The 143,177-nt window shown below is 43.0% G+C and overlaps 6 protein-coding genes and 6 non-coding genes across 18 annotated transcripts in view; 9 read left to right on the forward strand and 3 right to left on the reverse strand.

Moving 5' to 3' along the window:
- Positions 1-5,171: 5,171 nt before the first annotated feature.
- arl13b (ADP-ribosylation factor-like 13b) lies at positions 5,172-12,437 on the reverse strand. 2 transcript variants are annotated; one of them, XM_076094958.1, is made up of 10 exons: positions 12,058-12,437; positions 10,647-10,717; positions 10,272-10,521; positions 9,726-9,831; positions 9,283-9,485; positions 8,737-8,851; positions 8,474-8,621; positions 7,876-8,001; positions 7,214-7,282; positions 5,172-6,478 (listed from the first exon to the last, which is right to left on the reverse strand). In XM_076094958.1, the coding sequence occupies exons 1-10, from the start codon at positions 12,114-12,116 to the stop codon at positions 6,465-6,467; spliced, it is 1,161 nt and encodes a 386-aa protein (XP_075951073.1). In that variant the 5' UTR covers positions 12,117-12,437; the 3' UTR covers positions 5,172-6,464. The 2 variants fall into 2 exon arrangements, with proteins under 2 accessions (XP_075951073.1, XP_075951072.1); XM_076094957.1 differs by having other exon boundaries at positions 5,172-6,595.
- Positions 12,438-12,933: 496 nt separating this feature from the next.
- Positions 12,934-14,671, forward strand: LOC142952638 (gamma-glutamylaminecyclotransferase-like). The gene is made up of 2 exons (XM_076094482.1): positions 12,934-13,038; positions 13,928-14,671. The coding sequence occupies exons 1-2, from the start codon at positions 13,004-13,006 to the stop codon at positions 14,418-14,420; spliced, it is 528 nt and encodes a 175-aa protein (XP_075950597.1). The 5' UTR covers positions 12,934-13,003; the 3' UTR covers positions 14,421-14,671.
- A 6,008-nt stretch (positions 14,672-20,679) lies between these two features.
- LOC142952991 (FERM, ARHGEF and pleckstrin domain-containing protein 1-like) lies at positions 20,680-65,313 on the reverse strand. 5 transcript variants are annotated; one of them, XM_076095046.1, is made up of 28 exons: positions 64,495-65,313; positions 59,942-60,169; positions 42,853-42,954; positions 41,583-41,625; positions 41,412-41,490; positions 39,197-39,294; positions 38,307-38,421; positions 36,785-36,932; positions 36,416-36,511; positions 36,147-36,313; positions 35,997-36,065; positions 35,806-35,881; positions 35,269-35,479; positions 29,226-29,401; positions 29,028-29,117; positions 27,403-27,536; positions 26,878-26,959; positions 26,702-26,763; positions 26,440-26,615; positions 26,221-26,351; positions 25,952-26,020; positions 25,765-25,854; positions 25,455-25,537; positions 25,142-25,254; positions 22,907-23,067; positions 22,153-22,260; positions 21,909-22,060; positions 20,680-21,622 (listed from the first exon to the last, which is right to left on the reverse strand). In XM_076095046.1, the coding sequence occupies exons 2-28, from the start codon at positions 60,113-60,115 to the stop codon at positions 21,547-21,549; spliced, it is 3,081 nt and encodes a 1,026-aa protein (XP_075951161.1). In that variant the 5' UTR covers positions 60,116-60,169; positions 64,495-65,313; the 3' UTR covers positions 20,680-21,546. The 5 variants fall into 5 exon arrangements, with proteins under 5 accessions (XP_075951161.1, XP_075951163.1, XP_075951162.1 ...); XM_076095048.1 differs by having other exon boundaries at positions 35,362-35,479; positions 42,853-42,957; positions 64,495-65,312; XM_076095047.1 differs by having other exon boundaries at positions 29,028-29,114; positions 42,853-42,957; positions 64,495-65,312.
- A 516-nt stretch (positions 65,314-65,829) lies between these two features.
- On the reverse strand, positions 65,830-65,903 carry trnai-aau (transfer RNA isoleucine (anticodon AAU)). Its single transcript has one exon. It is a non-coding gene; the product is annotated as a tRNA-Ile (tRNA).
- Positions 65,904-65,985: 82 nt separating this feature from the next.
- LOC142952939 (N-chimaerin-like) lies at positions 65,986-78,748 on the forward strand. Of its 2 annotated transcripts, XM_076094972.1 has the most exons (15): positions 65,986-66,023; positions 66,272-66,376; positions 68,112-68,150; positions 68,261-68,316; positions 70,066-70,097; positions 70,229-70,342; positions 71,307-71,433; positions 71,632-71,793; positions 74,097-74,174; positions 74,908-74,992; positions 75,371-75,544; positions 76,394-76,471; positions 76,578-76,715; positions 76,833-76,938; positions 77,091-78,748. In XM_076094972.1, the coding sequence occupies exons 2-15, from the start codon at positions 66,358-66,360 to the stop codon at positions 77,260-77,262; spliced, it is 1,380 nt and encodes a 459-aa protein (XP_075951087.1). In that variant the 5' UTR covers positions 65,986-66,023; positions 66,272-66,357; the 3' UTR covers positions 77,263-78,748. The 2 variants fall into 2 exon arrangements, with proteins under 2 accessions (XP_075951087.1, XP_075951088.1); XM_076094973.1 differs by lacking the exons at positions 65,986-66,023; positions 66,272-66,376; positions 68,112-68,150; ... (3 more) ...; positions 71,307-71,433; positions 71,632-71,793 and adding an exon at positions 72,608-73,961 and having other exon boundaries at positions 74,040-74,174.
- Positions 78,749-80,527: 1,779 nt separating this feature from the next.
- Positions 80,528-80,600, forward strand: trnam-cau (transfer RNA methionine (anticodon CAU)). Its single transcript has one exon. It is a non-coding gene; the product is annotated as a tRNA-Met (tRNA).
- Positions 80,601-81,423: 823 nt separating this feature from the next.
- trnak-cuu (transfer RNA lysine (anticodon CUU)) lies at positions 81,424-81,496 on the forward strand. Its single transcript has one exon. It is a non-coding gene; the product is annotated as a tRNA-Lys (tRNA).
- Positions 81,497-81,733: 237 nt separating this feature from the next.
- Positions 81,734-81,804, forward strand: trnag-gcc (transfer RNA glycine (anticodon GCC)). Its single transcript has one exon. It is a non-coding gene; the product is annotated as a tRNA-Gly (tRNA).
- A 3,352-nt stretch (positions 81,805-85,156) lies between these two features.
- LOC142953042 (cilia- and flagella-associated protein 47-like) lies at positions 85,157-121,191 on the forward strand. Its single transcript, XM_076095111.1, has 67 exons — positions 85,157-85,294; positions 85,854-86,011; positions 86,133-86,248; positions 86,669-86,807; positions 86,953-87,034; positions 87,390-87,530; positions 87,629-87,789; positions 87,922-88,022; positions 88,244-88,473; positions 88,570-88,780; positions 88,954-89,179; positions 89,333-89,485; positions 89,561-89,774; positions 89,878-89,965; positions 90,102-90,318; positions 90,414-90,658; positions 90,835-90,965; positions 91,766-91,888; positions 91,988-92,119; positions 92,246-92,323; positions 94,270-94,423; positions 94,542-94,624; positions 94,796-94,988; positions 95,192-95,277; positions 95,431-95,644; positions 95,778-95,997; positions 96,729-96,846; positions 97,410-97,516; positions 97,737-97,837; positions 98,249-98,377; positions 98,496-98,652; positions 98,730-98,801; positions 99,496-99,633; positions 99,940-100,024; positions 100,220-100,315; positions 100,665-100,848; positions 100,939-101,036; positions 101,292-101,408; positions 101,835-101,969; positions 102,358-102,470; positions 103,839-103,989; positions 104,221-104,309; positions 104,464-104,550; positions 105,128-105,192; positions 105,334-105,470; positions 106,854-106,959; positions 107,055-107,281; positions 107,384-107,525; positions 108,251-108,378; positions 108,500-108,565; positions 108,877-109,020; positions 111,962-112,135; positions 112,266-112,377; positions 112,519-112,572; positions 112,709-112,806; positions 113,030-113,205; positions 113,401-113,508; positions 113,627-113,738; positions 114,134-114,238; positions 114,763-114,919; positions 115,017-115,100; positions 116,220-116,352; positions 116,748-116,932; positions 117,827-118,001; positions 120,160-120,321; positions 120,804-120,969; positions 121,117-121,191. The coding sequence occupies exons 1-67, from the start codon at positions 85,157-85,159 to the stop codon at positions 121,189-121,191; spliced, it is 9,102 nt and encodes a 3,033-aa protein (XP_075951226.1).
- On the forward strand, positions 109,382-109,452 carry trnag-gcc (transfer RNA glycine (anticodon GCC)). The gene has a single exon. It is a non-coding gene; the product is annotated as a tRNA-Gly (tRNA).
- Positions 110,863-110,933, forward strand: trnag-gcc (transfer RNA glycine (anticodon GCC)). The gene has a single exon. It is a non-coding gene; the product is annotated as a tRNA-Gly (tRNA).
- An 18,125-nt stretch (positions 121,192-139,316) lies between the features above and the next one.
- Positions 139,317-143,177, forward strand: part of LOC142953098 (transmembrane protein 47-like) — a 16,339-nt gene continuing 12,478 nt past the window's right edge. Inside the window, exon 1 of the mRNA XM_076095168.1 lies at positions 139,317-139,545. Within this exon, the coding sequence (XP_075951283.1) occupies positions 139,317-139,545 (229 nt within the window). The remainder of the gene's footprint in view (positions 139,546-143,177) is intronic.

Consider the following 143,177-nt stretch of genomic DNA (forward strand, 5'->3'; position numbering starts at 1 on the left):
TTCAGCCTGTCTTATTAAATTTACTCAGAAACATTAAGGGTTAAAGATGGAACAGAAAATAAACATGAAATCAGAAGATATTTATTTATTTATTCATCAAATATTTGATTTTGTCATTGAAGCTGTTTTGACAAAAACGATTAAATAGATTATATGAAGTTACCTCTCATCTTGTGAGGAAAGAGCCTGAAGACGTCAGGGAGTACAAAGTATAAAATAAATACCTATTATACATCATATTTCTTGTCGTTTTCATGGTAACGTGATATGTTGCAGCAAAGTGCTGTCCCATTCCTATTTACACCATCTCAAGCCCTCACAGTCTCTCACACTCACCCACTTACCAGGTGACGTCAGTAAATCTTTGATGGTTCAGGGTTTGAGGGTTTAGGGGGGACATTGGGATTTGGCCAGTATCCATTAGCCCACACGTGTCCTTGGGTGAGGCACTGCATGTTTTTCTGCTCATCCATTATAAGCCTCTTCACATATAGGAGCTTTACTTCTCCTCATTCAAGGTGTAACGGGGAGCATATAAATAGCAGCTTCATGGGTGCTTAAAGGCTGCTGATATTTTCTCTCCCATCCTTGAATTCAAAACAGTTTTTCCTTAAATTAAAAGTACATATTACCAGTAGAACGTACTGTCAAAAGTCTCTAGTTCTGGCGCTTAATTAATCTATGACATAATTAGATTGTTAATACTGACGCATCATTACATAAGCATCATTTTACTGGTCAAGGTGGATAACATACATCTGAGGGCTCATGAGAGGATTAATCTTAAGCTCGGGCCCTATTTGAAGGCCTCTGCTCGAAAATGCCATACCCATACTAAGGAGACCAGAGTTCTGTAACTACAAGGTCTATTTTAATAATTTTTGATGCTATAATCAGATAACACTTGTGAGATTTATTCAGATGGGTAAATATTGTGTATATGTTGCTGGTTAATATAGTGCATGAAGATATTACACAGCTCAAATTGAAAATAATCAGGTTCGCCTGAAAAAAAGCACTTTTATTGATATTATGTTTTTGAAATAATGCAGCTGTCTGCCTAAAAACTCTCCCAAATCATAGCACAACCGATCAGTAGTTGTTGAATAAAGGTTGGCTGGGATAAAATGAAGAATAAGAGGCTTTAGTACAGAGAGGTCACGCGAGGTCATCATTTTCGAACCAGCTGTTGCAGCTCTTACATTGTACTTTTATAAACTATATAACTATATATTTCTCTTTTTTTATCACTCATATTATTCAATACATCCAAATACAGCCGTTAGAAATCATTTTGACAGCAAGGGTGCTCTCAGAGCATGTTTCTGGCTGTCATCCATAGGATTTTCTCAGTTGATCTGCGTGTATGGGGCTGTAGCTCAGCCTATCATCGGTCGATTTCAGTCAATGAGCCCGCCTTCGAAGCATCAGAGTCTCAGGAAGGTGGGTGTCGAAGCGGGTGTTGATTGACAGATTTTTCAGCGAGTAAAGTTGCAAGAAGTGCCGTGTCTCCCCGAGCGTAAATTTCCGTTCGCAGGAAGTCTGACCACTCGCCCATGGTGGATTGACCCCCCCCTCTACAGGAAACAACTCGGCAGTAAACAGGATGCAGTTGCCAACAATGATGGTAGCTTTGAACCGGATAATCTTCGACGTTATTGTACTCATTTTTCATAAAACGTGAGCAGAATCCAACGATTTGTTTTGGCGAAGGGCAGTGCCATGGTACCGTTGTCCACTCACAGCTTTCTACTGGTTCCACGGAGAGAAAAACCGAAGGTATTTATGCGTTCGGCGACGAATGCTAATGCTAAAAAATGCATTGCTTAGCTCGGTAGCCGCTAGCTTCGGGGAGCAAATATTGATTTGCAGTACACATAACGGCGATTTCTGCCCAGGATTTCGTCCTTTTATGCCACATTTTCTAGATGCTTATATTAGTAGTCTATAGTTGTGTTTGGAGTGTGTAAAAAGTGACTTATATGATAGTGTTGCCCATACGTTGCTGTTTAATCCGGTAAAAGAAATGTACAAATCCACAATATTACCGAAGAATAAGGCAATTTTCCGAACAATATTTTCAGGGGTGCTGAGCCCGAGAGCCCCCGAATTCGGGGGCGTCGTGCTTAAGAGGGGGGGGCAGGAAACAAATGCTACACAAATCTGTTTACTTTTTCGCAAGTCTTTTTTATGTCCTAAAATAGCTGTGTGGGTTATTTTTAAGCTGCGGATTGATACACATTTGGTGCTCTAGTGAGTATTTCCACCTGCAGGACTGTGAGAACAGATGTTCATGTTCATTGCAGTGAAAGAACCGTTTTCAATAATAATTTAGGTCGACACAAATAATGCTTGTTCGTTAAGTTATTGTGGGTTTTACTCTGGTCGTGGGATTTGTTTTTTGCTTGCTTAGTCTCTCAGATGGAAATAAATCATTTATATCGCTTCACTGTGTAAATACACTTCCACAGTTATGATTAAATCTTCACATAATATCGCTTGTTTGAAGTATCAAATTGCACACATCTTGTGATTTTCCCTGGTTTCTAAAGTAATTACACTTGTTAAATATATCAGACTACTAATGTGATAACAGCATTTCAATCAAAGGAAATGTTAGCAGTGAGTTGTCAACGTAAAAAAGTTGGATTAATTCACCTGCAGTACTTAATTCTCCTGCCACCATGTGTACAGTACCACCATGTTCAAGAAGTATTACCTGTCTTATTAAGCATCAGAGGGTAAATTAAAAATTCTACGTGCAACATTTTCTGATGAAAGAAAGGCAGCTCTACTGGCAACGAGCACAACTGCCCCAAAAACACTTCATCTCAGCTCATGGCCCTATCGCTGCTCGCTGTTGCCAAGTGATTTAACACAATAACGATTCAACCTATTCCCTGCTCATGAAAGCTTTTATGTTTGCTGTTTTAAAACACTCAATGCTGCTGTAGGTCATTCCCGCATGGGGAAAATGCTCTGGCGCACAGGAAGTGATGCGTTTTATGTTTCCAAAAGTGGCTGTTTTATTTGGAATAAACAGAAGAATGACAAAAAATGGTGCCGGACATATTTTGATTGAGAGGAGATGTGTTGTCAGGATACTAAGCACAACAAATAATGATAAAACTGCAGTAACAATGTGCTAAGATTAAAGTTAGTATAGATGTACTTTATCCTCTAAGGAGAAGCATCTTTATCTCCAGTTAGTCACAGAGCTAAGCCTTCAATGTTCCGAAAAATAAACACCCTGAAGTCTTTGAAAATCCGAAAATATTATAGAAACAACTTTCTGTTCATCTCCATTCATTAATAAGTATGCCAGCCCATCCATATATGCTGCAGAGTGTGTGCAGAGAGAGAATGTCCCTTTTAAAAAAGTCAAAAACATGCAATGCAGCCTCATTTTATAATCATGCAGCTTTGGCTGCTTGAGGCATTGTTTTTGTGATTTTAACAATTGTATAGGCCGCATAATGACGCTCACTTTTCCTTGATGTAAAAACTTCCTCTCTCCTTACTTAAACTTGTTCTCCACAGACTTTAAGGGGTTTGCTGAAAGGCATTCTGGGTAGTAACTAAAACAGATGCAGACAAGCAGGTTTGGGGGTGGGGGTGGGGGGAAGTAAATTACAACACTTCATCACAAAATCGCTCCTGGTATGGACTGGACGTAACAGATTGATATCAAGGAGTGCGCGCGCATAATGAGCGGGGGATTGATGTTTGGAAGCAGATGCTGAAGGGCACCGGTGCATCTGCCGCTGTACGTCCTGCAGGACTCGGCATCGGCGCACGAGTAGTATCAGCTCCGGCAGTTCATGACATCCCTCACTTAAATGAAGCCCGCCTGTATATCGACAACAGGGAGACCAGTAATGAGACAGCACATTATTACAGTGTTCTGGCTGCAAGTGACACGGCCTGCGGAAGCTGCAGACAGATGTTTCATAAAGTCTAAACGAGGGTACGGAGCGGAAACTATCTTGAGAGGAAAGCTGATTGTTGAAGCTCCTTTCCAAATTGTCGTGCACTGCTTACAATTATGACAAATCACCATCTCCCTCCTCTTTTTAGTCCTAATACGGTCCAGGCAGATCCATCTCTCCATGCTGTCTCTGGATAAAGAAGTAATGCAGAAGCCCGTCTCATCAGCCCTCTGTAAATGTGTAATTACTTTGTCAACAAGGGATTTAAATCACCTACCATCCTTTTAAGAATTGTTTTACTTTTGCATATTGCGTTATGCATCATTTTGGAGCAGGTGTCACACTTTTCTTTTTCATTTCAGCACGAAGCTTTTGGTTGTTTTATTATACAGAACGATCCCACGTTGAAAAATGTTTTGCCCAAGGGCAGTTTAATTTGTATTAGTGACAAATCACTGCTGCACCGTGTGACCGGGAACAAAAGAGATGGCGTGTGTTTTATTACTGTAATGAGTTCATTCAGTTCCTTGTGCTCACACACCATGAGTCAGACGACGTGGCTGGTGTGTTTTCTACGCCCATAAAGACATCTTATAGTGCACAAAAATATGATTCCAATACAAAACCACTCGCCCAAATCTGACTTGATCTGTCAAACACACAAGTTCATTAAATACTTCAGTAATTTTATCGGTGTTGTTCTCTTGCTTTGATTCATTTGTGTCATTAGCTGTGTAATAAATGGAAAAACAAGGTTAAACAGCCAACAGCCAAACACACAGGGGTGTCACGACCTACCGGTATTTAGGAATAAAATATTGATATCATGTTAATAATACACACGGGATAATATCGTGGAAACATCCAGCGCCTCTTAAATCATTGTATACATGCGGTTACAGACTCTTCCCCTGCACAATTGACAAAGTCAAAGATGAATTTGACAGATTCTTGGTTTTTCCAATTTTTGATAGACATCTGGATAATATCGTAATGTAAAAAAGTTTGAGGCCTGCTTATGGATTCACTTATGCAAAACACCTCCTACATACCAGCTTTGTATCCCCGACAGTGTTAGTGACAACTTTGATCTCAGTCCTCATGTTAGAAGTAACAAGTACAAGAAGTACTAATCAACACACAGACACGTGCTGAGCAGGTGCAGGGTGACAGACCAACTGCTGTTCATGTGACCAAAAATAAAGCACAACAGATGATGTAGAAGAAACACTCAGTCAAGAATTATACTTAAAACATCTTTAATTGTGCGGTTATAAAATGCAGACAGGGTATAAAAAACGTTTTTTTCAAACATCTAGCGCATTAACAAGAGAGCAAGTGCTGTACTATAGTTTTGAAAAACAATATTGGAGTTCTGAAGTGATATTTCAAGAAGTTACTCTCATGTGTTCTGACCCAATATCGGCAAGTTCCAGGTGTCGGTGTAATGATACCGTCTCCTCCCACCGCGTCCCGCTGCACAAACTTAACTGGGGCAATGTTGTGTTCCAAGTTGTTTTTCCTCCACATTGGTGGTTTGCGCTTTTTTGATATGTAATTTTAGCTTTTTCAAAAGTGAAAATGGGTGCAGAAGACACGGTGAGAAAAGCTGGAGGAGCAGCGGCAGCAGCGCTGGCTCACACCTCAGGGCCACCTGAGAGGCAGCAAGTCTGAGGCCGACTGCAGCCTCCAGAGAAACATCACTTTAAAAACAGACACAGTGTAAACAGCAGAATGCGTATAAAATCTGTAGCCCTGTAGACAAACATATTTTCACATGTTTAACAATAAATAAAAAGACAAGCTCCTTTATGAGGCTGCTGGCAAGAGACAGAAGATGTCCTCTTTTAGAGATTCAACAAATCCTTTCCATGGCTGTAGAAAATGTAGAGTATTTAAGTGAAATGTCAAGACATTCATTACTAAAAATGACCAAATGAACAACAAGGATGTAGTGTAACATGTATCCATGTACAGCGCAGCGTAGTGTAGCAAATTGCTCCCGCGTTTCACCTCGTTTCAGTGTTGTGAAAAGGGAAATGTTTGACTTTGAGAAGATTAAATGTAAAGCACTCATCTGTGAAAAGCCACTTAAGACCTCCAAGATATCTCAGACGCCTGTGTTTACACTACAAAACCCACGGTGCAAAAAGAAATGAATAAAATACGGTCATCTTTAATGGCGGCGTGTATACAAACTCATTATTCAGTAACAGATATATAAGGTTAAAGCGGACATATTTACATTCTTTGTCAATTAAAAGCATTTCAGTCGGTCCATTCCGTCTAACACTGATATTTAAAATACTAAATAAAGTTGCTTTTGTCGCGTGGAGACAGAACCTGACGTCAAATGAGTTCAGGCAGGTTCCACGCTTCACACTGAATCGTGTCAGTTTGTGAAAACCATTCAGCAGCGTCTGAGCAGGACTTCACTTCCCATGGTGCTCCTGTGTTTCCTGTCCGTCCTGCTCCGGCGCTCGTCCCCGGGCTCACCGCGTCAAGGAGTCCGCAGTGTCTCTGTGTTCGGTTTGTCTACACACCGCTCGCTTTGAGACAGAAAGCAAAAGAGGAGAGCCGTGATTGGAGGATTTAAAAAATGACGTCATGAGCGTCGCCGTTAGGCCGCGGCCTGTTCGCAAGAGGCGGGAGGGGCTTGAAAAGTTCTGTGGAGGGGGGACGGAAAAAAGGTTTGGCTACGTTAGTCAACTACATCCACCGAGTCCTGGAATAAAAACAGTCAATGAGAGCTCCATCTATAGCAAGGTCAGCACAGAGAGGATCAGCCATGGCCGAGTTAGAGGGGACACGTAGACTTTGGGGAGGGGGGAGGGGGGGTGAATACACAAAGGAGCCTTTGAGTTGATAAAGATGTCTGCCACCATGATGGATCCACACCCATTCAAACATGATGAGATGCAGGAGAAGAGAGAGACAGCGATGTGTGGGATACTAATCAACAGTCGACACACACATCTTAAGCCAGACAGAGATCAGTGTTTCCTCTGCAACGCCACATCTACCACAACACTGTGAAATAACCAAGGAAAACTAATGTAGTGTTACTGTTTACAGTAAATATTGTATTTAATTTAAAAGCTACGAAAGAACATGCTGTGCTAGAGCTGGAGATGCTGATTCAGTACCGTGACAGTTAGTCGATGAGTTCACCCGCACAAAGACCAGGTTAGTGAGAGAGTGACAGAAAGGAAGCAATGCATGAAATCAAACAGTGGTTAACGGTGGAAGGGGGAAGAGTGACCGGACTTCACGGGCATCTTTACCAGAATGTCTCGAGTCTCCAAGTGGTTCTAGTTTTGGCAGCCTCGAAACTTTGGGTGTGGCCCATCCCACTGAAAAAACAGAATGAATAAACAGTGATCAGGACACAGAATAATAGAAGTGATGCTCAGGCTTCCTCTTCACACCACAAGTACAATGTGCTTCGTCTGAATCCTAACACTACCATGAAATAAAGCTAGACAGCAACACTGGCTATTTGCTGGATAGAAAGCTGGCTTCATTTCATAAGAGAAGCATCAAAAGACACACCGTCCAAAGGCTAAATGTGTAATCGCAATTAGATCCTTTGTGTGAAATGGTTGAGCCCTTTAGTGCTCCGCTGATGTTTCCGACAGCAGTGAGGTTTACAGCCTGTAGCTGTATTCCTCCCGCAACATTTAAAGCTGATCTCCTCACCAGATAGTGCCAAGTGTGTTTATATCTGCTCGTGTAGAAATGTTTCGTTATTGAAGAATCGCAAGTTCTGCAAACTGAGATTAACACACTGCGTTTCCTGCAGCTGGTTCAGGAGTGGAACATTGTTAATGTGAAGCGGCGGCAGCAGCAGGACATATTCGTTCTGCTTAACACTGCTCTGTCACCAGACAGGAGCGGAGGAGTGAAAGGACACAGAGATTCAGTTCACTTCATAGGGCAGACTGACCGGGAGGAGGGGGAGGGGTGGTGCTCTCCGCCGGCCCGTCCTCCGTCCTCAACGGGTCCACCCGGTGCTTCCTCTTCAGCTGCAGCTTCCTCGTTGTCTTCTTCTTCTCTTGCTCGCCTGTTTTGGCTGAAAGTGCAGAGACATTTTTTTTTTTTTTTAAAGGCATGAAGAACCCAAATGTTCAAATGGATGTTTCACTTATGGAAGCGGCCTCTCAGAGTGCCTTTCTAGTCCTTCATGTTATCATCTTCTTAATGTGTGAGTATGTTCATCTATCAGACATTCAGCACTCCGAGCTTACTGAAGAAAAAGAGGAACGATATCAGACAGGTGCTTCATTTGACGAGACATCTTCACCCATCGTGGTTCAAAGCCGACCAATAAGCTACGAGGAGAGACTCTGCCGCCACATCTAGACTCAAGATAACTTCTTCGGTCCTTTTTACTCAACTTCTAAATGAATATCTTGGCAGAAAGCACATTCATAAAACTGTTGAACTAGTAGCCAAGTGATTGAAATCACGGGGTGTTCTCCAGCTATTCCCAGCATTTAGAAATGATTAGACATGAAAAAGGTTTGAGGCGGTTCCACGCTCACCCGAACCGGCGTTTTCCGGCGTTTGTCTTGGGTCGCCTGGCTCGTCCTCATCCTCCTCTTCCTCCCGATCAGCATCCGTCCTCTGGCTGTCGGTCCGGGCCTCCTGCGGCTCTCTTTGCCTCCTCCGCTCCTCCTCTTTATCGTCGTTCTGAAAAGGAACATGAAAGTGATCTTTTCCCCCCCAAGTTCTTTGGAAGAAACCAGAACTTCAGCTCCAACTAGAAGTCTTAAACAATCTAAATCTGTACACAGAGGTCACACACCTCAGAGACCACGTTGCTGATTGGTTGGAAGGGGCTGGGTATGTTCTCATCATCAGGCTCCTCCTCCTGGATCTGCCTGCCCTCGCGTTCCGCCTCTTCCCGCTCCTGCCGATCTCTGTGGACAGAACGAGAAGTTAACTTTTCCGCACAATGATGCACCCCTTACTTTGATCTGAGGTCAGATGTAATTACAGTTACGTCTACCATTCAGTGGGGTTTTCTCTTTTTCGAATATCTTATGTCTTCTTTTATTGTTACTTCAGAGCAAGAGGGCGTGATGAAATCATTTTTATGTATTGAGCAGATGGGGAGATTTCCACGAGTCTCTTGTTTCATTTGCCGTTCCAGTCTGACCATCTTCTCTCCTTTATCTTTCCCAGCGTGCATTTCTTCCCTTATCTGACTGACTTTCCTCTATTCCACTAAACACTTCATCTAGTATTCCTATTAGGACAGTGGGTACAAAGATGTGTTTAAACTTAATCTAATTTCTTAATTTGATGACACTGAATATTTTCCATTGTCCTCCATCACTTGTGTCCTCACCTCTCCTCTCGTATCTGCCGCACTCTCGCCGCCCTCTCCTTCTTGTCCTGGTCCTCCTCAGCGCGCTGCTCGGCGGTGTCCTTCTGCACGCGCTCAGTAATGGCCTCGTAGTCTTTGGCAATGTTGTTGAGGAGCCACTTCAGGCCCTTCTTGATGGACTTGTCGACCTTTTTGCCATAGCCTAGAACGGCAGAGCACGGCTCCTGGGGGGGGGCATACATTGAGAGATAAGACCTCACTAGCATCTCTCAGAAAAATACAAACTTGATGTTGATGCACGTGTTGTTTTGCAAGATACTTTGGATGAATACATGATTTCTAAAGCTAAAGAATGAACCGTTGTCATCCTGGCTCTTTGTCTCTTTATGGGAGAAACCACAGTGAAACCAAATGCCCTTGATGTCATTCAGCTGCCATTCCACGACAGGTGCACAAACACTTACGATCTGACAGAGACACTTGTTCTCGTTAACCAGCTTCTCTAACGACAGGTTCTCAATGATGTCTGCTTCAGCCAGCGCTCCCTCTTGGTCTTGTTTGTTGGCGAGCCTGGAAGCAGAGAGGGATAAAGAGATATTGGGGATTGATGTTGGGAAGAAAAAGATAAATACATACAAATGTTGTAAAACCCCGTGCCTGTGACTACACTAGTACAACAAACTCAATATTTGTAAAGAAGGATGAAGTAGCTGCAGGATATCAAACTCAATCTTTTGCATTGTTGCGTAGTTATCTGTGGCTGGAAGTCTTATAGAAATCTTATGAAAATATGACTCTGCCCTGATTGTTGATTGTTGATTACAATACCTGGAGAAATACTTTAAACTCTGCATGCCTGAGCCTGTGCTTTGTGTCCTGATTACGGATTTAAGCTGCAGTGCACAATTTCTGCAACAAATTGAACCATTGACTCAGGACTTTTAGGCCGGTCAACTTCTCTATTATCATAAAACCTTTTGTGTAATTTCTTTGGATGGTACAACACTCACACTAGCACAGGTTTCCCTGCGATACGCGGGTGCTGGAGGACCTCCGCCATGGTCTCCCGGGTCTCCTGGATCCTCTGGACATCGCTGGAGTCCACCACAAACACCACGCCGTGTGACTCGGAGTAGTAGTTCTTCCAGATGCCCCGGATTCTCTTCCCACCACCCAGGTCAAAGATGGTCACCTCGAACTTGCCCTGCTTCAGGTCAACTTTGGAAAAACCCACAGTAGGAGCCACATCCTGGGGATTATCTGCAAAGGCGTAACAAGATGGGGAACATGGTTTACAAACTTTTATATTATTTACAAAGAATTTTGAAAACAACAAAATTGTGCCAAACGCTAAATAAACATTAACATTAATAAACAGCCCTCACCTCCTTGGATTCCTCGAACTGTGGCTGTCTTCCCTGCATTGTCCAGTCCAACCATAACCAGAGTCACCTTCCTGTTGGGGGGGAATAAATGAATGCACATGAACACAGACTTGTGACCAGGTTAGACGTGTCTGATGTCCTGCGTTGTGTCTAAATGTGCAGCATCTGAAGCCACACTTGCTGGCATAAGATCCCAGGAATTATCGGAGGGCACATATAAGCCCATTAATCATCTGAATGACAATCAGAGATCTGCACAGTAGACCGAGTGAGTCAGCGACAGTCCCGTGGGCAGCTAACCCAAATAAAACAAGACAGAGATACAGCATATTTGCTCAGGGCAACATTAGTGCTACTGATGGTTATTCAAATAATATTTGGCAGATTGTGGAAGTGGCTAAATTACTTTTCTGTCATCTGTTTACCTCGAATCATTTCACTGCACGTATTGCATTGCAAAGCACAGGCACATTCACCCCAGCAGGTACGCATGCATGCATCCACTTTGTAAACACACACAGTGAAAGGCAGCAGCAAAGACCTGAGAGGAGATGAACCTAGAGCTAAACTGTACACATAAGCACAAGCCAGTCCTCGTCTCCTAGCTGAATACTTAACTTTGATACTTGCGCCGAAAAGACATCAGCCGCACTATCCATCTAACTGTCCTCTCAGCCAACTGGCCTTCATCCGGGCAGCCGCTTGTTGTAAACCTCCAACAGGCGAGACACCGTCTGCCCCGTGTCCACTAACCTTATAAACCTCTGCTCTGTCCTCGCTGCTACAAACCCCTCACAGCAACAGGCCGAGAGGAAGAGACCCGCTGGACAGACCCAGCTGTAGGATTAGGTGAGGATTTCTGACTAAGTCCAAAGGATCAGATGCCTCACAGGCACCACGTGGGTCAAGCACTCGCAATGACTTTTTTGTGGTCCGGCTGCTTCACACTCAGAATGTTTTGCATGCTTTGTATTCAGCCAAAGACATCCTGAGAGGGAAGTTTGCAGGAATGAGGCAAGTTCATAAGGAGGTACAGAGCAGAGCAACACTGTATCACTTCAAATCAAAGAGGAATAGTTGAAATAAAGTAGACTGATTCCTCTAAGAAGTGATGGTACCAGACAGCTAAAATAATGGAAAAGCATTACATCCCTTTTATTTCTTCAGTCAAAAATCCACTGAACTCAGATCAGTCTGATCCGACAGTGGTTGCAACTGTTTTAATACACCGTGTAAAAAATTGGATTATACAGAGCAACTTTGATCCAAAACATCAAATCAGTCGTATGATAGTGACTACAAACTGAACTGCAACTCATTCATGCAAACTACTGAACCAATCGGATTTAAGCTGTATGATTAGGACAGGAAAGAGAAAACATGTTGGCATCGTAGTAAAAAGCTAACTTACCTTGCGGGCTCTCGCCAGCGTTTCAGCCAGTTGCAGCAATTCGCCATCAGGCTAAACATCGCAGTCCGAGTCCAGATGACTGCGATCAAGTGGTCATCGCTCCAGAAGCGTCACACCGCTATCCAAGCTAAAGCTAACGTAGCTAGCGATAACGGTACATTATTAACTGGTCTGAGTTCAGTCTCAGCACATTAGAGTTAGTCTGTTACCATACGAATGAACGTGGCGCTCACTATTAAAATAAAACAAAGTTTCATGTACAACCGAATGCAGCTACAGTAAGTACTATACTCACGAAACACGAGCTAACGGTAATTATCGTTGGCTGAGCTTGGAAGCTGTCTGCTTTGTTTACGCCGTATTTTTCTGCTGCTAGGCTGCGGACGTGCTTACGTCATCCTCCGTAATCGACAAAATCAGTGTCGACGGAAGCCGTGAGGGTTTGTTGAAAGAGCGCCCCCTGTGGACAAGTGGTGAACCCACGGTTGTAGGAATAACAGTAGTCAATTTTTTATTAAATGGCAATTATTGAAATTTTAAGAATGTATGATCTTTATTATCTATCTGTCTATTATCTGTATATAACAGATAATATAAGTTGTGTAGTCCTCAACAGATAAAATGCCCCAAGATCCATTTTCTACAAAAAGATGACATAAAGAGAAATGACTGAAATGAATGAGAGACAAAAAGAGCACATAGTTAAGAGTAAGAAATATAGATAAAACAAAACACCCTATGATAATAATACCAGTAAAGCAACAACATCAGTTATTATATTATATAAATACTCATGAGTAATGTACTTTGTTGTATTTACAGTTTTTCCCTCGTGACTTTAGCGCCATCTGCTGTTTTCCACAAGCTTATCTGAGTTTTATGCGCATGCGCTGTTAACTCGGCTCTGCTTGAGCCGGTGGCAGCACTTTCTAGTCTTTTAGTTCTAATGAATCTACGAGCCATCATCTTCATCACATTCTGGTGAGACTCTGCTCCTTTAGTCTTAGTTATACATTATAATTGATTTTTGCCGTTTTGCGTTGTACAGCAGCTCACGTGCGCGTTTTAAACGTGTCATTTCCTGGTGTTAGACGTCTGTTGTCATACGGAACAATTGACACTTTTATATACTGCAACATGTTGCAGTATATAAAAGTATATAAAATATTGCAGGCTTAACTTGACTATTTGCTGCTTTATTCTTTTTGCTCCGCTCAATATATTTGACAGCTGTTGTTACTTTGCAGATTCATATTACAAAACATAATTCACAAAATAATTATGACGTAACATTCATATAAGTGAAGCAATTATTATAATCAAGCAGGTAGCTCTCCACCTTTACCAGCTGCAGCATTAAGTGAACATTACACTTAAATGCATCAATAATTATAATCCAGTTATATGATATTATTCTTAAATGGGCCATTCTGCATAACATGTACTTTATTTTGTAGAGTTGTTTCTTTTATTTTGGTAATATGTGAGTACTGGTGTTTACTGTGTCTAGGAATGACCTTTCACAGCTTTAATGATCTTAAGACTCCAGTGTGTTGCACACATTATCTCTGACAGTGAATTAATTATTGAGCCGGTGTACTTTGCAATAACAAAGTCCAAAGAGGTTCAATAAAAGCAGGCCGCAGAGACATGTTTGCATCTCAAACACCTTCCGATCAGAGCCAAGGGGAGATATTTACATCTCATTTTCCGAGTGGTGCCTCAGGTTTGAGAAAACTGTGGAAGGTATTTATTTATTCAGCATTTAGGCTGACGTTTAGACTAAAAACCACAGGGTGATTTATCAAAATAAGATTTTTAAAAAACATGGTGGCAGGTTGCTGAACGATAACCTTGTTGTATTTTACAGGTGCCTGCCCTCCTGCATCCACATGGCTCGCGTCTTCGTCTACGGCACCCTGAAGAAGGGGCAGCCCAACTACCACCGTATGTTCGAGAGCGCCAATGGGAAGGCGGAGTTCCTCGCCTCGGCCTGCACCATCGAGAAATACCCGCTGGTGATCGCCGGCCACTACAACATCCCCTTCCTCCTCAACGTCCCCGGCCAGGGCCACCGAGTCCAGGGAGAGATCTATAAAGTGGACGACAAGATGCTCGAATTCCTGGATGACTTCGAGGAGGTTCCAACCCTGTACCAGCGGGCTCGGGTCAGACTGGAGGTGAAGGAGTGGGTGGGCGAGACCGAGGGGGAGGAGAGGCCTGCGGCAGGCAGCTTCACCGAGGCGTTTCTGTACAACACGACTACCTACCAGCCAGACTGGCCCACGCTGCGCCGCTACGAGAGCTACGACTCGCGTGGGGATCATGGGCTGCAGTACGTGGCCAGACAAGAACGGGACTGAGACGAGAGGACCCAGAGAAGAACATGTTACATTCACACTCACATATGTTGACTGATAGATCAGCATTTTTATTAATAGTAATAATAAAAGTTAGTCCTACGTCAATATGCAACTTTTTAATTGATTTGTCTTCATTGTAAATTGTTTAAAAAGTTTAAACTCATGTTTGTTTTACCCTCCAGTTGCAGATATTTGCAACGCTCAGCGGGCTAAAAGCCACTTTGATAATAAAATTCATGCCACACCTAAAACAGGTCTCTGTTAACCGTTCTTTTTAACAACTCTTACCGTATCATCTAGCACAGTGATTCTTAACCATGGGGCCGCGAACGCCACCTAGAGGGCCGCAAAAAACGTTCAGTTTTGCACCTGTGGGCCGCGGGACCGCATAGGTTATCAATTGAAGACACCAAAGATATTACTGTTCTCCATGAGACGCTCATTACAATATAGCTTCCCACCACCTGATGGCGGTAATGCGTCAGTCAGTTGTTTAACAAGCTACAATAAGCAGAAGAAGACACTCAGCTAGCCGCTAGCACAGGCATGGGCAAACTACGGCCGTTGGGCTTTTTAATCCGGCCCGTCAAATATTGATACAAAATTGTCCAAACTATAATAAAAACTAGAGCTGGGCAGTATACCGGTTTTCATTTCCCGTATGATATGAATTCGTCACACAACATTATACCGGTGCATAGCCAAAACAATTGCTGTCTGCTTCCAACAGGCAGCTAAATGTATTCTTTGCTGCTAATGCACAGCAGTCAGCGCTAGTTGTCTTATATGTATTGAGAGGGAACCCTAGTCATGGTCATAACTTTATAACACAACAATTAACAACCCACAACTAATGCTCTTTAACAGAGAAAAACACAACAGCACACAACAGTCTGTGACACATAAATAATTTGTAACACTGATAATTGTACATTTATAAAATGTCACCGCCGAACTGCATGTTGGGTACAGCTCGCGAGCGAGCCTGCTTGCTAGCACAACAGTCTGCTAACAGCTGGGAGAGGCTCCATGGCTCCAGTAACGTTACATTAAAGAACAGAACGATGCAGGATGAACAAAGACAGACCGGAACAGTGTTACATCAGTGTTACATCATTTAATGAATCATGAACATTATATGATTTAACCACTAGAGGGCAGCAGTGTTAAATCAATTAATGAATCATAAACATTACACGATTTAACCACTAGAGGGCAGCAGTGTTAAATCATTTAATGTGTAATAAACATTACACGATTTAACCACTAGAGGGCAGCAGTGTTAAATCATTTAATGAATCATAAACATTACACGATTTAACCACTAGAGGGCAGCAGTGTTAAATCATTTAATGAATCATAAACATTACAGGATTTAACCACTAGAGGGCAGCAGTGTTAAATCATTTAATGAATCATAAACATTACACGATTTAACCACCAGAGGGCAGCAGTGTTAAATCATTTAATGAGTAATGAACATTACACGATTTAACCACTAGAGGGCAGCAGTGTTAAATCATTTAATGAATCACAAACATTACACGATTTAACCACTAGAGGGCAGCAGTGTTAAATCATTTAATGAATCATGAACATTATATGATTTAACCACTAGAGGGCAGCAGTGTTAAATCATTTAATGAATCATAAACATTACACGATTTAACCACTAGAGGGCTGCAGTGTTAAATCATTTAATGAATCATAAACATTACACGATTTAACCACTAGAGGGCAGCAGTGTTAAATCATTTAATGAATCATAAACATTACACGATTTAACCACTAGAGGGCAGCAGTGTTAAATCATTTAATGAATCATAAACATTACACGATTTAACCACTAGACGGCAGCAGTGTTAAATCATTTAATGAGCAATGAACATTACACGATTTAACCACTAGAGGGCAGCAGTGTTAAATCATTTAATGAATCATAAACATTACACGATTTAACCACTAGAGGGCAGCAGTGTTAAATCATTTAATGAATCATAAACATTACAGGATTTAACCACTAGAGGGCAGCAGTGTTAAATCATTTAATGAATCATAAACATTACACGATTTAACCACCAGAGGGCAGCAGTGTTAAATCATTTAATGAGTAATGAACATTACACGATTTAACCACTAGAGGGCAGCAGTGTTAAATCATTTAATGAATCACAAACATTACACGATTTAACCACTAGAGGGCAGCAGTGTTAAATCATTTAATGAATCATGAACATTATATGATTTAACCACTAGAGGGCAGCAGTGTTAAATCATTTAATGAATCATAAACATTACACGATTTAACCACTAGAGGGCTGCAGTGTTAAATCATTTAATGAATCATAAACATTACACGATTTAACCACTAGAGGGCAGCAGTGTTAAATCATTTAATGAATCATAAACATTACACGATTTAACCACTAGAGGGCAGCAGTGTTAAATCATTTAATGAATCATAAACATTACACGATTTAACCACTAGAGGGCAGCAGTGTTAAATCATTTAATGAGCAATGAACATTACACGATTTAACCACTAGAGGGCAGCAGTGTTAAATCATTTAATGAATCATAAACATTACACGATTTAACCACTAGAGGGCAGCAGTGTTAAATCATTTAATGAATCATAAACATTACACGATTTAACCACTAGAGGGCAGCAGTGTTAAATCATTTAATAAATCATGAACATTACACGATTTAACCACTAGAGGGCAGCAGTGTTAAATCATTTAATTAATCATAAACATTACATGATTTAACCACTAGAGGGCAGCAGTGTTAAATCATTAAATGAATCATAAACATTACACGATTTAACCACTAGAGGGCTGCAGTGTTAAATCATTTAATGAGTAATGAACATTACACGATTTAACCACTAGAGGGCAGCAGTGTTAAATCATTTAATGAATCATAAACATTACACGATTTAACCACTAGAGGGCAGCAGTGTTAAATCATTTAATGAATCATAAACATTACAGGATTTAACCACTAGAGGGCAGCAGTGTTAAATCATTTAATGAATCATAAACATTACACGATTTAACCACCAGAGGGCAGCAGTGTTAAATCATTTAATGAGTAATGAACATTACACGATTTAACCACTAGAGGGCAGCAGTGTTAAATCATTTAATGAATCACAAACATTACACGATTTAACCACTAGAGGGCAGCAGTGTTAAATCATTTAATGAATCATGAACATTATATGATTTAACCACTAGAGGGCAGCAGTGTTAAATCATTTAATGAATCATAAACATTACACGATTTAACCACTAGAGGGCTGCAGTGTTAAATCATTTAATGAATCATAAACATTACACGATTTAACCACTAGAGGGCAGCAGTGTTAAATCATTTAATGAGCAATGAACATTACACGATTTAACCACTAGAGGGCAGCAGTGTTAAATCATTTAATGAATCATAAACATTACACGATTTAACCACTAGAGGGCAGCAGTGTTAAATCATTTAATAAATCATAAACATTACATGATTTAACCACTAGAGGGCAGCAGTGTTAAATCATTTAATAAATCATGAACATTACACGATTTAACGACTAGAGGGCAGCAGTGTTAAATCATTTAATGAATCATAAACATTACACGATTTAACCACTAGAGGGCAGCAGTGTTAAATCATTTAATAAATCATAAACATTACATGATTTAACCACTAGAGGGCAGCAGTGTTAAATCATTTAATGAATCATAAACATTACACGATTTAACCACTAGAGGGCTGCAGTGTTAAATCATTTAATGAGTAATGAACATTACACGATTTAACCACTAGAGGGCAGCAGTGTTAAATCATTTAATGAATCATAAACATTACACGATTTAACCACTAGAGGGCAGCAGTGTTAAATCATTTAATGAGTAATGAACATTACACGATTTAACCACTAGAGGGCAGCAGTGTTAAATCATTTAATGAATCATGAACATTATATGATTTAACCACTAGAGGGCAGCAGTGTTAAATCATTTAATGAGTAATAAACATTACACGATTTAACCACTAGAGGGCAGCAGTGTTACATCATTTAATGAATCATAAACATTACATGATTTAACCACTAGAGGGCTGCAGTGTTAAATCATTTAATGAATCATGAACATTACATGATTTAACCACTAGAGGGCAGCAGTGTTACATAATTTAATGAATCATAAACATTACACGATTTAACCACTACACTGTAGTGGTAGAAAAAATGAAGACGACAGTGGTGTCATACCCCCCCCAAAAGTCTAAATGTGTGCGCAAGTACAATCCTGACTTTCTTAACACTTTCAGTGTGTGGAATGTGGGCTAATACTATCAAAGGAAGCACTGAAGCCTTCAAAAATAAAGCTACACCTAGCGACGAAACATCCAACGCTCGTGGGAAAGCCTGTTGGGCTTCTTGTTGTGTATGCAGGTTTACATACACATGATAAATAAATGTCTTTGTGATCATCACATTGTATCATCTCATTTATTTGACAAGGGTTTTGCCTGTTCAACTCCACGAGGACGCCGGCGTCCTCGATCCCCTCCCCTTCCGTTCCGTTCCTACGGCTTGATTGCGCAAACTACGTCACAAAACATGGCCGTGTTTGGTATCCCAGCATGCCCAAAACCCTCATCTTTGCAAAGAAATCATCGATTTTCTTTCATTTCTTATGGATTTTTCACAAAAGGAGCCCAAACACACACTGTCCAAAGTCGCCATAACCGCTGCAAGTCGGATCTTGCAGCATTTCGACGGAAAGACACATTACAGACCCAACAATGTGCTAGCGGATGTTACCATGGAGCTAGTAGCTTCAGAAAACGCTAGTACTTAAAGTACAAACCTTATCTTCCTCTTCTATTAGCCGTCAACCAACGTATAACCTTGTGTAACTGAGCTACTCCCATACTCGATCGTGTGCAGCCGTTACGAACAATAAGTCCGCTACTTACATACCATGTCTTCGACCATATATACAGGTTCTGGTCATATAATTAGAATATCATCAAAAAGTTGATTTATTTCACTAATTCCATTCAATGGTCGTCTTTTGGACAATTGTCAAGTCAGCAGTCTTCCCCATGATTGTGTAGCCTACAGAACGAGACTGAGAGACCATTTAAAGGCCTTTGCAGGTGTTTTGAGTTAATTAGCTGATTAGAGTGTGGCACCGAGTGTCTTCAATATTGAACCTTTCCACAATATTCTAATTTTCTGAGATACTGAATTTGGGATTTTCCTTAGTTGTCAGTTATAATCATCAAAATTAAAAGAAATAAACATTTGAAATATATCAGTCTGTGTGTAATGAATGAATATAATAGACAAGTTTCACTTTTTGAATGGAATTAGTGAAATAAATCAACTTTTTGATGATATTCTAATTATATGACCAGCACCTGTATATAGTTTTTGCAATTTGCAAAGGCTAAAACTAAAAGGAAAATAATATATCAAAATATAAAGGGAGAAACACCTTTAGTGTGTCAGAATATCATTTGGTTACCATGTGTCCATTTGGGTCTCCAAATATCCTTTTAGAGCTCCGCCTGGATCTCTTCATGGAAGAAACACTGTAGAATCGTCATACTTTGTCCAATCTTCTTCAAATTTGAGGCAGTTGTTCACTGATAGTGTAGTTACAGCCCTATACTGTCATTTACCTGTACAGATACAGCCACAGGCAGTTATTTATACTGAAAGATACTTTTTTAATTTTATGCGGACAAAAATCTTCAATTTTTACTGACTCCAAAGGCCCACTGCTCTGTTTCTGTATGACCTACAGGTTTTCTGACACTTTTGATGCAGATGGTCACAGTGGTTCAGAAGCTACAGCCATTTTAATTTGGGTATGTCATTTTAGGCAGTTTTGCTCCAAAATAGGGGTGGAGTTGAACAGGTAACAATATAGTTATTGAATACAAATCAAACCAAGAGTGAGATCAATTAGTTAAACTAATAGTGTAAATATTTGAATGGGCCCCGGGACACTTTGTACTTGAAAAGTTGGGCCCCGAGGTCAAAAAGGTTAAGAACCCCTGATCTAGCATTCATTTGGCGTTCATCACTGTTCCCGTGATGATTGAGCATCACTGAAGAACTGCAGCAGTTTCACCTCCACTGCTTTTCTTCTGTATTTCAGATTTCTCCTGAAACGTTGCTCGTGGTTTTCCTGTGTGTCGTCGTTCCCATCTGCGGTTCTGTCCCTTCTGAAAACTAGGGACCAAATTTCATATGAACGCAATCTTTTCTCATCTTTATTTAGAATAGTAAAAGAGTACAGAAGAGATGGTATTTGGCAAACGGACCAGTGAAATCTCTGTTTGCGTTGGAAGCGGTTTTGAAGCTATTTGTCCTTTTAAACAAAGCAAAACCGACTGGAAACATGAAAAAAGCATTTCACAGTGTATCAAAGTACTGTACAAAAAGTCACCTTACAAAAAGAAAAAAAGATGGATGTTTCCTAATTGTGACCAAACTGGCATCACATTGAATTAATCTAATGATATTTAGAGATCGCCACGAGTGCGTTCACATGCACAGTTTAAAATCCGGGTTTAGGTCTTATTCAAGCATTTTTTTATACATGTTTTACTCTCATCACAAATGTGTCGTCACACAGGAATATTTACCAGGCAGACATATAAAATGCAAAAAGAAAACTGTGCACAAACCCATGCTTCAGTGTCCCAATTACTTCTGGAGAGTCCCATGAAACTCATTCAGGTTTATCATGAAGATAAAAGCCTCCTTTTTGTAAACATGATACGTGTTTGGGGATGAATATTTAATCTGTTTGTGAACAACACTTAACGGCACCAACACAAAAATGAAAGGAAAAGCAGAAGGACTGTGTGCTGCCAGTTTGGAGAAACAAATACATTTTGAATGACATCGTGGGCGACTGCCATCACAGAGACTAGTGGTGCAGAAAGTGTAATAAGAGGGACGGTGTGGGAGGATGTGTGTGGGAGTGAATCAGCTCTTCAGGGGTAGTCAAAGTGATTCTGTGTCTATAATGAGAGTCTTTTCTGGTGTTTGTGCGCTCTGAAGTCCAGGTCTCGACCCAGGCGAGTGTCTCTCTGTGCAGGTTCATCAGTAAAGGTCTTTCCTGGTGCTCGGCAGGGACCGGCTGGCAGAGCAGGTGGCACTGCGGATCACCTCCATCCACCTGGAGACGAGACACAGTATATATTTATTACTGAAGTGCATACAACAGGATATGGATATTTGAGTGCTAAAATACAGGTACAAATATTTCTGTATTATTTCAACAGGTGGGTAACCAAAGTTTAGGTACAATGCTGTGCCATTAAGATGCGAAAAACAAGCTTTTGTCCTATGTTACAAACATAAACCTTCTTTTCCTGACATAGCTAAATCAAAATGGAAAAAAAGAAAATTCTGTGTTCTGTTGATTTGAAACGGTGACTGTGAATGTATAATATAATAGCAACCTTTCAAAGGTGTACTCGCTCTCTGATCTGAAGTAGTAGACGTGGGATTTGAAGTGGAGTTTGAAGACGTAGTCTTTGTGGATGTTCTCGGACTCGGACGGGACGGTGACGGAGTAGCCCAGCAGAGGAAGGCTGGCCAGAGGGTAGTCATCCTGTGAAGAGACGAGCCAGAAGTCATCTTTATGCATCAACATGTTACGACCTGACCACTTTTTTATTTTCACTGTATCTATATACATCTAACCTGGTGTGACTTGTAGAAGAAGAGGCTGAAGTTGGTGAAGACCACCCAGAGTTTCTGCCAACCGTTACTGTTCTTAAACTTCCGCAGCAGGTTCCCTGACAGCTGGTTCTGGAAAAGAAAGTGAGTCAACAAAAGACACGCAAGGCCAAATAAAGTGACACCAATTCCATAATAGTGTTAGAAACGGGGAGGGGGGGGGGAGAAGACAGGAAGGAAAATCTGTTTGATTCTGTTTGTCCAGTAAAATGTAGTTCTCTCCATTAATCACAAGTGTCATCGCGTCTTGCAGTGAAATATCTGGCGAATCATTAAATTCTCGGCAGCCGTGGCGTTTGCAGTACCTCTCTACTCCAGCAGGAGTCACTTAACGACAGGCTGTGTGCCGGCAAACCACAGAGAGAGAGAGAGACACGGGGCCCCTGAAGGCTGCTGAGGGGCCTCGGCAACTCACCGGCCGGACTACTACTGCTTTCTAGTAATGTCAGCGTGGGCGGACAGGTGGAAATGGACAAATGGAAGATGGAGATAGGAGAGAGGCAAGGTGGAAGAGATAAAGGTGGAGGTGTAGAAGAGAAAAAAGGACAGAAATAAAGACATGAGAGGAAAAGTAAGACAAGAGGAGGAGAAGAGGACCAGGACAGACAACACAGTGGACAAAAACACAAGACTGGACTCCATAGCGACAAGACTCGAGAGGAAAACCAGGTGTGTGATGTGTGGAGAGAAGACGATTAAAGAGACGCGGGGCCGGTACCTCCACGGCGACACTAAAGTCCACCATGGACACGCTGGTGTTGCGATGCCAGCAGACGTGCACGGTGGTGTTGCTGCGGTGACCCTGGCGCTCCAGAGACGAGCGCGAGCCGCAGAGCTCCTCCTCCGACTCCAGCTCGGCTCCCCCGTCCTCCGACAGCTCTGGGGAACGATGGAGAGGAGAAATGTGCCGGTGAGAAGAAAGAAACTCTGATGTCACTGGGTAGAATCTATGACACGTAAACTGTCCACCATTTAAAAAGCCGATGTGTACACAAGTCAGACATGTCCTCATGCTGACAATAAAAAGGCTAAAGAGATAAAAGATAAAAGATTATTGACATGATGATAAAACGCTTCATGGGTTCGTATTTACATGATTCAAATATTATGAAATCTATATTTTTTAATTACTGACTAATAAATTCTGTTTTTGGTATCAAATTCCTTTCATCTTCACATATTTTGCCACAGAACTTAACACCAAAGTGCTGACTACATGAATCCCAAAGAAACCAGCTCTGCCACATCCTGAGGTCTGTTCAGTTACTGGCTAGTGTTCCGGATCTTAACTGGTTGCAGCCGCTGCTGGAAATTGCCACTGGACACTTGATCCAGAAATACTTCGCTCTGTTTGGCTTCTTTTTTTTTTTTGGGCTGCTGAGACTTGGATGTAACTTTGTAACAACAGTCTGGCTTTAATTATAAGACTGAAGCCAGATTCAGTTCACAGCAGTCTAAAAATGTGTGTAAAAACTACAATATCATAAGGTGAATTAAGTATCATTACCGTATTTTCCGCACTATAAGGCGCACTTAAAAGCCTTTAATTTTCTCAAAAAACGACAGTGCGCCTTGTAATCCGGAGCGCCTTATATATGGATCAATTGGTTAATTGGTTGATCCATACTGGTTGTACACGGCGCTGTCAAAATGTTTCAGTACGACTGGTAAACTACAAAGCCGCACCGCGGTAAACACCGGTACTGTGCTTACTCCTAGTCCAACACCACTTGTGTGTATAAAGACCCCAAAATGGCACCTTTCAAGAGACACGCTTACGACGCTATTCTATTCTATGCGCCTTATAATCCGGTGCGCCCTATATATAAAAACAGTTCTAAAATAGGCCATTCATTGAAGGTGCGCCTTATAATCCGGTGCGCTTTATAGTGCGGAAAATACGGTACATCGTAGTACCACATTAATGGTTGGAAAATGGCTGCAGGCTTCTGAGCCAAAACAGTGATCAAAGCTACTTCAATACAGTCTGGACAAAATAAAAGAGGAAAGAGGCTTTTGTTGTTACTTGTAAGCCAATACTCTTCAACAGTTTGAGTTAAAAATGTACATAGCAGGGGATTTAGCTGAGGGACAATGGAGACGTCAAAGCGAAAGGTCACCAGCTCGAGGCCTCATTCAACACCGTGACAGGCGTTTATGATACAGAATGAGAAAAGAGAAGAAGAGAAACGGAGGCAACAGCTGGTGCCTGGGCCTACATATATCAGGTGACATTAAAAAATATGAGAGACCACCTGGAGCAATTCAGAGGGATTATTCATGAGGTGCTGAGAGGCAGGGAAAGAGGTGTGTATGTGGACTATAGACAAAGAGATGATCCATTCCCCTTAAAGAAAGACCTTGTTATTATTATTATTATTATTATATCAGGTCCCAGCTGTCATATTCACTTCAGCCATCAAGGGTGACAAATCCCACGTGGAAACATTTCCAGAAATAACTCTCTGGTGGGGCTTTTTGTGGCTGCACTCTCTGGTTCCCACAGGGTCTCATACCGTCCTGCAACACTGATGATTAACTGATGATTGGACAGGAAGTGGTTATTTGGGACATCTATTCTAGAGAGGTGCTGGTTCACAGACAGCTTTTAGTCAACTTGTAAAGAAACCACAGTTACCATTTATACCAACTAGTACAGGTGTTACAAATCATCAACTTGAACCCCTTACACATGGCCTCACTATCAAGATAAACAATCTTACATTCAATTGGATCGAACAAGACTCGGTGGCCACTTTATTAGGTACACCTGTTGAAGTTAATGCAACTAAACACAACAGCTCAGCCATGAAGTCTACTTGTACGATGACCATAATGTGCAGATGTACCTAATCAAGTGGACATTGAGTGTTTATCAATAAAAGAATATAAAAATTGACGGTGAGTCTCACACACACATCTCACATTGATTGTACACATATACTAAACTCACTGTTGTCAGAGAGGCTGGTGGACAGCAGGTCAGTGCTCGGGCTGCTGCTCTGCTCCGCCAGGTCGATGGCCATCCTGATGTCCTCCACCCACCGCTCCATCTCTGATGCACAGCTGGACGCAGACAGAGAAGAAGACAGAAGGAGACCGGATGTAAAAGTGGGTCTTTATGTATCTGCATGTTGTGGAAATATGAACTTACTAACCCTTAACTTCTTTCATTCACAGCAGATGCTTGTCATATTCATAGTATTCACTGTCATGTAAAAGGAATATATATATATATATATATTACTGTGTGTGTTTATGTATACCTGGCTGCCACCACCACAGACTGGCGCTGTCCAAACAAGGTGAAGGAATGAGGGACCCCCCACTCCTCCTCGCTTTCTCTGATCTGCAAAAACACACACTCCTTAGTGGTAGAGCTCAGTAATCCTAAACATGGTGCACACATGTAAATAAAGTCCATGACCACAACATGTGATGAGCCCGAACAGCCGAATGAAACACAACTTTTAGTAAAGAATGACAACTTTGCAGGTTTTAATGCGATACGAGTTCATCCTGCAGTGACTGAAATCCTTTTTTAAAGCATGTTGTTAAAGGATGATGGTTACGTACCGTCATGCTGTACAACGGCAGCTGGCCGTGAACTTTAAACTGGTTGGACGGGGTCATTCCTCGACTGGTGTACACCAAGGAATCACTGAACTGGAGAGTAAGGAAGAAAAGAAGAACAAGTTGAGGTTTGTTTTTCTGCAGTTGACAATATTAGACTCACTTTGAAAAGTAAGCTGAAGTTTCATACCAGGAAGAACATCCTCTGCTGAAGGCCCTTCCCTGAGAGCTTGCTGAGGCAACCGAGCCGGATGAATTCCTGAACACACAAACACACTATAATAAATATGAGGCCAACAGAGGGGAAGCCAAGACGCAGACATTTGCAGAATTTTGCAGGTCACGGAATAATTTCCACCTCAATCATTAAAAAAAAAAAAAAAAAGCAATTTAAAAGTCAGTATTTTCTACTGAGAACATCCAGGTGTCGGATCAATAAATAAATGTAAAGAGTCTAACCCTCCCGGGGATGGCGAGGTTGTCGATGCCCGTCAGATCTTTCTTCAGCTCTAGAAGCTTCTGGAAGTTCTCCATCTTCATCATGGTGCCTTGGAGCTGCTGCACCATCTCGGAGATGTCCGCCAGGGCCGCTAAAGAAGGATGAAAAGATGGTTATAAATAACACAATGTCGTTTCACATGTGCAAAAATGAATACATAAAAAGTCAGATATAAGTACCTCTACTGTCCCTGAAGTCCTCGTGGGTGGGCGGGTAGTGCTTGCAGAGCCTCTCCAGGATGAGTTTGTAGTGCAGCAGGCGGTGGAGAGGTCGGAGGAGGAAGATGTTGAGGGGTAGGTAGCAAACTCTCTGCTGCTCAAAGTCTCGGCACACAGCCTCCGCTTTCCGACTGGACCTGAGGAGCAGGGAGGCAAATGAGGTTAGTGATCTATTTCAGAACGAAGCCTTTGCACTTTTCTTTTCAGATATTAAAAAGCTAACCTGCAGACCCGTTCCAGTTCGACCAGGCACTCGGAATGCTTCTGAAGATGAACCGTCAGCTGCTGCAGATGCAAAAGACGGACAAATAATTGATAAAAAAAGAAGACGAGGAATAGAGAGAGACAAACATGTGTAATCCAAACAGAGTTCTGCTGCCAAAGGGGAGCCGTAGTTACCCTCAGACCCTGAATGTTCTTCAGGAGAATGTCACCAATTCGCTGATAGTCTCCTTTAATGTGGGCATTAGAGCGACCCTCCCTAAGGAAGAGACAACACATCAAGAGCTTCTTTCACATGCAGTTACACTTATTCACCAGTAGATGCCAGCATACAGCTAAGCTTGTACCACCATGACTGGAAAATCTTCACTCAATTCCCACAATCCCATTCATTTTACCAGCAAGTCCTCCCCTCTCCAAGTCTATGTGTGTGCGTGTATCCTCCAGTATGTCATTACAGAAATAACACAGACACCATTCCCACAGGAGGAGATGCATGTGCACATTTAGTTCCCATGCAAAGTCACATTAACTCAGCTGGTTTATCTGAAAGCTGAAATGACTGTTGTTTAATATGTGTGTGTATAAACAGTACGTAGGTTCATTTAAATGGAGACGGACTGCGTTGGAACAGGTGCTCGTGTCAGAAGCAGTTTTCTGCACCAAAGCTCTCAGTTATCTGAATGGGAAACAGATACTGACCACTGTGCCAGCCGCTGCTCCACCTCTTTGAGGAATCCCTGGTGAAAGTTGTGGACCGGATCGTAGCTGGCAGAGATCAGCTTCTTCACGGGGTCTGGGAAGGCCTCATCTTTCCCCGCAACTCCATGGAAGGACTACAACAGACAACACCGATGAGAAACGGAGACCAAATGATAAATCAATTAACTGAAAAAATAAATGTCAGAATAATCAATAATGAAAATATTCAGCAGTTGCTTTTACACACCAGATGTTTATAAGAAAATGATGCTTTAAAACAAATTAATTTACAATACACAAGTTATTTTTTGGAATAAAAATAACGTGAATGTAATTGAAATCACTAATAATTATAATCCACCCAGAAGCAGACACTTATTTTGATTACAAGTGACGTATATGAGGAACCGCACACACACACAGACGCACAGAAACAGACATACAGGTACGATCCCAGCAGAGGATAGGAGGTCGGTGGGTCAGAGTTTGACTTGAAAGCACAATGACGTTTGTTTGCACCGAAGAAAAAGCATCAGCTAGCTCACACACAGACACACACCGTGACCCTGACACCGAGGTGTTATATTCCCCCTCAGAGTAAAACGATTACGACAGATAGGGCAGACAGGAGGCCGTCCAGCTGCTTCACAGAAGGATTCGGTGGGAGAGAGGAAGGGTGACAGCGAGAGAGGGAGGCGGTGCCAGTCAAAGAAAATATTTAAGAGGTTTAAAAAAATTAAAAAAGAGCCAGTTCCTCCCACATCAAAGAGGGTGGAAACTACTGTTGGGAAGAAAAACAGCTGAGAGGGTGAAAAAGACACAAGAGAGGGGAAATATGATTTTTTTTATTTGAACAAGGTCAGAGGGCAGCTTCATAATATTAATGCTGCAGGTGTTTTCTCTAGTCTTGCTGCTGATTTCCCCCTCATTTGTTAGTAGAGACAGTAAAAACACGCAGACAGTAAAAGTTGACTCACATAAACAGCAAAAGACCAAATCTGACCCACATTAAGCTGCACTTTCATCCCAGGATTTAAGATGCAGACGTTGTGTTTATGCAGACGGAGCGGCTTTTTCCTCCGTGTTGACTTTAGTGGCTTTACTTGTAAACGACAGAGCCCGGAGCTAATAGTCTGTGTCGTCTTAAAGAACAAACAACATACGAGTAGGAGGGGAACTACAACACATGCGTTGCTTTCTTGTGGAAAACTAAATGCACATAAAAGCCCACTTTTGGGATGGGAATTAAAAACACTGGAACAAAGAGCCAAAACAGCCAAAGTAACTGATATTAATATTAATGTCACGTGACAGAAAAGACCGGCAGCTTGTGATTTTGGTTCCCAACTTTCGGACTATAAAAACATTAAATGCACATCCTGATTCCAGCACAAACCCGCTCTGACTCACTGTCCCAAACACATAAGCTTTTAAAAGGCTAACTTGAGCTCAGAATGGAACCAGTTTGACTCACTGTTCCAGGAACAAGGCTTTAAAGAGACCAGCCTTGCTTCACTGTGTCTCTGGGTTGCCAGACTCGCGCCTGGCTTTTTAAAGATCCCTCTCTCTCACAGCCAATAGACTCAACCACATCACGTAAAGGAAGCATGTGTAGAAATCTTTACCTCTGTGATGACCTGCAGGTCTTTGAGGTAGGTCCGCTCTGTGGTCAACAGTTCCTTGGCTATGAAGTAAGCCTTGTCTGTGGGAAACTTCTGGACACAAACAGAAAGACCCATTCACTGACCGATCCCGCTGATATTACTTCCTAGATGTTCTACAAATCCATCCTCCGTCCACCCTCTCCCCGTCTTTACATCTACCTTCCTCCTGGCCTCTTCCTCATCATCGTTGCGGACACATCCGGCATCAGTGAGCAGCGGGCTGGTGAGAGGCGATAGATGGTGTCCCTCGGGACTCTGACCCAGGGTGCCATTTACTGAGCAGTTGATGACCACGCAGGGACTTCCCGCCGGAGAGTCCTCTGAACCGGGACTTTCTGGGGGAGGAGAGGGGAAATGGGAAAATGGAAGATGAGGGGACAGGAATAGAACAAAGAGTGAGATAAGGGAGAAGATGGTGGGAGAGGATACAGGAGGAAGTTAAAATAAATTCTACATGTACTCTGCTTACATGAAATTCACTGCCATCTTCCTAATCATGTAATTCTTATATTGACGCCATCATCATTTCATTCTCAGTGGAGAAAAAGGCATCTACATTCACCCTGCTTTTAGAAGCTCAAGACATCAACACATTCCTCAAATGACTTCTGTAAATTAATGAAACGTCTATGGTGATACATCTCAAGGTTAGACAATTCATCATGAACTGTGGGGTCAGGACCCAGCTGTCATGCTCAGGCAGGTCGCCACATGACAAAAATGCTACGATCACGCAACTCTGAAGGAGGCTACTTCTACTCTATTTCTCTATTTGGATTCTTTGCTGAAATATGGTTAAAAAGGGTCAAAAGAAGGCGAAATGTACAGTAGATGTTAGTAAGGAGCTGTGGATTAAACATAGCAGTGCATTATAAGGGTAATGCAGATGAATTGTCTGTCGAACTACTTATCAGTGAGTCATTTCAGCCCTGGTAGAAAACACAATCTATGAATAGTATTTCATCTTTTCCATTTCCCTTACAATGCACTATAGATATGATCTATAGACATGTGACAGTCTTGCTAGTTGTGATGACGTCTAAAACACCAGAGTCTGGTATGATTCATCAACCGGACAGAGAAACAAAAAGTTAAAGCTACTTCTCACTACAGAGGTTCACTACATGGTACTAGGTTGTGACTGTATACTTGCCCGGGTGCAAAGTTTCCAAAGAGTCCACTGTTACACACCAAACTGGATCATGGGTAAAAATCATGGGCAACCACTGAGTGCAGATCTGTGACGGGTGCTATAAAAGAACTTGCCACCATACAGACAAAAACAACTACACATAACACATGTGAAACAACGAGCTAGACAACATGAAACACAGACAGAAACGTGTGCACATGCACGACAACCGACTGGAGCGAACAACCTCTACTCTACGGGCTAACTACCACAGCACAAGACACGGGGGGGGGGGGGGGGGGGGGGGGCAGGACTCAGGCAGGTTGAGGGGGTGGAGCCGGTTGACATCGGTTCACTCTACAGAAAATTCTGGAGTCCCTTTTCTTCGAACATACAAGGTAGTTTTTTTTATTGACACTAGTGCACACAGTTACAGTGTTAAAGAGAGAGATGAAGGGTAAGGAAATAAAAGAGTAGAACCTCAAAGAAGTCACAAGAAATGAAATCCAGTGGGTGTTTTGTAATGAAAATAAAAAGAACAGGTGTGCAGGAATTCAAAGTGTTACAAGAGAGACAGAGAACCAGTGAGTCAGTGCGTCAAGGGAAGAATTATCATTTCAATGCCTTTCCTTTGTAAAGATAAATACTTTTTGGCAGCTCTTCAGTAAGATTGGCAGCAGTTTTGCACCATTCAGTGTTTTAGAGATGTTGCAAGACTGCCACCAATCGTCAAATCAGAAAATTAGAAAAGCCGGTTTATCCCGTCAAAAGAAGTGAGTCAGTAAAAAGTGTGTTATGTAAAGAGAAAGAGAAGCACAGATGTGATGCTAAAACGTCACCTTATACCATTTAAATACTATCAGTTAAAGAAAATCGTTTGACATTTAGGGAAACGTGCCCGCTGGGTTTCTTGTAGAGCGTCCGATGAGAGGATCGATACCGCTATCGAACTCTTGCCGAAAAATCAAACAAGTGCATTTCCCAAAAGAATGTTGAACTATTTGCTTTAAGCAGTCGGATATCATCAAACACGATCACATCATCACAGCATGTATACCGATGATTTCACTTTTTCCTTTTAAAGTAAATCTAGAAAACGTGGCTGTGATTGACTCCATTAATAACATACAAATTACAATACGAGTACAAAATCACAATCTATCAGTCTGTTACTGTAGGTACAGTACATTAAAGTCACAAAAAGCTTTAATGGAAGGGACCGCAAGTGCTATTTGGTGACAGTGAAAGTGAGGACATCTCAACTCCAGTGTTCGTGTGTGTGTGTCCATCTTCTGACAATACTCAGACTTTCACACATGACAAAATGCCCTTTCAAAGATATCTTTGTTTTTGCACTTACGTTTGCATTAAGTTTAACTTTACTTGTGTCTGTCGACCTTCGCCCTCTCACTCTCCACTTAAAAAAAAAACTAACACTGGAGTTGAGTCGGCCCTGTTTTGTCCTTGTGCACAGTGAGGGGCCAAAACACAAATGGTTTCTCAGTATTTGAAAAGGACAGGGTGCAGTTAATGAATCATGGCGGAGTTGTAACAAAAAGGCATGAAAGTTGTAAAGAAACAGGAAAGCTACACATTTCTAGAGTTGTTACATTTATCTGCTGCACCTAATGTTCCTCAAACACTTGAAACCATTGTGAGCCCCGTGACAGACACACAGAGAGACACACTGAGCAAAAACAGGGCAGAATGGCAGAAGAAGCAGGGACATTGCTCGCCTGGTTAACATGCATTCAGAGTAAAGAAAAGGAAACGGTGAGAAAACACTTCCCACTAACATGCTTTAAAAAAAAAAAAAAAGCAATGCATTTACAAAGAATGAAGCGTGAACATTTGTTTCAGGGAGAAGCAGAAGCTCTGAGGAAAGAACAGGTTGTTTGGCTTTAGAAGGTAACAACACATGATGAGATGCTTGTTTTAGGGAGCACCGAGGAGCTATCGTCGAGTTTTCTGATATTAATCATAGTTCAAATGGTGTTTTTAATTCACCGCCAGTCAAACATTCGTCAGCATCTTTAGTTCCAAAATGTATGCATGCTAATTACCGGTATAATTTGTCTGCTACGTAGCAGGTATGTACAGAAAGACAAATAAAAGCATGCGTTGCAGTGAGCAGACAGCCAGCAAATGACAGTGACTGGGATGGAGTGCCAGCACACCTTCAATAAACAGCATTGGAACCGCATCCAAAGAGAGTGAAAGCTACATTTTCTTCTGTGTGTGTGTGTGTGTGTGTGTGTGTGGTTGCAGTGCACGCCAGGCGCCGAGCCAAGCAAAGCAGACAGCTGTGAGTGGGCACAGGTTTAAGGACGATGGTTGGCGGGTTTGATTATTGAAAGAAAGACTTTTAAAAAAAAAGCCCATGACCAGCCGTCAGGATGCATCTTCAGTAGAAATTTGGAGCTTCAGTTATTATCAAAAATACAAATATAAAAAGGTTAGAGTCTTCATTCTCTCTAGAGTCAAATCTATTCAAATACTTGGTCCTCCACTTGTCCTAAATACAAAAAGAGAATTACGACATAAAAGTCTCTACCACAAACGTCCAAGTTACAGCGCAAGAAAAAGTGCTCTGAAGAAATCAGCTCGGGCCAAAACCGAATGAGAAAGGCAGACCGGCCCGCTAGCTGCAGCCTCCCCACAGCCTACACATTTAACACAATGAGCTACCAAGTCAGGAGTAGTACTCTACAATCCATTGTCTACCAAGAACATTCAAATACACTGTACAATTCAAACTGTGTACGACATCTTTAAACCTCCATTAAAATCCTTTCAACAATGAAGTCCAGCTATTAGCTTAAAGCCCTCCTATTGCACAAGACAACAGTGAAATAATTATAAAAGTGTGATTTAGAGAAAATGCTACATTAGGACATTAAACATTATTACAACAAACAAGAGGTCTATCCGGGGGGGGTAATGACCAAGAAAGGCAGCAGATCCTGGTCAACAGCTTTCAGAATCAACGCCACCTTAAAATCTAGCATCTCCTGCTTCAATATCTTAATATCTCAGACAACACCGATATACAAAAGGTGAGCTACAATCAGAAGAATCCTAATTCATCCTAAATGGACTAGATTTGAATAACATCAATGCTATTAAATGATTTATGAAGAAAAACAAGGAAGAATTGCAGAATTAACTTCCCCATAAAAACTACGATTCTACATATGAAGCTATTCCTTTAGGTTTCCTAACTTGTCTACATAATCTGTATTTCTCATCTGCACATACATCTACACTAAATATTTAGTTGTTACGTTATGGCACATTGTAAGGAAGGTTACCTACAGTGAACAGACTCTTTAACTTGCCTCCAGGCTTTTAGGGTTGTTTCTCCCTTTGACAAATAGCCAGCCAAAGTCTTTACTATGTGTAAAGTTGGACAAAAGTCAGCAGTTTGCGTACAAAAGTCAATACAAAAATGAGGATTGTGGGTTTTAGAAACAATGGGCGTATTATTGATTTGTCTAAAAGTGGGGCAGGTGCTTCTATTCAGTTAAAAACCCACAAAATATGTCAATTTCTAAACTTCAAAAATATGTTAAAACCTTTACACAAAATGTGTTTGTTTCTATAAGGTGTATCAAAGCTAGCCTAGTATAAACTGGTGGACTTCTTCTATTAATGTAGCTGTATCTGTGATACACTAAATAAATGTAATTCTTACATAACAGGATTATATTTATTTATTGTGCATTCTAATGCCTAATGTGAGGCCAAACTACTCGCATATCTTCACCCTTCAACAGCTGAAAACCCGCCCTCCTGTGTCTTCCTCGTTAAAGCGGTAACACCCTTCCCCCTCCCCGTCCCCGTCTTGCCCCTCCTCCAGTTGGAGACTCCCGAAGGAGAACTTGCTGCGAGGCAGCGGGGACGAGTTCACGCCGTTCGAGTTCACCGAATTCATGGAACTGACAGCGGCGGGATTGCCGTACATTAACGGCTGGCTGTACGCGCTACTACCAGTGTCCGACTCTGTGTCGCTGGTGTCGCTGCCGCTGCTGGTAGACCCGTCGATCATTTGGACCGGCTGGTTCAGATTGTTGTGGTTGTTACGAGTCGGGTTGCTACCGGGCTTTCCCTGACGACCGAACAACCGCTGCACCGCATTGGACCGCGGCTGACCTGGAACCAGGAGGTTCCCCGCGTGATTGCCATTGGTTATAATCATTCGCCGCTCCATCGGGGCGGAACACGGGGCTTGGCCGTGCAACCCGGAGCGATGGGGGTCGAGTTGGTGGACCGGGGTGGACGTCAGCTGGCTGAGAATGAATGGATCCGTGTCTGAGCGATTTCGCATGTTGTTGTTGTGATACGGTTTGGCGAAATGTGGCGGTGTGCGGTTTGAGGTGATCGGTGAATAGCTACCGTAGTGGTTTAGTGGGAGGGATGGCGGCGGGACAGAGAGAGTTTCCGCTGGGCCTACTCCTGGACGTTTACTGAAATAATACCCGCCGTCATCCCAACGTGGTGGGCGCGGCTGACCGCTTGTCATCTCAGCGTGACTGAGAGAGTTTGCGCGGTGGTGGAAGCTGCTGATCACCGGGCTGGCGCACTGACTACGAGTCCCGGTTCCTAGCGGTCGCACTACCGTTCCACCTTGCTTTTCTCGAACCTGAAAGATTTCATCCAGCAGAGTGCTGTGGAGCGGGAGGCGGCCGTGAAATGAACCTCCTTTGGGCAAAATCTCGTCATCTGTTAGCTCATGACTCGCGTTTAACTTGTTGGACACCGGAGACTGATCGACAGCGCTTCTGTTACCCAGCATACCTTGCTGTTGATGCTGCTGCATCAGCCCCTGGTGATTGGTGTGGTAGAACCCATTTACAGCCCCAAACAGACTCCCAGCTTGCCCCCCATTGCGACTGCTACCCCCTTGCTTATTATTATAAACACAAGGCTCATCCGCATTGCTGTCATTTGCACCGCTGTGGCCCCTGGGAGCCCTGTTGTTCTTTGTCACATCACATTCACTGTCTATGTCGCTGCCGTCTATGTAAGGAATGGAAGAGCTGCTGCCTTTGTTTGCTCTGCAGGATGGACCTGGGTTGAGGAACTGCGGGTCCGGCGCTGATCCGGTGCCGTGGTGGTTCTGTTGGGACTGAATCGGGTCTGAGCCGGGCGCTGCCACTATACCGTGGAAGCCGTTGGCGGTTGATGTGGCCGCCGGCGGCTCCTCTGAACCGTTACATTCAGCTCGATGGCCCAGTCTGGTTGAGTCAGGCTGGTCTGCTAACTGCACAGACATGGCACTCTGCGAAGAAGAAGGGTCGAGGAAGACAAAAAAAGAGAGCTTTTTAAACTCTGGGCGCATTAAACTGAATTCCTGACTTTGAATAAAGAGTGCAAAGAGAGAGCACACTCACTCCCCAGAGCTGCTCGGGACAGAAACAGCTTTGTACTGTTGGCCACAGAGCAGCTCCAGATTAAAGCGATAGAGAGAAGTAATAAAAAGAAGACACAAATAGTCTGTAAATGTGTACAACAAGTAAAGTTACAAGGAAATTTAAAGATATATTAACTAGTAAAGACTATGGGTGGATAAAGGTCAGTGTCTGTTGGTTCTAAAGCGTGTATCACCTCTTTTGGCACTTGAGATCTGAAGGACGAAGACTCAGGCGACATGCTGCTATTGGACAGGATCTTACTGTGCTTCCTGAAAAGAGAGGAGGTTGCAGATGAGGTCAAACCACGTGCAACTAATCAGGAAAACAGATGTACGATCGCGGTTTCTGTTGTTGGAGTAATCCAAACAAAGGAGGGAGCTTCACCTTTCAAATGGAAGTTTCTTGAGCTCCGAGTCTTTCACATAGTCGATGATCTGCTTCTGGGTTCGACCACTGCAGGTGATGAACACAAAGTCAGCACAAATGCGCACGTAGTAGTGTTATGATGCTGTCCCTTTCTGGTCCTCTCCTTACCTGAACCGGAATGAGGATCCTCTGGTGAAGAGGATGGGTTTGGGTTTGGCCTTGGGCTCCTCGAAGAGCCTGAAGAAGGCGTGATACTCTACACAGATCTTCCAGAAGACCTTACAGCAATCCCTGCTGGCCATGGCAAACTCCAGCGTGTCGTGGTGGGCACTCTGCTGGAAGATGCAGACGTGAGTATGGATGGAGGGAAGAAAAGATGCAGGACGGGTAGGGAAAATAAGAGAGGAAAGGATAAAAGGGGTGTGATATGTACTTACAGCGGGGTCTGCTCTCAGCTTGATTAGGAACTTTTTGCGTTTGAAGCTGAGCTTGCGAACCTTGGACCAGTTGAAAGCGTTAATTTTCGTGTACCCCTGAATAAAGAAGACATGATGAGAAGATGATGAGAATGAACTTCTTCTAAAAAAGGTACAATAATTTATTCTCCACATTCCAGAAGGTGTACTATTTGATTCCTGTAAATCCTCTACCAAATATTATGCATGCCCATTTTCCAGAAAACATTTAAGGAATTTACAGCTTCCCCTCCCTATGCAGCCTGGTTCCCGACTCTAGAACAACTCACACTTCAGCAAAGCAATTACAGGTTTGTGGGAGAATGTTATGTTTGATATTTATGGTTTCACCTGAAAAACCAGCACGCCAATGTGCGCCACGGCCAGACTGAGTTTAGTACCCTCTCGGTCCTTGGCCGGGTGCAGACGAACACCGTACATCTCCAACCGCCGAGCGATTTCCAGCAACTGGTAGTCTGACTCTGCGGGAGTCTGCCCGCTGTGGAGGAGAGTGATCAATCAATCCATTAATCACAATACCCATCAATCAGCAGCTCATCTTTCTCAAGCTCATGAGAGAAGAAGAATCTGATTTTGTTTCTTCTTGTTCTGTTTCGCTTGCAGATAAAGCTTCTCCACTGATAACCCTCACCAAGTGTTGGACATGATTCCAGATTTCTATCGCAGATTTATTGTGAGTGTAAAAACAACAAACAGTCTTAAAATACACCACAGGATCAGATGGTACGACCCGCTGTGGGCGGAACGAAATCTGCCACATGAGAAGTTTCCTCGCAAATCTGAAAATAGCTTCCTGTTTCCTGTATGAGCTGCTGAATTAGCCACTTCCTTCCTGCGTCGGCTAGGGTGGCTGAAGGAGGGAGGGAGGGGGAGGTGGGATCAGTAGCCCACAGAAAGAGTGTGTGGTGCACAGCGTGACTGATAATCAACACATCTGTGGTTAAGCGACAGTTTTAGGGGAATTTGCATCTCCAGAAAACAAGGAAAGGTCATATATTTGCAAACAGCGTTCCAAAGCACAGCTATGATGTAAATGAGAAGGTGTGTTGAGTGAATGTGTGGGGGGCACAGAGAGAGTGCAATGTGGTATGTTTGCAGATAGTCACCTCTGCGGGGGAGGGATTAAAAGGGTGTGTGTGTGTTGTGGCTAAACAGATAAACATCTCTGCAGGAGGGAGAGAGACTGGGCTGGGTGTAATTGTGTAATGGGTGAGTCCACATTTGAATAAACAGATAAACATCTCTGTGTGTGTGTGTGTGTGTGTGTGTGTGTGTGTGTGTGTGTGTGTGTGTGTTTTGGTGACACCTTAAAGCCCAGCCACAAACTGATCCCAAGTCAGACTGTAGCTCGACTTGTTTTTGAAGCGAGGATAATCTATTATAGATAAACAGTGCTGCTCAAGCATCTTAGTTTTTCATCTAAAACCCATTTCAGACACAAACGAATAATCAAAGCAGTGTATTTCTTTAAGCCTTAAAACATGTCTGGAGTGGTTTTTATATTTGATAGTATTTTCACAGTGGAGTGAAAACGCATAAAAAGCAATCCCAAGAAAGTATAATTGTATATTTCTTTTAGAGCTGAAGCAATAATCAAATCATGAAAAAATGCCTAAATATAAGCTAATTCCAGCTTCTCTCGGCAGTAGATCATTGCAGACAAAACAAGTGATTTAAAGAAGTCTCCTTGAGCTAAATTATCTACAGTATTTTCTGACATTCTACGTACTTCATGCAGTAAACTTTGAATGTTTAATATAGAGATCCATTTGTCCCTTTATCTTATAAAAACGGCACGTGTGAGGCTGCACATACAGTAAATGCATGCGTGGACATGCGTGTGATAACTCACACATGCTTGCGGTGGCAGTCGGTGATCTTGTCTCTGATGGCGTCCTGGTCGGGCAGGTACTTATTGTGGAGGAGATGCTGCCAGCTCTGGGTCTCATCAAAGTCTCCTATTTCAGCTGATGGACGAGGAGGAAGAAGGAGATTCGATATTTATTTGGAGTGAAAACGAGGAGAGAAATGGGGTGAGTAGATTTAATAAAGAGTGTTGAGGAGAAGAGGAAATTGCCAAGATAAAAGACAGCAGCAATCTAAGCAAATACAACAGAAAATACACACACTATTATTTCTCCTGTCTCTATTCTTGTTATAATCTATTCTACAGTAGATCACATGAAGTGTGCTGATGCGTGTGTCCTCCATCTGTACCCAACACCAGCGACGATAAACCCTCACCGTGTACGGTGCCACACACACACACACACACACACACACACACACACACACACACACACACAGTTACCAGAGCAACCGAGTGATATTCTTTAGCATGCTGAGCAGCCGCCCAGCCGCTGTCTGCCAGACCGAGCTGAATCCATAAATTCTACATCCTTCACAATATGCTGCTGAATAAATAATAACGGCAGCTACGATGAAGACAAGAGACCTCGACGACGCAGCGGGGGCAAGGAAAACAAAGTGTTCATCAAATTCAAATATCTTAATCTGGCAACACACAAGGAATACCTGCTGCTGAAATCCCCCCAAAGGGCATATCTGTCACCAGCTTGAGTATTTGGTCATTTATAGTCAGTCTTCCACATGCTTTCTCATTACACTGGGTTCCCACAATGAGACTAAATTCCATTGTCGGAAGTGGAAAAATGTAAAATTGCTGGCACAGGCATTTCAATGATAAAGGTTTTTAGTGTTACATGTGTTTGTTGCACTTACACTGAATGATGTGGGAGACCATGAGAGCAGCGCTGGTGTCGTTGCAGATGAGATGACCGCAGGCCAGGTCGCGTTTAATCTGCAGGGCGAAGAGATACCTGCAGATATAGAGACAGAATAAAAGATACAACACAGACAGAAATAGAAGAGAGTGTGGGAGGGAGAACGACAGAAGGCAAGGAGGTAAAAAGAAGGTTATTAGGTTAATGCACACTTTATAAACTCAACTGTTCAAAGCAATGCCATTACCATCAGACTGCTGGCATCTACATATCTATTTATACGACTTCAAACCAATCCCTAATTGAGTTTATGACCTTTTCTGTTAATCATTATACAGTCGGCTACTTGAAACATGATCTGGACCTCATTCACAGACACACACACACACGCGCACCCAACGTGCACATGTTGTCAGGCCATGACGCTGCATTTCCATCAAGAAACAGCAGAGACAGCAATATAAAGAAGACTGTAGGGAAGTAAGACAGCTGACCTCAAAACCTACAATCAGCTGAAAGACAAAACATGCATGCTGTCTGCTCAAAGGACACATATATGTGTCCTTTGGGTCCTTAAAGAACCTTTTTGAAAATGGTTCTTTAAAGAACCTTTTTGTCTTTAGGTTCTTCAAAGAACCAGAAATGGTGCTTCAAAGAACCATTTTTTGAAGGTTCTTTGAGGCACCTTTGTGGGTTCTTTAAAGAACCGTTTAAGGAAATGGTTCTTTAAAGAACCCTGGTCGGAAAGGTTCTTTGTGGAACCAAAAATGGTTCTTCTATGGCATCACTCCGAAGAACCATTTTCGGTTCCAGATGGCACCTTTATTTTTCTGTGTGTAGTGGACTGTCTGCAAGAGGTGCACATGTGCATCCATGTGTGTATGTGAATGTGTGATTAATGCTCCACGGCAGCCTTTTATGCGATATCCAAGTCAACCTTTTTATCACTGCCCGATTATCTCTCTAATAAAGTTAATGAGGCTTTGGCAAGTTTTGATATCTTTTTTTATTTGAGTCTGGAGTCATTTTACTATTGAAGAGCGCCGCTGCAGTTTAGAGTGAAATGCATCGTGTCAATTCACAGTGTGCTATTGAACTTGATGTGTAAGCAACGAAACACAACGCAGCAGAACTAATACAATGATTAACACCTCTGATTGGCCAGAGTGCTATTTTTAATAAATGGCTAATATCAGCCTGATATGTCTTCAAAGAAATCTTTCTTCCATCTGTGGGTTTACATATCTGGTCCATCTGTGCCCACATTAACCATCAAAGGAAACGCTGACAACAGCTAAATGCTGCGAGAGCCAAACAAAGGAAGAAAAAAAAAAAAGGCTGTGCGCCCACTTCCTGTTTAACGCTGGAGTCAGCTGCAGAAGGCAATTCTAATCTAGCACATTTAAAGCTACTATATAGAGAGGTAATTACAGATTGTAAACACACTGAAGAGCTATTGCTAAAAAAAGACTGAATAGTATTCAAAAGGGGGGGTTGATTAAAGCTCTATTAAATCTCAAGAGGCACTATATGCTTGCTTCCTGCTTGGCTCTGGTCTCAAGTAAACCCAGCTGGGAGCTTAGAGCGAACCACAGCATCATGGGAGAATGTGTCCGGTCAAATGTTTTGTACTGAATGAGCTCAGACGAGCACAGAATGAGCAGACTGACTCTGTCAGACTAAACAAAACAGAGAGGCAGACAAGATGGGGGCTGAGAAGTTACTCCCTTTGAACAAGGACTTGAAAAGGAGGAAATATGTGGAACATTTGTTCTATATAATCTAATCTTTGTACGCTAACGGGGGGGTGAAATGCTTCCTAGACACAGTTGGATGTTTGAGATTACTGCAACATGAAAATATGTCACATGTCAGTCTTTTTACAGTAAAACAGCTGGTTTTCTGAAGATATGGATCAAAAGTGGTCAGAGTATTCATCTCCTTTTAACTGGTTTGGAACAACAAAGGAAGAAAAAGACCTTGTTTGATGTTATGGCATGTGAATATGGACGCGTTATAAATGGTAAGGGAATGGCTACAAAAAGTACAAAAGAAGATGCAAACATATTGTAACAAGGCCTCTGCTTTATGTTCAGACACAGCTGTGAAACTCCTCCTGAAGGACTGGAAACCAAAAGCAAAAACAGCGCGTCTTTAAACCTAAGAGGTTCGTCCTCAGGTAAGGTGTGGTTTGCGTGTTCCAGAAGACCTACCGAGTCAGCTCCTCCAAGAGCTGTGTGTGGTCAGGAGGGAAGAACTTCACCACAAAACGAAGGATGGTGTTTTTAGGGCCTGAAGGAGAGGAAAGAAGGGAGATGGTTACATATTCTGAGATAATCGTGAACAATCATTATTGACATTTGTCATTTGCTTATCTTACTTACGTCTGATCTGTTTCAGTGTCGGCTTCAGCAGGTCCAGCCACACCTATGGAGGACGGAACTTTACTTTAATCACTATACATCGAACCACAACATCTAGAAATAAGTACAATTGCAGCTGTGACTGTGTAACTTAAGTTAATTTGTACTCAAAATGGTGCATCCTGTAAACGCCAATGAGTTTTGATACTAAAATAATGGTATAAAAATCTCTATATGACATAAAAAATCCTCCCAACAGAAAAAAATTCAGGCATTTCTTAATAATTTCCTAATTTTGTTCTAATTATACGGACTACAGGACTTGTTCCATTTAAATACAACATAATATAAAGTCAGCAGTCCATTGTTGTTGCAAACTGTATTCTCCACATTTGAAATGCTGCTTGTAATGGCATTTGATACGTAGTGGAGTATGTTTGGATGTGGGTTACTTATTACGTCTATAAAATTCACACTAGCTAACATGCACAAGATAATAAACGCTCAATTATCTACTTGATCTTTAGCTTCACGTATTTGCATGTGGGCCCGTAATTCCTGTGTACTGACAATGTTGTCCCCTATTTCCTCAGCATTACATCATTTGTTCCATCGATCCACGTCAGAGCAACTGTTTTTCATGCCTGAGGCACTAAAATGCACAGCGAGACTCCAGTGTTTGAGTACACTGGAGTGTTTGTGTGTGCATATTGAGGAATAAACAAGCCTGACTGTTGTGCTCCAGCTAACTTTCCCTCGATCAGTAACTTCTTCACACACCAATGCAGCAGCAGTATAGACAACAGCATCTGCAAAACATTCCTGTGTGCACATTATTACAACCAGCTGCTGCTCCTCCATGAGTCCAGGTTAAAACCACATCGATGTAGATGAAAGGAAGATATGCTAAACAGGAAGTGTCAGGAGTCTCCATGCGTGCAGAGTGTGGACCCGTGTGATTAGAGTTAAAGTTAACTTGAGAGCTTCCAGCACTCTGAATATGCTGCAAAAACATTAAGGATGCTAAATGTAGATCTGCGTGAGTCATGTGGTTTTAAACCACATGGCAAACATGAGAAAGCTTCTGTTGAAAGTTCCCCTTTAGGTTGTAGATGCAGGGAAATGCAACGCAGAAATTATTTATTGTGTGAATTTTATAGTAAAAGTAGGCTTTCGAGCAGCGACATACTGCATTAAAAGGAGTCGAAATATATCAAATGTTTATTGGACTTTCATGCTCAGAAAATATCTTGTACCATATGTCAAAAATAACTCAAAAATAGTCTCTCACCGTCATCTTGCGATGGTCCTGGTACTCCAGTCCAAAATAGTCTCCCTCTGCCAGATTGAGATGGACACAAACCAGGTCAAACAGCACTTTGCCGGGGGAACGCTGCTGCAAGAGAGGCACAGAGGTGGAATTAGAATTTAAAAAATAAAGGAGGATGGGAGAGGTGAGAAGAGGAAAGGAAAGTAATGCAAATGACAAAATGTCACACAGCATCTCATCAGGGGAGCGGTGATAATGGAATTGAGGAGATCAGGAGTCTTTTTCAAAAGGTCATCTGTGACTGATTTAAGTCTCCACATGCGTCACTTTTAAATCGGACTTATTCTAAAAAGAAGCTGGCGGGGAAGGTGAGAGACTCTGGGAGACCATTTTCTCTAACGAGCCTCTCCCCTCTTCACGAGCCCCTGACCTTTGACCTCGATGTGAGGTCCAGGCTTCAGGTCCGTGTCTAATGAATAGCTGGAGGCTGAGTCTCAGCTGGGAGTGTTCAGTGTTCCCTGTCTAATGATGCAGCTACACCTGACAAAGCTGGCAAAGCAGTGATTCGTTAGCATGTATGTACCGTTGTTTTGTCTGGACTCAGTCATTACAAGCAGCAAATAAACTCTTCTTCAAGATTTGGGATTTTCCAAAATAGAAACAGACGTGGAACTAAACCCCAAATTAGCCCCGGATAATTATCTCTGAGGCAGCTTGAGTTACCACCCTGAAGAGTTACAGCGTACTATTATACATGCAGTCAGTCTGAAGAGGCTCTAGTCAAGAGAATGTGTATTATAAGACAGCAAACATTCTTTCCTTTGACAGGAAGATATAATTATAGTCGAAGGACTTTTACTCTTTATAAAAATGTTACATTTTTTCAGATTGGCCCATCTTTCCTCTTTCAATGTCCTGCAAATAGAACTTTTTATTTGAGGAAACTGTGAAGACAAATAGCAGGACAGACTAAGTGATTTAAAATGCTTAAAACATTCAAATTAAAATGTGCCGGAAAGGAGGCAGAGAAGAAAAATGAGGAGCAGAGGAATCAGAACAGTGAAGGCCGGGTGTTAGCCAAGTCTGTCACCATCTGGCTACCGTGTGTGTGTGTGTCCATCTGTTTCCGTGTGGTCAGCCTGTCTGTAGAGACACACCCATACATACACACACACACACACACACACGCTACACGGGCCTCGAGAAGCAACACTGCTAGTTGATCACAACATGTCAAGTTATTCTGCTGTCAGATAGCAGAGATACAAAATGACTGAAATCAGGGGTGCATGTCATGACGGAGAGACTCGACAGATGCCACGGTCACGAGCAAAGCTCAGGGATCCCTGGAGTTTGGACTGCATCCAGATGGAGTGGTAATCTAGGTTTAAAGGAGGTGAAGAGGAGAGAGGAAGTGGGAGAACAGGTTGGACGAGAATCCCAGATCATGGACTCAGTGGCACAGGAAGATCTTGAAATTAAGAGGCGGCTCCTTCAGCGTCTACAAACCACAGACGCCGAGTTTGTGGAGACAATGGGCCGGTGGTCATCCACCATGGACCGCCTCAACACCAACATTGAGGTGCTGATGCAGCACATCGTGGGATCTGCAATGCGTGCACTTTCAAGCATTTGTTTTTTTACTTAATATTTTTACTTATTTGCATTTCATATTTGCACAATGCAAGGTTTGCACGGACTTGTTTTTGACACTTTATATTTGTTAATTTTAGTTAAGTGTATTATGTTACTGTTTAAGTTTTCTAGTGTTTATTTTCTATTGTATTTGTATTTTATTCTATTGTAATAAAAGGTCCTTTGATACCAAACCTGAGATCTGACTCGTTCCAACACATTCACTGAAGCAGAGATGAATTTAGTTTTTTTTATTTGATCATTTACACACAATAACCACCAACTAAGATACTCCAATGCTACACGGTTATTATCACACAAAAAGACTTTAAAAAATCAACAGTTAAAAATCAAACATCTACAACCTACAAACATGCAGATGGTATGTTTTCTGCTTGTAAGTTTAGATAAAGTAAACAATAAAACAAGACTGAATGCCCTTTCTTCATGTCAGCCAGCATGCATCAGATATTCAGGGTTTGTGTTGTATCACTGTACTCTGCAGGCCCCTCTTCCGTACATCAGACTCAAGACAGAAAAAAAGCATTTATAAGGAACACTAGCAAATACAAGTTTTACTATGTTATGGGTCAAGAAATGTGGTTAGCACACGTCTCACGCGCTTCCCCTCGGTTTCGTTGTCGTCTGCCCTCGTGGCTCTGCTCGGTGGCTGGAAGTCCCTCTCGTACTGCAGAGCAGCATTCATGCATTGTTCGCTAACAGTTTCTTTGTGAACCTCACAATAGTTGTGTAGCACAAAACAAGCATAGATGACGAAGGGAAGGTCCGCCATGTTTATGTCCATTGCCCTCCTTAAAGTCGCAAATCGTGCCTTCAAACGTCCGAAGGAACATTCAATCACCATGCGTGCCTTGCAAAGTGATAGCCCATAACACTGCTCCTGTGGTGTAGCTCCGCCATTGGGGTATTCCTTCATGAGATACGGCATCAGGGGATAAGCTGGGTCACCCAGCAGAAAAACAGGGACAGCATCTTCGCCCTCTATCAATTCTTTAGGGCATGGGGGAATTGCTCCATCTTTTAGATCACAACAAAATTTCGAGTTGGCAAATATACGCGCGTCGTGCACACTTCCCGGCCATTTCACAACTACGTCCATGAAACAGTGTTTGTAGTCACACACGGCCTGTACATTCAAAGAATGTTTCCCCTTTCTGTTGATGTAGTCTGTAGGTTTAGCACGTGGTTGTTTCACTTCGATATGTGTACAGTCAATGGCCCCCAAGCATTGCGGCATACCGTGCGCTTGGTAGAAGTTGACCACAAGGTCCCTCACTTCAGGCTCGGTACTCGGTTTTCGGATGTACTTGGGACCCAGGAAGACGGTGATGGCCCTACAGACTTGTCGGATGATGACTGAAACAACTTGTCGAGATAGTCCAAATGCATTAGCGGTTTTCCGGAGTTTGCCCGCGTCGCTCAGGTAATACAACGTGCACGCTACCTTTGTAAGTACATCCACGGGCGCTCTCATCGTGGTTGTTGCTCCCTCCACATGCGGACGTAACATTTCGCTAAGGTTGATCAATGCCGACCTGGACATTCGAAAGTTGTCTCGCCATTCTTCGGGAATCGTAACTTCATTCATGAAATTATTCCACCAGGCGCTCGTTCTTCCTGGCTTCACCCAAAACCGGCGCTCCGTGTAGGGCTGATGACGCCTCTGGACACGGGAATTGTCGCACAGCGCTCGAACGATAGCTTGCCTCCTCCGCATGTAGGCAGTAGCAGCATTGTAAAATGCAGAATTTAACTGCGCAACAGCTGCTAGTATAGACAACAAAGCAAGTAACGCTTGATATTCGTTATCCATCTTGAAATGAATCACTGGTAGCCGTGGCTGTTTGTTTTCTTCCGGGGGTAGGGTCACGTGATAGGGGTTGTGACGAATCAGGAAAGGTCACGGCATGACACGTCATGACTGCTAAGAACCAATCAAATAGCGAACGCGGGTGTGCGTTTTCAAATGGAAACGGAGTAATGTGGACATTAGAGATTTAGACTTTAGAGACTGAGGAGGAGATGGAATTTAGGACAAACTAAACCTTGCATTTTTTTTTGTATACAAATCAGGATCCTGCACAGAAGAAGATTAGCAGACAGAAAAGCCAGAGCCAGAAAGGGAAAGCGTTTGGGTGCAGCAGGTCTCCTCAAACCAGATGAACGTAATCAGTTTCTTTCGGGCGAAAGCAATTTCCTTTAAATTCAGCAAACCCTCCTCCGATAACTAGAGTAAGGCCGTGTGTGCATGCATCGGGGAGCTATCCCATATCACGTTCAAGTAAGGCGGTGGAATGCAGAGGGGAATGTCATTGATGTCATTGGTGGTGAAATCGTGAGAGATCAATACCAGTTAGAATAACGAGTCCGAAGCAAACCTGATGCTAAACCCTGTTATTCATGTATTTCTGTCATAACAACAAGCTGGCAGGAAAAAGACCTCAATGTAACCTCAGGAGCTGTAATGAAAAGGTGAGAGCAGAAGTGCTGGAAAGTGAGGAAAGCTGGATCCCAAACTGTCTTAAACCCAAATAGGCGTGCTCAGATTCAGCTCTAAAAACAACATGGTAGCCGGCCAAGTTCACTGAATCTGGTCAGCAGAGTGATGAGAGAAGAAGGCTTCAAACTTCAAAGCTGAGTGTAGAAAATGAAACTTTCAAAGCTTGATAATCGTGGAGGTTTATAAAACCTAAACCACATTTAAGGCGAGAAGTGGGATGATGTGAAACAAAACACTCATCAACGCTGATTGAGTGAACAGTCACCTTTCACTTACAGGTATAGCTTCCTGTTATGTGAGAGAATACCTGCAAGTTTCCGCCCAGACCGCTCAGTTCCTAATCCAAACTAAGAGCCCGCCCTTACACGTGATCGTTGGTCCAGATCAAAAAGGTCACGGATTCTCCAGAGGTGGAAGTGGATGTCATGTTGGATGAGTCAGAGCTCCTTCTCTGCTTTTTTTATGACATTTCTAGAATCTCACATTGAAAGAACAGCATGAAGTATTAAAAATGTCACACGTAATTAACGTCTAAATGTTTAAAAAGCTGCTCTCGTGCGCTCTCCTGACTTTAGGGGGAAGCCATCTTTACTCATGAAACTAAAGCTGCACAAAAGCACTTCTTCTTGCTTAGCATACAATCCAAAGTTTCAAACTAAATTCCTGACAGTGCGTGATTGTGATAGGTAGTTTGGGTTTGTTTGTTTGTTCAGGCTGTAAACGTTTCAAAAATATATGTTAATGCACCAAAAGAAAGTGAGCCAATGCTGCTTACGAAATTAAAGTGGCACTTTGAATGGAACAGCCTGTCTCTCATGATTTTGGCAGAAGAAATGGTCACATGGCCGAGGTCAAACGCGATATATATATATATAGGTTTTGTTGATAATAAAACAGCAGAATAAGAATAGGCTCGGCGTTGCACTGACTCGGGAACAAATAAGGAGAGTGAGAACTTCATAGTTTGAGAGTTTTACGGTCTAAAAATAACTGCCCTGTCGAACTGTTTCAGCTGAGCAGAGCAGACTGAGGGCCTTTCAGTTGGAGTCACAATCGCTTCATTCAGTAACTCATCGGCGAGCCTTTCTCAGCGAGCCAAACGCACACAAACACGTTTTCATCATATCCTGGAGCCTGATATTTGTCTCATCTAGCAGAAGTGGAATGACGCTCTGCAAACCCAGACATATTGAGCACTTGCTCTGTAGCACACAGTGGCACATTCACTGGCATGTGTGCTCGCATGCAGACGCACAATTAAAGAGTCTGAAAAAGCTGTTGAAGTCAGATTTTCCTGCTGCAACTGTGGACAGTAAAAGCCGCCTGCAAAGGCCATGTCCTTAAAAGGCAGGGTCCAGTTTCACACAGCTGTCCTTTTGGGCCTCACACCAACATGGCTCTTGTCTTTAAAGATAATTAGAGGGCTAGCAAGTCTAGAAGTGAGCCTTAACAACCAACGGGCCATCGGTGGATTCTGGCAGCCGTCATCCAAGCTGGAAAAATAGATCCAGACATGGGAAAACACACCAGCATGTCTGTTTGCAATGCATATTTTCAGTGCGTCTTCAATTCAGCTACTTAAATTCATGTTTGTGACGCAGCTAATGAGGAAAACAACACATTTTTACTGACGGGGCAGAAAAATGTTCTTTTTCAGCAAGTGAGAGTCACAGAGGCTCTCTGCAGCTGCGGCGACTGCTTCCTCTCTCTGTTTACCTTTCATAAAGTGACTCAGGCCCTTTTCTAGACTCAAATTATAGTGGTGCCCCTGAAACAAAATGTATGTTAGGGGGGCTGTGTTCCGAGCATGAAAACACCTATTACAGTCAGCTGGCACGTTGACTGTGGTAGAACCCACGCAGCCAGTGTTTCTGGTTTGTGTTACTGACAATAAACAAGGTTGGAAAAGCAGCCCAAATCAATGGTGAATGTGTCGGTTTGATCTTTCTGATGGACTCACTCGCTGCCTTGTCTGGTGTCCAGACTCCACTTAACCCGTGGCTCTGTGCCTATCGGGGACACTTGCCAGTAAGATGTCAACATGCCTGTCGACTCATCAGACTGTCTCTCTGCCAAACCCACCCTGAATAAATCACCCGCCTGCAAAAACACCCAGGAGATTCAGCAAACACCATCCCTCTCATCTTGCTTTTTAACCCAGGACCTTCTCTCCACCTAAAAGGTTGCTGCCTCGCTAAACTGGGATGTTGTATATCAAAGTAATTGCTCCCCCTATTCTCCTATCCAGTCGCCTTTAGCCCCTCAATGCCTATAGCGAAGAAAACCTTTCATATATTTCACTTCACTTTCTCCATTTAGTATTTATTCGCTATTGTCACCGTTTCTCTGTGGCCTTTGTGTTACAGATGAATAGCTAATGAAAACGCATCAATTACAGTAAGAGGCCTCTATCTAGTTTTCTCCAAAGCAGGTTAGTAGTTAGTAAAACAGTCACACCAGCAGTCTGTGTCCTCAACCTAAAGTACAATCTGGATCTGCTATTCTCTCCACACACATCCGTTTTCCATTTAAAAGTAAACATACCTATTCATTGTTGCGTTTGTCTTCCAATACTTTCCTTCACACTCCCTTTCTTCAGATCCAGTCTTGCCCTAAAACTATGGCCAAGTCAAATATTCTCACCATCTGCCGTGGTGTGCCGAGGGGTTTACAGAGAGCCCCGCGGCGTCACTGGTGCGAATGACCTATGAAAACACCCCCCGCAAAAAATGAGCACACATGGCATTCGTGACATTCATACTTTGGCTTATGATAGATTTGGTTAACGTGGTCCACTGCAAGAATTACAAACTTTGAAAGGAAATTTCGTACGTGTCGAGGCTTACCTAGCTTTCCGGAAATTAAAATCACGTTGTCTTACTGCCCCTGCAGATTTGGGATTTTCACAAACAACAAGACATGCATGAAATAAAAGAATATGACTTGAGGCAAACTGGCGTGAAGTGAGGGGATGTTTGAAAGGTACTTCTCTGAAGTCCTGCACCCAGACTTATGTCAACATGGATAGAAACCAGATGGCTGGGACTGATGATAAGAACTCTCCACGGGGGAAAAGACAGGAAAAAAACCACCTCAAAGCTGTTCAGTTTCTTGCTTCAGTCCCCTGCTATGCATTCCAGCAGGGATCGTTGTCAGGCAGATGAGAGAAGAATACGCCGTTATTGCTTTGAGATATTACTTTAGAATTGTACCATTACTGGTTGCTTTTATTGACTCACAATTTAGCAGCAATGGCCCAGAAATTGAACTTTCTAGCTTCAAAATAGCTTTCATAACGTCAAGGTTATGCGACAAAGAGACTAGGAGAGAGAAGTGAGAGATATGGGAAGACTGCAAAATGAAAGAGATAGTTGTACCCTGCTGAGCCAGGGAATCACCTGAACCTTAACTCAAATGCGTCTGGCTGTGACTGTGCGTACTAAGCAGTAATTTGAGCCATAAATCTCTACAGTTGTTCTTTATTCTCATGGTCAACCTTATCATGACTCTCTGAAGGTTTTCACACCAGAGCGTAGGCCGCGTCCTGCTGCTAAACTGCAGGTCAGTGGGCCGGAAATCAACAGAGACGACACAGCTGGAGTTACAGCAACATGCAGTACGACCTACAGATATTCTTAGGAAGTTTAAATCCTTTTCAAAAGGCTCTTATTGTGTCTTTCTAGTTTATCCGTTAGTATGCATGGTACGATTTTCTCCTATTCAAAGACAGTTTCCTTGAGGAGTGGTTCCCCGAGGCTGAAAATAATGATTCTCTGCAACGTTTAATAGTCTATACGCATGGGCCATTCTCTAAAAGGACCGAGCAAAGTAGTCCATAAAATCTGGTTTAGTAGTGTCATGTTAAAGTCATTGTCAGACTGCTAGTTCTTCAGCTTTAGAATTGATGGTGCGGCTTTATTTGATGCTGAGAAGACAAATCACAAAGATCCCCCGCTGTTGATCACCATCCCCACTGTGTTGGAGTTTTCCTTAAAGCCTGTTGGCATCGGGGTGAATTCTGAGGTATTTAGTAAAGGAACAGGTCTTTATGGCCAACATTTAATGTGCTTTTTACGCAAAACACTTGAAGTACCTGTGCTGCGGTCGACAGTCACCATTGGTATGAGGAGAAAGAACAGTTCAACTTCCCCACAACGGAAAAAAAGAGTAAAACATACCAGTGAACAGCAGGACAGCTGGGAGAGGCTTCCTCCCTCCTCGACTGTCCACCAATCAAAACCTCTCGCTCAGATTAGGTTAAACGGCTTAACCTACTGGCAAGATGACAAGGGAGAGGCTATGGGTTCACACACACACACAGATGGACACACACATGTGCCTAACTGGACTGTTGAATAAACGGCATGTTGGCAAAATACCTCCAAGCATTGTCAGCAGTGACAGCAAGGCACTGTGGGAAATCAAACTGGCAGCACCCCTGATGGGGGAAGATGAAGATGCCTACAGGCTGCAATGAAGACAACAATGTGTGTGTGTGTGTGTGTGTGTGTGTGTGTGTGTGTGTGTGTGTGTGTGTGTGTGTTTTCACAGCCCACTTGAGGCAGACAATTAAACCGAGCAGCAGATGGGAACACATGCACGATGTTGTACCATTAAAAAAAGCAATTGGTGTCTGGTGTAGGATGGTGGTGGGTGCGTCTGTACTACGCCTCGCGCTATAATGAGTTCTGCAAATCTCACAACAGGGCTGCTTTGTTTCCTAAAAGCCACCGGAGCTCCATCGAGACACTGGATGATTTTATTCTACAGTAGGAGCACACTTGTAGCTGAACACAACCCCTATGAACGGTTCACCTTTGAGCGCCAACGTGCCAAAGATCTATTAATATTAGTGATGGAAGCCGACCCCTGTGGTGCATGCATGTTATACATACCGGACATTCTGAGATTATCTTTACAATGATAACACTTGAGCAGAGGTTTTCAAACAAGAGAGAAGGGAGGCAGAGATACTGCGTGAGGTGGGATGTGACCAGCTCACCAACACGGTCAGCCGATTAACACACATCTCATTGAAAGCTATTCAGGTATTTTAAAACCCTACCAATGGCAGCAGTTATGGCAATAACTCAGTTAAATCTGAACACACGGACATGGTATACATATCTTTAGATTCAGTGCGACCGTCACTTTCTGGGGTTATTATTATATCCGACGTCCTTCATTAATATACCTACATAAATCGGCTTTGAGATCATAGAAAAAAGATGCTACTTGTAACTCCAGAACTTGCCTGAGAATCATCACGTTTTTAGGATTTGTAGTTTGAAAACCTAGAGCCTGATCATTCCCCAAATAGAAGTTTTGGATGTGTCGTCTTGAGAGCTTTCGGTTCCTCACCCCGTTTAACCTCTCAGCAGAGAACCAGCCAAGTCACAGGCATGTGTTTTTGTTTGTGCACGTGTTGCAGAAACGGATTATTTACGAGCCAAGAAAAGGGTGTGGAAACACAATTGAATAATCAACTAGGTCTGCGGTAAACACATGTGTGTGTGTGTGTGTGTGTGTGTGTGTGTGTGTGTGTGTGTGTGTGTGTGTGGTTATGGAGATACCCGGATTATTTACATGGAAGGAATAGCTCTTTAATAATGCCACAGACAAATATCTTTAGTGTAATTAAAACGAGATATCTCAGCGACATCAAAGCATGTCAATCAAACATATTACCACAAACACCAATTTCACAATCTCTGCAGCATCTCCACTTCAAATGAAATGTTCCCAAACAGCACCGATGCGTTCAAAAGCAGCAAACAGCTCATGCAATGCATTTGAGAGGAAGATAAAAACTTCAACGATCACATAAATCATCACCGATTAGGGCAGTAAAGGGACAGTCCGCTCAAAAGTCTGCAGTGAATTATGATGGGAATGATGAGACTAGAGCAAGACCAAATGGCTTGACAGAGAGGCATGGAGTCGGACAGAAAGAGGGGTAATGAGAGTAAGAGAGGTGAAAAACAAAACTTCTTTTCCTCCCAAACATCACATTGGACGCTACATTCCTCTGCTAGTTTCTCAGAGAAACAAACGGCTGGAGACTCGGGGACACAGCAGGGGAGACGCCATTGAATTCCACTGAGGCTTCTGGAAAACATCCAAAACAGAGACGAGGAGGGAGCGAGGAAGGAGCTGAAGAAACACTTCACCTATTGAAAGAGAACCCAGTGCAGCATGCTCCCAATACACACACACACACACACACACACTCAACAACAACCAGAGACTTAGGGGTGATTGGTGACAGAGATGAGGGAAGCCTTAGAAAAGTTTAATAAGGAGCCATGGTTAACATTTATCAAGGGGGACAAATCTCATTTAGGATACTGAAGCTGACACTTGGGGTTTAAGCTGCTTTATAAACTATTAGCATGCCCACTTATGCATTTCTTTCCTAATCAAAAAGGACTGGTTCCCATCGCTAAATTCCAGTTTTTCACTCTCCAAATAGTAACACAACAAGCGTCTTAGTCCTCTCCGTACTCCGTGCTGCCATCCAAACTGCAATGCAAGCCAAAAGCAAACCATAAATATGAAATACAAAAACATCTACCTCAATTAAATTACCATCGACAGTATCGCCTATGCCAAGGGAAAACCCTCACATAATAATATATAACAATATATCATCAGGTGCAGATTTAGTGCCGCAGGTACAGCTGGAAAACTACACAGACATGTCCAGTTCACATCTTTTTCAAGCTCCCCCTCACTGCCTCGCTCCATTAAATGAAGTTCTAGTTTTTAGTTGTAAGAGAGCCTCTTAATGCACTGGGAATTATCAGATTAGGAAAAACAGGAGCGCTGCCTGAAGCTAAGCTACTTGTCCAACACGTATCCCCAAGTGAAGCTACTATTTCCTAACTCCGCCAGATTCATTTCTTCAAACGGGAGCTCCAAGTGACTGCTGGCTACCATCCAGGGTGTCTGGTCGGCGTGATGATAAACAATACCAGCATTTGGCTAGCGGCTGATGTTGATACCCATCGTGTTTTAAAGCAACAACCTCGAGGTATTGCCATGCCAAACCGGATTAACGGTTTAGATGACAAGGAAGCATGTTACGAATGAAAGTAAAGGAAATGATGAATATCCCACCTGTAAGAACTATCAGTGATCCTTTTCATCTCGACAGCTACTGCTCTAAACCCACATGGAATCCACAAAAACTACCAATTTGGTGCTGTGTTGTTGTTTTGTGTGTGTAGCACAGTGAAACAGAGGTGATTACCCCAAATGGGGCCCAGCTCTTCCACTGTTGGCTTGACTAGCCCCCTCACTGGGGACCTCATTCACTGAGATTACAAAAAAATAAAAAATAAGGATCCCATCTGCTGCCAAGCAGAGCGGCCAGTGTTTGCTCACTCACTGGCTGCCGGCGTACAGCAAAAGGAGCTTCTGTGGGAGACGGATGTGTGCCTGTATGCATCTTTCTCTCCCAATGCTGCAGTCCCCCCCTCTTTCTCCGACACAGTGAGCGGAACAGCACGTCTCTTATTCGTCCCTCAGCGGGGCCCCTCTTCATTTGTTTCCCACCCCCATCCTGCTCTCTTTCAGGAACAATCTCTCCGTAATTTCGTTTCTCCATCAGCGGTGGTCTTCCACTAATGCCTCCGTCTCGTTCCTTGGTAGCTCGGAGGCAGCTCCGTCTGTGGCCCTGTCTTTGAACTCAGCACGTCTAAATGTGTCCACGTGGCTCCACGTGCACACACCCACCGTAACAAGGGAAATGCATGCTTCTGCTGGAACAGTGCAACAGCAGTACGGCACCTACATGTCCATGTCGTACACCAAGAGAGTGGCGAGTTGACTCACCAGGAATGCACTATTATCACCTCTTTCAAGCTGGTTTTTTGATACATCATGGGGAAACTTTCCAGGTCAAACTTTGGGGTCAGCTACAGATGGAATAATAATGATTGGAAGTAGCTGAGAGAAAAGTCCACAGTCAGAAGTCCCTCTCTGAGGTCTCTGACCACAGGAATGAGACGGTGAAGGCCAACCATTACATAACACAGCTCAGATCCTCCGCGGGCATCCGAATGTCTCTCAAATGTGGGGTTGGGACGTCACATAGGGACCCAGAAAATGTCAAAGACCGAATGCAAAATATCTATATTTAATGGTTGCATGAATCATACATTGAATGATTCAAAACACAATACATTATTCAGTCATGTTCATTCCTCTTTCCCATCAATGAGACATCCATGAAGGGGAGGATATTACATCAGCAAATCTCATCAAATATTTAGTTTAATTGGAGGGGAATTAACCGGCCTTAAGAGTCAGTGGATTTGCAGGGCAGGTCGTAGCACGCTCACATGCACTCACTGTATACATGTTCACACACACACCGGCCGATAAACTCACATATCCATGTAACGCGGTTTAATGTGGCCCTTGTGAGCCCACATAAACAGCATCAATATTAGGTTTAGTATGACACGGTACTGGATTGAGTAGGAGGCTGGGCGGCGGGGGGGGGGGGGGGGGGGGGGGGGGTTCCACACACACACACACACACACACACACACACGCACACACACTCTGCGGACGGTGATGAACGAGGCCTGCCAAAGCTACTGTTAGTTCTGTGAGCGCTCCAAGAGAGCAGAGCGGGAGGATTATTTGGAGATGGGATGGATGGATATAGAGAGAGAGAGAGAAGAGAAGAGAAGAGAAGAAGTGAGACGATGAGTCGTAAACTCTCAGAGATCACAAAGCTAGTATTTGAGCCTCACCCTGAAATCCTATCCTAAAACATCACCTTGGCTCTACCCACACACCCGAACCACTTCAACTTATCTACCGGGACTCCTGCCAACGTCGGTAGTCATAACGAAACACAATCATTATAGTTTAGCTTCAAGTTTCATCTCTTATCACTTTGTACTTGTCCGTCCGTCTCTCTCCAGTGTAAATATCATGGGTAAATGCAAATCTACAGAAAATGGTGAAAAGAACTGGATCTCAGCAGGTTTTAACATGCTTCAGGGCAAAATACTGCAGTAGAGTCATGTTTAAACAGCCTTCCGTTGTCTCTTTTTAACTTTAATGCTTGTTTTGTTTTTTAAAACACTTCTTAAAAAGGTGCAATTGACTCGCTATCTTCCCTTCTCAATCCCGTGTCACTTCCCAATGTAGCCGACAGCACAAAGGCCCATCCATTTAAAATGTCAACCGCTCCACATCGGCGCAAAGGACCGTGTGTGTGTGTGTGTGTTTGTACATAATGTTGCCGGGGACTTGTAGCTCATTTATCCGAGGCCTCGGGGGTCTGCTAGTCCATCAAATGATGTCGTCTATAAAGCGATTCCATCATCCTAATCCTCGTAACCCTCCCCCCTGTAGTCCCGCATCGTTCCCCATCTCTCTTTTAGTCACAGATGCATGCGAGGTCAAGAGCCATGCAGATCAAAAAGCAGCAATCCAATCATGCAACAAAAACCACACAGTGATCTCATTGCGTGTGAACGGGCACATCTCCCAAACGCACGCACGCACGCGCACACACGCAGACGCAGAACCCCCCCCCCCGTCCAGCCTCTCCTGCGCTCAGACGGCCGGGTTTCAAAGCTTCTGAAGACCTCTGAGAAAGGCAGTCATCATGTGGGGATGTGTTGGATGGTCTTGCAGGGATTAAGGTCAAGTAAGCATGCTGGACGAGGAGAACGTTAACCAATCACTACTGATTGATAGATAAAAGGACCCCATGCTCCCTCAGTTCTATATCAGTTTGAGACTGAGTATACTACCATCACAGAGGACCACTAGAGAATGTCTCATGTCTGTGGTACTAAACCCCCTAACCCATTCATTTATTAAAGAAGGACATTTTTTGATGGGGACTATTTTCTCCCACGGATGAATACATGTTTGTTGCTCTAGTGAGTATTTACAGCAGCAGGACGGAGTACGAGTGTATTAACTGAAAACACGCTTCAGTGCCCATGACCATGTTCACTGTTAATTAATTCATGTGCTTTACTACGGCGCTCTATGGCACAGATGAATAAGTTATATTAGGGTTTCGTTACAAAGACGGTGTGTAAAAAGAAGAGTTGATTATTCCCTTTGAGAAACAGTTGCAAGTTACAGTAAAGTGCAGTCACTTGTTCCTCTTCACTGAGTTTTATTTATCTTCTCCACCACTCAAACCAAAATTGTTTCCTTTGGAAAAATTCCCCTCAATCACTGGATGCTGCGACCTCGTGATAACACTGGAGGAAGCTTCACTTGCGGGGGGAAATCATGCGACATGTCTCTCTGACACACAGGTCAACACTGCAGCTTAAAACACTATCATCAAATCAAATCTCAAAAGAACTCAAAAGTGCATCTGTGGCCGGCGCACAGCGAAAGTAAGAGGAGAAGAATCCACAAAAAGGCTCTGTGAATGGTTTCACTGATACTGAACTACATCAAAACACGTGAAGCCAACTGAAAGCAAATGAGTAGCATGCCTCCTCCATTATTCCACACACACACACACACACACACACACACACACACACACACACACACACACACACCCTTCAATTATTCACCAGGTGAGAGTGAGCGAAGATGTTCTGCACTCACACACACTCCTCTACCACGCTGCCTGCTACCATTGCACATAAATAATAAAGCCCACAAATGTATATGTGTGTGTGTGTGTGTGTGTGTGTGTGTGTGTGTGTGTGTGTGCCACTAATGCAATGTGTGCCAATGTTGTGTCATATGTTATGCGTATTCAAACAATGTACATTTTCTCAACGTTCGCTCAAGCAAAAATGACAATAACTAGTAAAGAATATCAACAATCAAGAATCAAACGCTTCACTATGTGCTACATGCTAGAAGCTGGAGTTGTTTCACTCCATGAGAGGGAAAAGCTGCAATAGATTGAAATGGTATTCAGGCTCTGTGCCTCGAATAACAGAGGAGTCCAGATAAAACTCTGCAGGATCTGCTTTTGATCTGATGGAGTCCACGTTACCCGTCATGGGAACCCTGGCTGATAAGAGTCTGTCCACATTCCCGACTGAAAGCCAGAGGACATACAGCTGATTTTAAAAACACCAGATCATAAGGACACAGACATTTTGAGGATGAATGTCTGAGCTCTCAATGTCAAACCACCTGGATCCAAGACACTTTATTGAAGACACGCGTGGCACCGTTTTCAGCTGACACCACGGCATGCCATCATTGTTCGTGTAAAGAAATGTGCCTGTTGATGATAAAGAGCCCTGTGTTTAGGCTCTTTAAGATGCATTGCTCCTGTACCGAAGCCCCCTCTGGCTGAGGTTTGGAGATAACCGGCTCAGCTAATGAGCTAGCCTTCCACTCTTACCTCCCAATCGAGTGCCTACTTTAGTGTGAGCTGCGGGCTTATCTCTGGATTCACACGTTAGACTACATCTGCTGCACAAACACAATAGCAGGCTTTGTACCAGGAAAGAGACAGAGTACGTAAGTCAAGCTCAAAGAGACAATGCCTCCCTTATTTCACTGCGATAAGCACCGAAAGTATAAGTCATTAATTTGGTTGGTTCCCTTTCAATCCTCAGCTTTCTTTTTCTTCTAACCCTGTATCCCTCCATCCGTCTCTCCACTCATCTCTTCATTATTATTCCCAGTCCAGTCTGCTGGTTCCCATTTTCGCTCTTGTAGCAGCAACCAAACCATCTCAGGGTGCAGTATTAGTATTTTGTGGTCATGCTGCTGCAGTCAGCTGATGCGTCCTGCTCTCCTGCGGCCTGAGGCGTGACGTCTGAAGACGTTCCGCAGAGATAGGACATTTCACTCGTGTGTGTGGAGAACCACAAGCTCGGTGCTCTTACATCAACTTAGGATTTTGAAAAATGCCAAATAAAAAACACACACACACGCAGACGACAGTCCTCACACAGACACCAGATCCCAGTCCTCTGTCAAACCGTCCACGGACACATCCTGAGGCACTGACACACTAACAACCACATGCATTCTTGGCATTTCCACAAGAGCCAATTACGACGCCCCCGAACTTGCAGCTCTGGATGTTCTACCAGCCGCCTGAGACAGTGACTCAATCTTTCTTAATTGCCATCACGAAAAACTCCCCAAATTCTAAGCTGATAATTCGGCGGCTGGGGTTTTTCTGAACGGCACGCAGTTCGCCAAGGAGGGCTCAAAAGCCAAACTCTCCGTCAGCTTGCGGCAGACATTAATTCAGAAACTCAAGAAGACTCCCACCCGGAGATGCCATACCAGGAGCACCGCAGCACCGATGTCATTAAAGCTGCTGCTCTCAGAGGAGCCCTTTCTCTAAACAGCATTAGGGAGCCGCCGTAGACAAACGCATGCCTCCGACTCACTTAAATGCAGGCACACACCCTCACACGAAGACTCAAAACACATGGAAATACTTCGCCAGATCAGGGAGAATACTGGCTACTATTCTCTACAAAGAATCTACAGTTGCGTATGTTTGTAATGCGAGTAAATGAGGGAATGGGAAGCTAAAAGATAGAGGACTTCCTATAATAAACATGCCATGAGAGCATACATTTTTAGCATCAGCAGCCTTGGTGGGCATCAAATCAGCGCTCCGAAAAGCCGAGGCTGGGATACAGCGAGAGAGAAAAAGACAGAAATAGAGCAAAAGGCTGGAGCCGTTTCTGTCTACGAGGCAGCTTCGCAGTCCGTAGGTGTGGTGTGCTTAGACAGGAAGCCGGTTTCTACTCCTACTTCCTGTGTACCTCCAGGAAGATAAGGCTCAAGGTAAATGGAGCATATCGAGCCATCCTCTTGCAACCACCGAGGGCAAGAAGATCCCTAAAGCTTTGCCACATTCCTTTGAGTTTTCTTACACTTTGTTTTGAGGATTTGCTCAACGTGTGTGTGATGCAGGAGTTTGACAAACAGATAACAAAACGTCTGCAATCCTCACACATTACTCACCGATATCTGGAAGACTTCCTGCGTGTCATCGAGCATCTGAACCCTGATGGACACTTGTCGCCCTGGAGGCTGGGAGGGAGGACGCAGGCCCGGCTCCAGAGTGGACACCCCAAAACTGTCCGGGGCGCCCAGCCTCTGTCCGGCTGCAGACGGCTTGTCGGCTGGTTCCACCATGGCGGCAGACGCTGCGGCGAGGGGCTCTCGAGCTGCAGGCACCTCTGTTCACGTCTGGAGGAGACAGGAAAGAATAGTTTTACTCAAAATCCGGGGGTGCAGTTTGTGTCTTTTTATGTGCATCAAGCCAGAAAAGCCAATAATCTGCTCACTCTGTGATTTGGGGGTTCCTAAAATACAGAGCAGGCAGTTTTGAGCCAAAAGAATCAGCCAGTTCCTCCAACATCCAAGCTTCTACATAAGGCCCTCATCATAGCTAGTAAGACATGTTCCTTGTAAGGTATTCCTGTGCTTTTATAGGATTTGTCAAATTCCTATTGTGGGTATTTGACAGACGAAAAACAATACATGATGCTCCATGAACAGAACCTGAGAAAATGAAGGTAAAAAGTTGCTTAGAAAAGTTCCTTGAATGTGGAAAGAAATGAAACATTCACCTCTTTTTTAAAAAGGGAGTAAGAGGATCTCATGTAGAACACTTGGGAGGGAAACTTTGTGCTGAATCAGTCCAAGAAATGTGCAAAAAAAATAAATCTTGCCATGTTTATTCAGTCGAGATTAAATTGGCCTTGCACAATGTAAAACCACCAGACATGTAGTCAGTAGGGACTTCTTTTTCAGTCGGGGTGATGAAACGAGTGTATAAACCACAGCGCCACACAGAAATACAGCTGAACGTAAGAGTTTGGCCGATGCACAGAGACGCAGACATGTCTCACACCTTGCTAGACACACACTTCTCCCAGCTGCAGCACATGCAGGTGGGATCTCCAACAAACCGAACACAGGGCCCTCTGTGAGACGAGTTCAGACATGAATCAAAGCTCCACAAGTGGGGCAGATGACATACGGTCTGACAGCACACAAAGACGCTCAAGCCCCCCGCCACACACACACACACTCTTCTTTCACACACAACCCACACTTGATGAACCTCAACCTCAGACAATAAATATGCCCTCAGACGGTTGGTGACATCACAGCTGAGGAATATTTGAGGAGACAGTCGGGGGGGGGGGGCAAAGCAGGGACGAATGATGGGACATGAAATCTCTCATGTCCTTTGTTTTCTTCAAGGTGAAGTTGTCCTCAGTTTGGACATCAATACTTGTCAATAAACCCTTAAATCAATATGTCATTAGGGAGCTATTGGGCATCCTGGTGATTAACAGGTTAGATCTTTCTTTGAGTTCACGACATTTAAAGGTCCACAGGAATGTCAAAGTATCCTCCAAATGTTCCTGAGAAACACAGCATTCTTTTGCCCAAATCTGGAGGATAAAGGATTGGGGATTATTCAATTAATCAAATAAAGACAATAATCTGCAACTGTTACGATAATCTCTTTGGATTTTAGACAAAAGAAAAGCAAACTTCAAGACGTAATTTGGGGCATTCGGAAATAGTCACTGGGATTGTGCATTTATAGCCCATTATCTTATCGATTAATTAAGAAAATAAGCAGCAGATTAATTAATAATTGGGAGTTTGAGCCCTACAGCAGAGCCTTCAGTCTTCTTCAGGCCCGATAGTCGTAGTCCAGAGGAAGAGGCCCCGGATATGGCCCACAGCCAGCGGATGCCTACAAGCTCCAGGGGAGCTGCTCTGTAGCTGACCTCTGACCTCAGTGAAAGTGGACTTCTCCTTCCACCTGAATCCATTACCACAGAGATATACTGTGTGCAAAGTGAACACAAAACACATGCAATAATCTGTATTTGCAAACCTCTTTTGTTCCTTCACGCCTCATCCAGCCTTTTATTTCAAACGTGGGAACAGATTCTTTCCAGAACTCAAAACCCAATCTTCGACTAATCCCTCCACCTGTGAAATACAAACGAGCACCTCTCTTCGCCTCGCTGACAAAAGCTGAAACTGGAAACCAGCCAAGGAAGGGACCCGACAATAAAAAGGGACCCGACGTTCAAGTTACTCATTACACCTGTGGGAAAAGTCCTTTGTTCTTGTGTGCTACTTCCCCACCAACGCTCTGCCCGGCTCGTTGTTTACTCGCCGTTCAGTATCGGAGAGTCCTGCTCCACAAAAAGAATAAGTTTAGCCTCAAAAGGAACCCTCCACTCAACGCTGTGTCGCCATTCGAGCCGGCTTTCTAGCTCGAGCCAATCATTCTCTAACAAGGAGATGCCAATTACCCTGACAGACATCAGGACGTATAAAGTTGGTCTTCAGTCTCTCAGCACCAACTCATCAACGAGGAGCCTGTGGGGCTCAACAACAAAACGTAACACAAAACAGCAACTAAAGCAAAGTACAGTGTCAGAAAAAAAGAGCTCACGTCGGGGCGTGCAACAGCACCAAAACACAGCAAGAAGAGTTTCCCCCTCGTGAACAAAATCATAAATGTTGACTGGATCGATTCAAGTCCTCGAGGGTTGCAAACTGTTCATCGATCTCCTGTTCTGGATCAATGAACAGCTCAAGAGTGGAAGCAGAAGTTGTCATCGTCTCCTCGGCCGGGGCCGGGGATTATACATGGGGTTTAGTTGGGAGGAATACAGAGCGAGCCGGTCACACAGGCACAAAGGAAGCCACTGTGGGAGCTTCCAGCAGCGGGGCTTTAAAAACTCGGAGGGACCGAGGCCCCTCAAGCAGCCTTTGAACTGGTGTTAGCCGAAAGTTTCCCAAGAGTTAGTGAGAGGGAAGCCAGGCTCTGGGAATCAGATGCGAGTGTGTGTGTGTGTGTGTGTGTGTTAAACACAGAGAAGGCGTTTATCTTTCACAGGCAAGAACACGCAAATCTGCTGTTAATTCTGCCGACTGTGCGGTTTTTGATAACTGAAGACGGTGTGGTGAAAATGACCCGTTATAGAATGTGGGTCAGAGCATGGAGGTTGCATAATAGGCAACATGTGCCAGCTCTGAAACAGGTCTGACAATCAACACTTTGATTAAGTGGATTTGTCAAAGCAACATGAAATAAACTACAGTGTTGATCATGTTGGATATACTAATACACGTGTAGCAGTGTTTCTATCGGAGACTTAACACTTCTCACTTCATATTTTGAATATTAGTCCTACATATATACCTATATGTTGTGAGGGGCTGCTGCTGACGAATACATTTATACAAATAGATGATTATTTCCCCCATTAATCATAAAATGTTTTGTCCGAACAATAATATGAAGAGCTGAAAATGCAGCGACGAGTGTGGAGCTCCATGCAATATACAATAACAGTCTGGTTGTACTTGTTGCCATCTTTCCAACAGGAGGATCCCATTCAAGAAACAGCCGCTGACTGAAAAACGACACCCTGAAGCATCAACTACAACCCGACTAAGCACAGGTGAGGGGGAGACCAAGGCCACAACGCTCCTGGACGGATCAGGAGGCCGCGCGCTCGATACCGCGTTTTATCAAGGTGACACTCTGCCCCCGTGGAGCCATTAAGCTGCTCTACTGCTCTCTGGAGAGCGATTGTGGCCGTGTGTGTGAGAAAGGGATTGTAACACCAATTCTCCTGGCGTTACGGGTGTGATATTAATTGTAAGAGTGAATTGGCAACAGGGCAGCGTAGTGATAAGGCAGAGCAACCATCGGGACAAAGCCTCCCCACTGACCCTGTGCTCTGACCTCTCTCCAAATGGGGGGAAGGAAAAAAAGGAAAGAGTCATTGCAGATTCTCCAGAAGGGTTCTGCAGCAGCTTTGTCAGGTGAAATGAAACAAACACACCCTGATGTATAAAAAAAAAAAAAAAAGGCAACACACCTCAGAGTACAGTTGGCACAGAGTGCAATCTCCAGGATGTAGTGTTAGCAGAGTAATCCTTTAGACTAGAGTAAAGAAGTCAGTGAGCTAAAGCAGCCTGATCACAGACCAGAGACTGTTAATGTGTACTCAATATGAATGTGCATGTGATGACAATGACAAGCCTGCTGTAAGGTTCGGTGAATGGAAAGGTCAGCAGGGAGTGACTGAGGAGAGAAATAAATATATAAATAAATATAAAACATCACCCGAAGTACATGCCAGCTAAAAAAAAATACAAAATAAATCACAAAAGATATACTGTCAGACAAATGCGGCAATGCGTGTAAATGTTTGAAGCACTTATTGGAGATCCTTGTCTATAATTAAACTTACAGTAAAAAAAAAAAAAAAAGAAGCTGCTGGACCCTAAAGCTCAGCCGATTAGACAAACGAACAGGCTGCAACCGAAGCGAGCTTATACTTAACATATCGGGCTCATCAAACATCACCCACTGCTGCCTAAAGAAGCCAAACAGCAGGAAACAAAGTGGTTGTTTTGCAACAAATGTGGCGAAATCCAACCACAAGTGTGTTCCATACAAGGAGTACGAGAGCAGCTACGCGTAACCTCGCTCCGTAATCCGGATAGCATGGTTTCCTTACCCCCTCTTTCTTCAGGATCCACCGATCGTCCGTCAGCAGGAGCTTTTAATTCCGACGCAGACGGTAAATCCCGCACGGTGCCGTTAAGTTCTGAGCAGTGGGTCCGAACCGCTCCCTCTCAGGCGGGACGTGGTTTCGGTGTGGAAGCCATTGAAACAAATGTGAGGAAACCCGGCGCACTGAGCTTTCTACTGGAACAATAAAGAGCTCCACACCGCCTCCAGCACTAGCGCCCCGGCGCTACAGTATCAGGCAGGAAGGGAGAAAGTGCGACCAGGGAAGCTAAACAGCGCCGCCGCACGGTCGTTTGGGGGAAATGGCAGCGTGGAGGCGAAGGGTCTGGGGTTCTTGCTGCATTTAAAATACTAAAATACATATAGACTTTCACATATATCAAGCAGGATGAGTCTGAATAGAGTGGGCGCCCAAAAAACTGGGTCCTTGTCGCAGTGGGCCGTGTTCGAATCCGAGTCGTAGCCCTTTGCTGCATGTCCTCCCTTCTCTCTCCCCCTCTTTCCTGTCTACTGGCTCCACTATCAAACAAACAACAAGATGTGTCTTTGTAAAGGTTCATTTGAAATAAATATTGTTTTGGTAAGAGAGGGTTTCTTTTGGGATTTTGCACAATGTAAGTAAACCATGTCTTGGAAAGGTTAAGAATGGAAATGATTTCTGTAGGAAGGTAAGTTTGCCATCTGTTCTCTCATTGTTTTTACATCCAAGAAATGGACTGACTGAATGAATTAAAAAAATAAAAGGTCATCAAAACAAATTGAATACAATTACGAAAGTACTGTCGCCCACTTATGTACTAATTTGAGGTACTTTACTCAAGTATTTCCCTGTCCTGCTTTACGCTTCTGCACTACTCCATTCCAGAGGGAAACATTTTACTTTTTACTCTGCTACATTTATTTTACAACCACCAGTTATTAAGTAGATTAAGATTTTACGTGCAAAACAATGACTTTATAGAATATTAAGCATTGTTGTAGATTAAACTACCCGACAGTGTATAATCCATCTACTATACCAACTGTAAGATGTTGCTTGCACGGCAACACATCAGCAATAACAATCAAATAATTGAATATATGAAAATATTGTTTTTGATTTGAGTGTTTTCACTTTTCATAGTTAAAGAATATGTTTCTAGTCTACATAAATTAGTCTACACTTAGTCAACATAAATCCAGGACCTTCACTTGTAAAGAGTGCTTATATGGAAATTGATGTTTTATAGGCAACAGAAAATATAAAATACTTTCTTATTCCTCACTTGTAATATTTATCTTCATTTTACCTTCATCTTGTGGAAATTTTAAAAAACTCAAGTGGCCAGTACGGGGATCGAACCCGCGACCTTGGCGTTATTAGCACCACGCTCTAACCAACTGAGCTAACCGGCCACGACCACTGCATAGAAGACGTTACACTTTATACGTCTTCTACATTTATTTCTTGAGCGAGGGTTAGACTGCTCACGTGACCCAGTAAAATGGCGACCACAATGCAGAATGGATTTGAATGTGAGTACGCCGTATTATTAGCTAACTGTTCGTAAATAAACCAGTGTTTAAATTCATATTGTTGCAAACCGTCGTCGGTGCCCTTTCATTGCATTACAACGCACGTGTTCGCCTTTGCGGTTTAGTGTAAAAAATACATCCGTTCGTTCCGTTTTATCATCGGTTCACCCACGTTACCTCATCGTTTATTGTGCGTCGTTACTCAGCTGTTTTCACTTTCAGCTCATTCTTTTTTTAAATATTTTCAGGATTTAAACTGAGTGGGTCCGTTTTGCTGGAAATTTTGGATCTGCTGGTTAATTGATCGTCATAATAATCAAATCACAGAATCAGGATGGCCCTAAATGTCTTTGGTAAGCAGCATCACACCTCACATGTTTCTATTTGTGCATGTATGTATGTGTTTTGTACCTTGTTTGTAATGTATTTAGCCTTAGGTCAAATTGGGATACCCCGCTATGTTTATAAGTCAATATTTTCAAGTACTGTACTAAAGTATCATTTTGAAGCACTTGTATACTTTAGTTCTTCAATTTTGTGGAACTTAAAACTTCTTTTCCACTAAATTTCTGAGGCAAATAAATAAATTCTTCCTCTGCTACATTTATGTCATAATTATATTTACTGGTTGCTTGACAGACTAAGGTTTTACAAACATACCATATGGTCATCTTAGAAAATATGATGCATGAATCTATCCGGCAGTGAATAAAGTAGTTAAATCAGCTTTACTATGACCTATTATAACATGAAAGTGCTGCTTACACTGCAATAATAATGAATTAGCCAACATATAATATAACATTATGAACTCTAACAGGGCTAGCAGTGAAATCAAGTATTACTACTTAAGTAAGTACTTAAAGTTGTGTGTATTTTACGTGGTGCACTGCCTAAAATGAGTCTTTATTTCCTGTGAAATGGGACTAAAGTATTGCTTTATATTTTACGCTTTTTGGTAAGCTTTCATGTTAAATCTTAATCTGTTGTTAAAACATTGCAGCGGTTGGAAAAAAAACGTGGTAGAGGGGGAAAAGTGTAATATTTGTCATTTAAATGTAGTCTCATACTGTAAAAATGGATACTCGACTAAATCACCAATGCATTACAATAGTCCTTGCAGCACTTGTGTAAAAAGATTACTTTGCAGACACTGAGTTGTCAGCAGGCGAGCTGTTTAGTCTTTGGTGTGTCTCACTGTGAGGTTGTGTTGCCTTGAGAAAGAGGGTGAGACACTTGCCCAGGGAGTTATTTTGAAGACAGGATACCGGGACGACAAGTATTGAATAGATAAGGCCGGCCGAGTGACCACAGAGTGAACATGGAGACAGGAAACAGGCTGTTAGTTTCACCCACGCAGACAACATGGAAGACTGAATCTGAAAAGATGCTGGCCAAACGACAGACTTAAGTTTTTAAGGAAAGAAACTCATGTTTTTACTATGGAAAAACCCTGTCACGATAAGGACACGATAGGACAGATAAACATCGCAGTGAGAGCTCATTTACAAGCCATCCTTTCTGCAATTTAAATGAATCTTTCACAGCTTTTTATGCGTCACAGAGTACATTTATTCACAAAGTCACTTAGACACAGTTTACGCTCGCTGAGGTTTTTGGTGGTTGGAAAAGAACTGCAGTCAGTGTGGTACCCCGAGGTAGTTGCACACAAACTAGATTAAATAAAGTAGTTTAAAGCCTTCTCTTCGCATGTCATGCCGTCAAACTGTTTAGTTAGCTTGTTTATTCCGCAATAGCATTAATAAAGCTGCTCAATTTCCTTTAGCAGTGTCAGTTTTAAGCTGTAAAAGAAATCCTGGGATTGCTTCAAAATGCCTGCACTCTTACCAAGCAACCACTTCTCATGCGTTAAACCAACGTTTGAGTATGTTTGGCTGAGTGGAATGTTGAGCTCCTTCAATTTAATGACAGAGTCATGATCTTATCTGGTCGATGGTTCATATCGAAATTGAGACGTCGAACAGGCAGATCAAATAATCGCAGCAGCGTGTTCTGTCCACTTGGGGGCGCTGGAGCAACAGAAATGACGAGTAGCTGTTTGAGAGCTTGTGCTTTTTCTGTCCTCAGATCACGATGAATACAGGCCACCGGTGTGGAAGTCTTACTGTAAGTAGTGAGGGAACATCTTGTGTGTTATTATCCGAATGTTTGACTTTTGTGTTTCTTGATAACGGTTTTGGCTTTTTGCTGATGATTTGCTGTGTCTTCTCCCACAGTGTACCAGCTCCAGCAGGAGGCGCCTCACCCACGCAGACTCACCTGCACCTGTGAGGTGAGAACACGCTTCCTCCTCCAGCCAGCCAGTGTTTAATTAGTCTGCCATGTCTCGCTTTAAACGCATTATTTAGTGGTAAGACTTTCTGGTATACGCTTCAATAACGTCACTTTTCTTGGAACCAGATTACAGAGGATGGAGGCTTGAAGTTGCCATTGTGGATGTGCTGTCACTTTGCATGCAATAGCAACAACCCCTTGTACCTTTTTCGGGGGGGTTAACACATGAAAATGCAGTTTAAATGAGGAGCAGGAGATTTGAGCACAGGCGCAGTACATTAACTGGGTATATCCCTGCACAGATGTTTCATTTGAAATGAAACCAAAGCACCCTAAGGTGCTCAGTTTGCTGTGCCATTAGCTTGTATCTTCACTTAGGCATGTTGTCTATTCTCCAACATCACGTTCAATTACCAACTGAAACAATAATGCTGTGGTTTAAGCCTCAAGCAAGCTGAACGTTTCACAGTGTGTCCTTGTGTGTCTGTTAGTGTGTGTGTGTGTTTCGTCTCCTCAGAGACAACTATCCGCTGACTCGGCTTGTAGCCGAGCTGATTGTTTTCGCTGTAGTTCACCAATCTATTGTCTTTTTATTCATGTTGGTAAAAGCACCTTTAGTGTTGTTATAATACTTGCTTCTGTAGCAGTGAGTCGAAACAAAAGTACAGCGGCTCTTCATTCCTGTTGTTCCTCTTTTTCTCAAAAGGAGAGAGCGCTATTAGTAATATTTAGTTCATGATAAGTACAGGCTCCGTCCTAGCTGAAGGTATCCACCTAAAACCATGCACCAGCACCTCAACCATGGGGGGGTATGTGTGTGCCACCAGCTGTGTGTGTGTGTGTGTGTGGGGGGGGGGGGGGGGGGGGGGACAGCGAGGTTCTGGGGGAATCCAATGTGGATTAGAGAATGGGGGGGATTGTGCGTCTGGTGTTTGTGTTAATCTGTAAAAGACAGTCCTGTTAGGGCATTGTGTGTGTGTGTGTGTGTGTGTGTGTGTGTGTGTGTGTGTGTGTGTGTGTGTGTGTGTGTGCGTAGATGCTAAATTAACAGCTGTTGGCTTTGATGCCCTGGTCAGGTAGTCGGAGCTGACCCACTTAAAGTCATCAGACAGACAGAGCAGAGGAGCCTCCCCCCCCCCCTGCTACTGGCAGCTCTGTGTGGTCTGCTGGGAGTTCAGCCATATGTGATTTAATGATGCACCAATAAGCACTTATCTAAGGCTGGTACTTTTTAATTTGTGGCAGGTCTTAAATGACTTAAATGAAGGGGAGACTGTCCTTTAGGCGGAGGACCTCTGGTTACATTATTATTATTATTATTATTATTATTATTATTATTATACAGCTTTACCAAAACACTAGCTAAAAACAAGGGCAGATACAGTCCATGTGCCCCTCATGTCAAATCCTCTCACAATAGATTGTTTTTATTGTGCACGTATTAGGCTAAAATTGTGCGTGTGCCTCTATATTTTATTGTGTCTGTCCCTTTCACTCTCTCTCACACACACACACACTTACATACATTACGTGCAATATTCTCTGCGCCCACACACTCACGAAGAGCGTGTGTGTGTGGTGGCATTTCACGCACTATACATATATTGTTGTTGTGAGGAATGTTGTGCTGTCCTACAGAGAAATATGACATTGTGATCACGCCATGTAAACATTTTAGCTGTACTTGTACCTTCTCACTGTTCCCTTTTAGTGTTTTACAGACTACATATTGTCCTTTTCCTTGCAGGGAGACAACCGACCTAAATACTATGGAAGAGAGTGAGTTGGCCTTCTCTTTATCAGTACATTACATGAGGCACATTCCCTCAATTCATCTCCACCTCCACATACGTAAAAACCTGTTTTGTGGAGGACATCTTGACTTATAATTTGCTTCTCTTCACGTCCAGGTACCATGGGATGATCTCAAGAGACGAGGCCGACCGGTTGCTGAGTCAGGCCGAAGGCAGCTACCTCATCCGAGAGAGTCAGAGGCAGCCGGGCACGTACACGCTGGCTCTGAGGTAATGTCTGTGTGGGTATGAATCCCCTTCGCTCTTAGCAGGAACTGTTGTTTGACGTTCATCTGCAACGTGTTTGTGCGACGACATGAGCATATCAGACCGTGTGTGTGTGTGTGTGTGTGTGTGAGGGTTTACAAGGCAGCAGTTTAAGCTGTAAGCTGCTCAGAGGTTGTTAGCTCTAAACTCACGTGGCTCCTCACACCTTTCCTCACGAGGAGAGGTCAAAGTGTCAGGGAGCGAGCGGGTCTTGCTCCGAGGCACTTCAGTTGTGCGGTTTAATGTTTGTTTAATGTTTTAAAGTGCCTCGATAACATGGAAGCGTATCAACAGTCAGTTTGACTTGAATGTCGGCTGTCGTTTTCTCAGAGTAGGTGTCACACTTTGAAATGGGTGCACGGCATGATTTGAATTTGGGTTTTGGGTCAGTTTGCTCTATTCATAGCCGCGTCATTCTTCCACCTGCACTCGGCTCCCCCCGTGGTTATAATTACCTTCCATAAATACCCCTTCATAATAAACTAGCGTCCCGCTCTGGGTCGGCACAGATGGAAAGGTTTGATTTTGGGTTAATGATGTAACGGTGCAGTTTTATCTCGCGGTGGTTTCATTGTGATCCGCTGAGGAGCAGATAATGGGTTGGCCCAGTTCAGTGTCTGTCTGTCATACAGTTTGTGCCATTTTCTGACTCTGTATTATCTCAGTAAACTGCTGCAGTAGTATGTGCATAAAGGGGCGAAACATGAGTAGAATCTGTCCATCAACGAGCCTATTCTCTCTTCTTTTGTTGTATTTTTGCTTTGAAGCTTCCTATATTTTTTTCTTTGAAACTAAAACCAGCCAGTGTTGTCACTTTGATCAGATCTGATATTAAAAATAAGCCTAACTAAGATTTCAAGCATCAATGTTACAACCCAGATGCCTAATTGACTTACAAGCCGAAGGTGTCCTCCTTCGTTCCATCCAGGTTTGGGAACCAGACGAGAAACTTCCGTCTCTACCACGACGGGAAGCACTTTGTTGGAGAGAAGAGGTTCGAGTCCATCCACGACCTGGTCACAGACGGCCTCATCACACTCTACATCGAGACAAAGGTGTGTGTCCCTCATCCTCTGTCCTCCTTAACAGCACAGTTAGACCCACTAATCAGAGCTGTAGTCAGTGAATGCTGATTATGGAGCCCATGTTTACCAGACCTTCAGCAATGAAACAATGTGGTTTCACAGGCAGGAACAATAATAAATGACACTGAAATGATATCCACCTGCGACTGTAACCGTCTCTTCTGTCAGGCGGCGGAGTACATCGCGAAGATGACCATAAACCCCATCTACGAACACGTCGGCTACACCACCCTGAACCAGGAGCCCACCCCGAAGAAACATCTGCCGCAAAGCCCCGAGGCCCCGGATGGACCCGCTCCGGCCAAAGACGGCCATAACGCTGAGGAGAGGGTGAGGACACACACACATGCATGAATGTTGTCATTATATCGTATTGAGTGTCATTCTGAGGAAGTATCTCCAGCTAAGGAGGGATATAGCGGAGCTTTTAGAGGCTGCATGATAATAAACCATTAATCACAGCATAACATCTATTAATATCTTCAAAACTCATCACTCTCTGCAAGAAATATGGAAATGGCAACTGTGTAGGAACTCAGGCCGAGAGCATCCTTCTAGAGTAGAGACATTAAGAATAAAAAAATGTGTGGAACACAGACGTTTAAATGACGCTGAGTCACTAGATCTCGCCTCCATAAATAAAGCTTACGTAAATATGGTTAGGAAAGTAGATGAATGTTAAGAATGTGAATGTTGCTGCATGTACAGTACTAGGATGGAAGGATTAGAGCTGAGGAACATGGTGAAGGAAAGAAGAGGAGGAGGTAGGAGGAGGATGGATGGATGCAGAGGAGAGATGGCCTCCAGCCAAAGGCTCTGCAGTAAAATGACATAACTGCAGTTAGCCTGCAGAAACCTGCTATCTCCCAAAAGTATTTATGAATGGAGTTTGTTGTTGGCTCATTAGTTTCCATTCAGCTGTGAGGTCATTTACGGGGGAACTTTTTTTTTTTCCAACAGATAGAGCTTTTCTTTAGAGTTTGAAAGCAGATGTTTGGAGATGTGAGGTTTACTGTGTGAACGCGGGAGATGCTCGCTCAGATGCTAATTGTCGGGCAACCTTTCATGTAAATGTTCAGCTCTGCAGCTGTGTGTGTTTGTGCAGGTGGGTGCATGAAAAAACCAGGCAGCAACGCAGTCCAGTTGAAAAAAACAAACGAAGAAGTGTGGGCAGTGTGTTTATCTGCTACACCAGTACTGAACCTCCGGAGGCCTTGTGTGACCTGCAGTGCATGACCACCTACACTGCACCTCATACATCACTGTCTGTGTGTGTGTGTGTGTGTGTGTGTGTGTGTGTGTGTGTGTGTGTACGTGCGTGCTTTCATAATTGGTTGGATTTGCAGACAAAGCAGTACGGCTGTGACATTGAGACCGGAGGTGGCGCTCTGTAGGGAAGACAAACACAGGAGGAACACTTATTTCACACGGCTTATTAAATGCTTATTAAATGCGGCTGTGATGGTCCCTGTGGGGGGGTAAAGACATGGTTATGGTTTTAATTTTGATAAGCTTGAGGGAGTATTTTGGTGCGAGGGAGAAGCCAGTAACCAAATGTGAATATCCAAGGCATGAACGAGTGAATGTTTCTAAGCTTATTCTTGATCTCCCTCTCCGTCTCTCTCTCTCTCCGGGACAATTCTGGTGGCAGAAATTGGTGACAAACAACAACAATCTCTGCATTCTGATTGGCTTATCCTCCTCTCAGTGTGACCTGTTAAATTCATCCATTACTGCGCCGTGGCTCGGCCCTCCCCCCTCCTCTCCTTTCTGTCTCCGCCTTTAACACCTCCCTCCTCCACTAGTGCTGCCTGGTGAGTGTGTGGAGGGAAAGAGGATTAACACACACACATGCGCACACACACACACACACACACTGAGCCATGTGGGCTGAATCGCTCACCTACAGGAGACTGAGAGACGGGAATGCACATTCTGCAGCATCGGTCCTGTTTGAAGGATTTTGGGAACGCATTTCGAGACTTATTGAATCATATTAAGAGAACTTTCTTTCACACTATTTCATTTTGGTGATTTTTTTGATTGGCTGGCTGGCCTTTTGTTTTTCTTTTTGTTATGAACTGGAATTGCACCGTGCAGCGGCATCAGTATGCAGAGCTAATCTGATTGGCTGGTCTTGGTCCTATGTTGGCTCCTCGGTTTGGGATGTTGTTGTCGGATGGAGCTTTAGATATGATTTGAGAGTCTAGCTCTGTCATTTTCTACTTATTTCTGTTTTTGGTCATTATTTTGGTCATTTTTAATAGTCTTTCGTATTTGGTTTCATATTCCTTGGCAGTGTGATTCTTACTATATCTATTAATTGGATTTAAACCTCCAGTGTGAGTTAAATTCACACCAAAATTACAAATCCCACAATGCCGAGCAGAGAGTCGTATGTCGTTAAAAGAGGTAAAAAGCAGTCGCGCAGGCGAGCCGAGAAGCAGACGGGTCAGAAGGGCTCTTTGTTTACCGCAGCGCTCAGTTTGAATGTCAGCGCCGGTTCGATTCCCTCCCTGCCGGACCCCAGCGCAGGCTCAGGGGCTCGTTTCAACCGGCCGCCGGCCCCCGCCAAGCCCACCTCTCCTGCTTCCACCTTCTGGCAACCAATCAGATCTTTTGCCCTTTCGCAGCTCACATCACTGGTGCGGCGGGCCACCCTGAGGGAGAGCGACTTGGCGCCCAAGTACGAGAAGGTCCACAACTTCAAGGTGAGCCTCTCCTTCTCCACCCAGTCCTGTGTGTGCGTGTGCGTGTGTGTGTGTGTGTGTCGAATGCTGCCAGAATTGCTGATTCAGCTCATAGGGTCTTATTCAAATTCACCTCAGAGAGCAAAGAACGCATTAGGATACACACACACACACACACACACACACACACACACACACACACACACACACACACACACAGTTCTGCATTTACATTTCAGGTTTGAAGCTTTTGTTTAGCGCTTCAGATTCCCAGATGTCCACATTACCAGTAGCCAATAGTGAGGAGCACAAAGGTCAGAACCACAATGTCCTGAGCTCAAGGGAAATATGGATGATGAACACACACACACACACACACGCACACAGCAGCACGATGTGATGTGATGGAGGTTATTAGCATTTCATTATATAGAGCTAATTTATGCAAAAAATAAGAAGATTAAAACTCAGCTTTCACTGTATTTTTCTAGAAACGCTCTTTCAGCACTCCTATTGTGTCTCCATGATTCTACCAGTGTCTATCGTATGATATTATCAGACTATTGATGGTATTCAGGTATTACTTGATCCAATCTGGGTCGCATTAATATTTGTTTTACCATGCTCTCAATATAAACCTACATTTTTTTTTTTTGTATTTATTATGTTGTCTGAACATTTCTGTTTTCACTTAAATACATACCTTTGCATTTTAACTAATATCATTTTGCTTTATCTCTGCCTCTCTAACCAGGTTCATACATTCAGAGGCCCCCACTGGTGTGAGTACTGCGCCAACTTCATGTGGGGTCTCATCGCTCAGGGAGTCAAGTGTGCAGGTAACACACACACACACACACGCACACAACCCCCAAAAAAGATTCAATATCTGCTCCTTTCTGCCTCCTCCACTGTGTTCGACATGTTGCGCCTCCTCTCTCTTAAACCGTGACTCAAAAACGGGACAGCGGGCTTAAAGTTAGTCACCGTTGCTGTTGACTCATCGGCTGTGTAGCGTGGCTTTTAAATGTTAAAAGATTCATTTTGGTGCCAAAGAATACACTGTCTGTGTGACGAACTGTGCCTCTGCAACGCCTCCGCTTAAATGCAACTTTCTAGTTATTACGATCAAAGTAAAACTACGTTTACGAGGCAGTCCTTTCTGTAAAGATGCTAGGGAGCTGATTCCCTTTTCATATTCGGTCTTTCTCTGCCAGACTGCGGGTTGAACGTCCATAAGCAGTGCTCCAAAGTGGTGCCGAACGACTGCCAGCCGGACCTGCGGCACGTCAAGAAGGTGTACAGCTGCGACCTGACCACGCTGGTGAAAGCCCACAACACCAAGAGGCCCATGGTGGTCGACATGTGCATACAGGAGATCGAGGCCAGAGGTGAGAGGATTCTGTCGTTTGCTGAGAGAGAGAGAGAGAGAGAGAGAGAGAGAGAGAGAGAGAGAGAGAGAGAGAGAGAGAGAGAGAGAGAGAGAGAGAGAGAGAGAGAGAGAGAGAGAGAGAGAGAGAGAGAGAGAGAGAGAGAGAGAGAGAGGCATGTGTACGCAAGATGTGTGACGGTGGTATTAAGATGTGCACGAGCAGAATAACTCCCACATATGAGAATGGGAGTGCTACAGTCTCTCCCCCCCCCCCCTCTCCTCCTCGTGGGATCTGAGAGGAGCCGCCAGGATTTTATTGACTACGATTCAAGACCTGAGTGAAACTAATACGTGAAATCAATGAAGACGCCTGAGTTCTAGTGATTGAACTTGACAGGAGCATGAGAGCAATTTACTTCTCATCCCCCACCGTCTGTGTGTTAGTCTCTCATCAATCTCCACTGCTGCCCTTCTCTCTTCGTTTATACCTCGTCTGTGTGTGTTTAACTCCTATTTCTGTCTCCTTCAGTTTCATTTGTTTAAAGCGGTTCTGTTGGCACATCAGGAGAGAAACTATTGTGACAAACTCATTGTTGTATAGCTGCAGAATAATCAACCCATTTTAAAAGTTGTGCTGCAAATGTTTATTTTCATTTTGAACTATTTTGCATATTGTTTCCTACATTAATCGAATAATCGTTTAGTTTAAACATGTAATAAAATAGTAAGAAATGCATGTCGGGTGTCTTTAGATGTTTATTTTTGACAAAGCAGCTGTCCAAAACCCAACGCTATTCAGTGAATTTTGTCATTTTCAATTGAAACAAATGAACGACGGCATCCCTTCAACTCTCGTTGTCCGTCCCAGGTCTGCAGTCGGAGGGTTTGTACAGGATATCTGGCTTCAGCGAGCTGATCGAAGACGTCAAGCTGGCCTTTGACAGAGGTGAGTGTGATGTTTCCTCTTACTGTTCTAAAGTCAGATATTCCGTCCGCTGACCGCAACCGTAACTCGTTGTTTTGGATCATTTGTTGGGACGACGTGTCCACAGATGGAGAGAAGGCGGACATTTCCTCAAACGCTTACGAGGACCTCAACATCATCGCCGGAGCCCTCAAGCTCTACTTCAGAGAGCTGCCTATTCCGCTCATCACATATGACGCCTACCCACGCTTCATAGAAACAGGAAGTAAGTCGTGTTTAGGTGTCCTGCATATGTTTCAAATCAGGAACAGATGTGTGTAAATTGAATATTGCCAGTTGTTTTGTTTACATTTTGTCGTATTTTGGTGGTTGTGTGTTGCAGAGATCGCAGACGCAGAGAAACGCCTGGAGTCTCTCCACGAGGCCTTAAAGCTGCTGCCGCCGGCTCACTGCGAGACGCTGCGATGCCTCATGGCTCACCTCAAGAGGTCCGAGCACGCGAGTCGTGGTTCTCACTTAATCACGTACTTTTAGTCGTGGCGGCGGAGTCGTTTAAGATCTCGCTTAATGACGGGGGTTTAATCACCCGATCCAGCTTTTCCGTCCTGTTCCACATATTTCCCTTCCTCTCTCATTCCAGAGTGACCGAGTACGAGAAGGAGAACCTCATGTCCAGCGAGAACCTGGGTATCGTCTTCGGCCCGACGCTGATGAGGGCCCCCGGGCTGGACGCCATGACGGCGCTCAACGACATCCGATACCAGAGACTCGTGGTGGAATCGCTCATTACCAACGAAGATGTGTTGTTCTGAGAGCAGGAGGGGAGGGAAAGGATTCTTCCAGGGAGGAGAGGAAGGACAGACTCATCAGGAAGTACTCCTGTGAAAAGATGGAAGAAAAAAGGTGACTTTTTTTACAAGAAAAATGAAAAAGAAACGCGTAACATACATGGAACTTGTGTCTCGCTAGAGAGGACGACAAGAGTTTTTGTGTGGAGTGGAAGGAGGGAACAATGAAGGAAGTGACTATTTTCAATGAAGGAAATGATTTTTAAAAAAGGGAGAAGAAGTAGATGGAAGCATGCAGTGTTTCCCTACATCGTGTGAAGTTAAATGAAGGAGTCTTACTCGATAGAAATAAACAAATATGATCTCTCTTGATGAGTTGGGAGAAAGGACAGATGCATAACATGTTCTCCATCGTTAGGAGAAACAAATTCAACTTTGTCGATGTCGGGGAAACACTGTGTGATCCATCTTTGTGTTGATATCGTTCTTAAATGGATGCCTTGACAGTTTGTTACTTTCTTCGCCACACTGATTTTAGGTGCGCTACCTTTAAGAACCTTGCGTTAGCATTGTTAACACAAAGCATTTTTAGTTGCTAACATATTAATAAGGACACCCTTTTTGTGTCATATTATAAGAGTTGTTTGAGACTTGTTGCTGTGTAATTACTTGACAACTGATGGGGCTGTACATTAAACGTTGTTTTTTTTCTTACTGTCCCTGAACCAAAGGTGAAATATTACACTTACATTGTGTGTCATGCGGCCCATTTAAAGGGAAGCTTTGGTACATTTCCCTCCTGATCTACAGCCTCTTCTTCTTCTCCATCGGGGCTTTAAAATCAATCACTTGAAACAGAAATATGTGAAACAGTGCTTTATGTTGTTTTGGCTTTGCTCTGGTTTGTCGTTTGTATAAAGCAGTATTGTCATTAAGCTGATTTTGAAATACTAATTAAAATTCTTCATCGCTCTCCTGGAGGCAATTCAAACAGATTGAAATATTTTTTTTCCCCGACTTTATTGGCCTGAGTGGGTTTTGAGATTATTTGAAATTTGATTGCCCCGAAACCCAAACTCATAATGTTAATTACTCTGTATCCGTGTTTGAAGACGGGGCTGTAATAGTGATTCCACTGACGTGTTTTGAAGGATGATACAACTGTGAAATAGTGAGAAATAATAGTGCTTAAGCATGAGTAAAGGCCAGTTTGGATTATTTGTATTGAACACTTTATTTCTAAATGAGATTACCTGCTCCAGTGCACTTCATTAGAGGTGTAACATTAGTCTTTTTTCTAACAAATCCAGAGTTTGGGTTTTTCATGTGATCTTTATTTTGACTGTTTATGTTACTAACTACCATCAACCTAAACCGATGAAAACATGCGAGCCTTCAGTGTTTGTTTTTTGGCATCATGAAATGTTGTTTTTTATTATTATTTACTGTCATTGCTGTAAAGTATTTTCTATCTGGTTTCTGCATGATGAAATTAAATTATTAAATACTCTCAGTTGCTGCATGTCTGATTTCTGGTTTATATGCACACACCAACAATTCATTAATAAATGAATACTCACTCACTGTACTCAGCATTTATTGATGTAAAGTGGCCAAGCCAGCTGTTTTAGTGAACTTTTTTTGCACAATAAGTCAGAACAGCCTGTGGAACCACTGAACTACGTTATATTGGGACAGTGCAACAATGCGTAATATTATGAGAGCCAAATGTTTTGCTCAAAGTGTAAATACATCCCTCAAGAAATGACGTAATTACATTATGCACAGCTATGAAACTCGTATATGACGTAATCTCAACAGGTTTTTGACAGTGCAGTCAAGTCTGTAGCTGTTTTTGATACTTTCAGGTAACTTTCCATCACAGTGTCGTGTGCACACTTGAGGTGAGGGAGGATCGTGTTTGGCCTTCTCCCATTGCCTGCTGCGTAATTGAAGGTCTCGGAGGTCGACGGACATCTGAAGACGCACTGCTCGGTCACTTCGCCGTTATTACCGTGTAGTTTGATATATCGAGCGAGGAGTTTATCTTTGTTGTAGACATTGTCGGGATTAGCTGCAAAACTTCTGTAGAATAAAGCGGACCGGGAGGTACAGGCGGACGTATTTTGCGCTGCACGTTTTCGACCGGACTTTCGGAGGAAAACTCGACGAAAAGGTGTTCAAAACAGCCAGTTTTTTCTGCGGCCGGTGGGTGAGTTACTAACAATAATACCACAACTCTTACGCACCGTATTGTTTTTGTGCCTTTGTTAAATTGTTCATGTAAACGTGTGCAAGATATATTTTTTAGGGCGTTGGCTTTGGGCTAAAAGCTAACTTTACGCACGCGTTCTTGCGTTGGCTATGCGCAGCAGCTCAGTTTAAAGCTAACAAGTGACATAATGTGCCGCGACTGAAATTAACTGGTGAGGTAACTTATTATTATATATAGTATTAACTAACTACCTACCTATTTATATTAACATCGGTCATATTGTTCCACGTGTTTTAATGGTGATGCCATGTAGGCCCACTTCACAAACAAATGTGAAACTATATGCAGCCACGTGTCACCGCTCCCTTTGTAGGTTTACTTTTACTCTTTATAAAGATTGTGCCGTTTTGAATTCAAACTATAAAGTTATGCTCGTGAACTTCATGTAAAGCATTTATGGGAATGGAAAGTGAAGATGCATAAAAATTTTTTTCGTTGGCTATATTCTCATCCATCTGAGCAGAATTAAATTAACTTCACACATCGGGCGTTGTCGGCATCGATGTTTCGGTTTACAGAAATTATATCCATTTTGTGGACATGACGGTGGTAATTGACGCAAGCGCAGTGGACGGCAGAGTCTACAGTGGTAGTGAGAATAGCGTTGGCTCCATCTTGTGGACAACGAGAGGAATTACAAAAAATGCTTCAAACTGTGTTTTTGAAATGTGGGGATTTGTTTTGCATTTATGAAAGGATGACTCATGATATATCCCCATATATTATCAAACAGTATTCATAGTTAATATTGTTTTACATTATACTTGTACACTATACAACCAATAGCTTCAGTTTAGTTTTGTAACTAAAGCCTGTGCTGTAGTGGCTGGAAATAATGCTTCCAATTGTGTTGAGTTTTTGATATGTGGACATTTGGGGTGATTTGTTTCGCATTTATTTGAGGATGTCTTCTGATACAACCAAATATACTGTCAAGCAGTGTTCATAATTCGTAATGTGCGACACTATAGTTGCAGCTCCTATTTAATGAGTTCCGGTTTTACTGTAAATGTAGCCTCGTTGGCGCAGTAGGCAGCGCGTCAGTCTCATAATCTGAAGGTCGTGAGTTCGAGCCTCACACGGGGCATCACTTTTGCGAGTTTGAGTCTCACAAGGTGCATGTATTTCACTATATCATTAAAATATCTTAAATGTCTTTGATTACAGTCTGTGTGTCCCCTACGGCCCTACCATTTTATTAGGGGGCGCCATGACAGAAGTCATTTAAGGTTCCCTTTCCTATAGAACATGTCTACACCTTGTTCTTTTATTAAACAAACTAAATAGCCTTATGTTATTTATCTTATTTACACGACGGCATGTCATTTCTGTCTCTACATGGTCGCGCGTGTACAATTCTCCTCTGCTCTCTGTATCGCGCACGGCGGAGTTCCCCCCCGATGCGCGCACACACGGACATGTACGCACACACACAGGTGAGCACACTCCCACCAGCGGACAGAGAGCGCGCGTTGGAAAATATGTCGCGTCAACCAGCTGAAAAGCAGACAACAATATCTGCGTTTTTTTAAACGCTCCCATGTGATGAAGATGGCAACACTCGCTCTCCTGCGAGTAGCAGCCGGAGTAGCTCTCCTGCTCCGTGTCCAAGTACAGACAAGTGCTGCACGCCCCGCCCCCCCAAAAAAAGCTGTAAACCGAGGGGAAACGCTGAGTCTGCACATCATTATATAGACAACATATTTCTACATTGATTGCTGGTGCTGCTACCACTGTTACCTTTCTTGCCACTGACAACAAAACTGCTACTATTACAATTACTGCCACAACAACTACTAGTAATACTACTTTTACTACCACTGCGCCTGCTGCAACACGTGTATCACTACAACTATACGACTACTGCTACCATTACCAATAAGATTACAGATGTTTTTCCTGTACTTCAGGCCCGGCTAGCTCAGTCGGTAGAGCATGAGACTCTTAATCTCAGGGTCGTGGGTTCGAGCCCCACGTTGGGCGCAGTCTTTTTTTTCTTTTCTATTATCTTCTGTGCCCTGTGGACCATTCAGAAAACTTTCGAAATACTACTGTTGTTACGTCACAGAAAGTAATTTTAGGATATCTTTAGGCAAGAAGTTAGTTGTTTAAGCATCAAATCTGTGGTTGGTTTGTCAAGATTCAGCCAATTTAAAAATCTGCTCCGAAGATTTCTTGTGGCACACCGAATAATGTGCGATTGTATGTGTATGTATGTGAGCATTGGTGGTTCAGTGGTAGAATTCTCGCCTGCCACGCGGGAGGCCCGGGTTCGATTCCCGGCCAATGCAACATACCTTTTTCTTTTTGCGAGGGGGAGGATGAAGGCGGTTTAAAGACAAATTTTAGGTACTCCTGAACCTGACCATAACATCCTCCGTTGAGGAGGCAGAGTTTGACTGGCGGGAAGACCATCATTATCCCTGATTATTATTGAGGTAGTCAAAAAGCTCAGCGGCACGGCGCCAGGGGTGGACGAGGTTTACCCTGAGATGCTGAAGGCTCTGGTCTCTCTTGGCTAGTAGTTCTTCGAGATCGGATTTCACCACTCACGTAGCCAATGATGCAGAAATCCAAAAGGAGGTGATTAGGATCAGCGGCCTGCTTGATCTGATCCCAAATGGTGCTTTGTTGTTGGACTAATGTGCTCGTCATTGGTCACAACAAACACCATGTTCAAGTACAGGGCTATTCATAAGTGTACTTTGTACCAGAATAACCAAGGCCAAAGATCGATGATCAACTTTGGGGCCAGATCATCAGAACTTTGACTGAATGTCTTGGACACCTGGGTGAAGAGAATAGCAGAGCAGACCTCGGGCGTGAAGTATGAATGAACAGGGACATTATCCTCCGCCGGATTTCGGCTGTCCCCCTCCGAGTTCCATCCAAACCTACCAGCAGCAGCCGCACACAAGCGGCTTCCAGGCCAGCATGTGGAGCTGGAGCGAGACTTCCTCCGAGCCTGTGTGGGACTACAGCGGCCAGGCAGGATGGCATCACGGGGCAGCGACAGAGTTCGGTTTCCCCTTGGGCCGTGGAAACTATGGACAGAAACGTCCACACGGTGAGTAGCCTATACAGTGTATTAATGGTGATTAAATCACCCAAAAAACAATCACAAGGGTACTATAGCCAGCTTAAAATGGCTTCTTTCATCCACAGCCAGACAAAATGCTAGTCTTTTAATGATCATATTGAAAACAGGCAACTAATGTATCTGTAAAAATCGCATTTGACCATTGTACTTGATCTTTTTTTCCTGAAATGGCCAACTGTGAGGAATTAATGCATCTACCATCATGACCATATTAGTGATGATTTATGATGGTAGTAGTCGCCCAATTGCAGATTCAGCTTGAGCAAAACCTTTGCCTATTGTGTTCAAATCAGGCCCATAGCAGTTTACAAGGCAGGTGTCCTTTCTCAAAACACTGACCTGATGCATCAAGTGGATATTTTTTGCTGAACACAATATTATGCATTTGGCCTCTACATCCTCTAGTCGGAATGAGCATACTTATAAACGCACTGTTACAACTCCTTCATAGTGTTATATTGCTTTTCGGAGAATTATGATGATAATTTCATAGTAGATGCAAAAGTATACTTATGTACAATATATTATGTTGAACATTGTTGCTCCTGGATGGATCACAGCAAACCCAATTATTTTCAACACAGCTCCATGTCCTTGGTCATGGTGCCACAGCACTTAAAATAATAAACTTCATAATTCTCAAAATTCTGACCCTTTGCTTTTTTATTAACAGCATTTACTTGTACTTTTACTTTCAATACTTAAGTACATTTAATATCAGAAAATTACTTTTGATACTTAAGTACAATAAATATCAGATACTTTAAGACTTTTACTCAAGTAGTATTCTAATAGGTGACTTTTACTTTTACTGGAGTAATTTTCCAGTAAGGTATCTTTACTTTTACTCAAGTATGGCTTTTGGGTACTTTATACACCACTGCTTCACAGCCACCACTAAGCTATAGAACGCTAGTGCTCGTTTTGTCGTCTCATTTAGTCGCTTGTTAGCAATCACCTTTATAAGACACCTTAATGATTAAGAATTCACGAGTGGTGCATTTACTATTACTAATACTTTTTAATGTCGTAGAACAAAGTGTTGCTTGTGTTAACAACAGACCTTCATTCAGGCATCTAACCAAAATTATAAAGTATTGAGAATAGAAGTCGATCCCTTCCAAGTCTGGAAAAGTTTGTAAATAGCAGACAGGAAATGTGAAAATGACACCTATTCAACCTCTTTATAAATAACTGCAATAACAAATCTTTGGTCATAATTGTTTGTCCGAACCCCAGATAATGTAAGTAGTTTAATCCGACCCAAAAGAGACTATTATAGGGAGGTTGTTTTTATTCTGTTACACATTGATTTGAAAAAAACAAACACTTAAAATCGATCAATATTCTTTTTTCTTGTGTTTCAGACATCCCTATTCAGAGAGCCAAAGACCCTGTGCAAGAAAACCAGGCTCTTCTAAACACAACAGGACAGAGGGCCCTCGAGAGGGCCGGAAACCTCTTCACAGGTTACAGAGGCCCTTCTCACTCCTAACGGCGGAAGAGGATTAAGGGGAAGAGGACGAGGAGGCAGGAGAGGAAGGGGCGGTAGAGGAGGACACCAAGATACTCTACTCGAGATGGTATTATTATACAAGCATATTTCACAGGATTTTTTAATTTAGATAATAAAAAGATATTTAAATGTAGATTATCTGTATAATGCAACATCTCTATTTTCTTTCATTCTGTTTATTTATTTTATTTTGTTCCGAGGCATGAAAGTGAGACATTTATCTTTCAAAGGTTGATGTTAATACTTAGAAATTGTTATTTTTCAAGGACTATTATTTTTGATGTGATGTTAGTTTGACTAACAATATCCAGTTATATTTTTGTAACATGCTTTATACTGAAGAAATACACTTTTTTTCTTATGAAATAAATCATATAATCTATTGATCATTTAACAGTTGTGAAAATGTTTGTTTAATTCTATTTTGAGCTTGATTTATGGATATGTTTATGATGTATGTGTTGTTTTTTAGTTATAAAATGAAAGGAAACCCATGTTAATTCTGTGTATTTATGACTCTTTATTATATCATATGTGCAGTAACACATATTATGAGCAGTGTCGTTGCAACATAAGAATTCGTTGAGTAAAAGCCAGAAGATGAAATTTTAGATTGATATGAAAGAAGCGGAAACAAACAGTGAAAAATAATTAATGAATGAAAACATATCGGTTTTTTTAAATAATTATGTCCTGTATTGACACTTACGGTATAAAGAACATTAAATTCCTCCGAAATAAACACGATGATTTGGTTCTACATAAAGGTTTACTGCTCATTGTCAAACGCTGCACCGCCCGCCGGACTGCCCGGGGTTGTAAAACGAGCGCAGCCACGTCCCCTAGAAACCACCTGAGCGTTTCACCTCTCTCAACGTTTGGGTAGTAACAGCCAAGTTGTCTATCGGTATGCGAGTCAGTAAGTAGGTAACATTGGACGATAATAACATGTCATGCAAGCTACGTTAGTGAGAAGAACAATATATACGTGGCGTCTGTAAGTCAGTAGTTATTAGAAAGTCATATCATGGCTGGAATACGCGTTGACCCCCCGCGTGTCGACTTCAACGACGTGAGAGTCGGGACGGTTTACAGGACCAAAGTCAAGGTAACAAATGTTGGGAAACGTTCGAAGACAATATTGATGGGGAAGCCTGTGTTAAAGGTAAAGCAACTTCTGAGTTATTATTTCTTTCATTAACTAATAAGGTATACGAAATTATAGAACGAAAATGACTTGACGTTAGCTTAATTAATAGGGATTTGGCCTTGACGCTAGCTTAATTGCTCGGTAACGCTTAGCTAACACCTTGTGCGAGAAGTTAAGCTAACTTTATCTAATTAACTCACTGAGCTAACTAACTTTAATTACGCTAAACATGGACCTTGTTAGTTTGATAAGATACGACCACGTCCAATAATATCAACCAATTCAATAATAGATCTGTCTATATCTAACGTTATCCATTTATCTATATATCCATATATCTATCTATCATTAGTCATGGTATTTATCAACAGGGCATGTCCTAGCTAGATTGTAACATTGTGTGAAACAGATAATATTGAAATATGAATTTGTTTAATATCTATTTTACCAGAATAGTACACTCTTTTTCCTCCTTTATAAGAGTTGTCCCTCAATTCCAAAGTGGTTCTTTTTAAACACGTGATTGATGCCTTCCCCCACCCTTTTCTTCTTCTCTGTTTCTTTTGTCATGCAGTTGTTCAAGTTCACAGCATCCAGCACAGCCATGGTGGTGGCTTCTGGTCTGTCTGTAAGCGGCCTGCTTGAGTTTACTCCGGAGGAAGAGGAGGAGGTCAGAGACCGCCTTCTGATTCATGTAGATGATGTAGAGACCATCAAAATCCCTCTGCTGGGGTAAGCAGGCTACACATATGTTATAAGCATATGATATATATACTAACCATATTAAGTACCAGACAAACTGCCGTATGTTTTGACGTTTCAACACTCTGACTTTCTTTATATGTTCCTCTAGATTCCCCAGGGCTTGTTCCTTCCTAACAGACTCAGTACTAGACTTTGGGTGCATCGCAGCAAGCAGTCAGGTGATCAGCAAACATCACCGTATAACCAATCAGGGATCAGCACCAGGTAAATTGAGCCTGTCTCTCTTGGCCTGGAGATACTGAAACTGAAGTTGCTCACGTGGCGATGATGACATATTCATTTTCTCATACAAAGACTCCATGACTCATTAAATTAATGTATTATCTGCTCCTGTAAATGACATCTATCACCAGAAAACTCTTCTAAAGCCTGACAATGCAGTTACCTCCTTTGACTTGATCAGAATACGTATTTATGGATATTAAAGTTACTTCTGTTCCCTTATGAAGACATCATATCTGACAGCAAATGCATGAATGAGGAAGTATGTGTGCTCTGTTAACCCATGAACTGACTCAAGTGAAGGTACCTGTCCTCTATTTCATATATTAAGATACTGCAGATCTTATTCACTGAGCTCCCTCCGTGTTAATACTCATGTATTTGTGTGTGTGTGCATTTAAGGCGTGTTCCAGGTGCAGTACAATGGAGACCCCTCAGTTAGAATCTCACCCTGCAGTGGAGTCGTAGCAGCTGGCGCCACCCAGCGGCTGAATGTGGAACTGTGCACGGACAGACCCAGGCAGATTGATGAGAAGGCTCTGTAAGAAAGACTTCACAACAATAGTCCGAGATAACTGTGAACACAGATAGCATGTATTGAAGGGATTGGACACTTAATGCTCAGTCACATATTTTAGATTTTTTACAGAAGTTTACATTTTTTTTTGTTCTACCTTTTGTCCCAGGCTGAAGCTCCAGAATCGCTCTGCTGTGCTCAGTATAAAGGCTGAGGTGGTGGACCAGCGCCTTGAGGTTTTTGACAAGCAGGTAATTCAGTGGTCCAAGTGGAATTCATAGAGTACTTAAACTTGGACGGTACCAGAGATTAGTCTCTATGGTCTGACTGACAGCTGAGCTGGGAATTATGGCACCTAAGTGTTTTGGGTTTAGTCTTCTTCAAACTACAAAAGCAGTAAATAGCCACATTTAGTTTATTCAACTGCCGTTCTGCTTCTACCCCCCGTATACCATTCTGTACTGTCGAGTTGTGTGCAGCGTAACATGGGAGGCAACAGCGAGTGAGTTAACGTTATAGATGTGAACGTAGGAGAGCAGTGTATGTACAGTGTAGGCTATTTGTCGGTGGATAAATGCTATAACAAAACTCTGTGCTATTTTACAGGGGGCTCCACTCTCCCATCTGTTGTTTGGACCTGTATACTTTGGGACGTCCAGCGTGGAAAACGTGGTTCTGAGAAACAATTCACCCCGGGCATGTGACTGGGTTTGCCTGCTCCAGGATACTGCGGCTGGGACCGAGGCGGTGAGTGATGCCCTCAGAGAAAGTAGCTGTAGCTGGTTTGGAGGCCAGTTGTAATGAACTGAGAACATAACAAGGCTTTGACTGTGATCGCTGTGTAGGGAGTAGATCTTCTGAAGGGCACAGACGGGGCCCTGCTGGAGAGCTGCAGCCCAGTCAACCACGACGTCTCTCAGGTCTTGGTGTGCGTCCCCAGACAGGGTCGACTGGGACCGTATGATAAAACCAGTGTGGGACTGTGCTTCAGCCCCATGAGCAAGAGGTAAATTGTGGTGGAAAACCAAAAAATATATGCTAAGGAGTATGACATAACCGTAACATTTTATACTGCTACATAGAAATGTCAATGTACTAATGTTTTATAAAAAAGTTATGCATAAAATGTCCTTTAAAGTGACGAGAGAAAGCGCGATCACTCCACCAGACGGCAACACTACTGTCTCTACCTGCTGTTTGAGTCGGTGGGAAGCAGATGTGGCTTCACTCACCATAAGGGTACTCCAGATAAACACACATTCTCATGTCGCATTGCATATTATAATCCAATACAATCCATCACAGGTGCTCAGAGTACTGTTTCGAGCCAGACATTCAGGTCATGTAACTTAAGTCATTGCGTAGTTACCTGATGATTCAGTATAGCTGACATTAATTATAAATAAGTACAATATGTGAGGGATATTTTGATCAAACCAGTGTTTTTCTTTCCTCTTTAGGTAACAGCAGTGTGGAGCTGGCAGTGACAGGCTCTGGACTGCCTGTGTCTCTGGTGCCTCGTCCCTCTCGAACGTTCGATTTCCTCACCTGTGTGACAGGTCAACGCGTGGACCTGCTGTGCTTGCTGCAGAACCTTTGCCCTCTACTTCCTGTCAAATTCCGCTTCCGCAAAGCAGCGCATTTCACCACCAACCCCTCCACTGGCACAATTGGCCCCGGGCAATGCCAGGTAAGGATGGGGATTGATTGATTGATTGATTTTTATTCAGAAATCTAAGCGGAGGAGCAAATGTGGGAACTTTTTTCTCTCTGTTGCATTCCTCAGGATGTAGTTTTGTCTTTCACTGCGGGGCAGCAAGGTGTGTTCCAGGTGTGTCAGAAGCTAGATGTCTTAGGTGATACTGTTCAGAGGACCAGCAACACCGCTGAAGATGTTACTGGAATTGAGCTTCACTGCTTCTACACCATCACTCTTAACCTGTCTGCTGTGTGCTGCAGTGAGACCACACACCCCGTGCCTAAACGGAATCCTGGTGAATATTGAAGGATAAATCCCACGAAAAGACCAAAACCAACAACGTGTCTGTCTCTCAATACTTTGCTCAGAAATGTCCTAAAAGCAGACAGGAGAAAATCTAAATAATAATCTAGATTTGGTGTCTATGAAATGCATCATCAGACTTTAGATGATCTTGACACACATATCTGTCCTCTCCAGCAGTGACCTGTCCGACCGGACCCCTGCCTCTCGTCCGGTACAGCGATCTGTCTCGCTGCCGCGGGATGGCGTTTGCCGCCGTCCTCTGCGCTGACCAAACGCGACTCCACGAACATCGCGGGCAGAGGAGTCAGAGGACGGAGGGGGAGGAGTTCTTGGCTTTTCCTAATGACCGCGCCACGAGCATCAGGCCTGCCGCCGCACACACACAGTACAGGTAGAGGTTAAAGAAGCACACTCGCTCTATATCGTCAACCAAAATGGGTTTGGGCTAAGTGCAACAGGAAATTGTAATTTTTATTGTTGTTAAAATGATCCCAGTTTAAAAATTCCACTGTTACTGAAGGATTCCTCCCTTTATCTTGTTCAGGACCATCTTCACCGGTGTACACCGCTATCGCTATGTGGACACCAGCTATGCTTTCACTGAGGAAGAAGAGGGGCAGAGACAGAGGGATCGACAAATTTACGCAGATTTCATCGAACAGCTCAGAAGAACTCGCCTGCAGAAGATCAGTGAGAGGTAGGCTGTCTCGTGAATTTTCTGATTGCTGACCATCTCAAGCTTTTCTATCAGAACGTTGTTTTTGGTTGTTAGACTGCAGGAAAAAGTGGAGGACAACGACGTGGATATCGGGATTGTTCCTTCTCATGGGCTCGTTCCACCTACACTCCGCATCAGTGACCTGGAGAGCAGTAAGATCTCAGAGACCAAGCCGAACTACAGCTCTGCTTCTCCAGCAGCCAGACGTAGCTGCCCCGAAGACAGGACATCCATCAACCGGCAGCTTAACAGTCAGGTCAGATCAGATGTGCTCAAGATAATTTAACTATTACACTGAGTGGAATTTCAATGCAGAATTCAGGGGGAAAGTTTTCTTCTTAAGCTGTCTCAATCTCTTGCATTCTCTACAGGTAATGAGTGCAGTTCCCTCTACCAGCCAGGAGGTGGCAGACTGCAACAGGGCTCTGACAGCTCAGGAGCTCTACCAAGTTGTCATAGGTTAGAGACTCAATTCAGAAGTGCCACAGTCTGGGTTTCTATTCTAATAACAGTGTGTGTACAATCTGTACAATAGGTAGTAGTGTGTTTTTGTGTGTTGAAAATGGTAAATAAAATGTCACTACTTCCTCATCAGGTCCGTTGTTAGTGGACTTCGGCGATGTGTGTGTGCAGTCGGTGTGTGTTCAGAAGCTGGAGCTGATCAATCATCTGTCAGTGTTCGTCTGGGTGCAGCTGGAGGTGGACTGCCCGGAGCTACAGGGCTCCTCACCCCTCTCCCACGTCCTGCCACCTCGCTCCCTCAACACCCTGCTGCTGACATTTCAGAGCAGCAAAATGGGTCACTTCTACAGGTTGGTGGAGGAAGCAGCAGCACACACACTTTTATTCCATGTAAATCAATTATTGCAGTTCTAGTGAAATATAAACACACTTCTTTCCCCCCCAGACCTGTATCCTTCTCTGTGAACCAGCAACACCCTGGTCAGATTCTGGTCCAGGCCCAGGTCGTCCCCTTGGCCCTGGAGCTGTCCACCGTCCTGCTGGTGCTCCGCCCCACCCACACATGGCTCGCCCAATCAGGATACAGGAGCTCGGTTACCCTTCGGAACCAGCGTAACCGCGCCGCAGAATTCACATGGAGGCCGGTAGTCACAGAGAGCGGCCTCCTCGTCACCATTCGACCAGCTACAGGTGCTAAGAGTGCAGCTTGACTTTAGTGTCCCAGGGTGGGAGTTTACAAAGCCTTAATATCAGGAATGTGACCATGCATCATCTCCCTCCCTGTTGTGTTTCCCTTTAAGGAGCTTTATTGTGAATGAATGTTTGAATTAGGGCTAATACAACAAATGTACCCCCTCCCTCGCCAGGTACAGTGGAGCCGTACAGGGAATTGGACTGCGAGGTAGTGTGGCATCCCTCCTTCACCTCCCCTTCTGAGGGAGAGTTCGACCTCTGTGTCCACGAGGGCAACACACAACGCCTGCACTGTGTTGCTAAGGTCGGCCCCTAAAATAGGAACGATGACTTTGTATTAACAACTTTTTGCCTTGACCAGTTGAGTATGAGTGGTGGTATGTGGGATTTGGTTCATAACACAACTGCATGCCAGCTATGTCTTCAGCAACTACTATTACTCTTTGCCTCGTTACAAATCTTCTTAATCTTGCTCTCAATGTTCACCAGATTGATGCCTTTAACTTTAAAATGTAGCCTAAAAATTGAGTGTGAAGTTTTCACAAGTTTTTTGTGGTATCAAAACATCCATAGAAACTTTTCAATTCCCTCCTGCAACGTTGGTAATAACCCAGCTCCTAAACAACTATCTGGGATGTCACCTTGAGATGACCTCAAGACAGCTGTGATTAGGGTAGTTAGCAAAAAGATTTAAAAAATACAAATTATCTTCTTTTTTTTCTCTTCTTTTTACCAATGTTCAACAATCATACAAACACAAATCCATCTGAGAGGCAGATATTGATTTCTCCTCTGACAGCAGCCTCAGTGGACCAGAACACAATCAAGCAAAGTGTCTGAAGAAAGGCTTGTGATTGTCATGCGAAAACGGTCCCTGTACTGTTATCATCACTCCTCTCTTCAGAGAGTCGTACAAATGCCACGGATACATGTGCTCCGGGTGCTGTCAAAAGCCCTTCAGTAAAACGAGAGAAATCACTGACTGGAGTAGAATTAGACAAGGCAGCGTGAGGTAGAGTGGGTGGACTACACATGTCAATAACAACACAATGGAATGAATACTGCAGAGCAATGGATTTTCCGTTTTCCTCTCTGTCCTCTCAGGTCGGGTCCACCAGCGTCCAGCTGGCAGAGAAAAAAGTCATGTTTGGATCGGTGCCTCTCAACATGCCCTCTATCAGAACTGCAGTCTTACACAACACCGGAAAGAACCACGCCTACTATCAGGTGCCTACACAGGAACGCTACTTGTGTTTTTGCACAGATACTTACCCAAGAAGAAAAAAGTAGCCAGACTGTCTCTCTCTCCGTCTCTCGTTGATGCAGGTGCTAGATGTTTCTCCGCTGCCAGGCTTGGTGGTGAGTCCACCTGAGGGCGTGGTGCCGACTGGGGGGCAGGCCGCACTCCAGATCCACTTCATTCCCTACTCTGTCATCAAGTTTGACACCACAGTAAAGGTGGGCGAGAGGTGGAAAGACGCGGAGAGGAGAGAGAGGGCTCGTAGTTTACTTATTTTGGCGATTTGTCCGAGTATGTGTGTCAGCGATAAAGAGAGGATGTATGTGTGTGTCTGTGTGTTACAGATAGCTCTGAGGAACATGAAGTCCTTGGAGCTCAGAGTGGGCGGATCAGTGGAGCCTCCAAATGTAGACATCAGTGTGGTGAGTTTTTAGCGAAGCAGCTCAAAATCTAAAACGTAAACAAAAAGCCTAACAATGCCTGCTGCAGTGTTCCAGTACCTCTGAAGAAACAGCAGGTTGAAAAGGGATTTAAAGTCAATCACGTATCTGTTTAGTTTTTTTGTTTGAATTATTTATTATTATATCATTATTATCATTGCCTCTATAGACGATGATGATCAAACTAATGAAAATGATTACTTTTCGACAAAGGATAAGGTTTACCAACAGAAATGAATACGTCATTGTGAATATTGAAGGTTTGTAGGTGTGGAGCACGAAGGCAGTTCTTTTTATTTACCAGATGTGTCCTGCAGTGTCGTCCAGAAGCCATTAAACTCAAATTCAGAGTCGGTAGAAGTACTGATGCAGCATTATAATCTTTTTTCGTGACCTAAAGTTTTCCCAGCTGCTCTAACAACCCTAGCCAACTTGTTTTTATTTCCCACAGCTGGGTTACTGCACCAGATTGAGAAGCTAAACACACAGATGCTCTCTATCAGGCTGACACACACTTTGTTTAGTAAGAAAGTAGACTTTATTTCTTACATGTGGTACCAACAATGTCTGTAGAGTTCAGCGTATGCCGATAGAGACACTTGTTACGTTTGTTTAGTAGCTCAGGAATCCTGGATGTGTGCACTGTGTCTTTGTGCACCGGCCTTGCAGACAGGCACTTAGCTGTGAATACCAGCTTCATGAAGGGGACAACATAAACTGTTGTTGTTGTGGTCGGGGCTGCCACAGAGATGTTCACTTCTATGCTCCTCTTTGAAGCCGTGTTCTTGTAGGTTGCATTTGTGTGTGAAGTCCTTTGTCGTGATCTTTACAGGGTAGTTTTGTGACTGATGCAGTGTTTAATAAGTGATGCTTTGGGCCCTTTCACTCTCTGTCAGTTGCCCCATTTTGCTTTAAAGAAAACATATTATTGTATCTTGGTTATGGATTTTCAGCTGATGAAATAATTCTCTTATTTTGTGTATTTCACACCCTTCACATTAAAGCATACATTTCTTTATCAAGTGACTGACACAAATGCACCATGAGAGGAAAATATGATAAAAAGAAAGAGAGAAGAACAAATAATTTATATTATTCAAAAGGTAATGTATTCCTGAAGGGTGCCATTGACAAAAATGAATGGCTTTATTTCTGATACATAAAAATGATTATTATGCAAATATATCTTCCCATTTACACCTCCTGTGGTCTTGTTAGATTTATCAATATCATTATAAGACGTCATTAATGTTGGAGTGTAATGCCTCCATGAAAAGCTCGATTACTTGTCATATCCCACGAGCACATTCAAGCACATATTACAGTTTTGAATTTGCGATGATGGATCCTGGGGCGCTCTAGTCTGAGATGGACTCCTGGAACATGGTTTTTATAATTACTAATCTCCACATAGGTGATAACAGCTCGTCTCATGGACGTGGAAAGTCAAAGAACAGGGGGAAAGTGACGATGTGAGAAGGAAGAAGAGACAATAGACTTTGTGTTGAGGATGTATGTGTGTGTGCCTTTAGAAACAGCAAGCGTTGCACCTTTGAAAGAAATGAAGTGAAAGATATAATGCTTTTGTACAGCTCCAAAATGACTCTTTGATTTGTATTTGCTGTAGCTGTTGAGGTGCTACAACAGAGTTTGCTTGACGGGGCACGATTCTTAAGTTACTCAAACTAAATAGATGAAAGGAATACAGACACTTTTTCAACCACTTTATTTGTTGTCTACTCTGCTGAAATGATACAATATTTGGATAAAAGAAATGTCTTGTCAAGACAACTGGAATGGGATTGATTGATTTCATTCATCCCCGGCCTTATAATACATGCAACGTGTCCTGGTTTTGAGAAATCCACCTTCCAGATGACTACTTCTCTCTCATCTACTTGTGTTAATTTCTCCCTCCCTCTGTCAAGGCCCGTTTCCAGTTTCTCGGGGTCCATGCTGGCTCTCAGCGAGCGATACCGTTCGCTCTGACAAACCACTCGTCAGCCGCAGCCCAGATTACCTTCGACCTGGCACAATACTCCGACTTCTCTTTGCACCTCCCTCAGCCCTCACAGTTGTACTGTGTGTTGATAGGTGGGTACTACTCCCGAGAAGAAACGAATAAGGATGTAGTGTTATCGTATGACTGTCTTTGTGGGCTGTGACTAGAATGTAAGATTGGAATATGCATTTTTACAAGTAGAGAAGGAGCCGGGCGTGAGTGTCGTGGAAGTCAGAGGCCACCAGACTGTGGACTGTTCCCTTGTCTTCTCCCCCACCCAGGTGAGATCCAGACCAAGCATTTCACAGTAGACCCGATTTCAGCCTAGTCAAAAAGCAAACGGTCAATACCAGATCTTGCGCCCTCTCAGCTTAAAGCTTTAAAATGTCTGTAAAAGTGATTAACATATGAATAAAGTAGAGATGACCAGTAAACGAAATGTCTTCGTGCAGGCAGTCGGCTATGATTTCCACCTGCCACTGATGGTCAACGGAGCGCGATGGGCCACTGCTTCTCCGTCCCCTCTCTCCACCTCCTGCTCCGTCTCCTCCTCGCTGCCAGCCGGCAGCAGGAAGCGTGTCGTCAAACCTCTTCCACGGTCTGTCGCCATGGCGACGCAATGGCCTCAGCGCGTACAGGCCACAGGTGCGCTCGTAAATGTGGAGTTAGGAGTTTGTGTGCTCATGCGTTTGTGAAGGATATCGATATTTGAAAGACTAACTGTCTCCTGCTGGAATGAAACCTATATCAGGGATGATATGTGTCTCCATTGTTTGTGTACAGATTACATGTCACACGTAGCAGTATGGGTTCACGGAGCTAAATGGAATGTTTTTCTGTCCCTTTAGTGCTGTGCGCCCCCCTGGAAATGTCCCCCTCTAGCCTAGAGTTCAATGTGGAACCCCAGGCACCACAGTCTCATGCTTACACCAAGGTATCTTCCTTCTGTTCTTAAAAGATTTCACTCAACTTCTTACTGGACTGCATTTTCATTTCTACCTGTCTTTGCAGCTTGTACTGAATTTCTAATCACCACCGTCTGTTCTTTTAGTCCCATTCTGCCTCTCACTCCTCTCTCCCTCCGCAGACAGTGGAGCTGAAAGCGGTGTGTGAGGAGAGCGTGTTTTGGCGCAAGGGCGTCAGGCAACATGCGAACTGGTGGTTTGGCTGCAGAGGAAATGCAGTAGCCGAGTACAGAAGAGAGGGGGAGCTATGTGTGGTGTGTCCATCATCAGGCAGTCTGGGGCCGGGCCAGTCCATCTACTTGACGGTCAGCATCAGCGCTGAGGCTGTCACAACGGGTGAGACAGACACTATAGAGTGTAACATCCCTCAAAATAATACTTCACATGGAGCAAAACAAAGATAATTTAAATTAAAATGATACTTCCTGGGGCCTTAAATAAATAATAGCATTACATTTTATTCTCCTAGGCTCTGGCAGAGTGACCAAACTGTCCCTCCCTCTCTACCTGGAAGACGAGGGAGGACAGGGGATGGGAGGAGAGGAGGTGCATGAACCTTACAGAGAGCTGTCCATCACCATCCAGCCTCCCTGTATCACCATCCACCCCCCTCAGATCCTCCTCACGCCAGTACCCCTGGAAGGCATCGCAACCGCCACACTCACCCTGCTGGCTATTGGATATCCTCGGTTTGTTTATACACACTCACACACACACACACACACACACACACACACACACACACACACACACACACACACAACCCAGGCCAAAAACGGTTCCAGTAACTGTTATGTTTCATGAATGCCTCCCTTTTGATTATTTGGATCACCATTTGGCACATGGACAGCTGCTTTGCGATCACAGTTGTGGTCGTCATCTTTCTGGATGAGCGGAGCCGTAACATTGATGGATCTTTATTGTATTTACATTTTGTTTAGCTTGTGGCAATTTACCAGCTGCGTTGAGCCTTTGGAACCGAACAAACACAGAGGAAACACCGCCACACACACATAAACTGACTACATTATTAATTTCAGTAGGATTTTCATCAGTCAAACCAGGGTTGCACTCATGTTAGATTTTGCTTACATTGCGAGCTAACTCGCTAATCCACACTCCTCCGGGGTTTACATTGTTGGTCAGATTTCTGAGTGGGAAGCAATCTGGTTGCACTCTGACAGTCCTGGCAGCATTTTCTGACCCAAAACTGAGGAACACAGTGCACCTCCTCAAATAATCATATCTAGGGCACCGTTTACGCACTACAATATCTACATAAAAGTATTTTTTTGAGGACTACCCTGTACCCACAAGCCATATTGAGAAGGTTGCTTATTGCATAGGAGCAGAGAGTTTAATGTTGTATTCGTTGGAGATGTCCTTCCTCTATATATCCACTGTATGTCCAACTTTGCAGTGGAACCACGGTATCAGCTGAAGTGGACGAGGTGGAACTGGAGGATGGGGTGAAGATTTGGCCCGTTTCCATCATCTTCCCAGAGGGTAACAACCTCCCTGCCCAACACCAGGATCAGGTACAGACCTCTACTCAGACCAGTTTACTGAGGACCATCTGACCAAAAGCGGATGTTGTTCTTGTTACTTGCCTCAGTGCGGAGTTTATTTAGGGTATCAGAGACGTTTCCTCCTAAAAAGTCACACCCCTACAACTTATACCAGTGAACGTAATTCATCCTTTCAAGGTATTCAGTCGTGAATGACAGAGCAAATTAACATACCGCTCTAAATGTAATTGGTTTCACTCACAGAGTCGCTTTCTTAAGAGCATATTGATTAAAGTCCAACACTTTTATGCCTCCATCACAACTTTATTTATCTGTACTTTTCTTTTTTTCCCCACACTCTTGCTTAATGTCATTCGGATGTTTACAGTATATCCACACAGGTTCCGTCATATCGGTATAAATTCCACTCACAGTCCAGGCTGATGTCTCCCCAGTCAGTTTTTGAAGATCTTGCAGCAGCTTGAGCGAAACCCAATTTTGCGCCTGCTTGCACTTAAACAGGAATACTATCAAGATCTGTGGAATTCATCCCTCTCTATCTGCAACCATAGAGACATCCAGTAGGCATTCAGAACCAGGAGGCCAATGTGACCTCTCTAGCCTGCAGCGTGTCCTTCTGCTCCGTCATCCCTCTGTCCCTCTGCACAGCCATCACCTTCACCGACCACCTCCACAACAAGTAACCGCTTATTGTAAAACTTAATCCCTAACATTTATTTTTCTTGTCTTAGTCTTTTTGCCTACTCTCTTCCTTCATGTTGCTCACAAAGCATCCTCAAAACAGTTCAAATCCCTTTCTTATTATGCTGATTCCTCTTCTTCTGTTGACAATAACCCATACATTTAAAGTTGATTTAATCTACTAACTTGACTTTTTTTCTCTTTGTCTCTTCCGCCAGGTTTAAGGTGACGTTGTGTGCTATCGCTGACAACTGCGTGTTGACAGTGTGGCCCTACATGGCCCAGCACCGCTCCGAGCTACAGATAGTTCTCAAGACTGGTACTGGCCCCAACACACATCCATGACACAATGTAATTCTATAGACTGAAGGACCAGACCTCATGAAAGTTTAGGAAAACCTGATGGGTATTGGTCCAATGGCAGTATCTGGTGAACTATCAGTGAGTGCGAAAAGCTGTAAAGGAAATCGTTCTTGCCACATGAATAGTTTCAAGTGCCACCAAATAGCTGCAAAATCCAAACGGTGTAATCATCAAGCTCGTCCAAATCGAGTGAACTTTGTTTTAGCCTAGTTCCTCATCGTATCAATCAAAAAGTCCTACAGACTGGCAGCGTCTTAGGCTGACTACTACTAACACTTATTCATGACAACTTAAGTTAGCATCTATGATTGTTCATGCAACATTTCTCTCCTTTCATCTGATTGGTTTATATGTCACTGACGTTTAGGGGCCACAGATGTTGAGGCGATCCTGCAGCGCCATCACACACCAAGTCCTGCCTCCGGTCCGACTTCATCCTCCTCCTCCTCATTGTTTGATCGCAACAGCTCAACAAGCAAGAACTCGACGGCATCAGGTCGGACAATGAAATGTACTTTTGTAATTGTATTTTATTTGTAATTGTTTGAGTGCATTTCCTTTTTGCATACGTGAGTTTTTATGTACAGCGCTGTGTGTGTATCTGCCCTCGTCAGACTCCTTTCCAGACAGTGACAGCGCGAGCGGTCAGGCCAGCAGGAATACGGAAGGACTATATTACCAGAATGTATTAATGGCCGCGGAGAGGTGGTTTAGCTTCTTTGGGTGGCCGAGTGGACCACACCCCATCTCTGTGCCACACACACTCAGAAGGTATACCCAACAGTTAAGTTCAGGATCCGCATTTGGAGACTTCTTCTTTTATAATGGTGCCTCTTCTCTCCATCCAGAGTTGCGTCCAAAGTTCAAACGAATCATTCCAGTGGACGGACTTATCAAGTCACTCAAAATAATGACTCCAGGTGTGTATATGAAGCCGTCTCAAATGAGTCCTCCTCATGCTGACGTAGCTAACATGACAAGATTACATAGTAATGTTTAAATCTGGTCAACGACCGTGATGAAACTAGGTCATTGAAAGCGGGTTCTGCCTGCTGAATACTGCTTTTATACAGAGATCTCAAGAACAAACGGGAGCTCTCATGTGCAAATGATCTGTTTTATACAACAAGTCTGTTTTCAAATGGCAGTGGGCAGTCCACTCTGGTCATTATTGATTATTTAGAGGGTTAAAATGGATAAATAGTAAATGATACTGGAGTTGAAGCTCTGGTGGGATTTCATTTCATATCCGTGGGCATTGATCTGGCTCCAGATTAGAGGCTGATCAGACCTACATCCCCGTTTTACATAGAGGCTACGTACAAACCAAGGAAAACATATCTTTGTGCATGTGATTAACTGCTTATAGTCTAAACAACTGTTAAATACTCTTATGAAATGGCACTGATTTTGTGGCTGGCAGACAGCAGACAAGTGGTATTGGTGTCATATCTGACCCGTTTTCAGTTTATCCTCACATATATAACTCAACACTCTTTGTCCACGATACGTACAAGACAGGCGGACAGGGAGGAAACTCCCTTTCAAAATCCCCCATAGGTCGACCTCTACTCCAGATTGCAAGGGACATAACTATTGTATCGTTGTGTCCAGGTCTGTAGTGGACATGCTTCACCACCTGACTGGCAAACAGATTCCTGGTATTCCTCGGAGTCAGACACTTTCCTCTGATATAGACCAGCGCACCGATCAGCTGCTGCAGCAGCATGAAGCTATGCTGACTTTTCTCCGGTAGGCCTTACATGGATAAATACCACGCAACAATGCTGCTCTCACTGTTTTGATTGACTCCTGATTAAGGCTCCTTTCAGATGTGCATTTGGTTACGCACATGTGACGGCAAAGTTACATGTTAGTCTTGTGTTTCAGTCACAACAGTATTGTCACAAGGTCCGACCTAGAAACACTTCTGTAACTGCAATTCCGTTACTTCAACAGATGTTACATTTTCTATGTCTGAAAAGGGTTAAAGGGACATTTTGGAAACTTTTGGGGGCTGCCGTCAATTGTCTCCATTTCATTGTATTGTGTGTTCAGGGTGCAGGGAGCCTGCCTTTGTCACATCCGACCGCAGTACTTGCTTGACATGCAGGAGTACGAACACTGGTGCTCCCTCCTGCAGGTACGGATACCCATCCTAGACCTACACCATAAAATTGCATGTCCTCTAAATCTATTTTCGGAGAAGGAAAACAATTGCTTTAGTAATGCCTTTTTGATAACATTTAAAAAAAAAAACTCTCCTCTCTCTTTCACTCACACACAACATATTTAGAGCTTATTGTGCCATATTCATACATATGTGTGTTTCTCTCAGTCAAATAAGGAAGAACTTGGTCTGGACTACAGCAGTGTTGACTTCGAGTCTCTGAGCAAGCGATCCTGGACTGACGTCCTGCTGCAAATATACAAGGTGAAAAACTTTCTGGCACTCTCTGTCTGACTCCATCCACTCTCCATCTTGTCAGATTATATGTACTCTTGTAAATCACTTCATGTTTTAAGTTATTCTGGGATCTTGCTGAAGTGTACCATAGCTCAGTTTTTCTTTAAAAAACTTTTTTGTCACTTTTTTTTCCTTAAAGCTTTCTCTCTATTTATGTCTGTCCCTCCCTTAAATATCTGATTATTATTGATTGACTGATTGTTGCCGGTCGAATAATTGTTAAATCAAAGGTTGACTGTAAAGTAGAGTTGTGCTGAAGAACGTCAGTCCCATCCTGATTCATGCACGTGTTCAAAATGGATCTGCGTTTGCTCAGGTGCTGGTGTTGTGCCGCGTGTCAGAGAGCGGTTTGAACACTCTGAACCGCGACGGCGTAGATGGAGTCCTCCCCGTCGGGTCACAGCCACGGGCCAGTAACATCTATTCATCCTGCGAGCTCCGGTTGCTCTTATGGCTCAACGTGCACTACCAGAGCATGAGGAAGACTATGTTGGGAACAGGTAGGACACACAACCACTTTTTTTTAAAGATTCAAAGTTAAGTGAAAAATGCTGATTGACAGGTCATTTCTGCATGGTAATGTTTCACAGGCGGTGTCCCATCAGCACGCTGGATAGTGGATTTTGACATGGACTTGACAGATGGACTGGTGCTCGCTGCTCTGCTTGCTGCCCACTGCCCTCACCTGGTCAGTGCGTGTGTGCATGTGTCTGTTCATTTTGTGCCGACCCTCCTCAGTGGGTGAGTCAATGAGGGATAGTGCTTAACGTCTTTAAGTGGCGCTGTGATTGATGGGATGAGGACGCAATTAATCCTGAATACGATTAGGGGAGCCTCTTATCATGCTAAGCACCATTTTGTGTGTGTGTGTGTGTGTGTGTGTGGGGGGGGAGTTACAGATAAACGTTTTTTATTCCCTCTAACCTGCTGTGTTGCTGTTTAGATCTGCAGCCACTTCCACAGGATGTACTCCACAACCAGCAGCCTGGATCAGATAATGCACAACAACATTATAGTGGCCCAGGCCTTAACTGCACTGTGTCTCAACCTAGACGTACAGGTAAATACCAGATGTTTCTTACGCCAAGATCACCAGTCAAACCGGGCATATTTCAGTAAATCAGGCTTATTTTCAGAAAAAGGAGGTCAGGACCTCAGTTACCTTGGAACCTACATTACCCACAGTGCAGCTGGACGGCTGACAGTTCAGTTTGAGGATTTGGGTGTGTTATGCTAGTAGCTGCTAATGTAGCCGGGAACCTCAAGTAGAGAAGAATCAAACACTTTTTTTAATTTTCAAATTAGTCTTCAGCTGCAACTGATGCTGATCACCAAACACTTTTAGACAACCAGTCTTAAGACATACGAGACTTAAAAGTTGTTTAATGTCGTGTTGCATCTTGTACATGATGATATCATGATGTCAGAGGTTAGGCGGCACTTCCTTCGTGTGTCCCTGTGTCTTGAGTGTGTGTGCTGCGTTCAGCCCACAGACTTGTCGGACCCCAATCCAGTGCAGATGTTAATCCTGTGCGTTCACCTGTATGAGCGGCTGCCGCAGTACCTGCCGCTGCGCACTATCACTCTGTCAGGAGGTCTGCACAGCACTTTCAGCAAACAGGTAACACACACACATCTTTGATCTCGGAAGACACCTAAATATAAATGTTACTAAATGAGCACTGCAAGACTGAAAATGGCTTGGATAATAAGCTCCAGGACAGATAGTGACACACACACAGACACGTTAACAGGATTATAGACACACACATATATTAATAGGATTATAGACAAAGCCCAACACACACTAACAGGATTACAAACACAGACAAATATACATTTGGGTAATGATCCACGTTGTCAGGTTAAGCCACATTACAAGCCTGACAAAAATAGATGTCAGTTTGTCTGCGCCGAGGAAGATGGATTTCATTGTTGTATTGTTTCCTGTCTGTATGTACAAACACTTGGCTATTTGCCATGTGTTTCTGTGTTTCTTTGTGCTGCAGGTGCGTCTGAAAAACCCGTCCTCTAAGCCAATCAAATACCAGGTTCTTCTTTTAGGAGAGGATGCCCGTCTCTTCTCCCTCCCCGGTGGATCGTCTGTCACTATTCCTCCAAAGTATGTGTTTTTACCTTAAAAAATGCAAATCACTATATACTTTTAACATTAGAAATGTGTACAAAACCTACAAGAACATCACAGAGGAGTGTGTGAAGACACCATTTCCATTGGTGTCAAACATCACGCTCCTTCTTCTCATCATAACTCATAAACTTTCCAGGGCTATACATATGTCAATCTGACAAGTGTTTTTTTTTAATGATGCAAATTTGTGAAATGTAAATAAATAGAGGTTTAAAAAGTGGGACTCAAAGTGTAGCCCACAGCTAACTCACTGACTCCATCTACCTTCTGCTTCACCCCCCCAAAGCAATATGAAAACTTTAGTTCCAAAACTGATATGAATAAAAGGAAAAAAGAATAGCAATAGGAGTGACAAAGGCCATTCATATTCTTTTGACATTTTGTTGACATTACCAAGGCACAGAATGTCCTATCAACATAGTTGTTATATCCCTGGGACACTGACACTCTGCGGGTTAAAACACCTTAAAATGTACCAATTGAAACAGGAGTTCCTTAACTTAGTCCCCCACGAGTACCAGTGTTTTCAAAACATTTCATGGCCTTTAAAGGGACTTTTAAATATCTTGCAATTTATTTTTTCTTCATTCAATAAAGCAAATATCCTTCCCTGCCATATTTTACTCCTTTGGATTTAAGAACGATAAAGATGTATGTTCAGTATGCTGCCTCTTTTGTGGTATTAATGGAACCAACCCTGCCAACGCTTATTGAAGGTCAAAGAAACATCTTACTTTTCTACTTGAACAAGCAGTCTACTATTGCATTATGCACATAACTGGAATGGGGTTGTGACTGACATCGGCTTGCCTTGGCCACGTTATTTCCATTTTAATTTAAGACATTGTGACTTTATGCAAAGAATGTGCTCAGGACACATATAAAACGTGTCAGGAATATTTTTCCAGGTTAAGCATGAATACTAAAAAAGAGTCTTGTAATTATGAAACACTGGTGCATGCCTTTGTAGTGTGCATCACCAAGTCATACTTAACTAAAGCTGGCGTCGTTAGCGAAGAAGTGCTGTCTTTGCATCTGTAAATTCCAAAATAACTCGTCTTGGGCCGACCTGTGCCCTTCAAAGGGAAAACCCCTCTTCATCTCGTCCAAGTGGAGTAAAATTGCTTTTGCCTCAAGTGAGGATCCTCCATAAAAATAGCCTATGTCCCAATTTGAATCCTTAGCTTAACTGTCAGAAACTCCGTCTTTAAGGACAATACCATTATGCAGAAGTATTGAAATTCTGCTGATTCATAACGGTCATTACCTGAAAATTTGGTACGAGGGAATTGTGGTTCTAGTAGAACAGAAAATGATTCGATCATCTGTCGGTTTTCACAGGGCGAGCGCCGAACTGACCGTCCAGTTCACCTGCTCCGTCATGCAGCCCATGGAGGCGGCCCTCCTGCTCATCCCCAGTTCTCCCTTCGGCCTGTGCGGCACCACTCTCGCCTTCAATCTGAGGACCCGAGTCAGTCACATCACACCCACGGTGAGTATAATGGATGAAAGGGGTTGGACCGACATAGCTGGCTTCAAGCCTCACTGGCTGATTTGCTGATAGCTTGCTAATCGTCCGTCTTTCTGATTGAATCGCGAGCATGCTGCGTCGAACACACATCAAACAAATTGGTAGTTTAGATACATGGTGTTACTGAAGGCTGGCAGTTATAGAGGCTTCTACTAAGTAGATGATAGTCTCCTTCTTGCCGTTTCTCCTTAGAACACTGTCAAGTGCAAGTCTCCATGCTACCAGCTGAAAGTAATCCAAGTGCCCATAACTAACCCCTTCTACAAAGAAGCCACGTTCAGGTAGGAGTCTGTGTCCATGTTCATGTGTCCATGCATGTATGCAGTTAGTACCCAAATATCCCCAAAAACACGAGTAGAAATCCAGATAGTTTTGGTTACATTTGCCCATATTGCTTAATTCAACCTTCTCTGCTGTATGTGCATGTGTGTTTAGGGTCGTGCTGGTGGAGTCTCCGTTCAACCCACTGGACCCCAAAAAGAAAGGAGACGGCCTCTTTCAACAGGCCTCCTCCGAAGCCAAGTAACACATGCACTGTTCACAGCGCTAATACACACGCACACACACACAATAAAAGACACAATCAAACAAACAAGATATAACATGTTAGTTAATGAGCTTTAGAGGTGATGCTGCTGCCTTTAGACAGGGACAGATTAACTGTTTCCCCGATTTCCAGTCTTTAAGCTAAGCTAACAACTACTGGTTGTAGCTTCATATGCAACGGACAGATGCTCTTTATACTCTTAATATCACTGGTAGCACACAAGTTAACTTTTATGAACTCAAACACGGTAGCATGCTCTGTCTTACGCAAACTTTCCACATTGAATTGAACGTAAAATCAGATCAAACGTGAAGAGAGGTAACGTATGAGGTTGTTCCTCAGAATAGCTGGTTAGTATGCATCTCTCACCACCGGAGACGTCTTCAAAGACAAACGTTCCACTTCCTCCTCATCATGCAGTTAAATATGAGGATTTGAAGTAGGACTGAGGTCATCTATGGTGCAGCTGAATCAAGTTGCGTAGTCTTGATATTCATACATTATGAATGATAATGATTTTTTTTTTTTCCCTCCCCGTCCTCCCTCTTTCAGTATGAAGATGATGACTCCAGACAGGAGCTGTGGGGAGGAGATGGAAGGAAAGTGCTCGGATGTCAGTAAGTAACACAAATACACCCCCGCTCTGTGCCGCCTTGATTACGGTTGGTGCTTGTGTGTGGGTATACTACCTGTATTCATGTCCGCAAGCTTGTGGTCTTTTTTTATAAGTGTGTGTGTGTGTGTGTGTGTGTGCCCAGATGGTGAAGACACTGAATTCCTGAGTGCAGTAAGGAGTGTTTGTCTGAAGTCAGGCCAAGAAGACACTCTGAACATCCACTACCTGCCCTTCTGCCCAAGCACCAAGTACTGCTCTGTGCTGCTAGTTTGCCCGCAGGTCAGTGTTATAGTTGAAAGAAATCTTCACATTGGAGATTTTATGTGTGCAAACAAACATGCTAATTGTGCAATTACATTTGTCAATTACATTTGTCTACAAGACGTTTCAGTAGAGTGCAAAAATGGGGAATGCTTTGAGCCAGTACCAAAAACTGGTTGCTACAGACTGTAATAACAAAAATCCTTATTCGTAACACAGTGTCATTTTGTGTCAGGAATCAGGTACATGCATATAGAGATGGAATTGAATCAGTAGTGTGCTTATCTCTAACCACACACTGGTATAAACGTGTTCAGTAGCATTGTGTGTGCTGCAGCGCCCCTAGCTGGTCATGCAACAGCAGTAGCGTTGTTTAAGAAGGGAGTTTCCCTCAGAGCTCATGAGGCAGTGCCACCGCTTAAGCTGCCGCAATTAATAGTATTACTGTTCGGACACCGTCTGTGAGTATGTTGTTTGATCACTTTTTCGAATATTATTAGAATAATATAGTTGCCGTTCTTTGGTTTACTGAAAAATGCAAGTAAAGGGGAGTTAATTGATAGCTAGCTTAGCTGTAAGCTATTTGGTAGCTAGCACTGCTTGGCATGTGACTCAGCAGTTTCGGTTTCTAGCCGTGGCGGTCCGCGTGCCCGTGGAAAGTAACGCAAAACTCTGTGCGGGCACGTGACGTGGAATGCCTCATGCAGTTGTCCGATAGGGCAAGTATGAAATAAATGTAATCTTTATTAGGGGCCGATATTTAGTTAAACAAATGCGATAGGAAGATCGCCGCTTATGCAACGTTGTGAATTGGCATGAGTAGAGCTAACGTCAATTAGCTGCTAACGTTAGCTAACGTCAATTAGCTGCTAACAGCTACAGCACTAACGGATAATGAAGCTAACTGTTGCATTGAGTTACATTATGGTGCATTCAGGCTCCAAACAGTAAACATGAGTATTGGGCGAAGGCACATTACAACGTCATCGTGATGTGTTAAAATGTAATCTTGTAAAATTTAGATTTTGGCGAGAAATTTGAATAAATACAGTTGTTTGAAGGAGATATTTTCAAAGGAATATAAAATTGATATAAGAGATGGAGCTATGACCTGGTTAACTTCCTAACACTAGCTTTATGCAGCTGATAAATCATCATTAAAACTACTAATGTCATCATCTGAAAAATGTTTATTCTCAGCAAATATTTCAATTAAAATATAATATATTTTTTTTCTAATCTTTTGAATAGCATGAGTTAGTTTATAGATGACAATAACCAAGTAAAAGGATAATTTGTTGAATATTTGTCGGGTTGTTTTGTCCAATTGTCCAAATCCTTGTTAAAATCTGTTAATTAATAGGCCTACATTTTCCCTTTTGTCTCTGTGTGTCCCTCTAGGTGGGAGATATGGTCTATATGGTGAAGGCCACAGCAGAGTTGCCTCTTCCTTCCCCTTTCACTGCCTGGCCCAGTTCCAACATAGTCTCCATCCCCTGCAACTCTGGTAGGAAACCTGTCCCCCCAAACATCACCAATTATCATTTAATCATGAAGTATTTGAATGTGGATTACTTCACTGACGTTTCTCTCCACCAATAGAGCCAGCTGTGTGTGTGACAGTACTAAGCCTACAATGCAAGGTGGGGCAGGTGTGTGAAGAGATGGTGCGCGCGCCGCTGATCAATATGGCCCGGGAGCTAGCTCTGATCATCTGGGGTCAGTACAGCATGAGCGCTGATGAACACAGGAGGCGTAAGCTGACGCACTCTTTGCACAGCAGCACCGTGAGGGCAGCCACGGCTGTGCGCAAGCTCGTCAAACATCAGGTACATTCGTCAAACATCAGGTACATTCTCACCCAGGCAGGATCCTGGAATGTTTTCTTTGTTGTTTACCAGCTGTCCCTCTGTTTCCTCTTGTCTCTTTAGGCCCAACTGTTGAGAGATGTTCACCACAGTAAAGGAGTAGAATACACCGTGGAGGTTTCTTTGCCACAATACTTTGCTTTACCCAGCAATGTTACAATACCTATAAAGGAAGACAGCAACATATCATGGGATAATCCTGCAGGTACACACACACACAAAAAGAATGTAGTATGATGTGTGAGTAGCTGTAATGAATGATGCTGCAGAGGTGGAATAGGAGACCCCAAACTCTCCTGTGCACTCACTTTTGTTTGCAAACTAAGTCTCTCGTTGTGTTTATCTTAACATATCGTAAAACGTTTATAACCCTACTGTAACAAACGTTAAGGTAGTAAATGTCTGACCTTCATCTTACTGATAATTAGTGTCTCCACTTGTCCTATAGGGAGTCAAATGTACACATTGTTAAGCATAATGGTTTTACATTGCGCAGACAGCAGCGCACACACAACATATAGTTGGAATTGTTGTCCATGGGGCGGGTAAACTTGGGCTACTCAAAATATTAAGGGTTCCTCCGGGCGGGCGGGTCAAAAAGTGATGAAGCAGCATTCATTGTAAGTTATTAATAACTTACAGAAACATTGAGAGAAGGGAAGAGAAGGTTGAAAGTGCACCGTCACTCTCGCTCCCTCTCTTTCTCTCTAAAACACAGAAATACACACACACAGCGAGCGCTGCAGCACTCAGTTCTTGTCTCTGTCCACCTGACAGTTGTGCTACTTTAATGCATAAAGTTGGTTGTTTGCCAGTCGGGTTTGGAATCAGCCAAGAAATTTGCAGTCGGTGCATCTCCACATGTTATTTGTTTATGTAACTGTCAAAACTTCTCCTGTCCCTGAGTCTCCTTATCCCTCTGTCGAACAGATTGTGGCTGTGTGGACATCCCAGTACGGTTCCAGGCGGACTCTGTGGGGCAATTTACATGTCAGGTGGTCCTGAGGTCCTGGTGTGACACCAGGGTCTATGTGCTAGAGGCGCTGGTCACTTCACAGGTAGATACCAGCTGGTATTGGAGCTTAGTAAACCTGTAAAAGGTGCATTCATTATCCCTGGTTTGCTTGTTGGTTCATGTGGTTAATGGTTAATGTTACTGAATGTCATTTGTGACAACAGGGAGGATCCGTCCACTTGGACTTCAGTTCGCCTGCTCACCGTTCACTCACGCAAGACATACCACTGGTGAGGAGCAGGAGAGATGCATTACTCAGTCTGTGTGTGTGCTGCTTATTAACTGCTTTCCTAGAAGCATTTAATTAATTATGACTCATTTTAGATGATACTTGGAAGAGAGTGGTAATCCTGAATCGACAGCAACCAAAAAGCATGTTCGAACTGAATCTTTGACAAATCATATCACTTGACCAAAGCTAACACATTTAAAGTTTGTGGTTAAAAAAGTAAATGATGGAAGATTGCTTTCAACATATTGCCAAATGTTTAATAATCGTGAATAAAGTAAAATGATCATGCTTATGTATCATGTCTCACAGCGCAATGAGACCCATCAAGACTGGAAAATACAAGCTGAGGTGTGTGGTGAAGGATTCTCCGGCCCAAAGACTTTGGATGTGCTGGCAGGGACAAGAGCCTGCTACCCACTCACCTTTCAGCCTTCTGCACAACGCATTGTCATGGTAATGCCATTTTTTTGTTGTGGTTTCATTGTGTCCATCTTTCTTCGTGTTTTTCTTGCTTGTTTTCTGTCTTTGTCACATTCTTGCTATTTAACCTCCTGGCATTATTTACACTTTCTGTACACTTTCTGACAGACCATAGTTTTTATACAGTGTGGTAGTTGATCCCTTACAGTGATGAATGAACCTCCTAACATTTTGAATGTGAAACTGTGCTGCTGCTTGCATTTGTGTGTTGTCCGCACAGATGCTGCTGCTGAGATGTGTAGTAAAAAAAAAAAAAAAAGAGAGAGAGAGAGAGAATGGGTGTCCTGGAATGCGTCTCCTTCTTAAGCCCCGCCCCCTTTATCACTGTAAAAATGCATTGGTGGTTCAGTGGTAGAATTCTCGCCTGCCACGCGGGAGGCCCGGGTTCGATTCCCGGCCAATGCAACATACCTTTTTCTTTTTGCGAGGGGAAGGATGAAGGCGGTTTAAAGAGAAATTGTAGGAACACTTTTTTATTTATATATATATACTGTATATTTTTGTGTAATTGCATATAGTGGGACAGGGGGAAGAGGACAATTTGCTGGAGAAACTCTTTCACTCTCAAAACAGCTCCACAGCGCTACTACTGTGCAAAGATATATTACATCTGTACTGGATTAGGAGTACCATTGGAAATGAATGGAAATTATTTTAGGGCGTTTTAGCTAAAGATTTCTCAGGTGCCGTTTGGGGGGCTCGGGTTCGATTCCCGGCTAATGCAATCACTTTTCCCTGCTCCATCACATACAAACACACTTTATTTATTTATTATTTATGTGTATTCGGAGCACATTGATGATTGAACAAACTCTGATCAGCTGTCCTGTTCTCAGAGTATGCAATCTCAAGGTTAGTCAGGCTAAGCCTCACCCCTCTTTTCATATAGAAGAGCATTTAGTGGAAGTATGAAGTATCATGAATGGAAAATTAAATACATTACTTGAGTAAATGTAGGCTACTACATTCCTGCACTGGAGCAAAACAGCTCCATAGCGCTACTAGTGGGCAAAGATATATTACATCCGTACTGGATTAGGAGTACCATTGGAAATTAATGGCAACAGTTTTTGGGCGTTTTAGCAAAAGATTTCTACGGCATTCTACTCGCTACTACCACACAACCGCTTGTTTTGAGAAAGCAAGATCAGAGTTTGTGCACTGTGCTCTAATTTGTTCACTCTGGGTACATTCCAAGTCTCCTGTCTGTCAATTCCTCGCTCCTCGACCACCATGGTAACCTTCTAACCTTGAGATAACATACTCAGTATGGAGGCCTGGGTTCAATCCCTGGCCAATCACTTGCAATTACTTTTCCCCTTGTTCCGTTATATACAAACGCATGCAAATGTTTATGTGTGTTTGAGAGTATGTGTGTGTGTATATGTATGTATGTATGTGTGTGTGTATATATATATATATATATATATATACACACACACACACACACACACATATAACTATGTTTACTTTGGCTGGGAATCAAACCCACATCTCCTGCGATGCACTGCTGTGTTGTGAGACTCGCGTCCAGGACCCTGTTTCAGAAAGCAGATTTAGTGATAACTCTGAGTTAGTTCACCCTGAGAAGAGGGAAACTCTGGGTTTTCAGTCTTAGAAAGCAGGGTTACCATGGTGGTCGAGGAGCGAGGAATTGACAGATAGGAGATTTGGAAGCCAGAGTGAACAAATTAGAGCACAGGGAACAAACTCTGATCTTGCTTTCTCATAATGGGCAGTTGTGTTGTCGTAGTGAGTTGAATACTGTAGGAGGTGTTCTATATAAGCCCCGCCCCCTTTTTTCCTCATAGCAATGCATTGGTGGTTCAGTGGTAGAATTCTCGCCTGCCACGCGGGAGGCCCGGGTTCGATTCCCGGCCAATGCAAACACTTTTTAATTTATATATATATATATATATATATACTGTATATTTTTGTGTAATTGCATATAGTGGGACAGGGGGAAGAGGAAAATTTGCTGGAGAAACTCTTTCACTCTCAAAACAGCTCCACAGCGCTACTAGTGTGCAAAGATATATTACATCCGTACTGGATTAGGAGTACCATTGGAAATTAATGGAAATTATTTTAGGGCGTTTTAGCTAAAGATTTCTCAGGTGCCGTGCTGGAGGCCCGGGTTCGATTCGCGGCTAATGCAATCACTTTTCCCTGCTCCATCACATACAAACACACTTTATTTATTTATTATTTATGTGTATTCGGAGCACATAGATGATTGAACAAACTCTGATCAGCTGTCCTGTTCTCAGAGTATGCAATCTCAAGGTTAGTCAGGCTAAACCTCGCCCCTCTTTTCATATAGAAGAGCATTTAGTGGAAGTATAAAGTATCATGAATGGAAAATTAAATACATTACTTGAGTAAATGTAGGCTACTACATTCCTGCACTGGAGCAAAACAGCTCTATAGTGCTACTAGTGGGCAAAGATATATTACATCCGTACTGGATTAGCAGTACCATTTGAAATTAATGGAAATTGTTTTAGGGTGTTTTAGCTAAAGATTTCTCAGGTGCCACGCGGGAGGCCTGGGTTCGATTCCCGGCCAATGCAAACACTTTTTTGCAGATATATATATATAATTTTTTTTTTTGGTGTAATTGCATATAGTGGGGCGGGGGGGAGAGGAAAATTTGAAGCTGCCCACAAAGTTTTAACAATGAAGGAAATAATGTGTATTTTTCTTCACAATCATGAGTGTAAGAAACACTTTCTTGCAGGGAATACCATATTGTCACTCTAAAGCATTGTCCTAGAGTTACTTGTCCTGGGTCTGTAGTTAGACAGGTTCATGTGTCAATGTGATCTTACTGTTGTTCCTTTGTATGCACACTTCCCACTGAACACCAGTTTGCTTGTGTTTGACTGCCTGGATTTTATCCCCACCCCCACAGGGCGCGCTGTCCTTACATAACGACTGTGACAGCACCGACTACGTGTTTACCCTCAAAGGAGTGGGAGAGCCCCCCCTGCCAGTGGACCATGTGGTATTACAGTGCTGTGTAGGTCAAACAACACACACACAGATCGCTGTCCCCAACTACAGCCAGAAAAAAATCACTCTCAAGGTAAAAGCAGACATGCAAATAACTCCCACACATACTGTTACTTGTGGACAAGGTTTACTCTTTTGCAAACTCTGTCTTGTGTCTGTGTACATGCATATGCACACACACACACACACACACACACACGCAGGTGGTGACAGACCTATCTGTTGTGGGTGGCCCCCCCTCTCTGGAGATCAACCCTGGTCATAGCGCTCAATACACCCTGGCTGTGTCACCATGGAAACGAGGAAAACAGACAGGTGAATCCCCCCCCCCGCTGTTTGTTTGTATGTAACAGGGAAGGCAGGCTATGATGGATTCATGAATTGTATCAAACCTAAATCGACAATTACAAAAGTTAAACAAACAATAAAAAACGTAACACTTAACTTTTCTTGCAGGATGTGTTTCGTTTCAAGAAATTGTTGACATGCAGGACGCAGACGAGCACAAAGGTAAGCTTAGTGCACTTTTACAACTCAAAAACACAGTAACTGAAAAGGTTTTTTGCCTAGACTTGAGAATGTTACGTGTGGGAACACAGGTTTTTGCATTCATAATGATTCCTGTGTGTGTGCGCCTGTCCTTCAGGAAGTGTTCTCGGCTGTTACGAGGTGTACTTCTCTCTAGAGATAATTTGTGAGCCAGCAGCACCCATCAAGGTCATAGATGTACAATGTGCTGCTCAGGTACGTTCTGCAATCACAAGTACACTCTTAAGTGCTTCTCTTAAAGCCCTCTACCTTTCTCCATATTATTACATTGTTAACATGCTACAAAGTAGTGTTTCTGCTGCTGGCCACTGTTACCGAAAAATGTAATCTTCCTTCTATACTAAGATCAAAAGACCATCAGAACATCACAGGGGTAGGGAAAAAAACAGGTGTCATCTTTGAAATGCTGTGTTCCCAGAGCTCAGTGTCCATAAAGGTCGCTGTCAAAAACCCACATGGAGAGCCGCTGATGCTGGATGTGTACCTGGAAGGAGACGAGCTGAGTGGGGCCGACAGGGTTTCAATCCCCCCACGGGACACTCTCACTTACAAAGTTATGTTCTCCCCTGGCAGAGTAGGGAAGAGCACAGGCAGGTAAGACTCACCTAACCTCTTTTAGAGGAGGAGGAAAAAAGAGTTTCTCTACCCAATCTATGATTGTGTGTGATCATAACCATTCATTGTTACATACAATATTCTACAGAACTTGTTGTGAGCGTTGTAATGGAATATACTCAGCAATGTATTTGTCTATTTTGACCAATCTAGTCTGATGTGTTTTCTTTCCAGTGTGGTGTTCCAGTCAGAGCTGGTCGGGGAGTTCTGGTATCAGCTGGCGCTTTATGCTACTCCGCCTCCTGTCATCGAGCTCCCACAGGCCTGCTGTCAGATGGGCGAGTAGGTGCACCCACACCAAGACACACAGTATTTCAATTGCAGGGTTGAAATAGGGCTTTTATTGTGTATTTTCTTTACCTTGCTGAATAAAACGGTGTGTGTGTGTGTTTTGTGTCAGATGGACCAGCCAGACCATTCCCCTCGTTAACCCAACAGCCGAGACTCTGGAGCTGATCGTAGCCAACAGCAACCCCAGACACTACTCGCTGGACATGGAATCAGGAAATACTGTTAGTATACACACTTACTTTCATCAGTTTAGTATTCCATTCCATTATTTCACAATAAAGCTTCATTTTGTCACACCATACATCTGATGTTGTCTTGCTCCTGCCCTGGATGGGAAATTGATTTATCATTATCTTTGATGTTGTTTGTACTTCAATGGATGTTTGATTGTTTTCGTTTTTGGATTCCATCTCTTAAAAAACAAACAGTTTGTTGTCAGTTGGAAGGAAACTACGTGCTGTACATCTGGATGGAAAGCTGTGTGTTGCCCAGCAGTGTGATTTATAAGAATTTGAACACGTGTGTTTATCCTTCCTTTGGTCCCCATGAAAGCTATTTCCTGCTTGTGTGTGTGTGTGTGTGTGTGTGTGTGTGTGTGTGTGTGTGTGTGTTCCAGCTTATTGTGGAGCCCCACTCCTCCACCCAGCTTGGTGTCCGTTTTAGTCCTTCATCCATCGGAGAGGGGAACCATGCGGCAAAGATCACTTTCACGTGCCCTCAGGTATACATAAACACACACAAACAGAGAGAAAATGGATTACATAAATCACTGTCCCCAGCCTTCACACACACGGATGCAGGGATAATTCAATTATTTTTCCTCTGAAATTAGTTTAAGGAGGTGCTCCTATTTCATTTACTGCCTGATTGCTCCAAATCATGCACACGACGCTTGGAACAGTCAGAGAACCTCATAAAGCTTTTCATTGGCCCGCTGTACATTTCATTTTAGGCACAGGAGGCTGTTCACTAGCTCTGGGTGATGCAAACAATATAAACAATGACAAGGTACAATAAGTAGACCCTCTGTGGAAACACCAAGCATCAGCTCAGAAAGCGACCTTAATCATAACAACTATTCTGGATAAATGAGAACAAGATGTCATTGGACCGGCTACGCTTCTGTGACGACGATCCTTTTTCTCTTCCCTCCTCTGTATTCCGTTCATGCTTCTCATTTCCTTCATTTCTCTCCCTCTGGCCGTTTGTGTGTGTGTGTGTTAATCCGTCTCTGTCTTACTTCAGTTGCAGGAATCGTGTGTGTTGTTGAGTGGGCGTGGCCTCGTTCCTGAGAGCGAGGAGCCTCTGAGCATCTCATCCCCGATCGGCTCCAACGCCTCCATCACCGTTCCCTTCACCAACACCACCGAGCTCCCAGCCGTGCTCAGTATCACACTCGCAGGTCACAGGCACTCCGTGTCTTTCTATAACGGACACTTTGTCACTCACGCATGTGACACACTCGGACATGTTCATGTTGTGTGTGTATTCCTTCTCAGACGAGGACCCGCGTCGAGCCCCCGACTGCCATCAAGTCACTACGGACAAGGAGGTGTTCTCTCTCCCTCTGAGCCACACTGAAGGTGTGTTAACTGATAGGAGTTTCACCACGATATGACAGAATGTTCAATAAAGCTGTTTTACCAGACAATACAGTTCCCACTTCGAATTATTGTCTTTAAAGCAAAATGAAAGTAAAACTGAACTGTGAAGCGATGCTGCACCTCAGCCGCAGCATCACTGACGGCAAGATGCTCGCTCCAAGAACGCTGGATGCCGCTCATCCATCTCCATGTTGAGAGCCATGTGGAGGCAATAGATGAGCACTGAATTCCATTTAGAGAAGCTTTTAAAGCTTGTCTAATAAATATTTTATTCTGGACGATGGATCAAATGGCTATGTGTAGTGTAAAGCTCGCAGGTAGAGCGGATGCCCTCCATTCGGAAGATCGGCGGTTCGATCCCTCACTCCTCCAGTCCTTCTGTTGAAGTGTCCTCAGGCAAGATGCTGAACCCCAAAGGCTGTGCCATTGGGGTGAATTAGTTTAGATCCTGATGGGCTTGTGGCACCTTGCAAGGCAGGCTCTGCCATCAGTGTTTGAATGTGTGTGTGAGTGAATGTTACCCAGCAGTTCCCTTCAGCTTTTATCTTTCAGCTCTTTGTTTTCTGGAGGCAACTTTTTACTGTTTTGGCTCATTTTCACCGCTCTCCCCTTGTTGCAGCAGCAGCAGGCAGCTGTTTTCAGATTTTCCATCATGAGTCAGTGGGAAGTTATAACATTTTCTCAAACCTCTCAAGGTTATGTCTTGAAATCTGTTGGCAAATGTTCAGTGTGTCTTCAAATCCAAAGGAAGCCGTGCTGAATGTGCTTTTATCTAAGGCTTCACTAACTGACAGTAGGAGTGTGGAGAGCTGTTAGTCTTCATCAGCTTGGAAATATATCCACCTGAGACGACAGGAAAGTTTTCTTTCAAGTCAAAGTTTGTTTTTTATAGTTTGAAATCATTCTCGATAGTTTTGCAGATGTCAACATGCAAACCATATGTAATTAGTGGTGTAACAGACCGTAGTTCAACACTAGCTCTAATTAGCTTTTAATACATAATTAAATCTACTAATACCAAGATTAAAGCCTTGTATGCCAGCTGCTCAAACACAACTTTAATGAAGTGTTGATGTCTGTCCTCCATCTTGGCTGCAGGTATACAGATCTGTGAAGGGGCCAGTTTCAACGTGCCTGTAGTGTTTGTGCCCAAGTCTATGGAGCTCCAACAGGCCTGGCTCTGCATCACGATGAAGCCCAGCAGCAGTACCTTCAGTGCAGACAACGTGAGGTGTGTGTCTCATTGTCTGCATGAGAAGCTGTCTGAGACCGTGCTGCATCTTAGTAAAGCTCATTAGCATCTGCTGTTCCTACACCCAGGCATTGCTGCATAGCCTGTCACAGTAAACAAAACAAAGTTCAATTAGCCTTACTTGTCAACAAAACAGGGAAGTGTTGAAACAGACGTGAAGGACATTAAAAGCTTGATTTGTACCGGTCACTCAGACATCACACCCACACACGTCTTCCAAAAGAGTTCAGAAGATGTTGTTGTTTTTTTGTAATATATGGACAAAGATTCCTCGCGTTTTGGTTAAATGCCTGGCATGTTTTCAAATCCCGTACTGGTTCATTGCTGATCCCAAATACGGTGTAAACACACCATAAAAAAATCTAATATTTCAGGTCAGAGCAGGAAAGGCCAACTATCTGTTGGATTTACCCTATCCGTGGGATTCCCATGGAGTCGCCTGTTGAGAACTCTCCACTTGGCGCGCTCCATTGTGAAACGGGCTGCCAGCTGGAAAGGAAGGTGGATGTACTGCTCACTGGGTGCGTGCCGGGGAACGGAGACCGGAAAGGACAGGAAGGTCTGTGCCAGTTTGTGATCTTTACTCCAGAGTGCTCTTGCAATATCAGAAAACACTTTTGAGGAGTTCAACCTTTAAACCTCATAATTCTGACTTTGTTTGCAGAAGGATTACAGAATAATAACAGCAATTTACCACAAATGTGCAAAACATTTGATCAAGACCACAGTGCTAAAGGATATATCTATACGGTCTGTAAATATCAAATGCATCCATTCGTCTTTTTCTCTTTCAATAGCGATTCTGTTGAGAAAACTCAGGGTGTCTCACAATACCAATACCAGTGCTCACTTTCCCCCAAATTTAAAATGTGTATCACTCGTCCTTGCTGCATTAAAGTGATGGGTATCATTCTTATGTGAGTCAATCTGACACTGTAAAAATGCCCGTGTGTTTAATGAAGAAGGAGATTGTTTTAATTGTCATCCAGTTACTCCATCGATAACAAGATGAGATGAGACAGGATCTGTCTGATTCAGCTCAGCGGGAGATTGATTGTTGATCACGTATTTATGCTTCGCAGTTATTAGTTACAGCAGCTAATTGGAAACAAAGAACATTATTAAATGGGGAAAAGTTGAGACAGCAGGCAGCAATCAGGTTTGCTTTGACTCAACATTTTTTGGGGGGGCATTAATAGTATTCATTATTTATTACAAGCTGCTTAGGGCTAGTGTTAGGAAGTTAAACAGGTCATAACTCCATCTCTAATATCTATTTCATATTGCTGCGAAAACATCTAATAGAAAATAAAGAAGCATGTAAATAAACATTTTACTTTCTCAAAGTTGTTGTTTAGATCCGCTCAAGTACAGCAAGTAAGTATGTCTCATTTTCTTCTGGTGGTCCTCACACCTGCTCAGCACCTTCGTCCCACCTCTCACCTCTGCACAGTTACCCGGGCGATGGCGGAAGACTTCCTGTGCACGGTTCGTTCAGACGGCAAATCAGAGCGCTCGGAGGTGGAGGACCGCCTCTCCGCCGCCATAGAGGTAGCGAGGAGGGACCCTGAGACCGGCATTGTAACACTCACGCTTAATCTGGTCTACGCCCCCCTCAGGCCATGCAGGTACAGTGATACTACACACACACACACACACAAACGTGACACACGTTGACAAGTATGCAGGAAAATGAAATGCACATTGAGCAGAGATTCAGCTGCTTTTGGGTTGGATCCTGTTGTCCTTGTTCAACCACTCCACAGGTTGTGTTACCTCGCACACTCAAGAGAAATCATTGCACACACAAATACACATAGAAAAAAAAGAGAGCACATTTTGAGAGACACAAACCACATTCAAAGCCAAAAAAGTCCAGAGAGAAATGCAGAGATGCACAAACACTCATTACCAGGGAGCACTAAACACACACACACACACACACACACACACTGTGAGAGTGTTATGCAGACTCCGACAGAGGCACACAAACACCTTGAAAGTCAAAAAGCACACACAAGAGGAAGAACACTAAATCAGAGAAACAAATATGCAGGAAAATAAACAAAAGGATGATAATAATAAGTCTGAAAAACAAAACAAGTACACACAGTGCTCGCACATTCTCACACACACGGATACACAACCGGAAGGAAAGCACACACACGACTGGTTTGTTTCTCTCTCTGTGCAGCGTTGAGTAAACACTGCATACTTTTGTCTTCCTCCCTCTAAAGTACAGTCTCCTCTTCCTCTACCTCACTCGTTCTCCCATCTCCTCTCTCTTTCTCCGGTGGGCGTGGCCTCTGCATTCATTTATTACTACATGTGCTGAATCTTAACGTTTGGGTTTTCTTCGCCTTTAGCTTCTGTACTGGGACGAGTTTCACAGTGAAACTGAATATTTGACAGGTGCAAAGTTACAATGATTGAGATCAAATCTGTCGCATTAGAGCTACTGAGGACTCCACACACACACACCTCCCTCACCTGTTGTCAGATCAGGAGGAGGACGGGGGAGAGATGAAAGGGAAACTTTGGCAATTTTCAATCGGCTCCGTGTTACTGCAGATGAAACGGCGCCCGGAGCTCCTCCGCTCGCCCGCCGGCAAAAAGTCCTCATTTCATCTTCACGTGACGCAGAGTCGCTTGAAAATCATCAAAGTTTCCCTTTGAACGAATTTGCTCTCAGCTGCATTGTTTTGGAGATAAAAACCCACTAATATACAAACACACATTTCTTCCTGTCTCCCTCCATATTGCTCTGTTAGCAACAGACGGCAACCTCTGGATCTAAAAACAAGTCAGATTGTATAGCAGTCGATGAGAAAATGACTCTACTTCTCTCTTGCGCTCCTAGAAGTCTGAAACTCCACAGGGGACATTATCACATCTACCTCTCTTGCTTGAAATAAACACTGCAGTTACTTAAAAAACATCAGTTCTAACTTGTATGTAATGATCCAGCATGATCTCACGGTTCAGTCAGTGTATTCACTCCCTACTGTCCTCTACCTTGCTGTACACTGCTAGTGACCCCCTGCTGAGTGAAGAGTGCATTCATTTATCAGCGCCCGTCTTCATCGGTGGAGTCCATTAATGAGGCGTGCCCTGGTAGAATCAATATCTGTGAGAGCTAATGAGTTCTCCATGAGGAAATGACGGGGGAGGGGGCGTCGCTAATAGTCTCTTCCATTATCTGCATGTTATTTCTCCGCCGCGGGCGGTGACATGTCGAGACCAAGCACCATGCACTGGAAGCGGGAATATTAAAGAGCGGTTTAATGAATCATGTTTCTTTAGATGAATAGGAATGCTCAGGTTGCACTTTCACAGATAAATTATAGTGGAAGAATGACTTGAGGTCAACAAATGAGGTGAGAGCAGACTGAATCAAACTGTTTTCAGTATTGTATTTCAGTGAGCTATTTCTGTAATACAAGAGAAAGATTCCAATCGAGCCGATTGGTTGGTATGTTTTGAAATCCGGGAGCAGACCACGGAGCAGCACGTACAAGCGAAGGTATCCCTCAGTAAAAGAAATTCTGATCTCTTCACACAGTTCTCTTATAACCAACATGCAGTTTAATCTCATGCCCATAATGCTCTAAATCAAACCACAAATGCCTTCGATTCAGCCGAGAAATGCAGTCTAAGTTGGTCATTTTTAAAATGGTATGTAAACGTGTGCAAAATGGAGTGCACGTGAGTGAGATTTGCTGGTGGTTTGAGTATAGAGGAACAATTGGGACCAATTATTAAAAACTATTGTGTGTGTGTGTCCAGGCGCTCAGCGGTCCTCGCTGTGCGCTGTGTGTCCGGGGGGATCTGGGAGTTTCCCATCACTCTCATCTCCACAGAGCCTCAAGCGGACGATGTCATCCTCACTGAAGCCACTGAGTTGGGCAAGACTTCAGCCGTGGGCTTCCGTCTGACCAGCACCACCAGGTGTGTTTACTCGCTTCTGATTTTGGTACTGTATGCAAACTACGATTTACTACCTCTCTAACGATAAAATAAAAGTTGTTAGCACCAGGAACTAAATGTATTCCCTCCGTCCTCTGGTCGATATCTTAAGTACCCGAGATCATTTAACCCTCTGAACTCCAAGCCGTTTGAGGGTGTTTTTTTGCTCCTGTGACGTTTTACTCTCTGTGGCCTTGCTTTTAATTGCAATCCATAAGTCCTGCACCTCTATGGAAACGGCACAGTCATGGCTAGAAGTGGCGAAAACTAAAATCTTTGTGCAGTGTAACTCAGTTACCATGCCATACAGCTTCCGGCTATGATAAACTGTGTTGTTTTGGCCGTTGTTTAAAGATCGCATGCTTTTCAATCCCGCCGGAGGGTTTTGGGGTTCAGAGGGTTCAGGGTTCTCTGTCCCCCGAGAAAGTACTTGTGGTGAAAAGTGGCTTCCGTTCCCATTCCAGGAGGCCTGAGCCGTTCACTGCAGCCTTCCTGCCAGGCGGCAGCAATGATTTCACAGTGACTCCGGCCTCTGGGATGTTACCTCCTGTCGGTTCTACCGGAGCCCTCATCACTGTGTCCTTCACACCCAGCACACACCGCCAGCACACGGCAAGACTAACCATCCAGGTATGCAAATGATTTATACTCTCATAATCTCATTGACTTTTCTTTCTATCTGTAGTTTCCTTTAAAAACAAAAAAAACATTCACATACATACAAACTTAACAATGTTCAGACATTCTGTGATTGACAGCTCTCTCCACTTCCGCCAGGCAGCAGACATGCAGTGGACCTACGAGGTGAGAGGGAAACTCCTCCTCTGCTCCGTCCAGCCAATGAAATGTTGAAATCTATGGAGCTGCATATTCAGCCTTTTCAATAAGTCTCAATGGGTATTTCAGATTTCAGTTCTGTTTCCTCAATATTTAAATATTATATACTGTGTCAATAAAAAAGCATTCACCCGTCTTGGAGGATTCCATGTTTTATTGTTTAGCAAATCAAAGATTTAATGTGGCTCTGCCATTGAATAGCAGAACTCTACAAACTGATCTTAAATGAAAGCTACTTGTTTGCGTTCATACACTGCACAGTGCGTTTAACCCAGCGGCCACCAGCAGCCCTCCTCCTGTGTCAGGCTCCTTCTTCACTCATCAGCTGACTAATCTGACTAACAGTCGCAGGTCTTTGGACTGCAATGGGCAGAAGGAACCTTTTAGCTCCTTGAAAAGTAGTCCCGGGACTAAAATAACCAGGAACTGCCTTGCTCGTAAGCCCAACGCGAAGGCAGCCAAATACAGATTCCAGAAAGTTTATCTTCTCCGTCCGTCACAGTTAAATCTTGATTGTTCAAATGTAGGGGGTTCACTTTTAAAGGATGTGTTAATGAGTAGAAAGAACCCTTAGAGTTGGGTTGATATGTTGCGTGCTATACTTGCTGTAGTTGTGCTACTGCATATGGAGCTGTCCTATGGCTCACCTTGTGCCTGTGGAATAATTCACGAGGCAGTTACGCTCGGTTATGCGTCCATTAAGCACCATCTGCAGCCTGCTGGGCCGAGAGGGGAGGAGGGAGAGAGAGAGGGAGACACGATGAGAGGAAAGATGGAAGAGGGACACACAAGATAGAAGACAGAGAGAGGAACAAAAGACACAAGGGAGGGAAGGATGAGGACATGGTTGGAGTACTAGATGATGGAGGGAGAGGGAGCCAGAGAAGATGAGAGCCGATAAAGTGGACAGTAAAAGGCAGCGGTGACGTCCACACTCCCTGCATGTGTTCTGCATATCGCCTGTGGGAGAGAGGCCGGTGTGTTGGTTTGTGTCCACAGATCACCTGCGGAAACGAGCGCCCCTCCTTCCTCTGCGGGTTGCGTTGCCCCCGGCAACAGATGAGCCAAGCCAACGGTAATTGGCGGAGGGTCTGCTCTGCTGCACACGGTAACAAAGGGATCACACTGAAGTCAGACTCGCAGTGATGAGATTGTGGTGACAAGCGCTGACACGCCAAACGTGACATTGAAACGTAACTGGTCACTCAAATTATGCATTTTATTCTTGTGCATTTTCGATCACATTTAAATATGAAAATAATTAGCTTTGTAAATTCTACAAAAAAATTGTTTTACCATTTTTGTACCTTTGGCAGTACCTAAGCAGCCCACTAGATGGATTACTCCTCGAGGCTGCAAAGTAGAGATTACGATAATATACTTTAGTTTTATGACAGTTTAAATGATCTGAAAATGCATAAACAGGTCCAAATGTTATGTGTAGGCCTTATTAATACTGGCCATTTGTATTTTTGATTCATAAAATACATGAGTTCAGGTGAAGATGACTCATTTTAAGTCTTATTTTGATGCAAATATTTCTACATGGAAGCGAAAGCAGTGCTGTGTTTATTTCAATGTGAAAGTGCAATAAAAAATATTCTGTCCCTAAAATGAATGAATAATGGTGACGATATGTTCTGATGTGCCTTGGCCGGGTTTGTTTAGTTTGTCAGAGACTAAAAGGGACAGTTCACTCCAAAATCAAAACATATTCTTACCTGTAGTGCTTTTTCATCAATCCAAATAGTTTTAGTGCGAGTTGCCTGGTTTTGGAGACATCAGCCGTAGACGGGTTTCATGAAACTGCTCACAATATTTTGGGATTGTCTTGAGGATGATTTATGGACAGACATTTTTCAAACATATTTTTTATTGGTGCTTTGACAAGCCGAGTACCATCTAGTCCCATCACATCCCTACGGCCGATATCTCCAACACTCGTCGACCCGCACTGAAACAATCTCGATTGTTAAATGGTACTCCAGATAACAAGGAATATGTATTTATGATTTTGTGGTGAACTGTCTCTTTAAGAAATCTGGTAAAGAGACTGAGAATGAAAACATTTTAGATCTCAAACAACTTTGATGTCTTGTGATAAGCGAGCCATATGGCGCTGCATTAACTAATCCTTCTCGTTTCCCAGACATTCCTAAATGGATTATCTCTGTGGCTGCTTAATACTATTTCATTTTCATTCTGTCACAGAGTCCTGTCCCCAGACATCACTCACACTGGGATTCAATTAGCATGGCAGTAATTAAGCAGGGGCTGTTTCTCCCTGAAATGCACGCAAATTACAGTCTGCCAGTAGGTGTGTGTGTGTGTGTGTGTGTGTGTGTGTGTGTGTGTGTGTGTGTGTGTGTGTGTGTGTGTGTGTGTGTGTGTGTGTGTGTGTGTGTGTGTGTGTGTGTGTGTGTGTGTGTGTGTGTGTGTGTGTGTGTGTGTGTGTGTGTGATTCTGACAGAGAGGAGAGAAGGATCCAGTCATCCTCACTTGTCACTACACAACATAATTGTGTCAACCAACACATACCCACACACAGCTCTGTTATAACAGTAACAGTATAAACTTATAAATATTATAACTTTGCTTTGTTGCCATTTGTTTTTTGTAACTCCAGTTTATCAAATATGCAATCGTTCCATATTTTGTGTCTTTTCTGACACTGGTTAAAGGATTTTATAAATACACAACGTGTCTTTTTACAACGGTTCGAATAATAGCTTAAGAAAAAAACACTTTTAATTTGTGTGCATTGTCCCACGAAAGTTTCAATATCCGCTCGTTACATGCATACGGGCTTTTCAAAATAAACTTCCGTCAAAGGAAACAACTCAGTTAGGTTTAGGAAAAGATGGTGAAATACTTAGTTAGGTTTAGGAAAAGATGGTGAAATACTTAGTTAGGTTTAGGAAAAGATGGTGAAATACTTGTTAGGTTTAGGAAAATATGGTGAAATACTTAGTTAGGTTTAGGAAAAGATGGTGAAATACTTAGTTAGGATTAGGAAAAGATGGTGAAATACTTAGTTAGGTTTAGGAAAAGATGGTGAAATACTTAGTTAGGATTAGGAAAAGATGGTGAAATACTTAGTTAGGTTTAGGAAAAGATGGTGAAATACTTAGTTAGGTTTAGGAAAAGATGGTGAAATACTTAGTTAGGTTTAGGAAAAGATGGTGAAATACTTAGTTAGGATTAGGCCACAAAACTACTTGGTTAGGTTTAGGAGCAGATCGTCGTTTAGGTTGAAATAACTTGGTAAGTGCCGTAACACTTGCAACATTTGCCATGGTGAATAAATTATTGTTGACGTCTCGTTTTACATGGGGAAAGATTGCTGTTTGTTATTTGACTATTTTTTATTTTTTTTCACATTTTCTACAGATATCGCAATATAATTCTGGAAGGCATGTCACTGACTGTTAGTATGCCACTACTGCTCTACTGGCTTAAAGCCCTCACAGTACAAACTGCCATTTACACATGCCACTTATTGTATGCACCATTTGTAAGCAGCTCGTCACTTCTCTTCCGTTGCCTGCTCCAACTTCTCACCGCCACATACCACCAATATTGCTTTTTTTTTCAATTCCTGTCTTTTATAAAATAAAGTGTATTTTGGGTTATTTTTTCAATAGAACACATGCTTTTCAAACCTGGGTTTTTGGGGGTTCAGAGGTCGTTGCTACGGCTAGCCTCGCTAACGTTTTCATGCGGAACAAGAACAGAACACCACTTGTCACTGAAACAAGAGCAGCACATGTATAGTGTTTAATAAGTAGCACGCAGCAGAGGCACACAGTAAGATTTGACTAACTTTTTTGGTTAGTCAAATATCTTTTTTGGTTAGTCAAATATCTACACACGCGCACACACGCATAGTGCACAGCCCATCCCGCAGTATTAGAACAGCAGAGAATGGTCCCACAGTCCCTCACCTTGCTAGTTTGAGTAGCCAAACACCGCAACAACCGCATGGCTCTTTGAAGTGAAATCTAATTATTGCTGCTCACGCTGCATGTGTGTGTCTATGCCTCTGAGCACGAGTGTTCTTGTGTGTGTGTGTGTGTGTGTGTGTGTGTGTGTGTGTGTGTGTGTGTGTGTGTGTGTGTGTGCGCGCGCGCACCTATCAAAACTCCCTCTGGTGAACATGACAGAAGAGACGGGGAGAAAAAACAAGCTGCTCAACCCCGCTTTCATCTTCTCCCCCTTTTTTTACTGCCTGAAAACTCAGCTCTGACACAGAAAAAATCATCAGGCCTGTGTGTGTGAGCGTGTGTGTGTGTGTGTGTGTGAGAGACATTACATATTTCAGACAGAGCAACACTTGCCCGTGTTTGTTTGGTTTGGTCGAAACGCCGCGTGACACATTTGGAGAGCAGCTTTGATGACTTGACGGATTGCATGCGAGCGTGCGACACGTCGCCGCGTCTGCTTTCATTTAAACGTGTCACTGCGCTCTTTTGCTCTTACTACTCAATCATAAGGGACACACACCAAACATTATGAGTTACTTTAGTCTTTTAGTAGGCAACATTTGTACACTGTGTACTTCCTGCAGTACACACATTAGGGAAGTATACATTCACACAGCAGGGGAATATGCAAATAGGGAATATTTCTGGTTTATTACTAAGAGGCCTGCGGAGGCAGAAACAGAGACAGCACTAACCATTAAGCTCTAGGAGCTCTCCGGGATCTCAGCCATTTCTCTTACGCCGAGTCACTGGATTCATTATTGATGCTCACCAGGAGCCACGCCTAAAAACTCTAGTGCTGCTTCCTCATCTAATTGCAAAGCATATGTAAAAAGGTAACATAGAGTAGAACTCCAACAAATAAAAACAAGTCACACTTGCTCTGCGTCGTCTCTGTGTTTCATGTTTCCAACTAAAGTGTCAGAATTGGTTCATTTAGGTATCGTTTACAGTAAACTGTGAAACACGATCATATTGTTATCATGAATATTGCTATGCACAGAAATGAGTCCAAGAGATTACTGTGTAAACAAGCACAAGCCACACTGATCAAATACTCCATAATACTCCACTATATTCGTCTGACAACTGGAGTCACTGGTTACTTTGCAGATTACGATTTTACACAAAATCATAAATTCAAAAAAATAATGTTGAGGATTAAACCATAGACTGTATAAGAAGAGGAAGTGTGATGTAACTGTGGTGTCCCATTGGTTTGTTGACTACAGTTTTAAGGTCTTGAGTTTGGCATTTTGGCCTTCAACGTTTTTGGAACCAGAAGAGACACCAGAGAGTGGAGCTAAGTACAGCTGAACATGGAATAAGACATTTTTACCAAAAGGTTTCCGATTGGCATTCATCACCTGAAAACACACTGTGAATGGGTTAAAGTTCTTTCTTTTCTTTTTAGATAACTTGTTGGGCATTTCACGCATTTCACAAGTAGGGTCATTTTCTCATAAACGTCTCTACAATCTGACTTATTTTTACAACCAGAGGAGTCGCCCCCTGCTGACTATTAGTAAGAATGCAGGTTTAAGGCACTTCGCATTCGCTTAACTTTTCATAAATTGGAATTTACCGCCTGGATTTAACTTGAGACCCTTTAAAAAAAAAAAAGAAAACAGTGATAAATGAGGTCCCTTGTCACATTTCAGATCAAGTCATGTTTCCATCCGCACGTAGCGCAAATTTCAACTGAATTTCCTGAAAATGTGCTTCCCATCCACTATTTACCGTTTCCTTATGCGATGACCTTCAGTCTTCTAGAGAGACAAGGATGCCTCAACGTCGAGGAACCCTTTGACTTGTAAATTCCGGTCTTTGATAAAGCACATGCAAATCATCTGAGGTGATTTACCAGCCTCACCTGCCAGAGAAAATGTGTTTCCTTATGCGATGACCTCCAGCCTTCTAGAGAGACTTAACGATGCCTTAACGTCGAGGAACCTTTTGACTAATTCCGGTCTTTAGTCAAAAGGTTCAGTCAAAAGCAAATCATCTGCTGTGGTTTACCAGCCTCACCTGCCACATAGATTACAATTGAGGTTTCTGATGCTGGAGGCATGATGTCGCCGATGACCTGCACATATGTTTGCTGTGAGTATTATCTTTAAATAGTTTTAAAGCTAAATATAATAGTCATGTTATTTACTTGTTGCACTTACCTGTGTGAATAGTTTTATTTGTTTAGCATTTAGGGCTGTTTATCCAACAATTTTCCTGAAATTGAAGCATTCTGTATATATTCATAAGTGTAAATTTGTATTTATCAGCATTGGTATTTTAACAACATCAGTGTTATTTGTGCCGACCATGCACCCGTTGTTCCACCACAGCCACTCTGTTCATCACATTTGTCATTGATACAGACATTGAAAAGTAATGGGTCTAATACGGAACCTGGCAATCACCAAGCAGATAAAGATGTCTGCTGGTAGTCAAATCACTTCTATATTCAGAAAAACAATACCTTTTCTTGTAATTAAATGTATAAGTAAGGAAACCACAGTGTGGGCAAGAGCTGATATCGTTATAAAGTTACTCTCATTCTGCTAACATTGCCATGAAGGAGGGTTCAGTGCATCCTTTAGTCATGCAGAACAGTTCAGATGAAGTTGATTTCTTTATTTTTATGAAAACAAATGACAGAAACAATGACTCACACTATTTAGGTTGAGGTTGATCAAATGTCCCTCCGGGTTAGCTCTACTTCATTACATTGTAATATCAGCCGGCCGTCCGTTGCATTGTTGCTTATTCAAGTCAGACTGGCTTGGTATAAGATAATACTAATTTATGGAAATAAATATGAAGTTAATATGTAAGGAGTGTACAGACTAGGAAACCTGTAAAATGATGTTTAGAGGACATTGGGAATATTATGAAAACTCTAAAGCTTGTTAAATATTACAGTTCTCTGGCCACATGGCTTTGATTTGGACAATTCCTCTTTGGAGTCTGTCTCTTGTTACTTTATTGAATTGTGTTACTGCGCCCCTTAAATATGAATCCAAATATAAGATATTGAATATTTTAGCTACATGTGCCGCATCTGCATTTAAACATGTTGATGAAATAGTGAATGATCAGAACAAGTAAATATACGTTTCCACACAATGAATATGTGAAACACAATGGTATTGACTGATTTACAGATTTACATGTATTTGCATAAACAGGATTAGGAGTACTTTGGACTCATTTCAATATAACCTCTAAATTGATTGAATTTACATTACAAATCTCCCTTTTTACCTACCACTGCCAACACCATGTACATAGTTTAAAGAGCACATAGTTTACTCATGTGACACTGAAATTAATGAAGAAAGTAACCTTTTGCATTTAAGGTAAACTGAAATCTTCAAGTTTACAATTTTCAGAAGACTCACTTTTAGTTGCTTTTAGTTGTCATCACAGAATAACGTGTGTGACAGTTTTATTGTAACTCAACCTTCCATTTTTCATCTGGTTCTGTTTGTCCTTGAGAAGTGCATCAAAAGCTCCTAATTCTATTGCATTTCTTATTTCTTTATTTTCTCCAATAACACACGCATTTGTCAGCAGCTTCAGTACATGGACTATCAGAAAAAATAACAGACTTCTATTTTTCCACTCTAATTCATGAGGTCAGATTGGTTCTCATGCTGCAGAGTAGAGCTGTGACCGGGCCCAAAAAAATTCTGACCTACATGAACCTGCATAGTTTCTGTCCAAGGCACCATGGCAGCAGTTTTGAGTCTGAGCCCAACTTATAAATCCGAATTTCCCCTGGAAAGAAACTACTGTAAAATATATATATATATATATATATATATATATATGTACACACAAATGTATTACAAGCTAAAGTCTGGCGGCAGATGTTTTTAATAATGTATAGTTAAAGGATATGTTTCTGTCTGAATGTTTCTGATCGAGGAATCGTTTTTATTTTAAAGGTGTTTTCTTCCAGTTGTGGCTCCTAACTGGCTTCACAGGTGAGATCCAGTTCATTCATTTAAGCTCTAAATATATTGTTGCTTTAGTGTTTTAAAAACATTTACCTGAAGACTAAAATGTCAGTGATGTGCAATTGTTGTCGCTTCCCTGCTCTGACATAGCTATTTTGTTGGGGTTTTGTTGGAACATTTCTCTGAGCTAAATCCTTTTATTTTTTTGCCAAAACAGCCCTCATTTGTCATTCGATCATTTAAAAGGTCAGTTCATCTAAATTTAAAAAACTGATAACAATGACTTCATGTCTTTTTTAGAAACAATGTCCCTGTTATATTTCACCATATTTGGCCTGCTTTGGTGCATTTGGATTATCCTGAGTAACCGTGACATTGTTGCCAGAAGGACAAAATCGTTTTTTAAATAATTCAGGAATTTTTCGCCAGAGCGACCTGTCGAAAGTTATTATAGCTAAAACAATAAATGAGGTTATTATTGAAATTATAAATCTGGCCCAAACTAACTACCTTACTAAAACCAGTTATAATACTCGGAAAGGATTTAAATGGAAACTAATAACAAGATACTACTGGACTCCACGTACGACAGCAAAGTGGGGACCGACCAGCTCAGACAAGTACTGCAGAGAATGTGGACAAATGGCCGCCTTTAGCTGGTCATTGTCACGATCAGGCTTTGACTTCGGTGTTCTGTGTGTGTCTTTCTGTAGCTCCTCACTCGAGCCCAGTATGGCAGCAAATCACATTTTCTTTGAGTCTTCAAAAGCACACATTTATAAAGAGGTTAATGGAACTATTAAAGCAATAAAGTTATTTATTCTTTTTCAAACGCATTCAAACTATTCACATGCTTTCCCATCATGCATTCTCTCCTTCTCTTCCGTCTCACTCTCTCACCGTTGAGGTCTCTGCGTCACTCATTGTTGTTGCTTCCTTTGATTTGTTTTCATAATATACATTTTTAACATACTCAAAACTGTTTGAATGTCAATGCAGCTTAATGAAGAAAAAGTGAAATGTCAACATGATAAATAACTTTTAAATTGTACGAGATGCTGAAGATGTTGAAATGAAATGTAAGTTGAAACAAAAATGACAAAAGTTGGAGATTGTGTAAGACTAATCCAGTTTGGCTTTTTTTTTTGTCACACCCAAGTTACCTCTTTGCCGAATGTGGCGCCCAGTGGAATGGCATCTCAATCATCGACTCATGATAATAGAATTGCTTCGCTGGCAATTGATGGGAATAGAAACCCAGTATACTATGATGGATCCTGCTCCCACACAGTAGAGAATGGACAGATCCCGTGGTGGAGCCTACAGCTGCCGGTCATGTACAGGATCTCATCTGTTAGCATCACCAACAGGATTTCAAATGCCCAGAGGATCAATAATGCCAAGATCCTCATTGGGAATTCCCCCGAGAACAACGGCAACAACAACCCGAGGTAATCCTGGAATTGTGATTCTACCACACCAGTGCATGCATTTAGCATACAAACATCTCACAGAAAATAATGTTTATCATCTTAATTTCATTTAATAAGCTATAATACTTTAACTGTATAACAAGAGCTTCCTCAGTAGAAGGAGTTCCACCAGTTTTCATGACATTATGCAAGATTAGATTGTGATAGATGTAGATAAGTATATGTGACACTTTAAATTTCTCCCCCATCTCTCGAGAGGACGGCATCCGGCCAAACTGTCCTCACCTTCGTGAAATAGTCACAAAACGCAATCTTATTGGTTTCATGCACATGGACACGAATTGTCTAGGTTTTTTTTCGTGTCACTCAGCACGAAAACAATGCCAATGGAAAGTCGATTATGGGCCTTATTGATGGTGGACACACAAATTAAATGCATTCACGTGACTGAGCAACATTCAGAGTAAGTGACGTACTTTATAACATCCAAAAAGATGACTATTAGTAGGTGGCAAGGGAGGATAATGGGTCCAACAAACATGACTTTCAACCAGAAGACCGGTGTTTGATATCGCGTTGTGGTTTTATGGTAGTGGTTTTGTTGCCTAAACCAAACTATTGTGAAAGTTTTCCTAAACCTAACTTTAAGGCTAACCATGATGTTTTTCCCAAACCTAACCAAGTAGTTTTGTTGCTTGAACCTAACTTTCGTTTGTAACGTAATGTTGTCCCGAAAAAAAGGTTGTGCCGAGGGACACGGAAAAAACGGACAATCCGTGTCCCTGTACAGGAAACCGAAGTGCAGAACTGCCGTGAGACTGTTGACTATTTTGTAGACAGAAGTTGTATTCAAGTAGTCTCCATGAGGAGTGAACAGGAAGAAATCAGTGTTGTTTTTATGTATCTATTTATTCATTGATTTATCACCATAGCGTTCATGGGGAAATATGCCTATAGTGCAATCAGCAAAAGGGACTTAATCAATCATTATAGATCCTGATAAGTAAGTTCGATTGGTGCGATTTGAGCAGCTGTCTGTGGAGAATATGCTTCACTGAGCTTGCCAGAGGAAAAAAAATGTACCGTACTCTTTTTTTAGTTTGGCCTTCCAAAAAGTGGTCTGAACAATCTGTTGCTTTGTTCTACAAACAATTGTCCGACTGCCACAACAAAACTTTTTGGACTTTCTGCACCAAAGGCGTTGCTATGAAGAATTATCCTTTCATTTCTGTCTCTCTTTCAGCTGTGCTGTTATCACATCCATCCCGGATGGAAGTACCCGCACCTTCGACTGTGGTGGGATGATAGGCCGGTTTGTCAATGTGTATCACAACCCTGGAAGTATATTGACAATGTGTGAGTTGGAGGTGTACGGAGGTAAGTCCATCAAAGATCTCTTTTTGTATTTCTCAACAGAGGATGATATGAGTGATTTTAAACCCCAATACAGAGCTTTCAAAATCTCAGAGGAAAACTGTCACAGCAGCATCTCTGAACCACATGTGCTCTCGCTCGCATTTTACAGAACTGGCAGATCCCTACTTGGTGATGGGCCGGAGCATAGTCGTGGTGGAGAAGAAGCTGTGCTGGTCGGATGCCCTGCTCTATTGCAGGGACTTCCACTGGGACCTGCTCAGCATACGCAGTGAGGAGGAGCAGAGGGAGGTTGAGGAGGTGATGAGAAACGCATCCCTCCACCTCACCAAACATGTTTGGTTGGGACTGCGCAGGTACTCCATCTAATAACAAGGTCTATTTCACCAAGTGTGGATGTTACTCCTGCTTGTTTTTTTGTTCTTTTATACTTTCAAAAGTCAGAAATTCTCCTTTACCAGTCAGTTTATATTGATGTTACTATTCAAATCCAGGTTCAAAATAGTGCTGACTCTGCATACTGTAGACCCATATGGAAGCTCATTGTCACCAAGAAAAGAAAAATGAACGTCACGGGTTGTGATGGTGGACCCAAATGCAGAACAGGAAGTCAGAGAGTGTAAGGGTTTTATTCTGGGAGGACACAAAGGGTAAAATGTAATGGAGCAGCGGGAAACCGAGGACAACAGGTCGAGGGTGGAGAACCAGGCAGAACAAGGCAGGGCAGGCAGACTGGGGAGCCGGAGGGGATGATCCAAACTACGGGCACAGGGAGGCAAGGTAAGTACAACAGAGAAAACAGTTGGATAAACTCAGAATATAATAATACAGCGCGGCCGAGAACAAACGAGATACCACAGAGGTTGTAACAACAATCTGGCAGAGAGCGGATGTAAAACCGGGGTGGATATACTGTTGAGTGATGAGTTGATGGAAGGCAGCTGGGTAGATTGGACAGGTGAGGTGAATGAATCGCAATCAGGAGGGAGCCGGGAGGAGACCAGGGCGGAGCACACACCACACACACTCACACAGGCACAGGAAACACAGGGCAAAACAGGAGGCACGGCCTGGTCGTGACAATGAAAGGCATTTTTATTTGTATTGTGTCTGACTTTTCGTATATATTTTTTATTTCTTGTCAAAATTATGACATACAAAGTAAAATTTGACCATCCCAAAATTATGAGATAGTAAATCAAATCGCCCTGCTGCTGCACTGACTGCTATTGCATGTTTATTCAAAGTTGATTGATATCTAACGTGTTGAGTGTCCAAGTTGCACCAAATTCGACAGCAACACTCCCGGCAAGTGAACAATTATATAAAGTTTAGATCGTGAGATACAGTGGTATTTTTATTTGCTTTAAAATGTTGACTTTCTCATCTTTTATTTGATCATGTTCAAAGTTTTATAATTTTTTTTTTTTTTGTGGCGGCTTCCATAAGCATGAGATTTTGGACAACTATTTTCTGTCAGAGGTTAATCAGTGAAAAGAGTAATCTGGCTTTCTTTTGTTTGTGCCTTGAATCAATTCCAACAGTGTTCTTCTTCCTCAACTACACATTCCTAATTTCATGCACATTTTAAAGGAGAAATATTTTTATTTAACTCAAGTACATTTCAAACCAATAAATGAAGTCACAGTATTTTTAACTTAAAGTAGCAATAGAAAAGTTTTGTTATTTAAAGTAAATGTCTCTTTAGGTACCTGATGGCGGGTACGTGGACCTGGATGACCGGTGCCTCTGTGGACTACAGCTACTGGGAGACAAAGTCCATCTGGCAAATGACCAGTCCCTGTGGCGGAGGCGACACCGACGGCAGCTTCCACTGGAGGGATCTCCCGTGTGAAGATCACCTTCACTTCATCTGTTTGGCAGGTGAGGAATTTTACAATAAAGTGTGGTTTAATACAACCGGCCCCATAATTCTTGGGGCAGCCAACGCTACTTTGTCAGAAATACATTTTACAGTGCAGCCAAACAAACTCATGTTGTTTTAATAAAGGAGGCAGACAATAATTGGCCTTTTTCCCATCATGCCATGAACCTTGATTTCACATTGCACCCTTCAGTTGAAATTGGAGAGACTGATGTTGGGATGTGGCAGGAGTGTGTTTAGTTATCAGCAAATATGAAAAACGAAATTATTCATTATCATTATTCATCAATAGAATTATTAATATCAATAAGATTATTAACAATTGATAATAACGGGGCACCACCCTGAGAACAGGGACCAATAACCAAACTATAAATTAAGTCTCATAATTAGTATTCACTCACAATGTCAATTGTCAAAGTACTATTCCACATTCAGAGTGAACAGTGAAGGTTTGAATTCGAGCAGAGGCCACATATCAGCTATTATCACAATACTCATGCTCAGAGAAATTACAGAAATCTGCTCTTTAAAGTATAACAGAGTTCCAATAATATTGATCAAGTCAAATAATATCTAAATCTAACAACAACTACTATACAATTCCAAGCCTACTATCTAAAATCAACAAACTGTGGTGTGTGTGTGTGTGTGTGTGTGTGTGTGTGTGTGTGTGTGTGTGTGTGTATGTGTGTGTGGGTTAGTTAAACAAAAATACAAAGAAAAGAAGAGAAAAAGGGGACATTCAAAACAAGGCAGATCCTCACCGCCGCAGTAAAATACAGGAACTGTTTCTCTATCACACAGAAACCTGACTGGCGAACTCAGATTTCGGCCAGCTGCGGTTCTGGTCTTTTAACTGATTGTTACAGTTCCCAACCTTACTCACTACAACAATAGTTTCTTCACAGCACTAACGGAACTCAGCGGTCCGTGAGCATACACAATAACACGTAACAGTACAGTAAAGTTAAACAAAACAAAACAAGGTAATAAACACACTATTTCTGCCCAGACACAAGCCTCTTACTCTGTAGGCCCAGGCACATGGTGAAGCCCCAACACTGATAAGTGGTATCGGAAAAATTGTGAAATAGTTAATGGGCTGAAAACGTTTTGATTGTTATATTTAAAAATACAGCTGGCCTCTATTTTCTCCTCATATGCATATAGTCAGACAAACAATGGAGTTTTTTTTTTTTAAAGATCAAAATCGATGCAGCAGAACCAGAGCTATCGACTCTTTCATTCCATTCATTGTGTTCTGTTTCCTCATAAAAACCTGGTTGCCTACACTACCCACAATGCCACTGGACCTCTAGCGACAGTTTGGTCAGAGAATTGGGCGCGACGGTAGCAGCTAAAGTAGCCTGGAGCCTCTAGACTGCAACAGCAGTGGGGAGCAGGCTACAGAGGTCTCACTCCTTTCTAACTCCACACCTCCAGATTATTTTAAATTTTAAAACTTGTAGTCTTCCGCCTCGAGTGACATCACTTGAGGCTCCCTCTGGAGACACTAACAGTTTATTACTACTCATTCACATATGCAGTAGTGTTCCCCAACACCTTGAAACACCTGTAAAGTGGGTGGAGTTCCCCTTTTAATTGTGATTTCTTTTTACACAGCTCTAAAAGGCTTCTGGTCCCTTATGGTTTTCCAGACATCCGTTATTAATCTGTACAAACTTTTCCCATCTTTATTAACCTGACCTTCCGCCTCTTCTACACTTGTGTCTTCACAGACTTTCCTGAAATCGACACACGAGTGATGTTCTTCAGCAGCACCAGACCGTCTGTATAGTGTTCCCAGCAAATGTGCATTGGAATTGTTGGCTTTACTTTGGGGCTTTAATAATAACTCATACCATTTCTTTTTCTGCTTTAATTTGTTTTTTCATAACAAAAAACACTTTATTATTTATCACATGCTTTTTTATTTTTTGCTGTGGTGTAGCATAAGGACAAGCTGAGCCTTTACATTGAGTGAGATGGTGAGATTAACAGCTAAAATGTCGTGCTTTATTGATCGGATAGTTCAGTGAGGCTCCTGTTTCACAGTTGGCCAAAAGGGTACTGAGGTTTAAAACTTTTGCAGTAGCTATGAATATTTGTAAAATGTTTGTGTTCTACAATATTAGTATTAGTATACATTAGTATACATTATTTATCAACTCAGCAACTCTTATCATGCCAAATGATGTTTGAGTTCTTTCCGTTCAAACTTACATACTTAAAAAGGTTTTTGGAAAAGATTGTGATTTGGGTTGAAGTAACTATGGAAGTGGTGTTACTTAAGTACAGAAGTTACTTCAGAAATAAGTCAATGTTGGTTTTCACATGGGACACGAACAGCGGTCTCCTGGGTGAAAGTCTGGTGCATGTTAAAAGCTAACTGTTTGTTATGGGATTAGAAAAAAAATGCTCTGGTCTAACACATCAACACAGTTTAGGCTAAAGTTAGCAGCTCTGTCCTGCTCTTTATTTAATTTGGGGAAGTTTACACTCGAGCAAACTTTAATTTCTCATTGGAAAGTTTAAAATAATTGAAAGTCTGAAGTAAAGATAAAGCATATTGAGTATTTATTCCTGGTTTGAGGTAATTGTCATGCCTGCTGTGTGATTTCCCAAAAAATCCATGTAAGCGTTTTCTCTGTCTTGAGGGCTTGACACATTTAGGGTGAAGATTCGAGTGAAAACTCCACCGAACATCTCTGACCGTCCCTGGAGTGTTTAATCCAGCTACAATCAGAAGACCACGTAGCATGTACGTCCCCGCTGAGCACAAACTGGATCCGTCAGCTCACAAAGAACAGAGATGCAGTTTGTCGAGCACCGTTGTTATTCTTCCACTGAACATCAATAAAGGATATTAAAAATGTACTTGGTAGCATTTACTTTCCTGACAAAGTAACAGAATCACCTCACTTGCATTTTAACTGAGTCTTGCTTTGACTTAAATTCAACTTTAATCTGCTGTTGTGTTCTACCACAAAGAAACTTGTCGGCCCTGTAACACAATACATATCACTACTGGTCTAGCAACTAAATCTGCATATTCCTTCATTATTCAGCAATATTGCAGCACTTGCTTCCATCTAACTACGATTTATTAGATTAAAACAAATGCGAAGATGTTTTTGTGTGCGAGGCAGTGTGTCTCGAGGTTCTTTTTCATTTAGCTGAATAACTGATCAACAGTAAGGCTATTCATTAAGACCCCCTATCTTCATCCCTCCATCTCTCTCCCCTCTATCTGTTGCCCTTCCCCTCTCCTCCTCTCCTCCTCCTCTGCTCCCCTGGATTCCTTCCCTGCCTCCTTCTGTCTCCCCCCTCATCATCGCTCATTGTTGTCCTGATGGAGAGTAAACAAGGCCATCTCTTCCTTCCATCAGTCTCTCCAGTCCTCTCTCCCTCTCTCTCTCTCTCTCTCTCTCCCTCTCTCTCTATCACACACCGGTTTAATAAACATATGGACCGCTCTCTTCCTCACTAAGCCTGCTCACCTCTCCTGTCCCCCCCCCCCCCCCCCGCCCCCGGCTCTTCTGCCATATCTCATGCTTTGTCATTAGTATGCAGAAGAAACAATAATATTCCCTCATCTGCCTCCCACTTACTCCACTGTGTCTGTTCTCTTTTTTTCCTCTTCTGTTCTTTGCTTCTTGCTCAACTGCAACTCCTTAATGTTTAATCTCATATCCAAAATCTTGAATTTTCTTTTTCCGGAACCCACGTATAAACAGCTAATGGGGTGAGAAAACTATTTCCAAGGATCAATTTTCCCAAACCAGCGGGTTGTTTTTTTTAATGATGGAGTCATCCTTCTATTTAAAAAAAAAAATGTATTAGCTGTTCATGTTATCAGCTGTTATCTGTATTACCACCAGCCTTTAGGCCTCATGTGGGGATTTAAGCCCCAGCTAAAACAGTCCGTTGGCTTTGTATCGTGGCACTGCCTTGGTAAAAACGGAGGTATTTCTATAAATTTATTTATTTTCTTTTTATTTCCTTATTTCTCTGAAATCTTTATTTTTTTTTACCGTGGTGAACTTTCCGTATTATGTTCCCACCTTTAAATTCCTACCGTATGGTATGGTTCAAACACAGGACTTTGACTCAGGGGACTGCTGTTCCTGAGTTACGGTTTGTAACGTACATAACGTACGTAATGTAACTTTACTTATGTAGCAAACCCCTTGTAACCCATATCTATGAGGCTGATGACCACAGATTATGCAAGTGGAATTTAAATCAAGAATATGTGACTTTTAAATGAAGAAATAACACATTCTTCATCGAACAAATAAAACCCATACCATTGCTACATTTGCTATCTTAAGGGTTAACCATAGACTATAGACTGTATATAAGAAGAGGACGTGGTCATCGTGACGTCACCCATTAGTTTGTGACTGACGTTTTGAAAGCCACGAGTTCGGCGATTTTGCCGTCGCTATCTTGAATTAGGCCCGTTGCCATGTTATTTTTTCCCAAACGATGAACAGTTACCATATTTAGAATGTGGAGGAGTGACATAGAGACGCCGGATATAGCTCTGGTAGCCACAGCGACCTGTCAATCACAGTAAGCCCGCCGTAAAGCATACTCCACTTTATGATCTGTTTGACTCTAAATGGACCATCATTTACAAAATGAACTTCATGCTGTATTGAAGAAGACTTGAAACTAGAGATTGAGAGCATAAACTCATGTTTACAATGTTTACTGAGGTAATAAATCAAGTTTTCTCATAGACTTCTATCCAACCAGAGGAGTCGCCCCCTGCTAGTCAGTGGAGAGAATGCAAGTTCAAAGACACTTCTGCATTGGCTCCACTTGGCAGTACCGGAGGTTGCCACCTGGGGTTGACAAACTCAGAAGTCAGCTTTTGATATATTTTTAGAGTTAATATCTTAAAATGTGACTTCACATCACAACAACAGATACTAAAGAAGTTGGGGAAAAAGTGATTTTCCACCAGTACAAACCTGTACAGTATAGGTTTTGAAACATGTAGACTAGGCTTTAAAGTAGGGAGAGGAGATTTAAAATATAGCTGACTGAATTGACATGAATAAGCCAATTTTTTTTTACAGAGTTTGGTTGCTTGCTGGTCAATTTTTGGGCTCCAGACCTCTGTATTCCTAACATCTTGGCTACGGCCCTGATGAGCATGATGCTTCTCTCTCTCACTCTCCCTCTCCCCCTCTCTCTCTCTCTAGGACCCTGTAGCACCTGCTGATCCCTGGGAGCCTTGACGTCAGCGCTGTAAACGGTGCGCGGCAGCAGCGGTGCCCACAGGCGCAGCGTCCGTCCACCGGGCAACGCAGGCGGCTGCGGTGGCACCAGCAGCAGCAGCAGCAGCAGCTCCGACACTCTCCTCGGACTTTCCCCCTGCACGACTTTCGAAAACATTCACGCACCGTCTGGAAGGAATACATCCACACACTCATTAGACATCGTCCCCGGGATTTCAACCGATCCACCCCCCCCCCTCACCAGCCGCGCCATGTCAACCGCTGTCACCGAGACGGACGAGTCGGCGCGCGGCTCCCCGCTGACGCCCCTGAAGCTGGTCGGGCTGGTGTGCGTCTTCCTGGCGCTCTGCCTGGACGTGGGAGCCGTGATGAGCCCGGCGTGGGTGACCGCCGACGACCAGTACTACCTGTCCCTGTGGGAGTCCTGCTGGAAGCCGGCGAGCACCGAGAACTGGCAGTGCAGCAGCACCCTGGGTTCAGGTAAAAAAAAGTCTCTATACATTGGCTTAGAATAAAACAAATCTGTCCTGTCCCGTGCGCACTGGACAGGACAGAGGGTAGTTAGCATGTGTCCTCTGGCTTTTGATGAGCCTCGAGAACAAAGAGTTGGATGATGATGATGGAGGGAAGAAGGGCATTCCTAGAGGAAACCAGCCCAAAGACAATAATCTGTTGACTCCTCAAGACTCCCCACTGTCTCTGTCCAACCATAACAAAGCCTCATTCTGACAGTCAACCCGTGACTCCACTGGGGTGTCCACTCTCATTATTGTGAAGGTGAAATAAAGGAATTCTGCCAGGCTGGAGTGCATCAAGGTATTTCTGCCTTGAAAACTGCGAAGGATAAATAGATCATAAATAATAATACAAAAATGAACTGCAACACAGGCTTCTATTGCCAATGGTATCTTGTCACATTCCCTATCAGCCCTCCTCTGATCCTCAAAAAGCTGCAGACGTGACATTTTAAAAAACACACAGCCGTGTGGTAAATACTGACCCTGATGTTAATGGCCACGCACGTGGCCGACTGCCACTCTTTCATGGAGGTTTGTGAGGAGAAACAGAGGTGAGCTACCACTTCTTCATTTATGAATGCGTTAAGAGCTGAAACGATTGTGACAGAAACAATTTTGGATGATCCATTCAAGTCATTTTTTGTATTACTGTATATGTGCAGTGCTTCCAGCTTAAATATTTTGATTATCTTTGAGTTTTAGTCGGTGGGTCAAGTCATTTTAACACCTCAACTTGGGCTGGGAAATATTTGGAATATCATATTTAATCTGAAAAGTATGAAAAAGTTAGTTGATGAAGGGAGGTAAATAAATAAAGGTGCTGGCTCGATACAGAGCTCATCCTGTCTCACTCCATTTTCTGTTGTTGTGATGCTCCCCTCTTCTTTTGTTGTCTAGAGAAACAGCCTCGTTGTTGAGAGGAGAGGTCTTGCAGTTTTGGGCAGGAGAGGAGGGGTTGATCTGGGATGTTGGATTGGTTTCCAGGGAACCCAAAGTGGCATTACTGTCGTTACTTTAATTGAGGTGAAAGTGGGTTTCTTTACTACCACTGTGACCTGACTGGTGCTAATTACACATGGGGGCATTAAAAAGGAATCATTTAAAAAGGTCTTTAAACTGTCAGACACTGTGACAGACTCTATCTATCCACCCACCCGTCCGTCTGTCGTCTCTGCTGTCTCTGTGGGTGGGATGGGCTCATGATTGTGTGTGTGTAGCTGTATGCTAAGTGTGTGTGTGTGTGTGTGTGTGTGTGACAGAAGGGGAGTCTGCATGTCAGTGTGTGAATTGGTGTGTGTGTTTGGCTACCGCGTTGAGCTGACCTATTTCTGGACAGTCTCCTCTGAAGCCCAGCTGAATATTTCATGTCACACTCTGATTTCTCTGTTGTTGCATCTCCACACCGCCTCGCTTAGGACCTGTTCACACACACACACACACACACACACACACACACACACACACACACACACACACACACACACACTTTGTGACCACAACTTTTGGCAGTTCCACTCTTTTTTTCTGTCCTTCTCAATACAGTACATATACATCCAGACTCCAGACCAGAACTCCCTAATTAGAGGTTTGGCGTGACAGGTTTGTGTCAGCAGTGTGTGTGCGCCTTAGAATGATATATATCCCTGCTTATGCCGGCTCCCTTGGCTCGTTCCAGCACCCAAAACAGACCAAAGCAGCAGTCTCTATTAGTTAATCTCTTCCTTTTCAATTCATCGCGATGATTCTCTTTTTGTTATAATGCCAAACCGTTAGCTCACAAGCTAACAAGCTAATCACTTTGCTAACTGACCCTTAGCAAGCTTGTGCGTTTGGAGAGCTTTATTTTCCCTGTTCAATAACTTTTTTTAAATTTAACAAAATGGTCATGGCTAGACATCAAACGTCCGCTCCGTAGGGCATATATGCGTTTTAAAATGGAAACATAGTGGTGTGGATGTAGCCTGAGTTTCACAGTCCTAATCACAGTTTGTTGGCATGAATGTTTTTTTTTACAAGATGGATAACCCTAATTCTAGTTTAATTCTTAAATAACTAATTCTCACTTTAGATAAAGGGTCTCTTTCTGTCATCTTGGTTCCAGCTTAATGCATCTTTTTTTCTTTGAGAGTAAAATTCAGACGCTCTATCTATGTAGAAGTGTGTGCTCTTGCAAACAATGTAATCATAAACACACTGGTTGTATAGATATATGAATGGACATGACACGGCAAAAACGTCACACCCACAAAGCGTGGTGAACAAGGCGGCGTTCCGTGTTCCTGTGGGTTGTAGACACAGGAAATGCGGCCGGCTCCAGGTGTTGCACTTGATATATGCACTGATGGCCCATAGGGGCCCTTTATTGGTAATCTCCCTCTTTAAACACCAAGGGGCCTGGGGGCCCTCACATTCATTAAAACTTCCTTAATTGTTCCCGAAGACTGAAGATTTTACTCTCGTAGACGGTTTGATGGCCAAGCTGACGTGTTACCTCTACTTCTTCTTCTACAGCCATTAAAGGCGTAGCCTACACCACCAACTTCTGACCAAACTACACTTTGCGTAGCTGAGTTCATTCGGTCCCAGCCAGTTGATGAAAATTATTTTCAAAAAGTTCTCTTAAAATTCGCTCGACAAATGAACGGACACGAGCCTCGTGAGAAAAGACGGCTGCCGTTCCTCACGCTCATGTTAGTCATTGATCAAAGCTTTCGACAACTTCTAAAACCCGTCACTGATTGAGTGTGTGAGAGATCAGAAGCTAACCCGCTGCTCCATGTGGCTCCTCCGTTAAATGTCCTGCCATAAAACATGAATTAATCCATGTGACCAGAATGACAAAAGGGCCATCACTTTAACAAATGGATGAAGCGATGTAACATATTTCATGGGAGTTTTTGATATTGATGACAGGAGCCTGCAGACACTTCAATCGTCTACCACCAACCAACCAGAGATCAAGTCAGCTCCTCACACAGTTCTTACACACAGAAATCTTACAGTGGATATTTGACACACACACGCACACACACTGTTGAAAGGTGTTTAAAGCCTTAGACAACCAAACTACTTTCCTCCTGTCTTGATTTGTTCACCCCCCCCCTCGACCTCCTCCTGTCTGGCTCAACCGCCTCCTCCTCATCTCCTCCCATCTTCATTCATCTTCCTCCTTTTCTCGTCTGCTCCTCCTCCACCAAACCCTCTTCTTTTCCTTTCCTCTCCCTCTTTGTTTTCCAACAACTCAGATTTCGCGCTCAATCTAGTAAACAAAAAGAAATCTGTTTCACGGCTTCAACTTATTGGGAGCAAAAGCTACCAAATATCTTTGTCATTGGCTTGACCTTGACAGATGTCAGGCTGTTGGATTTGGTCACGGCCTTAGAAACCGTTACTAAATGCAATGGGAACCATATTTTCTCCTTTTCTATTTGTATTGCTTCAAATGACGAAAATGTGGTGAGCTTTTTCAGCTTATCAGTCAATTTTTCTGGTGCTTTATTTACACATTTAGGAATCAATCCCAAAAGATGTACTCAAGTTCGTAAACAGGTGCGATTTGAAACCGATTCAAACAAAGAAGTGTCATTTCTTTGA

This window comes from Anarhichas minor, unplaced genomic scaffold, assembly GCF_050575085.1.
Source record: "Anarhichas minor isolate MPS153535 unplaced genomic scaffold, ASM5057508v1 ptg000018l, whole genome shotgun sequence".
In the NCBI taxonomy this organism is placed as follows: Eukaryota; Metazoa; Chordata; class Actinopteri; order Perciformes; family Anarhichadidae; genus Anarhichas; species Anarhichas minor.

Bases quoted from the DNA above. Each gene is read 5' to 3' on its own strand.
- LOC142953042 (XM_076095111.1), top strand. From the start codon at position 85,157: ATGGCTGGAATACGCGTTGACCCCCCGCGTGTCGACTTCAACGACGTG. The intron at 87,531-87,628 runs GTGAGTGATGCC...ATCGCTGTGTAG, and splicing joins CTGCGGCTGGGACCGAGGCG to GGAGTAGATCTTCTGAAGGG. The intron at 114,239-114,762 runs GTATACATAAAC...GTCTTACTTCAG, and splicing joins TCACTTTCACGTGCCCTCAG to TTGCAGGAATCGTGTGTGTT.
- LOC142952991 (XM_076095044.1), bottom strand. From the start codon at position 60,115: ATGGTGGAACCAGCCGACAAGCCGTCTGCAGCCGGACAGAGGCTGGGC. The intron at 41,626-42,852 runs GTGAGAGACTAT...CGTCCTCCATAG, and splicing joins AGGACCATCGCAAGATGACG to GTGTGGCTGGACCTGCTGAA. The intron at 39,295-41,411 runs GTAGGTCTTCTG...CTATATCTGCAG, and splicing joins CTCTTGGAGGAGCTGACTCG to GTATCTCTTCGCCCTGCAGA.
- LOC142952939 (XM_076094972.1), top strand. The intron at 74,175-74,907 runs GTGAGCCTCTCC...CTCTCTAACCAG, and splicing joins AGAAGGTCCACAACTTCAAG to GTTCATACATTCAGAGGCCC. The intron at 76,716-76,832 runs GTAAGTCGTGTT...TGTGTGTTGCAG, and splicing joins ACGCTTCATAGAAACAGGAA to AGATCGCAGACGCAGAGAAA.
- arl13b (XM_076094957.1), bottom strand. From the start codon at position 12,116: ATGTTTAGCCTGATGGCGAATTGCTGCAACTGGCTGAAACGCTGGCGA. The intron at 9,832-10,271 runs GTGAGTGTTGTA...CTCTGCTTCCAG, and splicing joins GCAGGGAAACCTGTGCTAGT to GCTCGCCAACAAACAAGACC. The intron at 8,852-9,282 runs GTGAGGACACAA...TTCTGTCCACAG, and splicing joins CGGCAGATACGAGAGGAGAG to AGATCGGCAGGAGCGGGAAG.
- LOC142952638 (XM_076094482.1), top strand. From the start codon at position 13,004: ATGAATCTACGAGCCATCATCTTCATCACATTCTG. The intron at 13,039-13,927 runs GTGAGACTCTGC...TGTATTTTACAG, and splicing joins ATCATCTTCATCACATTCTG to GTGCCTGCCCTCCTGCATCC.